The following is a 113666-nucleotide window of genomic DNA, read 5'->3' on the forward strand; positions in this document are numbered from 1 at the left end:
GGAATACTACCTTGAAACTAACTTTGATAGCCTTCAGGGGAGGTTGAATAATACAACAGAAATAAAGTTTGCATTGGCTATTTCTCATTCTGGAAGCTATGATTATCTTCATTGCTGAATAGAAACCAAAGACTTAATAATGAGGCATAAATACTTCTCTATAGGACTCAATTGCAAGGGCACAAATTTAAGGCAGGACTGACACATAGTTTCCTACAATGATTTCTGCAAGTGATTTGGTAAAGCCTCACTTCTTAAATCAGGAGTGCTCCCAGCATGATGGCAAATGAGAAGTATCCCCAAGGTGTGCTAATACCCACATCTAGCTCAAGAGAAAGGAGTGGAAATTAAGACATATTTCCTCCAGATTCAATGATGTAAAAAAGTTTACTGAGAGTATCCCATAGTACAGAGCACAGTTTGGGGCACTTCTGAGCACAGTAATGAGCTAAGTCCTCAACTAATTCAGCCACCGTCACTTAAGTAACTGCATGAGAAAATCCACTCAGCAGCTAAGCCCCAAACATATGGAGAATGTGCTTCTCTCAGCTCAAATAGGCAGTGGTCCTTGGGGAACTGAGAAGAAAGAGTGTAATGAGGAGGTGGTGACTGTACTGGATCTTGAAGATTGGCACTTGGGAGAAAAGGGTGAGAGATGCTACCAGAGGGAGAGGGGGCATTTTGGACCACAGAAGGAACTCTACTATTTGAGCCAAATTTAATGCCAAACCTCTCTTTCTAGTCTCCAAATAACCCTTTATGCTTATATAGGTGTGGAAAAAAAGTTAGATATTACATTTGAACTCAATTGAACATGGACACAAACAACGGTCACCAAGTCCCAGAACAGGTTGTGTGAGCCCCTTGAGGAATTCATCCAGCACTGTTTCGAAGAAATCTCTATTTCAATCTATACCTATACGTTAGTTATTGAAAAACAACAGACAATCGCAAAAACAAGTTGACCTTTTGTGTTATCTGAGCCCAGTCTCGAAGGGCCCTTGTGACTGGGCCTCATGCCGAACAACTGGTTACAAAAAGAGCTAGGGTCCCAGACTGCAACGAAGCTTCAAGAGACATCTTCTTGTCTGTGTACAGATGAGTGGCTGACTCTGGAGCCCAGGCTGTTGCTTCTCAGTCTGGTGATGAATCCTCCATAGTCTGAGGAGTGTGTATATGTGTGTGTGTGTGTGTGTGTGTGTGTGTGTGTGTGTGTGTATATATATACACATACATATACACACATATACATATATATTTATCTTTTCCCTTCTCCCCTTCCCATTGCAATTTGCTTATTATATCAATTTTCTTATTCTATCATTGACTTATTGTATCATTTGTTTATTATATCTGCATTGCCATTTACGTGGGATAAAGGTTGTTTACTCCTAAAAGTACTGTGCGTGGCTTCTCCCCTCACAGGTCTCCCACACAGAACATTTTTGGCATCACGAACAGGATCTGAAAGCGAAAGCATGCCATTTTCCACCACAAGGACCGGGCTGGGAGGTCCCCATATTCCGGGATGGGAACTCCCCAACTTCTCCTCCTTGGCCATTGAGTGGTCCAATGGAACTGGCCTTTGTGAAAATTGGGAATCTAAATTAGTGCATTTTGAACCATTGGCTGTGCATGAGGTGCTGCAGGGAATCCCAGTTGGTAAAGTGGAAACTGAGGGAATTTACTGGCATGGATGGTGCTTGCTTACTGCTTATAAGTTAATGTGTCAAGATAGGAACAATAAAAATGTAAGCTGGAAAAGGAAAATGCTAATTTGATTTCCAAACTGGCCCTGACCCAATGCCAGGCCTATGTCTTGATGGATCAGGCTCAAATCTATCAGCCTATTGCTGAAAAGGCAGCTATTCAAGTGGCCCAGTCAGGGTAAAACTGAAGAACTAGTCAGCCAGGGATCAGAACAGGTAAAAACTCAGCTCCTGTCTCAAGAATGGGAAATTAACCCCAGTAAAATTCAAGGACCTACACAAATTGTAAAATTTCTTGGCATCCTATGGAATGCAGGGAAATAGTCCATTTTACCAAAGGCTAAGCTAAAATACTAAAATGTGCAATCCCTACCACTAAAAAGGAGGCTCAGAAATTTATTGCCTTGTTTGGATTCTGGAGACATCATATTCCCCACTTGGGTGACATTTTACAACCTCTTCAGGCAGTCACTAGAAAAGGCTATGACTTTCACTGGGGAGAGGAAGAGAGCATGGCTTCTGAACAAGTTAAACAAGTGGTGCAACTGGTCCTGGATTTATGGCCCATACAAGATGGACCAGTAGAACTGCAAGTAACTGTCCTAGATCAACATGCTAATTGGAGCCTCAGCCAGGAACAAGATAGGAAGAGGGTACCTTTGGGGTTTTGGACCTGGAAACTGCCAGAGGATGGCAAAGTTTATACACCTTTCTAGAAGCAATTGTTAGCTTGCTATTGGGCTTTGCTGGAAATGGAGCACCTCTGCTTCAACCATGATATCTTTATGAGGCTTGAAATTCCTATTATGACTTGGGTCATGAGTTCCCCCAAAGCTCACCGGATAGGGCACACCCAAGAAAGTAGCATCATCAAATGGAAATGGTACATATAAGACCAGGCTAAGCCAAAACCAAAGGGGGTATCACTTTTACATGAGGATATACAAAACTTGCCAGCTCAGGAAACCACAAAGCAAGTCCTACAGATAGGGAAGGAAACCTCCCCCGCCCAATGGGGCAAATCCTTTAAAGAACTAAGCCCAGAGGATCAGAAACATGCTTGGTTTACTGATGGATCTACCAAATACATTGATGGGACCCGATGCTAGAAGGCCATGGCTCATAACCCTGTTAAAAAGCATAAGCATTTCTGATGAAGGAAGGGGTGGGAGCAGCCAGCTGGCTGAACTAGTAGTGGTCCTCTGAGCTATTCAGGAGGAGGCCAGAGGGATTTGCCACTTGAATACCAACTCTTGGTCAGTAGCAAATGTTCTTACCACCTGGATGCCCCAATGGCAACAAAACAAATGGTTAATTGGGAATAAAGAGGTTTGGGGTAAACAATACTGGGAAGATATCTGAATCCTGGCACACACTACCATTATCACTGTTTTCCATGTTGATGCTCATGCGTCTGTTTGCTCTTGACAGACTATTTCATCAGCAGGCAGATCAACAGGCCAAAATTTCCACCATAACTGCAAACTTGAATGTGGATGAATGGATTACAACATGTTCAAGACTTGCAATGAGAGGCTTTATAATGTATGGTGGTATAATTGATAGTGCTTACCGGGGAGAGTTAAAGGTCATTTTATACAATACCACTCCAGATTCTTTTGCTATAAAACCTCAGATGCAGGTTGCTCAATTGTTAGTGGAACCTTGTCAGCAATTAACCCCTGAGGAAATCTGCCCCAACAGAGGCTACATACAGAACTGGGGGATTCAGATCCTGGAGCCAAAATCCTGGAGCCAAAATATGGGTACAGCGTCCATCAGGTCCCACCCTTAAGACTGGTGACCTTGTAGCTATAGGAGCAGAAAATGAAGCACACTACAATTTCCTAAAGATGAAAAACAATATCATGTTCCCCTCTGTTTTTGTTATCACATGGAATAACCTATCTACTAATGGTCAGCACCTGTGTCTTTGTGTCTGACGCCAAGATTAAATTCATCAACTGGGTAGCCACCGCTGCAGAGGAAGCCAACCGCAGTCAATGTTGGCTATGTGGGAATGAGCTACCTTGGAGAATCCTCCCTGCTAACATTTCTGAATGACTATGTCGCTACCAATGGGACCACAACAACAACACTTGCAATCCAACCTGGACTTTCTTTGACCAAACCAAGCCTTGGTACTCTGGGGTTTCTCCTGCCAGACAATTGTCAACACATGCTCCAAATCAACAACATTACCCCCAATGAAACACAATCTCTTTCCTACTTTTATAACACATTAGTACACTATGATTACAGTAACTCCATTGCTGTCCCCTGCAGGGCCCTCTGGGTATGCGGATCCTATGGGTGGCGATACCTGCCCCCATATTGGATGGGGAGATGCACTTGGGGGTGGCCATTAATTCCATTCACCATCCGGGATAATATTCCCCTCCCCAGTAATCTAGATGCTTACAAACATCCCTGGTTAGAATGCACCCGACTCCGTAGGGGTGGTATCCTATCACAGCATTCTCCCCTGCGGCCGATACAATCCTGCTTCAGCAACAAATTAAAATATTAAGCTCACTTCTAAGAAAAGCTCTTAATGATAGTAGCACTGGATGTATGTTGTTATCAGATGAATTTGCTCAGCTACGTACTGTTGTGTTGCAAATGGAAAGGCATTAAATATGCTTACTGCAGCCCAAGGAGGGGTTCGCACCTTACTGCATACTGGATGTTATGTGTATATCCCTGACAATTCTCACAATATTACTTTCCTTGCAAAGCCATGATGGGTGTGTTATTAATTTTGCTTTTAATTCTCCTGTGCTTACCCTGTATCTGTAATCTCTATCAACTATGCCTTCCCCATGTATCTGTAGGGGTATTTTCCTGCGATTGAGTATCAGATTGAAGCCGAATGTGGAGGAAAACTTAAATATTAAATTTGAACTCAATTGAACATGGACACAAACAATGGTCACCAAGTCCCGGAACAGGTGGTGTGAGCCCCTTGAGGAATTCATCGAGCGCTGTTTCAAATAAATCCCTATTTAAATTCCTATTTGTTAGTTATTGAAACACAACAGACAATCGCAAACACAAGTTGACCTTTTTGTGTTCCTTGAGTCCAGTCGGGAAGGGCCCTTGTGACTGGGTCTCATGTCAAACAACTTGTTACAGTAAGAGCTAGGGTCCCAGACCATGCGGAAACTTATGAGAATCCTCCGTAGTCTGGTGAGTGTAGTGTCCGACTCTGGAGCCCAGGCTGTTGCTTCCCGGTCTGGTGGTGAATCCTCCACAGTCTGGTGAGTGTACATATAAATATATCTTTTCCTTCTCCCCTTCCCATTGCAATTTGCTTATTATATCATTTGCTTATTATATCCGCGTTGCCATTTAATTGGGATAAAGGTTGTTTACCCTTAAAAGTATGGTGTGTGTGTCTTTTCTTCTTCCCTTGCGCCTTTCTCGCACAGAACAATAGGCTCGTCCATTACTTCCAGTCGTTACATTTCTTGGAAGTTTCGTAATCCGGTGCTGATTCTAGTGTTTGGATGCCCATACTAAGTTTCTGCTTTTCAAGATGTCAATTTAACACCTCACCTCGCAATCACGTTGTTCTAATTTTAACAATTATTTATTGAACCCTTAAGTTCTAGACACTGCAGAATGCTTTACCTAAGATTTTCCAATTTCGTTCTCAAAACTTCCCCGTGCGTTGGTCGCTATTAACTCCATTTGACAGATCTGGAAACTGGGGCCCAGAGAGGCTAGTCTAGGCCACTCAGCTAGTCACTCTTGGAGCGGGGCCTCTGATCTAGCTAGTGGTGTAATAGAAATTGTAAATCATTTCAAAGAATATATATATTTCCCGTAACACCCTAGAGTTTTCTCCTAGCCCAAGAATTGTCCTTTTTGACCTCTGGTGATTGTTTCTCCTTGAGCCAGATAAGCTGCAAACCTGTTGGAAGCAGTGAAGGGCCATAGGGAAGAGCAGCCTTTGCGGAGACAGCCACCTGAAATTCTGCTCCACAACCTCCGCTCCAGGAGAGCGGGCCGAACGCACCGCGGTCGCAGCTTTCCTGAGGACACGGGTCCCCATGTCACTAGCGACACCTGCGCTCCGGACCCAAAGCACAATCACAAAGTGCGGGACCTTTGGGCGGTGCTGGGCGGCCTGGCCCCGCAGCCACTGGGCCGGTTGGTCCCGCAGGACTCTGCTCCGTGGAGCTTTTGTCCTTGGGCCGGGGCCCTGCGACCCGCGCTACCCAGGTCGAGCCCCGCCAGGAGGCTCCCTCCTCCCGCCATTCTCCAGAGAGTAGGGGGTCGGGAAGGAGAGAACGGCGGGGCGGGGCCTGCCAACCCAAGGACGTCACGGTCCCAGGTGCGAGTGCGAGCGGGCGGGAGTCCACCCCGCGCCTCCCTCCTCTGCTGAACTCCCCACCTCTGTAAAAGCGGCCCGGGCCGGCCCCCGGCTCCATTTTCTCGCGGCGGACACACCTGGAGCCGCGCCTTTGGGTTGGGCTGGGCTGGGCCGCGCAACCGCCACGGGAAGACAGCCCTCGGGGCGGAGAGGGAGAGGGTGGCCGGGCCGGGGGGAGGCCGGGGCCAGGGAGGAGCCGAGTGCGCGCTCGGGGCAGGCGGCGGCGCGGAGCGGTGCGGCGGCGGGAGGCGGAGGCGAGGGTGCGATGGCGCGGAGCCCGGGACGCGCGTACGCCCTGCTGCTTCTCCTGGTAAGTGCCGCAAGCGGGACAGGGGAGCCACTGCCGGGGAGGGCGTCGGTAGGCGAGGTCTAGAGCTCGCGACCAGACTTGCCCGCCGCCCTTGTGCGCGTTACCTGCCCGGCGCTCCTTCCTGCTGCCCGAGGGGGGAAAAGGGCCGGGCAGGCTGCGGCGAGATCCGACCTGGGGCTTCGAAAAACCCTCTTGGCTGGAGCCAGGAGAGTAAGTTGCGACCTATCGAAGTTGTGTTTTCCTTCCCGCGTCACCCAGGCCCCAGCGCCCTTTTCTGTGGTGTGTGGGTGTAGTGAGCCCTGGGGCGGGGAACACCATTGCTGGGGGTCGGAGGCTTTGTTGAGAGTCTCTGGGACGAGAAACGTGGGGGCAATAGGGAACAACCTCGCGCTTCTTCCACGTTCCTTAAATTTCCCTAGGATTCCCCAGCTCCTCTAGCCGCCGACACAAGCCAGTGAACTGGGGAAACCAGGAACATACTTGTATTCTTAGAGTGCAAAAAGTTGGCTAAAAATTTTTTTTAAAGGTGTAATTTACAAAGCTTAATTTTAAGTGGGTCACCCACATATAGTTTTAACTTAAAGTTTATGAAGTTGGTGTTTCAAAAGTTTTCCAATATTAAAGATAATAAATATATGTAATAGTTTGAAGGCTTATTCATTTAAAAGGTTACAGAAAATGGAAGTGTAGCGCCCCCTCCCCCACGCCCCACCCCTCACTCCCCGGAAACGACGTTCAGTCCCTGGATTTAGAGTTCTTTTGCTCAAATTGGATTTTAAACTGTTGGTTTTCTGTTTGTTTAAGGGGTTGCACGTATGTATCTCGCTTATAGGGGTTTACTAAAGGGGTTTTAATAAAGTGACAGTTATGCTGCAAATATAGGTGTGAGTTCACCTTCCAGAGAGTTCACAAATATGTGTTTACAGAGATTAGATGCAAAATCATACTCAGTTTTCTTATGTAATAATTAAAAATGCAAATACATTCACTATATTCAAAGTTCTAACTTCCAAAACATGAGAGCCCTTATATCCTCGAGTTTTGGTGGGATGTGGAAGAAAATCGTGTGTGTGTGTGTGTGTCTCAAAACGGAAAAAGGCGTGACTGAATCCAGTCTAGAGATTTCCATGAACTCTCAGGTGGAAGAGCATGATAATTAGGGCGTCCAGGCCTAGCACACAGTTCATTTTCATGCTCTATTTATCCATTTCATTTTCCCCGTGTCCTTGAGGTAACTTTCAATGAAAGTTCATTTTGTTGACAAAACTTTTCTAAGACGTGATCTGGGACGTCGTTTTTAGCCTCTGGGATGGCAAAACAACTAATCCTGTCGCCTTGATGTTTCCTTGTTTAAGGAGAATTCCAAGCTAATGTAACACCTAGCTTACTTTGAGAGTTACATATTCTTTCCATATGTGAAAATAAATGACCTTTAATCTTCAAATAATATAGCAATCAGGCCAATTTGTACACTCACAGAGTAGCCGGTAAGCAAATTAGGCATATCTTTCATTTTAGCAATTTGATACTTTTACCTTATTGGGCAGTGATAAACATCTCCTTTAGAAAGCGACTATAGCCAATGGAACAGGAGCAAAATTCTTGGACTGTTCTATGTATTTTCTATAAAACTTTCTGCAGTATAAATTTGAATATGTTTATTTTTGTCCAGAGAGTAGTGGGCAATGCAGCATTTTACCCCCAGTGTGTTTGCAGTTGCAGTTTTTTGGTAAAAAAAAAAAATGGAAAGCAACTCATCTGACAGAAGTAGTTGCCAAGGAAACAGGTCCTTTATTGGAAGGAATATAAATTGTAGTCTGTTAGATCAGAGTTCAGTTGCAGATAACGGAATTTACTCTAGCTATTTAAAGCAAGAATAGGTTTATTTCGGGGCACTAAACTGACTACCTAAGTGTAGGAAGGATTGAGAAGACTGCCATTTGAGCTGTCAGTAATGACTTCAAAGACACACAGCAGAGCCACACCGCTTAGGGAGCTGCTGCCTCTCCTGTGACCAGGAACTGCACTGCCACTCCCACAGTCTGAAAAACTGCTGTGATCAGGGTGCTACTTTTGCTACCAGCTGCAGACCCATGCATGCCACATCTGCTAGGATGCATAACAACATGGATGCTTGTACCTTGCCTCTTGGTGTTCACGAATCTAGTAGCTGGACACTAGAGCCATAATAAGATGACTACAAAGAACCCAGCTCCATACGTCCATATCTGCTTGCCAGGAGGCACAGAGCTCTGTTTCACTTCCTTCTTTCAAATCTCATGTAAATACTGATTGAACCCAAACCCCATTCAGAACGAAGCCTGCAGTGGAGTCTGTGACACATGGTCTTTCGCTTTCCTCAGCAGTACAGGGAGACACACCAGAAGGTAGCTGTGTCACCCACATAGCTATCACACATTTAGGCCAGCTGTATCAAAATGGAAAAAAGAAATAATTTTCTGAATAAAATCAGAGAATATTTCCTCTTCAAGGGTTCTTTGCAATCCATCAACTCCCAAATGGTTCACAGATAGAATTCAAAGAGTTCCTAGAGATGGCAAGGAATTAATTACATATATATTTTAACTAACTTTGGACTGAAATTTAGTATTTCTTTAAATTATGGGTGTGGGGAAGACACTGCACAGTAGTGTGAGCAGTAGCTGTGACTATCACAATAGAATTCACAAATACCTTTACATCTTATGGTGATCGCAAAATACCATTTATTCTGAACATCACTAATAGACTTTCTACTAGATCTTTTACTTAATATGTTAATAAAATACATGATATTGCTGCATCACAAATTGGTATTTTAAAAATGCTGATAACTATTTCAATATAATTGGGTTCATTGATAATCCCCTGTATTTTATTTTATACATTTGAAATCATTAATCTGAGAAGGGGTTCATAGGCCTCGCCAGATTGCCAAGGAGGGCTCGTGGGTGAGAGATTTCCTGATGGTTGCTTCAATTTTGGGTTTGACTAATGAAGCTTGTGCTTTAAAATCAAACTACATTTTAAGGATTCAATGACAGCAGATCACACTGTGAGCAGATATATTTAGTAGGGTATTAGTTTGCTAGGACTGCTGTAACGAAGTGCTAAAAACTGAGTGGCTTAAAACAACAAAAATATATGATCTCACAGTTCCAGAGGCTAGAAATCCAAAATCAAGATATGGGCAGGGCCATGCTCCTTCTGAAACCAGTTTCCCTCCTTTCCTCTTCCAAGTGCGTACTGGTTTGTTGGCAATCTTTGTCATTCCTTCTCTTGTAGGTGCATTCATTACTCCAATCCTCCATCTGCACATGGCATTCTCTCTTTTGTCTCTTTATATCATCTTCCCTCTGTGCATGTCTGTGTCCTTGTCCAAATTTCCCCATTTTATAAGAACATCGGTTGTACTGGATTATGCCCCAAAATAATGACCTCAGCTTGGTTAAATCTGCAGAGACCCTATTTCCAAATAAGGTCACATTCTGAGGTACTGGTGGTTAGCACTTCAATATATTATCTTTTAGGGGTCATAATTTGATCCATAACAAGTGGATTCAACTATCTATAAATTATCAATAATATCAGAGTTATGCTTAGTGTTCTAATATACAACTGAATAACACATATTAAAGAATACATTAAAGTATAAATTAGATGGTGAATATTGAAGCCATAAGAATAATCAATTATCATATCCAAGGATTTTAGAAACATGGATTTCTTACTGGTTTTTGTTTCTAAAAGTTAGTAGGTAATGGGAAAATGGCAGCTCTTAACAGAAATTTTCTTTAATTATAACTTAAGGCAAGTACTTTACAAAGAGACATGAGCATTCATTGGCCTACGTACTCTCTGATTATTAGAAATCCCCGATAAGCTAAATTAAAGTTTCCAAGGCTAATATTCTGTGGTGTGTGAGTGTAGTGAGCCCTGGGGCGGGCTCACTACAATATAAATATGTATTTATAGAAACTTCCCAATTGATCTAATTGTCAGACGAGTGTAAGCGTGAGAATTACTGGTCTATATTTTGCAAAAAAATCTATATTTATGACGTAGAAAAATTTACATGGGAAAAATTACACATTGAATAGGGATAAGTGTTTTTGAAAACTGCCAAATTATATTTAAAATTAGAAACTTTAGGCTGGGCACAGTGGCTCATGCCTGTAATCCCAGCACTTTGGGAGGCCAAGGTGGGCGGATCACCTGAGGTCAGGAGTTTGAGACCAGCCTGGCCAGCATGGTGAAACCCCGTCTCGACTAAAAATACAAAAAATTAGCTGGGTGTGGTGGCACATGCCTGTAGTCCCAGCTACTCAGGAGGCTGAGGCAGGAGAATCGCTTGAACCTGGAAGGCGGAGGTTGCAGTGAGCCGAGATTGTGCCACTGCACTCCAGCCTGGGTGACAGAGGGAGACTCTGTCAAAAAAAAGAAGGAAGGAAGGAGGGAAGAAAGGAAGGGAGGGAGGGAGGAGGGAAGAAAGGAAGGAAGGAACTTTAACTGAAAGCATAAAGGACTTTTAGATCTATTTGAGCAATTTTTAATCACAGCTTTTTTCCCTTGTCTTTCACTCTGACACAGATTTCAATAGCTTTGACAACAATTTATAAACATATAGTCTACATATGATGAGAAACTATCTTCTCAGTTTTGTTTTTTATTAAGTTTTTATCATATGCAAAGCTTGGTGATTAGAGTGAAGAAGCTGGAACAACAGAATTCCTACCATGGTCTATAGTGAGATGAGAAATGTCCATAAGAAAAGAAACCAGACACATGACCCCTATTTAGTGAATCCCTGCTTGATGCTAGGCAATGTGCTAAACACTGGAGAACTATAAAAAACCCAGACATGTTCTGCCCTCATGGTGCTTACAGTCTAATGAATGGTGTAAAAAGTAAATGGCTAACTTCCAAATGGGTAACGATAAGAAGAGTAATAATAGAGAAACATAGTACCATGGAGCCTATAGAAGGAGCAACTATCTCAGCACTGGGTATCCCAGCTGGTATCTGAGAATAATTATAAATTAGTGAGATGATATGAAGAGAAATAGATTCTAGGTAGAGAGAAGAGCATCTAAAAGGCCTGAAAATGACAGTTCATGGTTCTGCAGAGGAACCTAAACGTTCATTGTTGCTTGAACATAGAAAGTGAGGCAGAAGAATGTATAGGAAGATAGGCCTTCAAGCCAACAGAAGCCCAGAAAAGCTACTTGCCAAGGAAGTGTTTTCAGGGAGGTATTCACATCACTAAGTAAATGAAAAGATGGACTTTGGTTGAGATGGTCAGGAAAGAGTCAAGAAAGAAGAGATAGGATTTGAGTGATTAAGTATAATTTCGCCCAGTTAAAAAGAGAGGCAAGAGGCATTGAGGACTTGGTAAGCTGAGATCAAAGCCAGGCAGAAAAGCCCAGAGACCATGGGGTACCTCGGAGGGAGAAGCAGCCTGACTGCCACAGGGAGATTGGTTTGGGAGCCAAAGGGGTGGGAAGGCATTTTGGTTGTCACAGTGCCTGAGGATGCCCCTGGTATTTAGTTCCCAAGGTCCAGGGATGCTAAGACTCTACATTCTGCAGAACCTTCAAGAATTGGGCACATGTGAAGAATTTTTCTATCCAAAATGCTTATAGCACCCACATTGAGAAACAGTGATAGGCAAAGTAAGAGGTTCTAAGTAGGGATTTATTTTACTTGTCTGGACCCTCTTTTTGAAAGGCAAATATCTCTTGGGTTGATTACGCCTTGATACATTCATCCACTCAACAAATATTGAGCACCTACTCTGTGCCAAGCACTGTTCCAGGTCTCACCTCGAAATCACACCTGACTGTGGATTATTTTCATCAGTCAAGGAGTTTCCATCTGGCTGACTGGGGAATGTTTTGGATGGAGATGAGAGGAGATGAGACCGTTCAGATTTCCCTTGGTCTAAAACACCTCCATCCCACCACTCTTTCAAGCCCCCTACAATGCAAACAAAAACATTAAACAATGTTTGATACCCACTGCCTCAATTTAATGATCCAGCCTCCTTAGACCCCAAAAGTGCTAATTGAGAAACTGGGCAAGGGTCCTAGCTCAGTCATCATCTTCTTTTAACACCATTAATCATATCATTTCTTGTTTCAGATATCACCTTCCTTTGCTTTCTCAGTATTCTGGGGTTCCTTTCACTTACAGGAACCTGCAGTGCTTCTCACCCCTTTTTATCTGGCCTAGCACGATGGGGCGGACGGCGGAGTGGGGGACACAGTACATATATTACTAGGAGACATCAAGTAGGGGTGGGAGACAATGGCAGTGGCCAAGAGGGTGCTGCCCTTAGGACAGTGTGCTTGTGGATGTTGAGAATGTCCCTAGTGGCCAGGCAATCCATGCTCGTCATTGAGCCGCACTGCCCTGCTCTCTGTTATGTAGCATCTCTCTGCCCTACTGAGATACTTTCCCCAGGACCTAAGCTTAACATGTCTACAGTCTGTCCTCTGGAAATTGCATCTTTCTAGCCACTCAGACTGAAAACGTTGGCACCCTCTGACTCCTTCCCTATTATCCCCACACAGGGCATTGCCAAGGATTTTTGTCCCCATAAAGACTCCTACTTCTACCTGTCTATCTCATTGCCATTCCCCTGATACTGTTCCTCATTCCATCTCCCTGACTTAGTACTTGAATCTCTGAACTGTCTCCTGCCTTTTATCTTGCACAGTACTGCCAAAAAATCTTCAGAATCACTAGCGACATAGTCTCCCTAATCAGAAGCTGGCAACGACTCTCCACTCCTTATAAGATCAGTGAAGAGCCTCAGCTCAATGCTTTGTCCTTATTTTCTACTTGCCACCATTGTATAGTTCTAGGTGCCAAACTGCACTACTTCTTATTTTTTGTCCAAATATCTCCATGTTCTGGCACATGCAGTCCCTCATCCGTGTGTTTTCCTTCCTCCTGTATGCACAGAAACAGATTATCTTCCATTTCCAAGGCCAAGCCCATTGCTATCTCCTTGCTAAACCTCTCCTGATTTCCCCACAAGGAAGTAATCTTGCCTTTTCTGAGTTCCCCAGAACTATTTTTATAGCCATCAGTTATACAATTAAGGTTTCCTACCTCATAGTAGTTTGATCCTCCTATTAAACTGTAAGCTTCTTCAGAGCAAGATCTTTGTATCTTTTATCTATAAACTAGCTAAATGCCTTGGGCACGGACGTATTCTTTAAAAATGTGAGTTAAAGTATCTTTCTATGTTTAGAAAAGCTGGAATAATCATATGGATTTCATGTGTTTAAGAGAATTATTTAATGCCCAGGTAGGTTAAGTAGTAATTTTTTTTTCTTTTTTTTTCTTTTTTTCTTTGAGATGGAGCCTCTCTCTTTCACCAGGCTGGAGTGCAGTGGTGCAGTCTCGGCTCACTGCAGCTTCCACCTCCCAGGTTCAAGCGATTCTCCTGCCTCAGCCTCCCGAGTAGCTGGGACTACAGGTGCACACCACCACGCCCATCTAATTTTTGTATTTTTAGTAGAGACAGTTTCACCATGTTGGCCAGAATGGTCTTGGTCTCTTGACCTGGCCCGCCTCAGCCTCCCAAAGTGCTGGGATTACAGGCGTGAGCCACCGCACCTGGCCGAGTAGTAAATTTTTGTTTAAATTTTATGCATTTAGCAGTCACAAATTGGGCATCTACTATATGACCAACAGTCTTCTAAGGACATGTGAACTGCCCCCTGCAATCCTGGAGCTTACAGTGGAGAAAGGAGTGTAAGGACAAGAACTTGACATTTTTTGAATATCCGCTGTGTGCCAGTCACTGGATTTAATGAAAGTTAATAATGGGTGAAACTGAATCAAACCCAGGTTCACCTGGCACCAAATGCCTGTCTGTCAACCCAGAGGCATCATCGTGAATTCCCCTTACAGCAGTTTGCTACAGTGAGTCATCAATAAGGTCCGAACTTCTGGAACTAGATAATTAATTTCACTGCAAATTAGAATCATTCTAGAAAGGAAAAAAACAAGAAATGTAAATTAAGATTTACCTCATTTCAGAGATATAATCCTGAAAAACTGTACATATAACTTTCTAAAGCCCTTGATTTTCACTCTTTTCAATTTTGCTGATCCACTTATTTGAGACCAATGAAATGCCTGCTTCCCACTTTGGACCTTGGAGTTGCCTGTCGGTTAATTTCTGGTAGTTCCTGCAGTTTGCCTTACTGACAGGCCAGTGCCATCTAATGGTAAAAAAGGACAGTCTGAAGCTCTTGGTTTTCTTAAACTGCCCAGTGAAAAGAAATCATTTTCTTCATTTTACTTTTCAGTGTAGTGTTCAGGAATATATTGCAGCAAAAGAGTGGAGACAACCTATAATTTTTGTTTATCATATTTTGTGAAGTCTGTTATACAGCTTTATTTATATTTTGCCTAATTCCAAAAGCATTTGTGGCCATTACAGAAAACACCTACCAATAAAACAGTAAAATATTTTTTTACATGTCTAGTCATTTGATAAATGCTATTTTGAATTGAAATTGTATTTTAGTTAGTTTGCTTGTTTGAGCAACCCAACAACGACTTCAATGAAAAGAAAAAGTATTGTTTTGCTTTTTTGTTTTTTCTTTTTTTTTTTAATTATACTTTAAGTTCTGGGGTACATGTGCAGAACGTGCAGGTTTGTTACATAGGTTTACACATGGCCATGGTGGTTTGCTGCACCCATCAACTCGTCATCTACATTAGGTATTTCTCCTAGTACTATCCCTCCCCTACCCCCACAGCCTCAACAGGCCCCATTGTGTGACGTTCCCCTCCCTGTGTCCATGTGTTCTCGTTGTTCAACTCCCACTTATAAGTGAGAACATGCGGTGTTTGGTTTTCTGTTCTTGTGTTAGTTTGCTGAGAATGATGGTTTCCAGCTTCATCCACATCCCTGCAAAGGACATGAGCTCATCCTTTTTTATGACTGCATAGTATTCCATGGTGTATTTGTGCCACATTTTCTTTATCCAGTCTATCATTGATGGGCATATGGGTTGGTTCCAAGTTTTTGCTATTGTGAATAGTGCCTCAATAAACATATGTGTGCATGTGTCTTTATAGTAGAATGATTTATAATCTTATGGGTATATACCCAGTAATGGGATTGCTGAGTCAAATGGTATTTCTGGTTCTAGATCCCTGATGAATCGCCACACTGTCTTCCACAATGGTTGAACTAATTTACAGTCCCACCAACAGTGTAAAAGCATTCCTATTTCTCCACATCCTCTCCAGCATCTGTTGTTTCCTGGCTTTTTAATGATCGCCATTCTAACTGGTGTGAGATGGTATCTCATTGTGGTTTTGATTTGCATTCCCCTAATGACCAGCGATGATGAGCTTTTTTTCATGTTTGTTGGCTGCATAAATGTCTTCTTTTGAGAAGTGTCTGTTCATATCCTTCACCCACTTTTTGATAGGGCTGAGTGTTTTTTTCTTGTAAATTTGTTTAAGTTCCTTGTAGATTCTGGATATTAGCCCTTTGTCAGATGGATAGATTGCAAAAATTTTCTCCCATTCTGTAGGTTGCCTGTTCACTCTGATGATGGTTTCTTTTGCTGTGCAGAAGCTCTTTAGTTTAATTAGATCCCATTTGTCAATTTTGGCTTTTGTTGCCATTCCTTTAGGTGTTTTAGTCATGAAGTCTTTGCCAATGCCTATGTCCTGAATGGTATTGCCTAGGTTTTCTTCTAGGGTTTTTATGGTTTTAGGTCTTACATTTAAGTCTTTAATCCATCATGAGTTAATTTTTGTATAAAGTGTAAGGAAGGGGTCCAGTTTCAGTTTTCTGCATGTGGCTAGCCAGTTTTCCCAACACTATAAAATGGTATTTTTTAAGTGACAAATGCTTAGGACCAGTAAAAGTTAAACTAGAAGAAGAGGTATAAACCAGGGGAAAACACTACCTAAAGTAATTCAGTTGTAGTTGATGAATACTTGTAAAATGAAAAATCTTTTTGTAATGGGGAGAATTCACAGTTACTGAACTGCCTGATTTATTTTATTTTATTTTATTTTATTTATTCTTGAGATAGAGTCTCATTCCGTCACCCAGGCTGGAGTGCAGTGGCGCCATCTCGGCTCACTGCAACCTCCACCTCCTGGGTTCAAGTGATTCTTGTGCCTCAGCCTCCCTAGTAGCTGGGATTACAGGCATGCACCACCACACCTGGCTAATTTTTGTATTTTTAGTACAGATGGAGTTGCACCATGTTGGCCAGGTTAGTCTTGAACTCCTGACCACAGGTGATCCGCCCACCTCTGCCCCCCAAAGTGCTGGGATTACAGGTGTGAGCTTACAGGCATGAGCCACTGAGCCCGGCCTGAACTGCCTGATTTAGAACACATCTTTTCACACATCTCTCTGTAACTAGGGGCTCATTATCCAGTTTATGAATTATCCAGGCTCTCCTCTTCTTCCCTTTCCTATGCTACCATGTGATTTTACACAGTGGTTTCCAAAAGTGTGGTCCCACTTTTGGGGCCAAGCAGCATCAGCATCCCCAGGAAACTTGTTAGATACAAATTCTTGGACCCCATCCAGACCTACTGAGTCAGACACTCTAAGGCGGGACTCAGTAATCTGTGTTTTATCAAGGTGATTCTAATGCTACTCAAGCTTGAAAACCACTGTTAACATCCCATAGAAAATAAAAATAACTGGAGTAGAAAAGAAGATTAAATATTAAAAAGCCCTATGTCAAGGGAAAAAATAGGAACTGTCCATGAATATACAAAACTTTACTTGAAATAAGAATTCACAGCATGAGTGAACAAGTCAAGTGTAGCAAAGCATTGCTAAATGCATATTTTAAAATTCTATGAGTTAATAAAAAGCTTTCAAAGAAACTGTCTTCCTCTTTGTAACTAACTTCGATATGACTCACCTAAAATCATATTTGTTACATTCAGATTAGCCCAAACATCCAAAGAACAGGTGAAAGATTTTGGTAAGTCATGTACTTTATTACTGTCAGACTTAAAATATTTATTATTATCTAAAGTTCAAATTCAGAGTTCAAAAATTAAAAGTTCAAAATATTGCTCTTGTTTTTTTTAAATTAGCAACTGTGAAAAATATAATTACGTATTTAAATCAGCTGTTGAGTGAGACTGCTATAGGAGTATATAAATGTCTAGATCATCTGTAAGTTGGACTTTTAAGTTGGAATTTTCTAAATAAGTTGTGCTGGTTAGCCTTAAAATAAATGTTATAAAAACTGCCTTTTCTTCCTCCTGTCCCCAAAATAAGATTAAGAAGAAAAAAGTGCAGTAGGTGAATTCTAACATAAATCTGACCCACGTCAGATTTATCAGAGCAGATCACCAAACTCACTGGTCCACCCTGACTGCACTGGGTCGCTTGAACTCTTCTGAACGTGTACATTTCTATGACTGTAGACTGCAGAGCCTTCTTTGTGTCTACGGACGCTACTACAGACCAGACCACCAGCTCTGCCAATACAAATAGAAAAATCAGGATGTGTGACTAGAGGAAATAAACAAGTGGCATCCACTCCCTTTATTTTATCTCATTTTATTTCTTTTAGATTATTTCAGCCAAAGTTGAAAGCTCTTTAAGAATGGATTGGGGATAAACCAGGGATCCTCTGGGCAGTTTTTGATTTGACCTCCTATACAATAAAAGGGAGAAACAAAAGAATTATAAAACATTCTGCTGGTTGGAAGGTTGAGTAACACAAGGAAAGAAAATAACACAGATGTTAGATGATGGGCCTGAGGTGGGCATGAATTTAAAGAACCACTGGCAAGTGCCACGTCCTCTGTGTTTGAGTTCTAAAGATAGTCCGTTGAGCACACTGCTTACCTTCTAGTAATTTCTCACTGAATGGACATTAGAAGCCATTATAGTGACTGAAAGTTGAAATAATGTTTTAAACTAATTTGTATTTCTCTACATCCATTTTTAATAAGGTATCTCTTAGTCTGATGTATTAAAGTTTAAGGGATCACCTCACCATAAAACCACTGAACACTTCAAGATTCTCTACTTTAAAGGAAAGACTTCTGACAGAGAACCTGTCAGCCAGGAGGAGCTGTCATCCAGTGACTCATGAGTCCTCCTGGATTCTTGTTTAAACTCATCAAGGTGACTTCAGAACAGAAAGTCTTTTCTAAAAGTGCTGACCTTGAAAACAAAGAGTACATTGATTGATGGTGTTTGGTATTCCCTCATGCCTCTGCAGGAAAAAAAAAAAAAAGAAATCTTTTGCCAGATACCAGGAAGTCCAGTTTTTATAAGATGTGCAGGATCCAATGGTAGAAAATTTTTTACATGTTTTTCAAAGCAGCAAAACTAGTTAATAAAATAATTTTTTTAGAGTTTAGCAAATTAGAAAAGCTTTTGCAGAATTTTTTGGTTCATCTGAAAACACTGCTTTGGATACAGGAACTAGCAGCTTACTTTTCCTCGTCAGTCTTAAAGGCATGTTGCAGGTGACATTTTTCTGTCACCAAGTTCCTGGTGAGAAAAAAAGTCACAGATTTAGTGTTTGGAGGAAACCTTATTGGCCATTTTGTCCAGCCACCCTTCCCATGCTTGAAACCTCTTCACAGCATCCCCACAGGAGGTGACTCAAACTTACAGAGTGGACAGGTTTTTAAAAAAGTGCCAGGGAGTGGGAATGGAGGACTAAGGCAGAGAGTTTCTGCTTGTTCCATTCATGTTACTTGCAGTATACTACCCACTAGAGATATACAGAATCTCCACAGTCCTCTGCAGCTTGTATTACTGTCCTGACCCTAGTTATTACAGTAGCTTCCAATCAGAGAAACGCAGCCATGGTTTCTTAACCTCGGCACTTGGCCAGTTGCAGCCAGATAACACTTAGTTGTAAGGGCTATCATGTGCATTGTAGGATGTTTGACAGCATCTCTGGTTTCTACCCACTAGATGCCACTGGCATTTATCTCCCCTACCTCGAGCCCTACCCTGGTTTGACAACCAGAAATGTCTCCAGACATTACCAAATATCCCCAGTGGCAGGAGGAGCGGGGCAGGGCAAAACTGCCCCTAGTGGAGAACGACTGGTCTAAATTAAGAATGTGTTCTGTGAGATACAGGATCTTAAGGAACCAGATCCAAATTATTTAGAAAGCAGTGGCTGAGATCTTAACTGCTCAGTCAAATAAACAAACAGTTCCACAATTGACAAAATGTTAGTGCAGTTCTTTTTTCTTTTTTTGTACAATGAATGAAGCAAATATTTCAGTCCATCACACCTTACTAAAAGCATGCTACTGCAATACGTGCTATAAAAATGCAGATAGCAGAACCCTCTTACCTAGATTCCAAGACAACCTTGACTTTAAGATGCACATCAATTCTTCTAATGTTTTAGTGTAACATACATCCAGAAAAGTGCACATATCACGAGTGCACTGCATCTTCACAAACTGAAAACACCATGTCACCAGTAACCAGGTGAAGAAACAGATTGCCAGCATCCCAGAAGGCCCCTTGTGCTCCCTTCAGTCCCTACGATCCCCCTGATAGCCGCTGTCCCAATTCACAGCAGATTAGCCTTGCCTGTGTTACACTGGCTCCCTAGATGCTCAGCAATTTAATACCAGCCTTTTGAGAGAAGAAAAGAAACATTACATTAAAGATGTACAAAACCTCTAATATGCATCCCAGTTCCTTAACTAAAACCGACTGATGACTCCCAAATTTTTATCTCCGGGCATAACTTCTTTTCTGAGCTACCAACTCCTATATCCAAAAGGCCATTCAAACAGAACACATAAAAACGGCTCTTACCTCCCATTTCACCTCTCCCTCAACACCACCCCTGTCTCCTGCCCCACCTTCAGCTTACCCCATCCCTCTCCCCATTCTGTCTCATCTCTGGAAATGGTGCCTTCACTCACCCAGGTGTTCTGGGTCAAAATTCTAAGGGTCATCTATATTTGCCCTCATTCATTCCATTCACAGGTCTCTGTTGCCTCTGCCTTCAAAATAAACACTGGAGATATCTACTTTCTTTCATCTTTACTGCAACTCCCAGGGTTTAAGCTAGTGTTATGTATTGCACGTGCTTCTGCAATGATGCAATGACTACAGTCTGGTCTCTATACATTTTTTCTTGCCACTTTATGGCCTGTTCTCCATACAGTAGCACCAGCGAGCTTTTTCAAACATAAACTGGTTGTATCATTTCCAAACATAAAAGCTTCCAGTGGCTTCCTCTCACACTCAGGATAAAACCCAAAGTCCTCTCCCTGACTGGGTACTGGCCTATCCCTGTGACATCATCGTCACTGATTCACCACCGCATGGCCTGGGCGTTCCTTTTGCAGGGCTCTGCCTGACTGGCTTCCTCATACCATTCACGTCTCTGTGCAGATGCAGCCCCTTCTGAGAGTTTTCCCACACTTCCAAATCACTCTCTACTATCCTGACCCTGCTTTAATTTTTTTTATTGCTCTTATCAAAACCTGGTCTGTCTTTGTCTGTCTCCCCAGGATGTAAGCATCCAACAGGGTAAGAATATTGTGTTATTTAACATATCCTACAAGCTCAGGAAATTGAGGTATGAATTAATTCAAACTTGCAGAAATTTTAAGATAAGGACCATGCAAAACTTAGAATTGAGGAAATGTCTCATAAATTCTATTTATTGAATGCCAGTCACTGCAATAGTTACATTTCATATATTTCTTTAATTTGCACATCAGCCCTGCAAAATGGATGTATCCTAGTTAGGTGGCTTTCAGATGCAAGTAACAAAACCCAACTAAAACTAGGTTAAAGAAAAGAATGTTGAATATCAATCATAAGAAAAGGTTTAGAGAGAGAGTTGGTCCAGATTTGAATGATTCTGTAACTTAAAGCCTTTATGGTTTCAATTTGGCTTCTCTAGCATTTCATTAGCTTTCCCCTCATGGTCACAGCATGGCTGTAGCTATTCCAAATGTCACCTCCTCACTCAACAGTCTCCAGAGGCACTTAAATAGGGAGGTTATGCATGCGCTTCTCTTCTAATCAGTGAGGAGAATCTTTTGTAGGGTCTCCTGATACCTCATTGACCAAAATTCTCTTACACATTTATGCCTAAACCAGCCAATATCAAAGTAAATGGGCATACATACCATGCTTTGTCATGCCAGTCAATCAGCTCCATGAGCTAGGCAGGGTCTACCTGAGAGTACAAAGTAGAGTCTTATGAACACTGAAGATGAGAGAAAATGCCAATAAGCTAGACAATTGAAAATGTCTGCCACAGTATGTATTACTCTCCTGTTACAGATAAGGAAATTCAGACTAAAGCATCTTGTCTGGCAGGATCTCCTCCCTGCTTCCCTCTGCCCTGAGGATGGGTTAGACTTAATGACTCACTCTCAAAGAATGGAATAGGGACTGGGAAAAATAGTAACTTTACAACGGAGAAACTGCAATCAGTACCTTAGCCGGTTGTGTCATGTGGCTATTGCACACCAGCTAGTATGGTGTGACAAAAAGGGCACTTCAGCTCTGTGATGTTCTTTCCAAAAATGCATAATACTGATCTAATCGTGAGAAAAACAACAGATAAACCCAAATTGGAGGACACTGTGCAGGATACTCAGCCAGTATTCCTCAAAACCGTCAAGGTCATGAGAAACAAAGACTGGGAAAGTGTCAAAGACCAGAGGATATAAAGGAGAAGTGATCACCAAATGCAATGTGGAATCGTAGATTGGATCCTGGAACAGCAAAAGAACATTAGTGGGGGAAATGGTAAAATCAGAATAAAGTATGGAATTTAGTTAACAGTGCATTAACTAAATGCACCAATGTTAATCTCTTAATTTTGACAAATGTACAGCAGCTATTTAAGATGTTAACATATGAGGAAATTGGAGAAAGGAACTGCTGGTACTATCTTTGCAACATTTCTGTAAATCTAAAACTATTCCTAAGTAAAAACATATTTTAAAAGAAATGTGTGCTAGGTAATTGTTGAAACTGGATGTTAGCTATATGGGTGTGCATGTTACTATTCACTCTGCTTTTATACATGTTTGCAATTTAAAGTGATTTTAATGTTAAAAATACATACATTAATGAAATATATTTTATGAGTTTCTGCCTTCGAGATACTAGCAGTCAAGAGTAACAAAAATTCTTGTGCTGACTACTGAAACAATAATGGATAAGGCAGACTTCATTGACTGTTGTTTGTACCTAAACAAACAAATGATATTTCATGTCACATTCTACACTCTTGCTCCTCAAAATTTGGTCTGAGAACCCACAACATTGCTATCATCTGAAACCTTGTTAGAAATGCAAAGTGTAAGGCTGACCTCTAGACCTACTGAATTGGAATCTTCCTTTTAACAAGGTCCCCAGTGAACAAAATACACATTAAAATTTAAGAAGCACTGTTGGTAACCATGTGATTTTCTGCATTTCTGAGCAAATCACATCTAGAAAGTAAATTCCAATAAAAATCAGTGAAGATGCTCATATGATGAATTTACCTTTGACTAGAGGACTGTAAATTACTTCCGTTTTCTTATATCCTAGTAAAACACATGACACTTGGTCAGAATAATAATATTTACTTAAAATAACATGTAAATTATACCCTCTTGCTAGGGCCGGTAAGATTGTAGGGAAGAATAAAAGTAGCAAATATTCAGTGCAGCCAACTACTTAATATGGCCTGTACCAAAGAGAAGAGTCTGATGGTTAGAAGGATGGGCAAGAAATATATTAAATTTGTTTGTTTGTTTGTTTGTTTGTTTGTTTGAGACGGAGTCTCACTCTGTTGCCCAGACTAGAGTGCAGTGGCGCGATCTCGGCCGACTGCAAACTCTGCCTCCCGGGTTCACGCCATTCTCCTGCCTCAGCCTCTCGAGTAGCTGGGACTACAGGCACCCACCACCACGGCCAGCTAATATTTTTTTGTATTTTTAGTAGAGACAGGGTTTTACCGTCTTAGCCAGGATGGTCTCGATCATCAGACCTCATGATCCGCCTGCCTCGGCCTCCCTAAGTGCTGGGATTACAGGTGTGAGCCACTGTACCCGGCCTAAATATACTAAATTTTAAGGCTGTTCCCTGATGATGTGGACACTGGGACCTCTCTGATCCAGGCACTGATCTTTCTCTTCAAAAATTCCCACCCAAGGAACATGCAGAGAGAAGTGATCTATCTCAGCATTGCTTTCCCTTGCTTTTCATACCATGCCACCTTTGAAAATACGTAAATTTGGGGAGCACCACTTTGGTTAGAGACATCTCTGGCCATTGCTAGCTGGGCAAGTTAATAGTAGACAGAATGAAGAAGAGATCATAGATCTGATCATAAAATAGAGAATTAGCCATGATTGTTCATCTGCCCCAGAGAAGCCCACACTAGAAGCTGAACATCTGCTCTCCTTGAGTTTCTCTTTGGAATGGAGAGCCAAGAACATGAACTGACAATGGAAAGGAAAGAAAGAGGCTGAAAGATTCACTTGTGGAATGGACCCTACAGGAAGCTTTCAAATGAATGCAAAGGATGTGAAAGAGACTTTGAAATTTTAGGGAATGCCTTGTTTCCCATGATGTACCAACTAGGGCTTCGTGGATCCATGTGACCATGCAGATGGGAAAAGGCAAACAACTGAGACAAGCTACACCAAAGACAGTCCAGTGAATTAATGCATAAATGGAAGGTGGAGTAGTGGGAGCAATACATATAGACAATAATTTCAATTTGGAATTATAAGTAAGAGAGGGATATAGAGCAATAGATTGTTAACAGAAACAAGAGAGGGATCTGGTTTTTTTTTTTTTAAGATAAGGAAAACCTAAATATATTTGGTTTGCCAATCAGAAGGAAATAAATGTGTTGATTAGCCAATGGAGAAGGAAGATAAAAGGTTAGTGGAAGGATTAAAGTTCTTGAAGATAAATGTGGGAGAACAAATAGAGTTGCAAATAAAGCACACAAACGATGGTTTGCCTTGGAAAGGAGTCAGGACACCTCTTCCCTGGGGAAAGAAGGGAAGGAGAGGATGACTGAAGATAGTCTCAGTCAAATAATACATGGGGTCATCTCATAAGAGTGATAGGTACAGAGGTGTGACTAGAGTCATCTCCTAAAGTTTGGAATGCCTATTTTAGAAATGCAGTAAGGGTAAGGCAATGACAAGGTGACGATATAATTTATAGTGTGAGCACACTTTTGAGGATGAAAGGGTTGCTAACAGATGGAATGCCTCACAGCAGGTGTCAACCTAGACTCTTCTGAGCAAATGCAGACATATGGTCACACTAGAAAGGAACCGCCACCCCATGGAAAGAGCAGCTATTTGAGAGCATTAATGTGTAAGGGATCTATTCAGCCACTGTGGCCTCCTCTAGCAATATTGCCAGTACATGGTCAGAACTAAAGAGAATAATAGGTTTCTAGAGTTGAGAGGAAAAGTGAGGCAGGAATAGCAGTCATGAAAATGAAGCCTCCCTGGTGGTCACTGACAACATCTTCAGAGTGGCAGGCAGCAGTCTGCTAGCTGCTCCGGTAGAACTGTGTGCAGTGGTGGAAATGTTTTCTGTCTGCCCTGTCCAAATGGGTAGCCCTTAGCACATGTGGCTGTTGAGCAACTGGATTATTCATTTCAAATAATTGCGGTTAAAATCCAAATAGCCACAAGTACCTACCATATTAGAAAGTGCTGGTTCAGATTGAGCCAAGAGAAGAAGGAAGCCAGCAGGGAGATTAATGAACTATAAGGAAATCCTGCCATTTGCAGCAAAACAACATGGCTGGAAGTGGAGGTCATTATGTTAACTGAATAAGCCAGGCACAGAAATACAAATATAACATCTTCTCACTCATATGTGGGAGCTAAAAGTTTTGATCTCATGGGCATCGAGAATAGAATGATAGAATCCAGAAACTGGGAAAGGTAGTGGGGAGGTGGGGGAAGAAAAGAATTGATTAATGGGTACAAATATATGGTTTGTTAGAAGAAATAAGACCACTAGTTAGAAATAAGAACACTAGTTCGATAGATCAGCAGGGTGACTATAGTTTACAATAACCTATTATACATGTCAAAGCAGCTAGAAGAGAATTATTTGAATGTTTCTAGCATAATGAAAAGACAAGTATTTAAGGTAATTGACATCCCAAGTACACTAATTATCTTTACAAATTATATGAATGTATTAAATTATCACATGTATTCCAAAACTATGCACATCTTTAATGCATCAATTTTTAAAATTATTATTTTACAGTGCAAAATATTCAGAAAGCAAGATGGGAGTTTTTTGGGCAAATTTAAGAGTAAGCATAACTGTATTTAGAACAGTACTAGGTCATGATGAAGTCCCAAGTGTGACAGTGCCTATGAAGAACCAAAGAAAAGAGTTGGTGGGACTGAGGATACTGAGGAACTGAGAAGTCAGAACATGGGCTGTCCGTGTGTGTGGTGTGTGTTTTTTTGTGTGTGTATAATGCACACACATCCATAGGGATGGTGGGAGTTAGCTGGGTGTGGGGTGCATTACATGCTGGTGGCCTCGAGGAAAAGTAAGCAGGTCCTGGAGAACACAAGATAAAAACCATAGGATGCGGAGTAAAGGATGAGAGAATGTCTAAGATTTCACAAGGCAGATTATTTTGTTTGTTTTTTAAGATACTGTTTTCTGGAGGAGTCAGTATGGATCCAGGAGAATATAGATTTCTCCTCTGGCACTTCCTATTAGGGAAGGCAATGGGAAAAATTAGTTTCCTCTTGACAAAGGATAGTAGTAGTGGTTAAACTTTTTTTATGTCTATAATATTCAATGTGGTAGGTTATTCATGAACAATGTTTTCACACTGAATTGAGCAGTAAATTGGCTAAATATCAAATAATTTTATTTTACAGATCTGCTTTAACATTGGAAGTGGACTTCACTTACAGGTGAGGAAACAAACGGATTATTTCTGCCTTCTGACTCAGGAGGGTTAATTCCATGGCAAACAGGTTGACTGGGCTTTACTAGATTAAAGACACATGTTGTATTAGACCCAGCCATTCCCATTCAAACAAGTGCAGAGGAGCTTATCCAGGGGTATTCAGTGCAGCAGTTTTTGACAATGTAAATATCCACCAATAGGTGAATGTTAAAACCATTTATGGTACATGAAAGAATGTCCATGACGAGGTGCTGAATGAAAATCAGGGGGCAAAATAAGATATATAGTGTAAGTCCATTTTTATAGCAAAAAGACCTTTATGCATCTGTGTATATATGTGCAACTGTATAGTTATGAAAAATCATAAAAGATATTAATCAAGCTGTTAATGAATACTTTGTAAAGTATAAATGAAAAAGTAATTTCAATTTTTTGTCATAGAAAATTTTGTTCAAGTAAAAAAAAAAAAATCAATGACCTAGTGATAACCAGTGTAAATATTTTGAAGTAAAATACCTATTACATAGAGCAACAAAATGAGTAAAATGATAAACCAAACCTAGTATAAGGATTATTTCTGATCTTAAGATCCCAGGTCAGCTGTATTGAAATTTCCCTTGGATAAAATATATATTCACCTGTAAAACCCAACTGGAAATTTATAGAATGATTTTCTGCCTAAGGTTCTGAAAATGAAATGGGAAATTTAATTCTTTACCCAATCCTGAAAACAATAAATTCATTAACTGGCAGTTTCCCTGGTTTTAGTCAAATTTATATCAATAGATTACTAAGATTTAGCCTTAAAAAACATTTAGTAATTTATTTTTAAACCACAAACCACCACAGAAAAATGAAACTTCATTTTCAGTTAATAAGAAAAAATGTTTTTGACATGATCTGTTATTTTTTACTTTGCCAATTTGTAAGGCTACTAAATGATTCTTTAAACTTTTCAAACTCTCACTCTGGGAAATCATTTCTTATGGTTAAAAACAAAATGCTACTGGCTGGGCACAGTGGCTCACACTTGTAATCCCAGCACTTTGGGAGACTGAGGCGGGCGGATCGCTTGAGGCTTGAGTCTAGGAGTTCAAGGCCCCCTTAGGCAACATGGTGAAACCCCATAGCTACTAAAAATACAAAAATTAGCCAGATGTGGTGGTGCATGCCTGTAATCCCAGCTTCTTAGGAGGCTGAGGCAGGAAGATGGCTTGATCCGGGGAAGTCAAGGCTACAGTGAGCCAAGATCATGCCACTGCACTCCAGCCTGGGTGACAAAGCAAGACCCTGTCTCAAAAGAAAAAATAAACCAGAAAAAACCCTACACTTTACTAGCTTGGAGACAATCTCTTGAGGCCCTATGCAGTTTGCTGGAATATATATATTCCCTTTTAGACAATGAAGCCTCATAGGAAATACAAAGCATACCTTAAAATTTGCACTATTTAAAAGTTTATTATGTTATAGGACAGCATACTAATGTTCTATATTTATGACACATAATAAATTTTGGCAATATTCTATTGTTATAGGTCTTAAGCACAAGAAATGAAAATAAGCTGCTTCCTAAACATCCTCATTTGGTGCGGCAAAAGCGTGCCTGGATCACCGCCCCTGTGGCTCTTCGGGAGGGAGAGGATCTGTCCAAAAAGAATCCAATTGCCAAGGTACCTCCTAAAGAGGAACATGAAATATACGCATATGACTAAAATGTGGTGTGAGAGGACTTTTATGTCTACTTTAAGATTTAAGGAAAATGTATGATGTGCTTACAGAATTTTTAAATATTCAAGATATATCTGAAAATTAGCAGAGCTTACTTTTTAGCATAAAGTATCAACTTTAAGATTCTCTTTCCCATTCCGGAAGATGCAGCATCATTGGCAAAAATATAGATAACTTTGAGTTTTGATTTAACTAAGAGTAAAGGGATTTGGCACTGGTAACACAAAATGTTCAGTGCTCAAAAGAGGATGTCATAAAATGTCATTTTCAAGATGAACTGGTGTCTATTACTAGGTAGGGGGACCATCTTCATCTGCCTGAGACAGTCGTGGTTTATGCCTGCTGTCCTGGCTTAATAATTAATATCTGTGTTTTCACTCTCAAGGGGTCCAATTTTTTTGATAAATTATGTGATAGTGTTGCTACTCTATATTTCAAAGTTGGCATGCACAAACATAAACCCTTCATTTTTTCCCCCCAAAGCTTTTCTTCATAAGTTCTACCCATTTTGGTAATTGATGCTATAATTCTCTCCAGTTTTTCAAGCCAAAAATGTACCACACACTATCAGTTCTATTCCAAAAATATATTCCAAATCTGCTGCTTCTCTTCAACTCCACTGCCATTCCCCTAGTCCAAGTCATGTCATCTCTGGCATGTATTACCAAAGAACTTCAGAAGGAAATTGTCCATAAAAATATTTACCTGTAAATTATAGAGAATCACTTCTTAGGCTTTTGGCTAAGATCAAATCTAGTAAATTACAGAGAGTTCAACCTGAAACATTCCTGTTATTTTTATGTTAGATACATTCTGATCTTGCAGAAGAAAGAGGACTCAAAATTACTTACAAATACACTGGAAAAGGGATTACAGAGCCACCTTTTGGTATATTTGTCTTTAATAAAGACACTGGAGAACTGAATGTTACCAGCATTCTTGATCGAGAAGAAACACCATTTTTTCTGGTAAGAAGAATAATTTTAGATTCATTAGTTTGTAGTTTTTCTGTCATAATAAGTGTCATTTGTTTTATTTTTTCATAGTATGGTAATTTAGTTTTCTTAGCTTAAATCTAATCTTATTTATGTCATAATTTCAGCTAACAGGTTACGCTTTGGATGCAAGAGGAAACAATGTAGAGAAACCCTTAGAGCTACGCATTAAGGTTCTTGATATCAATGACAACGAACCAGTGTTCACACAGGATGTCTTTGTTGGGTCTGTTGAAGAGTTGAGTGCAGCACGTAAGAGTCTTTTTTTTTTTTTTAATAAATAAATACCTAAGATTACTTTATCCCCACTGTAAATAAACACTAAATTTCATATCTTAATGAAAGTTGAGTATTACCTACAGAACAAATGATAAGAAAGCAGTTCATAACTGCTTTCCTTATAGGTTTAAAGGACTTTACATGCCATTGCTTTTACCCTCAGAACAGATAGGGTAGATTAATGTGATGGATAAGGTCTCTGTAGCAACTACTCAACTCTGCTATCTGCAGGAAAGCACCATAGACAATATGTAAACAAATGAGCCTAGCTGTGGTCCAATAAAACTTTATTTACAAAAACAGGTGGCTGGTTAGCTTTGGCCCTACAGCTTTGGCTATAGTTTGCTGACCTGTAAGTTGTATTATTTTTACTGTAAGGTTTATTCACAACATTGTTCAACACAGTGCTCTTCATGAGGACCCGAAGGAGAGATTTCTTTTTGACCATGATATAAGGAATAGTTACGCTTCTCCTGATTTGTTTGTATCTTAATAGATATCAGGATCATGTACCTGCTCATGTTACTTTCTTTGTATTGGCTACTAATACTATTATAAACAAATCTGTCCCCTTATACAGCAATTTTTCAGGACTCTACCCTCAGCCTTGCCTTCATCTTGTTTTTACTATTGTTATATCCCATTCACGCTTATGTCCTCATCCAGTTAAATGTTATATTGTGGTCAACTGTATGTGATTTTGATAAGCACCTGAAATCTTTTTTGGAACAAGCTAAAATTATAAATAAAATAACAGGTAAATATGCTTAAAGTTAAATTTCATCTTAGACATCTTTATTTCTAATGCCAGATACTCTTGTGATGAAAATCAATGCAACAGATGCAGATGAGCCCAATACCCTGAATTCGAAAATTTCCTATAGAATCGTATCTCTGGAGCCTGCTTATCCTCCAGTGTTCTACCTAAATAAAGATACAGGAGAGATTTATACAACCAGTGTTACCTTGGACAGAGAGGTAAGTTAATATGTTATGTTGCTCATCTTTAAACTCTCTATCCTTTCCAGTTTCTCCTCTCTTTTTCTTTTCTAATTTTCTTATTTTGTTCTCTATTCCTTATCATAGGATAACTCTTGGAATTACTCTCTTTTAGGGCTGTGCTGTCCAATATGGGCCATGTGACTATTGAGCACTTAAAATGTGACTGGCCCAAATTGTAATGTGCTGTATGCACGTTGAATGTGTAATATATGCACGAGATTTGAAAAACTTAATATGAAAAATGCAAAATATGACCTTAATGTTTTTTGTGATCATTGCATGTTAAAATAATATTTTAGATATCATAGATTAAATAAAATATACTTGTTTAAAATTGTTATCATGTGTTTCTTTTTAAAATGTGGCTACTAGAAGATTTAAAATTACATAAAAACAGCACCATTCTAGGGCCTCTCCTATCAGGGTTCTGTTTACTAGAGGTTCCTAAAACATTTCTCAGTTTGCAGTTCTCTAATGAAACATTAGGAGGCTCCTCCACGGCTAGTACGTAGGAGGCAGTGAGGAAAGGGATGAAAATAGGAATCCTAGTTAGAGAATAAAAGTATCTGTAAAGGAGAGAATTACTCTAAATCCCAAATTGAAGGAAAATTTGAGTAGGTTTACTAGGAAGGCATTTCTCTCGAACATTTCACTTTATTATTTCTAACTGAAAGGGAAATTTTTAAATAAAAAGGGGAGATAGAAGATTTTTTAAATGCTGTATACATAAAAGGTTTTAACAGCGTACAAGAGTAAAATGTGGTTGATCATAAAGTACACTCTTTGTCATCAGATATAAATCATCATCCAAGTGCACTACGTTCAGTATTTCTTAGAGAAATGATTGGCCGGGCGTGGTGGCTCATGCCTGTAATGCCAGCACTTTGGGAGGCTGAGGTGGGCAGATCACAAGGTCAGGAGATCGAGACCATCCTGGCTAACACAGTGAAACCCCATCTCTACTAAATATACAAAAAATTAGCTGGGCTTGGTGGCGGGCACCTGTAGTCCCAGCTACTCGGGAGGCTGAGGCAGGAGAATGGTGTGAACCCAAGGGGCAGAGCTTGCAGTGAGCTGAGATCGCGCCACTGCACTCCAGCCTGGGCAACAGAGCAAGACTCCATATCCAAAAAAAAGAAAAGAAAAATGATTTAATTCTGCCCAAATTGGAAGGATTGTGCCTAACAGGCTTAAGGGAATGTTTATAAAATTAAAGAATATGATTACACCTAAAATTCTACTCTATACCTTTTCACATAAAACTAGAATGGAAAAGTGTTACTTTGCATTAGTAGTGTGATTTTAAACAAGCTGCTATTTCTAAAGGACGGAAAGTTTAGCCAATAATAATGGCTGTTAACTTACTGGGCATTTACCTTCTGCCAGGTACTGTTCTAAGCCTTTTTATGGATTAACCTATTTAATCCACATGGAAACCCTGTGAGGCAGATTCACTTATTATCCTCATCTTACACATAAAGAACCCGAAGGTCAAAGCGAATAAGTGCATGTCCAACACAGTCAGTAAGTGACGATGCCAGAATTGGAACCCAGGCAGATGGCTCCAGGGTCCTGGTGTCCTGCTGTGCACTGAGTGGTTCTGCCCTATGCAGGACCCCAAGCACTGGCACTACCTGCCCTCCTAAATTCCAGCCACGCTGAACAGAACCATAGTAAGGGGACCTCATGGAAGAGAAGAAGTGACATCTGAGAAGCCGTTCTCTAGGACACATACTGTAAGAATCAAATCTCTGGGGAATTCTGGACAAAGTTCACCCAGTTTTGCCTTCACTAACCAAGTTTATTTAGTACCAGCTTTTCCTCACTGAGAATGAAGTGCAGGACAGAAAGAACCAATTCCTACAGTTCCACCTCACTTTCAGTAGAGAATAAGCTACATTTTCAGTAGTGGCTCCTTTGTGCAGACTATCTCCTGATAATATCACCAATGACTTATTGAAGAATTTGACTATCTACAACTCCCGAGGCTTTTCTGTTCTTCTGCAAAAGCTCTGACTGCAAGTAAATAGTATCTTCACACAAATAATAGCAGATCATAAAACAGATTTGTAAATAAAATATACTGTGGTACGTGATAAACTGGACTAAAACCAGAAAGCCAGATGTAAGAGTGACTCTTTTCACCCAGCTGGACATTTTTCATTGCTCTGCAGGAACACAGCAGCTACACTTTGACAGTAGAAGCAAGAGATGGCAATGGAGAAGTTACAGACAAACCTGTAAAACAAGCTCAAGTTCAGATCCGTATTTTGGATGTCAATGACAATATACCTGTAGTAGAAAATAAAGTGGTAACTATTATTCTTCTAATAACTGTACCTATTTATTTATATTTTAGTCCTAATTAAAAATATATCACTTATATTTGTATTTCATTGAAATAAAAATCATGTGTTCATGTTTTGCAGCTTGAAGGGATGGTTGAAGAAAATCAAGTCAATGTAGAAGTTACGCGCATAAAAGTGTTCGATGCAGATGAAATAGGTTCTGATAATTGGCTGGCAAATTTTACATTTGCATCAGGAAATGAAGGAGGTTATTTCCACATAGAAACAGATGCTCAAACTAATGAAGGAATTGTGACCCTTGTTAAGGTAAGTACTAAGTATTCAAAACTGGCATGGGCCAAGTTGGTGCTGGAAAGGAATCTAATATATTTTGAGCCCTGAACACTTAAAAGTGCTTTACATATTCAATTAACTAGCACTACAGTTGTTTGAGAAAGGAGCCATCCCTATTTGCCCAAGTTCTGTGGTTAGGAAGTGGTCACACTATGGTTCAAATTCATATCAGGGGACTCTAATCCTAGCCAGACAGCATGGTACCACCATCATTACTGCTTAGCTCATTTCCAGGCTTTCTTGCAGCTCATACCTGGCGATCACATTCTCACATCACAATCTCTTGCCTCTACTGAGTATCCCCTCAATTACTACCTCTGATTTTATCTACTTAAGAGTAAAGCCAGCCCCACACTTTGAGAAGCCAAGGCAGGCAGATAGCTTGAGCTCAGGAGTTCGAGACCAGCCTGGACAACCTGGCAAATCCCCGCTTCTACGAAAAAAAATACAAAAATTAGCTGGGCATGGCAGCACATGCCTGTAGTCCCAGCTACTAAAGAGGCTTAGGTGAGAGGATAGCTTGAACCCAAGAGGCGGAGGCTGCAATGAGCCGTGGTCACACTGCTGCACTCCAGCCTGGGCAACAGAGTGAGACCCTGACTCAAAAAAAAAAAAAACCCGAAACAAAACCACTAAACCCAGGCCTCACTAATAACATCTAAAAATAAAAGCTGTGATAACTTGATAGTTAAGTGTGCCTAAGAATCACCTCATAAAAAACTGCATGCCAAAAATGTAGGTTCCTGGTCTCATCAACAAAAAGTTTCATTGGGAAGGTTTCAGGAACTTGTCTTTTTAGCAAAAATCCACTTGTGATTCTAATATTAGTATGAGGCTCACATTTGGAAATACAGTATACTAAGTTCTTGTGCTTAATTGAGTCAATGAAGGGAAAATTGAACTAAATAGGGATATTAAGCATTTATGTCGAATTACAGGATGGGCCGGGTGTGGTGGCTCAGGCCTGTAATCCCATCCCAGCACTTTGGGAGGCCGAGGAGGGCGGATCACGAGGTCAGGAGTTCGAGACCAGCCTGGCCAACATGGTGAAACCCCATCTCTACTACTAAAAATACAAAAATTAGCCGAGCGTGGTGGTGCATGCCTGTAATTCCAGCTTCTCAGGAGGCTGAGGCAGGAGAATCACTTGAACCTGGGAGGCGGAGGTTGCAGTGAGCCAAGATCGCGCCATTGCCCTCAAGCCTGGGCAATAGAGTGAGATTCCGTCTCAAGAAATATAGGTAAGGAATAATATCAGTGTATTTTAAGTAGCTTATATTAGAATTGCCTTACCAGATTTTAAAATAAAATGCAAAGCTACAGTTCCAAAATACTATTTCATTAAATTACACATAGGCAAAAATTGATTCCAGAAGTTTCGAAATTCTTATGAAAACTTAATATATAACAGGCTGGGTAAAACTCTGACAGTGGAAAGAGGAATAATGGTGATATAAATGTATAACAGAATAGGGAAGAATTAACTTGAGGTTTCATGATAATTGAGCACCACTTATTGACAGCTACTATATGCATTTAAGCTACCTTTTTAAAAGCAGAGTAAAATTGAGTAGCATTACCTCATGTTTAAAGAGAAGAACTCATGATTATTGAAGAAATGGATCATGTCATTCGAGACAAAATCAGTTTATCTGCTTGTGTAGAAATATAATTTTTAAGCCATCAATTTATAGGTATGACCATGCCAGATACCTGAGATAGAAAAGCCAATTATACACGCAAGGAGAAACAGTCAGATATTGATGAATGACAGAGGTGCTAGCATAGAATTGTCATGTGCCACATACGAACGTTTCAGTCAGTGACAGACTACATATATGACGATGGCCCCGTTAAATTATCACGGAGCTGAGAAATACAGAGTAAGGATGTAAAGAAAAAAAAATATTTTTGTGTAGCTGCACAGTGTGTTTGTGTCTTAAGCTAAGGCTCATTACAAAAGAGTCAAAAAGTTAAGAAAATTTTTAAAAGTTTACAGAGAAGTTATGGTAAGCTAAGCCTAATTTATTATTGGAGAAAGAAAGTTTCATTTTTTTTTTAATTTAGTGTCGCCTAGGTACAGTATTTACAAAGTCTGCAGTAGTGTATGGTAATGTCTTAGGCCTTCATATCCATTCACTCACTCACTCAGAGTAACTTTCAGTCTTGCAAGCACCACTTATGGTGAGTGCTCTCTATACAGCTGTACCATTTTTCAAATCTTTACTATCATATTTTTACTATACCTTTTCTATGTTTAAGCATGTTTAAGTACACAAATACTTACTATTATATTATAATTGCCTACAATATTCAGTACAGTAACATGCTTTACAGGTTTGTAGCATAGAAGCAATAGGCTATACCATATAGTGTAGGTGTATAGTAGGCTTTACCATCTAGGTATGTGTGAGTTCACTCTGTGATGTTTGCACCTCAACAAAATTGCCTAAACTGCATTTCTCATTTCTCAAATCATTAAGCAATGCATGACTGTATTTTTAGTGTACTATGATAGCACAAAAAAGGGATATAGTTATTTCTATCAAGAGGGATGTGGATAAAAAAACAATAAAATGAGTATTACAATGAAAGCAACGGAGTGAGATAATTACAAAGTCATTGTCTCAATTATGTAATGAATTGCTTCCAAATTAAAAGGGCAGCAATCAGATTCCATCGAAAGGAATTTAGACAAAAAAGATATACAAGTAGCAAATACCCACATGAAAAGGTGCCAACATCATTAGTCATTAGGGAAAATCAAATTAAAACTATAAGAGATACCACTTTACCTTCTAGAATGGCAGAAATGAATATCTTAGTCCGTTTGGGCTGCTACAACAAAATGCCATCATCTGGGTAGCTTATTAACAACAGAAATTTATTTCTCACAGTTCTGGAGGCTGGAAAGCCCAAGATCAAAGCAGATGCAGTATCTGGGCAGGTCCCGCTTTCTGGCTTATACACAGTGCCTTCTTGTTGTATCATCACACAGTGGAACATCCAACAAGCTCCACTAGGCGTCTTTTAAAAGAGCATTGATCCCGGGATCTCCTAAAAGCCCCACTCTTAATATCATCACTTTGAGAGTCAGGATTTCAGCACATGAGTTTTAAGGCAACACAAACATTCAGACAATAGCAATCAAAAAGATTGACAGCACCAATTATTGGCAAAAATATAGAGAAACTGGATTGCTGGTGGAATTGTAACATGATACAGGCAGTTTGACAGTTTCTTTTAAAAGTTACACAAGAGTAGTTATATGACCCAATGATTTGATTCTTAGGTTTCCACCCAAGAAAAATAAAAACAGGTCTATACAAAGACATGTATGCAAATGTTCATAGCAGCATTATTCATAATAATAAAAAAAATTAATAGCAGTCCAAATGTCCATCAGCTGGTGAGTAGATAAACAGAATGTGGTGTATTCATATAATGGAATACTAATGAGCAATAAAAAGGAATGAAGTACTGATACAAGCTACAACACGGATGAACCTCAAAAACATTATGCTATGGGCTGGGTGCGGTGGCTCCCGCCTGTAATCCCAGCACTTTGGGAGGCCAAGGTTGGGGGATCACCTGAGCTCAGGAGTTTGAGACCAGCCTGGGCAACATGGTGAAACCCTGTCTCTACTAAAACAAAAAATTAGCCAGGTTTGGTAGTGCATGCCTATAATTCCAGCTGCTTGGGAGGCTGAAGCAGGAGAACTGCCTGAACCCAGGAGGCAGAGGTTGCTGTGAGCCAGCATCACGTCACTTCATCCCAGCCTAAGAGACAGAGCAAGACTCCATCTCAAAAAAAAAAAAAAAAATTTGCTGATTATGCTATGTATAAGGAGCCAGACACAAAATACTACATATTACATGATTCCATTTACTTGAAATTTCTAGAAAAGGTGAAACGATGGGGATAGAAAGCAGACCGGGATTGCTTGGAGTGGGGAGTCCGAGTGGGGACTGACTACAAACACATGTAAAGAAACTTTTGGGGGTGATGGAGTGTTCTAAAACTGGACCATAGTGATGATTGCAAATCCAGAACTCATCATGCTGTACACTTAAAATGGGCAAATTTTATTGTTATAAGTTATACCTGAATGAAGCTGTCCAAAAAGGATAAAGGAGATGAACAAATATTTTTAAATATGGAAATAGAGATAGTAAATAGTCACATGAGAAAAATTCACAGCTTTGTTAACAAATTTACAAATAAACTTACAATCTTTAATGTTATTTAAAAAATAGCAAAAATGGAAATGATAAAATAAGTTTACAGAGTTGTAAAAAATAGAGGTCTATTCCCTCACACAGTGCTCTTGATACTGAAAATTTTCCATTTGCTTTGGAGCATTATGGCTATTTATGACTAACACTGTGAAACACTTATGGCCCCAATACCTAGCTTTTATTTATTTATTTATTTTTTCATGGTCTTGGCCTTTGGATACTAATGACATCTGGTTGGAAGATTTTATTTCTCATCCGGCATATATCATGCCATCAAACAAGCATGTCAAGTGCAAGAGTGACTTAAATAAACTAACAAGCTTTCACAAAGATATTACAATCACAAAGGATGTATTTTCTCTAGTCTTTTTCTCCTGTGTCCTTGTCTCAACATCATAGTGATCCATATTTTTAAAGGGTGCAGAAGTTGTGATCCATCCAGAGCCCAATAGAGAGGAAAACTGACTGACTTATTTTGGTGAAAATAAGTAGTGGTAGCTCCAAAGGAAGGAAATTCACAATGAATTCTCCAAAAAACAAGTGAAAAGCTTTGCTGTAATTCATGTAAACATGCCTAATATATTTAATTTTATACTGAAGAAACAAGCAAAAATGTTTAGTGCATGTAAATGGTCAGAGATACTGGAAATAAAAAGCAACAGGACCTAAGTAAACTTTAGGTAGTTCTTTTAGTAATAGGATATAGGTCAACAGAGGAAAAATAATGTGTATAAAAATGCTGAGAGCAGTATTAATTATATTTAGAAATTGTGATAGCCCAAATGCCTAATTATAGAATGACTGTCTATATCTAAGTAGTGGAATACTATGGAAATGTTTATAAAAAGAAACATTGAAAAGTTGGAACATAAAATATGTATACAGTAATGAACTGATTATTTCAAATGGAAATTGTGCTATTACAAAGAACTATTTGAAGAAAGCTTAATCTTTTATGGAATTAACAGCAAACCAGATATTAATAGGTATTATGCTAAAAAAGAGGAGAGTGGGGTTCTTTGTTTAAACAGATTTGAAAATCTCTAGGTTTCTTCTTTACTCCAGGAATTCAAGTATTTTAATATGCTAATGTGTAACATATAGCTATATTAGAGGGACAGAGCTCACAGAGCTACCACTACTTATTTTCACTAAAATAAACCCATAGAACACATTTTAAGGAATACTGATTTATACTGAATGCCCACTAATTTTTTACATTAGAAAAAAAATCACTTCAGATTGTTAAATATATATACACATATCTATAGATATGTGTGTGTGTATGTTTTGAGACAGGGTCTCACTTTATTGCCCAGGCTGAAGTGCAGTGGCATGATCATGGCTCACTGCAGCCTCAACCCTCTGGGCTCAAGCAATCCTCCCACCTCAGCCTCCTGAGTAGCTAGGACCACAAGCACGAGCTATCATGCCCAGCTAATTTTTGTATTTTTTTGTACAGATGGGAACTCCCTATGTTGCCCAGGCTGGTCTCAAACTTCTGGGCTCAAGTGATCTACCTGCCTTGGCTTCCCAAAGTGCTGGGATTACAGGCATGAGCCACCATGCCTGAACAAAATATGTATATATATATATTTACAGTAATTTCAACATTTAGGAAAATAAATTGGTAATACTTCCTAAACATCCTTAACATTTATGACTATCCAGATTGACGGAATTTTTATTTGCTTGGTGTCAGTATAAGAGTTGGACTATTCAGTGCTGCTATATTTCCTGTGCATTAAATTATTGTATCTAACATTAAAACCACACGTGTATATGTATATGTATGTATGTCTTCTGTTTTCTCTTTGAAAAGAATTCCCTTTGGTTTTCCCTTTCAGGAAGTAGATTATGAAGAAATGAAGAATCTTGACTTCAGTGTTATTGTCGCTAATAAAGCAGCTTTTCACAAGTCAATTAGGAGTAAATACAAGCCTACACCCATTCCCATCAAGGTCAAAGTGAAAAATGTGAAAGAAGGCATTCATTTTAAAAGCAGCGTCATCTCAATTTATGTTAGCGAGAGCATGGATAGATCAAGCAAAGGCCAAATAATTGGAAATTTTCAAGCTTTTGATGAGGACACTGGACTACCAGCCCATGCAAGGTAAGAGAGAGTGACACGTGTATTTCTTTATTTTAAATTATTTTCAGTGCCTATTTTCAAAAATCATAATCAAATCTGAACACTTCATTCCTTCAAATCCAGCATTATAGTTCCCCAAAGGTCTACAAGTTAAATTTTCCAAAGATGTGTCTATAACTGAGAGATGAGGGGGAATTTTCACCAGAATCCACCTTCTTCAACCACCTGTGTGTGAGGAGGAAGCTGGTTTACTCACCACTGAAACAGTTCTGGCTAGAGATGGCTAAAAAGCAACAAAGGAAAAGTTCAGGAAAAAACTTTTTAAAACCTGTCTTATTTCCTGAAAGATTATTACTGGAGGGTGAGAACATAGCAGATAACATCCACAAGATTTACTTTATACAAGTTACATAATGTATTTTAATATGGGGAAACCAGCTTTACTTAACGCATAAATCTTGGGAATGAATCTTCATTTAAACCTATTTGTTTCAGAGATTAATGAGCCTTCTACACTGTTTATGTTTGTCTTGATCATGGTGACCTTTACTCAGAGTACATTTATTGAGAACCTACAAGATGCTCACTGTGTTGGAAGAGACTAGTTTGTGTCCACTCTGTAGTGGCACCTTATTGTGTGATGCTTTCAAATTTTCAAAGTAAATTTACATCTTAGATCTCCGTGCCATGCCACGGAAAGACCATTCTCTACAGAGCTGTTATTTATGGAGCTCTAGTTACTGTTACTGCAGTTGAATTTAAAGAATCCCCACCTGCTGTCCCAGACACAACTTTAGTGACTTCCTGCTCAGTGCCAGAGCTGCCTGGTTGCTTGAGTGTCCTTATACACCTGTGTCCCTGTCTTAGTCCATTTGAGCTGCTGTAACAAAAATACATTAGACCAAGTAATTTATAAACAGCAGATTTGTTACTCACAGTTCTGAAGGCTGGGAAGTCCATCAAGGCACCAGCCAACAGATTTGGTATCTGGTGAGTCTCGCTGTCTGCTTCCAAAATGGCACCATCTTGCTGCATCCTCACGTGGCCAAAGGAGCAAGGGAACTCACTGGAGTCTCTTTTTTAAGAGCACTAATTCCATTCATGAGGGTGGTGCCCTCATGACTTAATCACTTACCAAAGGCCCCACCTCTTAATATGATCATACTGCATATTAGACTCCAACATAAGAATTTACGAGGGTTACAAACATTAAAATCATAGCAGTCCCTGTGTACCAGTGCTTCCTAAAACATTGTATTTAAGTGCATCGCCAAGTGTAGCAAGAATGAAAATGTGGAAGAAGCTCCTCAACAACCTTTTTCCTTTTAGTGAATCGCCTTTTCATGGAATTCCTTAAATAACGTTTTTTCCAAAGTAATGTTAACAAACAGCTTCCACATATTTTCTGTAGTGCCTTGGTGACATTCTTTGGCCCGCTGTGCTCCTCTTGAGTTATGTGGTCTAGTTGGTCTAGTTTTAATTTTCTCAGCTCTATACCTCACAAGACAGTATACCCAACTGAATTTACAAAATTGAGGATGAATTTTCTATGTGATCATTTTTCACTGCTGTCTATGGAGAAACTTATATGTTCAAACTAGTTATATACCAATAATATGTGGCCACTTATTGAAGCTTCTGTTTCCCACCAAAGTATTGACTTTTGGCTGCTGTTTTTTTTGTTTGTTTGTTTGTTTGTTTGTTTAGGGCCATGAATACATCAAAAGATTGTGTGTTCTGCCTGGAAGAATAATGAACCCTGCCTTTTTTATTTCTTAGTGTTTTATTGTATTCTTTAGAATGCAGTTACAGAATTTTAGAAAGAAAAGGTCTTAAAGACCAGCTCAAACCTATTATTTTACAGATAAGGAATGGAGACACAGCCAAGTTAAATTATTTTCCAAATGTTTACCTAACTAATTAGTGGTTGTTATTTTGAAACACTGATAAGGGGCTGGGTGTGGTGGGTTCATGCCTGGCATCTCAGCACTCAAGAATCCGAGGCAGGAGGATCACTTGAGGCCAGGAGTTCAAGACCAACCTGGGCAACACAGCAAGACCTTGTCTCTACAAAAAAAAAATTTTTTTTCAATTAGCCAGGCATGGTGGCACATGTTTGTAGTCCCCACTACTGGGGAGGCTTAGACAGGGGGATTGCTTAAGCCTAGGAGTTCAAGGTTCCAGCGAGTCACCATCACACCACTGCATTCCAGACTGTTTGTCATAATTTACTGTTTTATTGATTATTCATGTGTATCAGCTGTTTACAGATATTTGATATAACATGTAAGCAGCTATGCTACTTGAATGATGTCTAGCTTTTACAACAGAGAACAGAAGATTTCTTAAATGAGATTAAACAAGCACATTGTGAAATGTAATCCCTATTTCTAAGACTCTGCCTTTATTATCAGTATGAATGTTGGTAAACCATACACAGCAACTTATGTCTAAGCTTTAAAATTTCAGACATGAAATTCAAAACTAATTGTGAAAATCAAAATGTATTATTATTTACTGGTAGCAATATTAAGAGGCAGAAAAATTTAGTTCAAGTGTATAATTGGAAATAGCACTATAAATAAATATTGCTATAAATTAGCCTCTCATTCCTGTGTGCTCAAAGCCACTTAATAGAAAATAAATTAACAATTTGATTGAGCAAACCAAGATACTCATATGTTTGGTTGGTACTGGTATTTTTATGTTAAACTCATTGGTATTCATTAACTAATTACATACATTTCTTTTTTTTTTTTTTTTTGAGACTAAGTCTTGCTCTGTCACTCAGGCTGGAGTGCAGTGGCACGATCTCGGCTTACTGCAACCTCTGCCTCCCGGGTTCAAGCAGTTCTGCTTCAGCCTCCCAAATAGCTGGAATTACAGGTGCCCACCACCACACCCAGATAATTTTTGTATTTTTAGTAGAGATGGGGTTTTACCCTGTTGGTCAGGCTGGTCTTGAACTCCTGACCTCAGGTGATCCATCCGACTTGGCTTCCCAAAGTGCTAGGATGATAGGTGTGAGCCACCACGCTCAGCCAGTTACATACGTTTCTGAAAACATAATATGGACATTTGCCTTGCTCTCCCAGCATTGGCTCCTTCCACACTAATTCTCCTTGCTTTGAGGGAAGAAACCCAGAAACGATTTTATCGGCATTGTTTCCACTTTTAACCAGTTCTACCTGAAAGAAAATTATTACCCCAATAATCAACAGTATCAGAAAATTTGTAGATGCTTCCGTTTAAAATGATCATTGATTTTTTTTTTGAGACAGAGTTTTGCTCTGTCACTCAGGCTAGAGTGCAGTGGTGCGATCTCGGCTCACTGCAACCTTCACCTCCTGGGTTCAAGCAGTTCTCCTGCCACAGCCTCCTGAGGAGCTGGGATTACAGGCACGTGCCACCATGCCCGGCATTTTTTGTGTTTTTAGTAGAGACGGGGTTTCACCATGTTGACCAGGCTGGTCTCAAACTCCTGACCTTAAGTGATCCACCCGCCTCAGCCTCCCAATGTGCTGGGATTACAGGCATGAGCCACCGCACCTGGCCCCTGTGATCATTGATTTTTAAAGTTGATGTTTGTAAATGTTGCTAACGCCCCCAATAAACAACAGAACATAAGACTGCTCTTCTCCACCAGTGCTTATTGTATAACTAAGTTATTCCCCAAAAGTTTAACCCAACTTTAAGGGACACTAAATCAAATGCCATAGGACAGACTGCAGAGCAACTTAAAAACTTGAGTTAGTGGTTAGTGGGCTCAAGAGAATCACCCTTAATTTTATGTCTTGGGTATGTTGCGGGAATAAGGAAGGTCCAATTTAAGTGTGACATGCAGTAAAGAGAGGGGCTTTTAGGATGGTTTTACAAAATTAAAAACATTCAAAACAAATGCCTGTAATAAGAACATATTTAAAGAGAAGAAAAGTAAGCTTGAAAGAGCTGTAGATGTTAGAGATTTCCAATTCATGCAGAATTCAAAATTAATTTTATGTTTGTTTTATGACAGATATGTAAAATTAGAAGATAGAGATAATTGGATCTCTGTGGATTCTGTCACATCTGAAATTAAACTTGCAGAACTTCCTGATTTTGAATCTAGATATGTTCAAAATGGCACATACACTGTAAAGATTGTGGCCATATCAGAAGGTAAGTTATTAAATAGATCTTTTTCTTGATTATATGTATTTAGATTTTTATTTTCCAACATCAGAAACCATTGATTTGATTGTGTATAAAAACCTAATCTCGGCCGGGAGCAGTGGCTCACGCCTGTAATCCCAGCACTTTGGGAGGCCAAGGCAGGTGGATCACAAGGTCAAGAGATCGAGACCATTCTGGCCAACATGGTGAAACCCCGTCTCTACTAAAAATACAAAAATTAGCTGGGCATGGTGGCATGCATCTGTAGTCCCAGCTACTCAAGAGGCTGAGGCAGGAGAATTGCTTGAACCCAGGAGGTAGAGGAGCGGAGATCGCGCCAGACAAAGGGAGACTCCAACTCAAAAAAAAAAACAAAAACAAAAACCTAATCTCACCCCAGCACAGTTGCTTGTGTCTGTAATCCCAGCTACTCAGGCAACTGAGATGGTTGGAACACTTGAGCCCAGGAGTTTGAGACCAGCCTGGACAAAAAAGCAAGACACCATCTTCAAAAAAAATTTGAGGGGTAGATAAAATTAAAAAATAGATGTCTAAAAAAATTTTTTAGTAAGATGAAATAAGCACCTAATTTCTCCAGTAGATAAATCTCACATTTCTACTCAGTAAGTGGATTAAAAGATATTACTTGGTCCAAATTTGAAACATATCTAGGATAGAAAATGTCCTAAGTGGTTAGTACCTTCTCCACTCCAGATTGGCAAGGGAATTCAAACTATGTCTGTTGTCAGCAATAGGAACAGAATGTACATACTTTTTCTCTCTTATTTTTAAGATTATCCTAGAAAAACCATCACTGGCACAGTCCTTATCAATGTTGAAGACATCAATGACAACTGTCCCACACTGATAGAGCCTGTGCAGACAATCTGTCACGATGCACAGTATGTGAATGTTACTGCAGAGGACCTGGATGGACACCCAAACAGTGGCCCTTTCAGTTTCTCCGTCATTGACAAACCACCTGGCATGGCAGAAAAATGGAAAATAGCACGCCAAGAAAGTAAGCAAAATCACTGGACTACATAGAAATCTAAATATTAAGCATGATATCTAAAATATTTGTAAGTTGTATTTCTTCTCATAAATTATATTTCCAATATAGTTTTTTAAAGGAGTTTATGAAATGAGGTCCTGAACCTACTGACATATAGTATCTTTTATATGCTTATGGAGAGAAGAAAAATAATCTAAAACGTCTTGAAGGTAGCTGGGTATTCCCTAAATAGCCCTTGAAGTAGTTTTGTCTGGTAAGGTGAGGAGTACCAAGCCTTTGTCAGCACCACAATCGTAGTAGTTTGCCTTCTAAAAATCTTGTAATAACAGTAATTCCATTTAAAACAACATTTATTGAGCACTTGCTATGTGCTAGGCATTCTGCTAGCCCATCCTATGTATTACCATATTTAATCCTTCCTTCAACATTATTCCCTGATTAAAGCTGAGGATACCTTGGTTTAACTGGAGGTAAGTAAAGCTCAAACCTAGAACATGATAGAAACAACATAACAGGGGAGTTATCTGATTCCCCCCTTCTCCATGTCAGTGGACATGTCCATATGTCCACATCCAGGACATCTAGACACATGGACCATATGATGTGTTGATGTGAGTTTTCAGATGTCCTTCAGGGTGGTTCTGAATGCAGAAAAGTCTATCCAGAAAACTATTTTGTTTTAAACAACTAGGTTTCATTTCAGTAAAATTTCAAAGACAATAGTCAGGTTTTTTTTTTAATTTACAGCTTTATTGTGTTAAGTCTAGCAAATGTTTGAAATCATTTTAAGAGGGTTTGAATAATGTTTAGTCCAATTAACAAATTAAACACCATCAATATTTCAAACTGTATTTACAGATTTAATATATTTAGTTTCCTTATATATTTCAGTGATCTGAATTAACAAAACTTCCCAGCCAGGCGCGGTGGCTCACGCCTGTAATCCCAGCACTGTGGGAGGCCAAGGCGGGCAGATCATGAGGTCAGGAGATCGAGACCATCCTGGCTAACACGGTGAAACCCCGTCTCTACTAAAAATACAAAAAATTAGCCGGGCGTGGTGGCAGGCGCCTGTAGTCCCAGCTACTCGGGAGGCTGAGGCAGGAGAATGGCATGAACCCGGGAGGCAGAGCTTGCAGTGAGCCGAGATTGTGCCACTGCACTCCAGCCTGGGCAACAGAGCGAGACTCTGTCTCAAAAAAAAAAAACTCCCTATGATCCTTATACTCTAAAATTCTAATAAATTTAACTTACAAATACATTGAGTTGTATATTAGAGAATATTATCAATAACAAGTTGAAGCCGGGCATGGTAGCTCACGCCTTAATCCTAGCACTTTGGGAGGCTGAGGCGGGTGGATCACTTGAGGTCAGGAGTTTGAGACCAGCCTGGCCAGCATGGTGAAACTCCATCTCTACTATAAATACAAAAATTAGCTGGGCATGGTAGTGGGCACCTGTAATCCCAGCTACTCAGAAGGCTGAGGCAGGTGAACCTGGGAGGCAGAGGTTGCAGTGAGCCAAGATGGCAGCACAGCACTCCAGCCTGGGCAACAGAATGAGACTCCATTTCAAAAAATAAGAAGAAGAAGAAGAAGTGTAAGAATGCTAATGTTCCTTGATCTTAGAAGGTGCATGCTGAAGAATGTCGTGCTATCTGTAACTTACCTTGAAATAGTTAAGAAACTTTAAAAAAAAGAAAAAGTGGGTATATAGAGGGCAAGAAAGCATTGTTGCAAAAGGTAAACAGTTAGTGAAGGGTTTGTTAATATTCACTAAAATATTCTTTCAACTTTTCTGTAGGTTTGAATTTTTTTTTCCATTTTGAATGTATATACTGTTGAGAACAAAAAAAGAAGGGACTAGAGAAAACAAGATCAGCCCATTGTTGAAAATGATTAACACTGAGGATGGGTACCATGGGGGTTATGCTCTTCTCTCTATTACTATGTTTGAAAAATTGCCTTAGTGAAGTTTTTTTTAAAGAAATGGTAAAATAAAGGTCATTCAGTAGAAATGTTAACTCACCACTTGTTTGTCACTGTATTCCCAGCGTATAGAACAGTTCCTAGCTTTCCTAGACCCACACACATTGGTTACAGCTAATCATCATGAAAGTAAGGTGTCCAGGTCTGAACCTTTGCTATTTAAACTGCATATTCAGGGCCTATAGACAAATTTTAGTGAGCACACTTCAATAAGTGAAGGAAGAACAAAGTACCTAATTGGAGTTAAATACAATCAGCAATGAAAGAACATTTGTGGAATTTAATGTTGCCTCATCCTTGGTAATCATTTGTTTTTATTTCCTTCTGCCTCCCAACCTTGTAGGTACCAGTGTGCTGCTGCAACAAAGTGAGAAAAAGCTTGGGAGAAGTGAAATTCAGTTCCTGATTTCAGACAATCAGGGTTTTAGTTGTCCTGAAAAGCAGATCCTTACACTCACAGTTTGTGAGTGTCTGCATGGCAGCGGCTGCAGGGAAGCACAGCACGACTCCTATGTGGGCCTGGGACCCGCAGCAATTGCGCTCATGATTTTGGCCTTTCTGCTCCTGCTATGTAAGTCTTTAAAAGCCACTCTGTTGTGCTTTTGGGAATCTGAGTGTACTCCTGGAGATGTGTTACTATGGTAGCCATTGATTTCTTCACAGTCATTCTTTAACCGCACTAGAGCACTTTGAGGGTGAATAGGGAAACAACTGATGATTGGCAAATCACCAAAGCATAATATAAGACTCTTCAGAATTTTGTTTTATAAATGTATATCCTTTTCTGATTTCAGTAACTTAGGAACTACTGGCATAAACTTCGCTGGTATTCCCATTTCGATGAGCTCTGTGAGGGCAGCATGCTGTCTGTTCTCTTCACTGCTGTATTCCCAGTGTGTGGAACAGAGCCTTGCATGTAGTAAGTGCTCAAAAAAGATGTGTTGCATGACTTTGGGTTATGGGCACAAGGTTTTTTACAAACCCAGCTTATTCCAATCAATCCTGCTTTGTACATTCAACTTATCAGAGCTCCGCCTCCCTGATATTCCCCGCTTGGCTTGTTTCTTCATCAGCACCAAAAGTAGGCAGACCCTCTGAGCACTTCCTGTCCTTCCTGACCGTAAGATGTTCTCAACCAGTCCTGCCTGCCCTACCCACACTCCAAAGACCTCGGGTTTCCTTTTATAAAAGAACAAGGGACTGCATCCTGAGGTCACATGAAATATCACTCTACTTGACCACTGAATATGGACAGAGGGCTGCCTCCAAGGCAGCCTAGGCTAGTGCAGTGACAGAGGAGAGGTCTGTTAGACAAGGGGTCCCCAACCCCCAGGCTACAGACCAGCACCTGTCCGTGGCCTGTTAGGAACCAGGCCGCACAGCAGGAGGTGAGTGGTGGAAGAGTGAGTGAAGCTTCATCTGTATTTACAGCCACTCCCCATCGCTCGTGTTACCACCTGAGCTCTACCTCCTGTTAGATAAGTGCTGGCATTCGATTCTTATAGGAGCTCAAACTCTATCGTGAACTACTCATGCCAAGAGATCCAGGTTGCGTGCTCCTTATGAGAATCTAATGCCTGATGACCTGTCACTGTCTCCCATCACCCCCAGATGGGACCATCTAGTTGCAGAAAAATAAGCTCAGGGCTCCCACTGATTCTACATTATGGTGAGTTGTATAATTATTTCATTATATATTACAATGTAATAATAATAGAAATAAAGTACACAATAAATGTAATGCACTTGAGTTATCCCAAAACCAACCCCCCTACCCCTAACTTCCCTGTGGAAAAACTGTCTTCCATGAAACCAGTCCCTGGTGTCAAAAAGGTTGGGGACTGCTGTATTAGAGCCATTGATAGATGTGCAATTGAATGCACAGCACTCAACAGTCTGCAGTGTACTTTTATACCATCATCTCCATGCTGTGGCTACATATACAGATACATAACGGTAAATGACTTGTCTCAGCTTACCAAGTTTGTAGGTAGGTACTGGAGCTGGGACTGTATCTTTTGCTCAGGGATTCCTTGCACTGCTTTCTCATCTCAGATTCCCTGGAGCCTAATGTGGTACTTGGCACATAATAGACACTTGATGAATGTTTGTTAAAATTGTTGAATTGCCACTGGCTGATTTCAGTCTTATTAATCATAGTAGCTGTAGTTAATGTGCTGTTGACTGTTTGTTTGACATAAAAACGAATCTAGGCAGTAGCCAGTTCATCATTGGAAGCTGCCAAATGGGAGTGGCAGATGGGCATGCAGGTGTGTTTAATTCTTTACTGCATTGATCAAGGGGTCAGCCTTGGTCTTTGCTTCCTCCTAGGGGTAAAATAAAATCTAAGAAGAGGGCTCTGAAATTGTTATATGTTTCACTTTATTATTTCTAATTACTGTTTTCAATAATACATATATTTTTGCAACAGTGATTTTTTTTTAATTGGACCATAGTTTTAAAAAAATTAATCTTTAAGCTGGTTTTGATGATTTGGATACTATCTGAACCTAGTCTTGGTATTCCACTCAGCATCCACAGACAGCCTCTTTTTGATGAACAAGGCCTTGAATCTGTAAGACTCCCTCATCCTGCCTTCGGGTTTTGGAGTAATTCACCCAAAACAAGCTTGGTAAGGTTGGATCAGGGTGAAGAAAAGAAAAATAGAGCTGTAAATAAGTGAAGACAAGTCCAGGAAGGGACATGCAAATTCCAAAATTGTGTAATATAAATTTAGAAATATATCAAGGTTAACCTTATCTGTGTTCAATTTTGTGTCTGTACAGTGGTACCACTTTTACTGCTGATGTGCCATTGCGGAAAGGGCGCCAAAGGCTTTACCCCCATACCTGGCACCATAGAGATGCTGCATCCTTGGAATAATGAAGGAGCACCACCTGAAGACAAGGTCAGTGGATCAGATGTCAATATGACTTGTCTTCTTCTTGGGTTTTAAAGGGGCCTAGGGAAGTGTTTCTTACATGTTTGGTTGAGTGAGTAAAGTGATCACTATGGATTTCACTCATGTGCCTTTGTTAAGCAAAGAGTTCAAATGACAGCATATTTTGTGTTTGTTGCCGGGGCAGAATTGAGATAGTTTTACTCTGTTTTGACACTTCCCATGTTGTAGAGAATGTAGAGCAAGGTTCAGGAAGAGCAAGAGTGTGTAGGAATCTTAGTCTTTTGTCCCAACATTAAATGGGCAGTTTTCATAACCAGGAACTGCTTCATTTCCATTTCCCTCAATACATAGGGTTTGCAGAGGTAAGCCCACAACCCCCATGACACTTGTAAAATGTTGCAAAACCCCATTTCCCAACTACATCATAGCCATATCCCTTTGTCTCTCTGTTGCATCTTCACCCTGGACCTCTCACCACCATGTTATGAGCACCATTTCTAATAGGATAGGATTTAGCATCAGGTGGCAGAGAACTCAGAATAACAGTGGCTTAATCCTAAAATGGTCATTCCAAGATCAACATGATGATTCATCCGCAGCATGGTCCCCAGTTCCCTCTTCCTTGTTTTTCTTCCATGGTTGAGTTCCATTCCCACACTGTCCTCATGTCCTAGTTCTAGCTACCTAGCTGCCGTCCCCACATTCTAACCAGCAGATGGGAGAAAAGTGAAGAACCCTCTTTAAGCACACTTCCCGGAACTTGTGTACACCATTTCTGCTTCATTCACATTGACCACAGTTTAGTCAGGTGGCTATACCTAGCGGCATCAGAGGCTTAGAAATATAGTCTTTATTTTGGGTGGCCATGGATCCAGGTCAAAACAAAGTTAAGAATTCTGTAGCTATAGAAGAAGGTATCAAACTGTAGAGGGAGGTTGAAATGCCATTGGTCGCATAGAATAAAGGAGCTGTGACTGTTTGGGCTTTGTTTTCTCTTTGGGTTCTATCCACCTATAAAACAAGAAGAGAGAAGAAAGAAGATCTTCATAAGACTTACATAAGTTATTCAACTCAAAATACTTTTTCTAACTGGCCTCAGTGGAAATAGCTTATACCTTCCTATGCCCACTTGACTCAGATCCTTCTACCAAGGATGAAGGATTCCCTCCATCCTCCTGACTCAGTTCTCAGCTGTGTTTGCTCTCACAGGTGGTGCCATCATTTCTGCCAGTGGATCAAGGGGACAGTCTAGTAGGAAGAAATGGAGTAGGAGGTATGGCCAAGGAAGCCACGATGAAAGGAAGTAGCTCTGCTTCCATTGTCAAAGGGCAACATGAGATGTCTGAGATGGATGGAAGGTGGGAAGAACACAGAAGCCTGCTTTCTGGTAGAGCTACCCAGTTTACAGGGGCCACAGGCGCTATCATGACCACTGAAACCACGAAGACCGCAAGGGCCACAGGAGCTTCCAGAGACATGGCCGGAGCTCAGGCAGCTGCTGTTGCACTGAACGAAGAATTCTTAAGAAATTATTTCACTGATGTAAGGATGAGTGAGTTTTATGTATTGGTGGTGGGGGGTGGGGGGAACATTTGTATGTGAATGTGATATTATTAGGGTAATCATTGCCTTGGATCCAAATGAGACTTTGGGTTTTTTTTTTTTTCTTTTTTCAGGGAATACTTATAGGCAATAAGGAAAGAGAAATGGGACCCACAGAATCAGTCGGTGTTAGCTAAATTATGCTATAGTAGCAAGTCACCCCATGATCTTAGTTCTCACACAGGCATATTTCTCACTTACAGTTATGTTTTTGCCAGTCAGCTCAGCTCTGCTTTCCTTCATGATGTCTTCATATCAAGATGCACACTGAGAGAGCAGATTGTACCTGGGAAGCTGCCGTCCTTGTGACCCAAAGAAAAGAACAAGGCAGAACCAGGCAATGGCTCTCAAAGCCTCCACCTTTTTACACCACATTTCATTGACCAAAGCAAGTCATATGACCAAGACAGATGTCAGTGGGTCGGAAAGTTGCATCCCTCTGCAGGAGCAGGCTTGGTAGGGATGAGCTCCGTAGGAGAGGCAGAGGATATATAACCTAAAAAACACAATCTATTAAGTCCATTTAAATTTTACCTTCTGTATGAGAGTACTTGGCTTTGCTATTATGAGGGTCCACCAAAAAATGATGAGAAAAGTTCCAGGAAGATGATCAGATGCAATAAGGAAGCTCATGCTAGAATTGAGGAATTAGAAGCAGAACTGAAAATAAAAGTATAATGTAGAGGTCAGGCACAATGGCTCATGCCTGTGATCCCAGCACTCTGGGAGATCAAGGCAGGCAGATCGCTTGAGCCCAGAAGTTCAAGACCAGCTTGGGCAATATGTTAAAACCCTATCTCTCCAAAAATACAAAAAATTAGCCGGGCATGCTGGCACACACCTGTAGTCCCAGCTACTCAGAAGGCTGAGGTAGGGGGATCACTTGAGCCTGGAAAGCCAAGGATGCAGTGAGCTGTGATCATACCACTGCACTCCAGCCTGGGCAACAGAGTGAAACTCTGTCTAAAAAAAAAAAAAAAAAAAAGTATAACATAGAGATAAAGTATACTTCAGAACAAGAAATATTACCAGGAATAATGAGGGATAGTTCATAATGAAAAATGAGTCAGTTCATCAGGAGGCCTGAAACTCCTGAATATGTCAGAACCTAATAACAGAAATTTTTAAAACTTAAAGCAAAAACAACTGAAAGAGAAACAGACAAATTCATAATGATAGTTGGAGAGTTCAACCTGATCTATCAGTAAATGAAAGAACAAGTGACAGAATCAGTAAGCATATAGAAAACTTAGTACTGTGAACCAAATGGATCTAGTTGATACTGACAGAACACTCTATGCAACAGAAGCAGAATACACATGCTTTTTCATATACTGTATTCTAGAACATTAAATAAATGTAAATAACTTTTAAAGAACTGCAGTCATACAATGTACTTTGACGAAAAAAAAATTAAAACCAGAGATCAGTAACAAAGAGATATATAAAATATACTCAAATATTTATAAATACACATGACTGCAAATTAAATTATACTTCATGAAAATTTGTGGGGTACTACTAAAGTGATGCTTGAAGGGAAATTGTAGCAAAAATGGTTATATTAGAAGATGGTTCTCAAATCAGTGACCTAAGCTTCCACCCTCAGAAGTTAGAAGAGCAAATTAAACCCAAAACAAGCAGAAATAAGATAATGATGAATTTTAGAGCAGAAATCAATGAAATATTTAGCAAAAAGTAATAAGAAAAAAAATTGAAGCCACAAGCTTATTATTTAAAGAGGTCAATAAAATTGATAAACATTTTACCAGACTAATTAGGATATTAAGAGATTAAGCACAAACTATGGATGTTAGAAATAAAATAAAGAACTTTACTACAGATCTTACAGACATAGTAAGAATAATTTTTTAAAAGGTAGGACTGGGTGGTTTTCTGGAGAACAAGGCCCTGTGCTCCCATGAGAATGGACAGAGTTGGAATATAAGGCATCTGAAGGGCCCTAGAGAGGAGTAAGGGGAGGGGCTTCCATTGAGGAAAGCAAGTTACTTCTGTCCCCCTCTTCTAAATTTGCAAATTATTAGCGTGCTTTCCCACTTTCTGCTCCTTTTTAACCTCCCATCTTTCATACCATCCTTCACCCACCTTCAAGTATTAGCTTAACAGGGATGTGGGTGGTGTCAAGCAAAACCATTTCTTGGCCTTTCCTGTCTCACTGCTAAGCTCAATTCTAGCGTCCTGTTTGTTTTCTTTTGGTAAGTTTTCCCTCTCTCCACTCTAATCCTGCTCCAGTCATTCTTGGTTATGTATGTATGTACTAACTTTTGATTTGGAAGTAATTTCAAAGTTATCAGAAAATTTGCAAGAATAATAGAAATTTTGAACCCAATAAACATTTTGCCACATTTGCTATTTGCTTTTCCATTTTCTCTGTCTCTCTCTCACTGACACACATTCACACACATTCTCTTACATTACTATAGTACAGTTAACAAATGTAGAACTTTAATATTGACACAGTCCATATTTCAGTTTAGCCAACTATCACACTATCTTTTACAGCAATTTTGTTTTTCTCAGGACCCTGCATTCCATTTAGTTGTCCTGACACTTTAGTCTCCTTTAATCTGAAACAGTCCCCTCTGCCTTTCTATTTTTTCCCTGATATTAATTTTTTTTAAGAATACAGTCCAGTTGTGTCGTAGGATCTCTCTCAATTTGTGTTTCCCTGATGGTTGCTTGTAATTAAATTCACATTACTGCATTTTGAACAGGAATATAGAGTCTTGTTTTAAAATGAATTTATATTGCTAATTATTTGTCTGTTTTGTGTTTGTTTTGCTTTGTTTTCATTTTAGAAAGCGGCCTCTTACACTGAGGAAGATGAAAATCACACAGCCAAAGATTGCCTTCTGGTTTATTCTCAGGAAGAAACTGAATCGCTGAATGCTTCTATTGGTTGTTGCAGTTTTATTGAAGGAGAGCTAGATGACCGCTTCTTAGATGATTTGGGACTTAAATTCAAGACACTAGCTGAAGTTTGCCTGGGTCAAAAAATAGATATAAATATGGAAATTGAGCAGAGACAAAAACCTGCCACAGAAACAAGTATGAACACAGCTTCACATTCACTCTATGAGCAAACTATGGTTAATTCAGAGAATACCTACTCCTCTGGCAGTAGCTTCCCAGTTCCAAAATCTTTGCAAGAAGCCAATGCAGAGAAAGTAACTCAGGAAATAGTCACTGAAAGATCTGTGTCTTCTAGGCAGGCGCAAAAGGTAGCTACACCTCTTCCTGACCCAATGGCTTCTAGAAATGTGATAGCAACAGAAACTTCCTATGTCACAGGGTCCACTATGCCACCAACCACTGTGATCCTGGGTCCTAGCCAGCCACAGAGCCTTATTGTGACAGAGAGGGTGTATGCTCCAGCTTCTACCTTGGTAGATCAGCCTTATGCTAATGAAGGTACAGTTGTGGTCACTGAAAGAGTAATACAGCCTCATGGGGGTGGATCGAATCCTCTGGAAGGCACTCAGCATCTTCAAGATGCACCTTACGTCATGGTGAGGGAAAGAGAGAGCTTCCTTGCCCCCAGCTCAGGTGTGCAGCCTACTCTGGCCATGCCTAATATAGCAGTAGGACAGAATGTGACAGTGACAGAAAGAGTTCTAGCACCTGCTTCCACTCTGCAATCCAGTTACCAGATTCCCACTGAAAATTCTATGAAGGCTAGGAACACCACGGTGTCTGGAGCTGGAGTCCCTGGCCCTCTGCCAGATTTTGGTTTAGAGGAATCTGGTCATTCTAATTCTACCATAACCACATCTTCCACCAGAGTCACCAAGCATAGCACTGTACAGCATTCTTACTCCTAAACAGCAGTCAGCCACAAACTGACCCAGAGTTTAATTAGCAGTGACTAATTTCATGTTTCCAATGTACCTGATTTTTCATGAGCCTTACAGACACACAGAGACACATACACATTGATCTTAAAATTTTTCTCAGTCACTGATATGCAAAGGACCACACTGTCTCTCCTTCCAGGAGTGTATTTTAGAAATGTTCCACAATTTACTGAGGACATAGAGATGATGATGCTGCTTAGGTGCCTTTTAGCAAGCTATGCAAACAATCCTGATAAAACAAGATACATACAGAGTCAATCTGGCTTCTGAGAATTTACCAAGTGAACAGAGTATCTAGTTCATCAGCCGTCCAGTAAAGCAACCCAGGAAACTGATTGGGTCTCTTTGCCTACCATATTAACATTAAACATTGATGTTCTGTATTCTGTACTTTACTGCATCTAGCATATTTTCAACAACTCATTGATCCAAAGATGATACATGCACAGTCTGAGCACCAGTTATGGTGCTCATAACTTCTTTAAGACTTGAACCCTTTTAATCTGTGTGTGATTCATTAAATTGGACCATTGATGATAAGAATACACATTGTATGTTTCTGTGCACATGACTTGTGTGTGTGTGTGCACATACATACTGTATAGTCTTAAAAATAGCATTATACTGGCCAAGGGTGGTGGCTAACGCCTGTAATCCCAGCACTTTGGGAGGCCGAGGCGGGTGGATCAACTGAGGTCAGGAGTTTGAGATCAGCCAGGCCAACCTGGTGAAACCCCGTCTCTACTAAAAATACAAAAATTAGCTGGGCGTGATGGTGGGTGCCTGTAATCCCAGCTACTTGGGAGGCTGAGGCAGGAGAATCACTTGAACCCGGGAGGCAGAGATTGCAGTGAGCCGAGATCGCACCATTGCACTCCAGTCTGGGCAACAGAGTGAGATTCCGTCTAAAAAAAAAAAAGAAAAGAAAAAAAAAAATAGCATTATACCTCTTCCTCGTCTCAACCGCCATGAAAATTCTGAACACTCCAAATTCAGTTGAATAATCCAAAACAAAATTTATAAGTATAAAATAATTTTACTTCTTATAGTAATAGTATACTTAAAAAAGCCTCAGGGTATATTATCTTCTAAACAGCTACAATTCAGTGCAGCTACATTAACCAACTATGTTCTCTAGTTGTGAGAACAACTAGGCCTATTTCACTGCTGTGTAGCCTCAGTGCCTAACAAGGGTGCCAAATAAATATTCGTAGAATTACACTGAATTGTAAAAACCATTCGTTTTTGTTTACGATTGCCAAAAATCTCAAAAGGCCCTGTATTTCTGTAATTCTTTGAAATTATTATTTTATTTTGATTTCTCAGTTATTGACTGGCTGGGTGTGACTTAGTACATAAGTACTCAATATTATAAAAACCTCAAATAATTGACTTGATTTTACACAACATCCTTCCCTTTTCTACAAGTTAATTTTTTTACAAATCATTTGGGTTATCTCCTAAATAGGTTATATTTTATTGCTTCTAGAAACAATGTTTCAAAATATATGTGCATTATCAGTAATAATTTGTATAAATATTTCCCACAACAATTTTCATAATTTTCAAAGACTAATTTCTTGACTGAAGATATTTTGCTAGGGAAGTGAAACTTTAAAATTTTGTAGACTTTAAAAAATATTGTTGAATGGTGTCATGCAAAGGATTTATATAGTGTGCTCCCACTAACTGTGTACAGATCAGGACACATATTTTTAGACATCTAAGTCTGTAGCTTAAATGGAGGTTACTCTTCCATCATCTAGAATTGTTTACTTAGTAATTGTTGTTTCTTTTATTATTATAGACTTACTATCAGTTTTATTTTGCCAAGTATGCAACAGGAATATCACTAGTATATGAAAATGTAAATATCACCTATGTACTCAAACAAAAGTTGGTCTTAAGCTTCCACCTTGAGCAGCCTTGGAAACCTAACCTGCCTCTTATAGCATAATCACATTTTCTAAATGATTTTCTTTGTTCCTGAAAAAGTGATTTGTATTAGTTTTACATTTGTTTTTTGGAAGATTATATTTGTATATGTATCATCATAAAATATTTAAATAAAAAGTATCTTTAGAGTGACCCTTTCCCCATAGATTTTTATTTCTCTATATATTTTACAAGGAATATAACTCAGTTTGTTAGGGAGAGTGCCTTAAAGGCAGGTGTTTCTTGGACTTTGTTATTTAATTAGATCTGCTTGCAATAAAAAAAGTTATCGGTTATCTAAAATTCAAATTTATCTGGGTACTTGGCATTTTCATTGTCCAACTCTGGCAACCTTGTTCCTAAGGAAGTGAAGGTTGCTCTCTGCCCAGAGTAACGCTGGAGAAATCTGTTGGGTTTGGCAGAAGAAGGCTAGTATATCTAACCCAAAGAGATGAAATCATTCTACCAATGTTTGAGAGGCTGTTTTAATTGCTTGTTATAGTTTAGAAGGGAAAAGATCAGAGTTGCTGCTATAAGAGAAGAAAAACAAATTTTCTTCTAGGCCCCCAGCTGGGGCTCTGTAACAAAACACAGATTAACAAGAGAAAAACAAACATTAGTCTGTTAACATGTGTATCTCATGCATGCTTTGGAGTAACTGGAATGAGCAGCTCAAAGGGGTGGTTAGAACTTGGGTGTAAAATGTTAAGAGCTTTAAACAAATTAAGTCTAACAGTTTACTTAAGCAAAGAAAGGTTCACAAAATTGGGCTGCCCTGGAACTAGAAAAGGTTCAGAGAACTCTATTCTACAATAATGAGCAGGCCGTATTCATAGACAGAAAATGGAAGTGAGGTAGGGAAGCTGCTTGATTGGTTACAGCTGAGCCTTTGCCTTATTTGGAGGTGGGCTGATCAGTTGGCAGCCAGTGACTGGCTGAAACTCAGCTGCTGTGATTGATTGACGCTCAGCTATGTATTACAAAAATATACTCCTAAATTAGGCTTTCAGTTCATTTATGTACCAAGCTAGGCTGCAGTTCGTCATGTGGGGACTTAAGGTATGGAGGCAGCCTCAGGCCCAATTTAATTTAATAATATACCAACTTGGGCTAAAACATAGGAAAGGGGATTAGGGGCTTCTGGGCAGGGGAAACAAGTTATGGGAAGGTGACCAGGAAAAGTCTGGTAAGCTTGAGTAAGATTTGTCATGCAGATTTAAATTAATCTCTTTGTCACTTATAGTCATCCTGTGTTTCCGGTACAGAGGGAGACAGCCTTACAAATGGACATTTCCCTTATAAATGTAAATCCCTTTACAAAAGGTAAACTTACGTTCTGTCTTCAGAGTTTCTCCTGCGTCTGCTATTTCTCAAAATAATCAGCTCAAAATAATCCTTATACTAAAAACATATTTTGGGGGCTGTAGCATATTCTAGTCGACACTGCCGGTAAACTGGAATGTCTCATGAATGAAGATTTCACGACAATGGCACATCAGAACATCCTAAAGCATGAAGACTGGTTTATTCCTGCGTGACTTCAGTTCCCACTCCCAGTGGCACATGGAGCTAATTCTGGTTGATCTCTGCAGACCATATTCCAATCACCACCACATCAAAATGTCTGCAGTAGGACGTTGCTAACCAAACATCACCTAAAAATGAGACATTTCAGATCATTAAATCTGACTTTCTTAATGGACTAAAATTTATTAGTTTCATTATGTTTTATTTTAATCCTCTATATCATTCCCAATTACTTTGTCTACTGTTTCCATTAATTACTAAGAGGTTGAAGTCTCCCAAGTGTGGCTTTGCTTATTTCCCCCTTTAATTCTTTCTATTTTTGTTTCCTGTGTTTTGAAACTTTTTGCCTGTGTTATTGGGTACAAGTACATTTAGGATTACTGTGTTGCTGAAGAACTGATCTTTTTATCATAATGAAATGCCTCTCTTCATCTCTATTTATAACTGCTAATTACCTTTAGCCTAAAGCTGCCTCCTTACTTTCTTTTCCTTTTTTTTTTGAGACGGAGTTTCAAGTGAATGAAATGGCGCAAACTCGGCTCACCACAACCTCCGCCTCCCAGGTTCAAATGATTCTCCTGCCTCACCCTCCCAAGTAGCTGGGGTTACAGGCATGCGCCACCACGCCCAGCTAATTTTGAATTTTTAATAGAGACGAGGTTTCTCCATATTGGTCAGGCTGGTCTCAAACTCCCGACCTCGGGTGATCCGCCTGCCTCGGCCTCCCAAAGTGCTGGGATTACAGGCGTGAATTACCACACCTGGCCCTTGTTACATATTTTAAGTTTGGCCTGAAGGTTTCTCCATACTTAGTGAACTATAACCTAACTGGATGTGTAAACAGACTGTAACCTACTCTTGTCTGAGGCAATCACGGCCGCAATACTTCAACCACTCACAGGCAGCCAACTGTTCAAACTGCATTCAAATAAGGCAAACCCTGAGCTGTAACCAGTCCTGCTATTCTGTACCTCACTTCCTTTTTCTATCCATAAATCCTCTCTGACCACGTGGCAGCGCCAGCGTGGCTCTGAATCTACTCTGGTTTAGGTGCTGCCCAATTTGCAAATTATTCTTTGCTCAATTAACGTTTGTAAAATTTGTTTATATATTTATTTTATTATTTTGGAGATGGAGTCTCACTCTGTCACCCAGGCTGGAGCGCAGTGGCAGAATCTCCGCTCACTGCAACCTCCGCCTCCCAGGGTCAAGTGATTCTCCTCTCAGCCTCCTGAGTAGCTGGGCTGGGATTACAGGTGTACGCCACCACACCAGGCTAATTTTTGCTTTTTTTTTTTTTTTTTTTTTTTTTTTTTAGTAGAGATGGGGTTTCCCCATGTTGCCCAGGCTGGTCTCGAACTCCTGGCCTCAAGTGATCCACCAGCCTCAGCCTCCCAAACTGCTGGGATTACAGGCATGAGCCACCACACCCAGCCAACTTTGTAAAATTTAATTTGCCTGAAGTTTTTCTTCTAACACATTCTTTGTCTTGAGATCTACTTTGCCTAACATTAATACAGCCATACCAGCCTTCTTATGGTTAGTGCTTCCGTGGTATATCTTTTTGATCCTTTTGCTTGACACCTGTCTGTGCCTTTATAGTACATTTATTGTAAACAATATACAGGTAGGTCTTGGCTTTTCCCATTTTGACAATTTCTGACTTTTATCAGAAGGTTTTACAACAATTATTTATATGGATAAGTTTAAGCTTCCATCTTTGTATTTTTTATCTTTGTCCACCTGGGTTTTCTGTTGGTTTTTTGGTTTTCTCCACTCTTGTTTCCTGACTTCTTTTGTGTACTGCATGCTTTAGGATTCCACTGTAGCACCTCTATTGACCTTTCACCTACACCCGCTTGTGTTTACTTTTTAATTGGTTGCTCTTACTGAGGAAATATAACTAACAACAAAATTTCCTCTCAACCTAAAAAACCTTTCCACAAAGTAAAGGAGAAAGAAAACAGTGTTATCATTGAATAAGCATTAAACCCTGAAGGTGAGGCACATCACAGGTAGCTCCTAAAGAAACTGCGGGCCGGGCACACGGGCTCACGCCTGTAATCCCAGCACTTTGGGAAGCCGAGGCGGGCAGATCACAAGGTCAGGAGATCAAGACCATCCTGGCTAACATGGTGAAACCCCGTCTCTACTAAAAATACAAAAAATTAGCCAGGCATGGTGGCGGGCACCTGTAGTCCCAGCTACTCGGGAGAATTGCTTGAACCTGGGAGGCAGAGCTTGCAGTGAGCCGAGAGCACACCACTGCACTCCAGCCTGGGCAACAGTGCGAGACTCTGTCTAAAAAAAAAGAGAGAGAGAGAAAAGAAACCACAGGTTGGGCACAGTGGCTCATGCTTTTAATCCCAACAGTTTGGGAGGCCAAGGCGGGCGGATCACCTGAAGTCAGGAGTTCGAGACCAGTCTGACCAGAGAAACCCCATCTCTACTAAAAATAAAAAACTTAGCTGGGCAGATGGCAGGTGCCTGTAATCCCAACTACTCAGGAGGCCGAGGCAGGAGAATCGCTTGAACCGGGAGGTGGAGTTTGCGGTGAACTGAGATCGCGCCATTGCACTCCAGCCTGGAAATAAGAGTGAAACTCCATCTCACAAAAGAAAAAAAAAAAAGAAATTGCAAAGACAAAAAGTTCTTGCTTTTTGTGCAGCCATTTAGAACATACCTGTTCACAAGATAAACTATAGCTTGTCCTCAAGTCAGAGGATTTGACAGCACCGTTTGTCGTACAAAGCTTATCTTAAACTCACCTAGTAATTGAGGTGGCTATTGTGTTTGCTAATTGCCTTTATTCAAAGAAATAATAAAACTTCTTAGATCTCTCTGATAGGTAGCTAGTTATAATTTGGAGCGAGCACCCATGGAGATGGGAAGATAGGAGGCTAGCTTCCTTGATGTTAACATTTCAAAGAGATAGCCCCAGGTCCTTCAGAAGGACATCCCTGGTTATAAAGTTGGCAAAGGAGATAGAGAAAGAATTAACAACTGCAAGTTTTTTAAACTAAATACTCTAAGAAAAGAGAGATGAGAGATGGCAAGGGAAAGTTTTCCTTGTTTGCACTAGGGAAAATTCAGTTTTTTCCCATTTAGATTTGTACTTATATTCTAGGGCTATGCTCTACGTGGCAAGCGGCTACCAGTTGGACAGCACAAATCTAGAACATTTCTATCATTGTGTAAAGATTTGGGGGGAACTTCAGAGTGAAACCACCTTTGCAAAAATTATAACAATGAGAAAATTACAACATGAAAGAGATCTGATCTAACCAACCCCTATCTTGCCTTTAACCTCCAAACTGCCTTTGGTCTTTCCTGGGCTTAGGCTAAGCTAACTTTGGGAGAAATTTAGGTTATAGTTTAAATGAGAAGAACCTTTCCCTAAAACTAAACCACCTTTATAAAACTAATGAAAGCCCACCAGGTTAGGAGGATGAAAGGGGCTTCTAGTCTGCTAAGGTGTAGGAGTAAACAATTACCATCCATTATTCGGGAAGTGACAAAATTTGCAACTTCCCCAATTACTCTGGCAGATAACATTATTATAATAGAAAATAAGACTGGCCTTTTGGGACGTCGTTTGCTACTTTTGCATTTTTGACGACTGGATACCCACGACTCTTGGCTCAACTGCTCCTGTGGCCCCCATCCTGTAGCAGACTTGGTGCACTAGGACCGTTTTCCACACCCCTATGATTGCATCCCCAACCAATCAGCAGCATCCATTCCCCTATCCCCCTGCTGGCCAAACTATCCTTGAAAAACCCTCACCTCCGAATTTTCAGGGAGATTGATTTGATAACAATCTCCCATGTGGTATGGCCAGCCCATTTCAATTAAACTCTTTCTTTATTGTAATGTCATGGTCTCAGTGAATTGGTTTTGTCTGTGCAGTGGCAGGAAGAACCCATTGGGTGATTACAATGGTTCTGGAAATTACAGTATGCATCTTTAATTTATCACAGTCAACCTTCAAATATTCTACTGTTTCACAAATGATATATGTGAACCTTGAGCTTGCACTTTGTGGATCTTGCTATGCCATTCAATCTCTGACTTTCTTTCTACCCTCATGCTAATCAAGAAGCTTTCAGCATTGTCTCTGTCCCTCACACCTTCCATCATACCCCTGCCCCACTTGCTATAATGCGTTATTGGCATGATATGAAACATACAGTATCAAGTCCATCAGTGGATGGGAATGGACTCACATTGCTCCACAGATTACAAAAACCCACCTATCCAGATTGAAAAACCATGTGATGAGGAATGTGTGTCTCTGTTAAAAATCCAGATACGCCCTGGGCCAGGTATTTTCCATTTGCCTCTTCATACTCACTCTCTGCTCTTCTTCACCCTGCTCTGAGACCCAGGAGCTTACCTTTTATGGATGTTTCAACGGGCACTGCTTGCTGCCTCTGGCTTTTAGATGGGCTTGGCCAGTGATGGCCTTGGCTAGAGATTGGTGAGAAAGAGAAAAATGAGATCAGGGCATCTCTCCCTCTACCTCCCTCTGTCACACATCTCTCTATAAAGCAACTCCCTCTCTGAGTTCCTGGACCCACGCTCTCTCTTTGTTCCTTTAGGCCTATTAGTAGTGGTTGCTTCCTTCTCAATTATTACCAGACTTGAAACGGTCCCCCAGTGTTGACGAGGATTGCATGCTGAGTTCTGAACAGAAATATATTTGTAATTAAACATTAATCAGGCTGCACTTTGGCCCACTTCGTTGTTGCTAAAAGTCAGGTAGCACCAGGTACTGACCATTTGCATTTCCATTGTTACTATAGATAGGATCTCTGAAGTTAGGGTCATAAAGCTGTTGAAGAATTGATTTGCATCCCGCATTGTTCCCCTGCGTACTGTCAGTGGGTATTGAGATAAATGAAGGCAGGAATGGGCCTTTTTGATGTTTGTCACCTCATACTTACTCCAGTATCAACCAACAAAAGAAATAGTTGGTCACTGAATGAACAGAGGGCCAGTCATAGGAAGAATGGTGAACTGTGGTGGGAGGAATTTACCTGTCTCAGAGGGTAAGCGTTTTTGGTACATTTAAGCAGGACAATTGCAAAAATCCAAACAAAATTTTCAGACTGGTTTTCTAAACCTGCACATGATTCATTTAACTGACAACATTTAATCTGCTGCATCCCAAGCCCAAGTTAGCTCTCATTGTTAAGTCTGAATTGATGGATTCTCAATGGGTTTGAGGGATTCTGAGGAAAACTGCAGAGGTTTCAGTGCAGGACACGATCTATTTGCAATGGTTCAAAATCTCTTTCAGTTCCTATATTCTGGTTACTTGGATTGTTGGAGATTTTACTCACTGTATTAAAGATCTGTTTTATTCTTCTTTCTTTTTACCCGAGGCTATACATTAAGACGTACCCTATATGTTCCTCTGCCCCTCGTCTACTGCTTTCAGCTTCTTCTAGCAGGAAGTTTGGTTTTGCAACCCCTCTTGAGTTGGACCCTTCTAAAGTAATCTTGAGTTTCTCATTCCAGCCTCTGCAAGGACCACATCTATTGTTTCCCTAGTTTACATGGGTGCTTTTTCAAAGAAAAACACTGGATTGGGATACTTCAATGAAAGAAGTTGGAAAACGCACAAAATACAAGCATCTTAAATGCTTCTAGATATACCCCAACTAGATGTACCAGGTTGAATTGGCTTAGCAGTAAACTATATGTATGCTCACCTAGTAATAATCCATGTGTTTCTACACTTAGAGATCCTCTGGACTACAGAAATAAGGTGGAACAGAAGCACTGTGGCATAACTATGAGTGTTATATGCTTTATGGCCACAAGATGGCACTATGCACGCAGTAAAAGAGGCAAAGTCAATCTATCAAAGCTAGGAAGAAAAAAAAAATCAAGCAATTTAATAAGTTCGTGAGCAACACAAACTTGCAAAGGCCAATCCCTTCCTTCACTAATTGTGACCCTCTCAGATAAAGTGTGATACGCTTCAGAGTTGCCTGAGAAACGAGACCTGGATTATGGAAGTCTAATAAAACCTGTACCACTCTTTGATGGTGAAATACAAAATGTCTTTCTGAAGGTCAGTCATGAGCCTTTGGTTCTATCAAAAATGCTGCACTTTGGAGGAAATGACGCTGGCCAATGGATTTACGAATAACACACTCAGCCTGCTGTGGGCTATCTTAAAGAATAGATGTTGACTTTTTCTGAAATATTAGATTCAACTAAGCATATGTTGAATTCTCACTATGTGCAGAGCCCTATTTAGTGGCTTTAAAATTACTCAAAGATGAGTAAGACCCAGCCCTTGCCCTCCAGAGGCTCACAATATAGTGGAGGAAGTAGTTACAAACAGCTTATTCTGAAAACCAATGTAAAAAACAACATATCAAAGATAGAAAGAAAATGCCAAGGCTGATTGGAGAGATTAATTCTTCTTTTGATTAATTTCTCTTTGTCATTCCCAATTCCTCCAAGTTGAAGGGGAAAGGGAATGTCTAGGAGCTCTTCTTAGACAGGTGGGCTTTCGATGAAAATTGGAAGTTAATATAGTTAGGATACGGTCCCCTCCAAATCTTAGTTGAAATGTGACCTCCAATGATGGAAGTGGAGTCTGGTGGGAGGTATTGGATGATGGAACCGATCCCGCAGGAACGGATTCGTGCCATCCCCTTGGTGATGAGCCAGTTCTCGCTCAGGTCGTTCACGCGAGATCTGGTTGTTTTTTAAAAGTGTAGCCCCTCTCTCCCCTCTCTCTTGATCCTGGTCTCACCATGTGATACACCCACTTCGCCTTCCGCCAATAATTGGAAGCTTCCTGAGGCCCTCACCAGAAGCAGATGCCAGCACCACACCTCTGGTTCACCTGCAGAACCGTGAGCCAATTAAACCTCTTTTCTTTATAAACTACCAGCCTCAGGCCAGGTGTAGTGGCTCACACCTGCAATGCCAGCACTTTGGGAGGCTGAGGCAGTCAGATCACCTGAGGTCAGGAGTTCAAGACCAGCCTGACCAACATGGCGAAACCCGTCTCTACTAAAAATACAAAAATTAGCCGGGCGTGGTGGCGGGCGTCTGTAATCCCAGCTACTCTGGAGGCTGAGGCAGGAGAATCGCTTGAACCTGGGAGGCAGCGGTTGCAGTGAGCCAACCGCGCCACTGCACTCCAGCCTGGGCGACAGAGTGAGACTCCGTCTCAATAAATAAATAAATAAATAAATAACCAGCCTCCGGTATTTCTTTATAGTAATGCAAAAATGAACTAATCCAGAGAGTAAGTAAACAGGAGGAAGGACCACCTAGATCAGAAGCTTACCTCACACAGGTGAGGGTGGCTAGCGGGTAAGGGATTAGAGGCGGTCAGCACAGCAGAAGGTGTGGGTGAAGAGGCAGGTACAGGCCACCCTGTGGAGGACTTGGAACAGCAGCTAAGGCTGTGGGACCAGACTCTATGCAGTAAAGAGCCACAGACAATTGTGAGCAAGACACCTTATAACCAGGTTTTAGAATGAATCCTCAGCTGGAAGGAGGAGATTCTGCAGGAAGAGGGTGGGGGAAAGTTGAAGTTAACTCCAACCAAAGTCAACCTTAAATATTAACCTTTTTTTCTTCTGACTTTCATTGACTTTTCCGTGCATTTTCAGTGCCCTTTTCCTTGCTGTAAAGTAAATTTTAAATATTATGTCAATAGGTCACAGAGGCAACAGACAGGCAAGGTATGGTTATGAGAAAAACATTTCCCTAAACAAAATTAGAAGACAGCATTTGATGAAAGATTTTTTTCGTAACTTGTGAGTTTGTTTACATAAAAACACTTACAAAATTAGTCAATCAAAATAACACGGAGTCATTTACTTAAAGAATTCCTTACGTTTAAAAATAAAGTACTTGAATATGGAATCAACCTAAGTGTCCATCAACTTAAGTGTCCAATTTAATCCATCAACTGGATTAAAAAACTGTGGTACATATATACCACGGGATAATACTCAGCCATAAAAAAGAATGAAATCATGTCTTCTGCAGCAACATGGATGGAATTGGAGGCCATTAACCTAAGTGAAATAACTCAAAAACAGAAAGTCATTCGAGACCAGCCTTACCAACATGGAGAAGCCCCATCTCTACTAAAAACATAAAATTAGCCGGTGCATGCCTGTAATCCCAGCTACTCGGGAGGCTGAGGCAGGAGAATCGCTTGAACCTGGGAGGCGGAGGTTGCGGTGAGCCGAGATCTCACCATTGCACTCCAGCCTGGGCAACAAGAGTGAAACTCTGTCTCAAAAAAAAAAAAAAAAACCGTATGTTCTCACATATAAGTGGAAGCTAAACAGTGGGTACACGTGGGCATACAGAGTGGAATAATAGACACTGGGGACTCCAAAAGGTGAGAAGGGAGGAGAAAGTAAGGATTGAAAAATTACCTCTTGGGTACAATGTTCACTATTCCGGTGATGGGTACACTAAAAAGCCTAGATGTAACTGTTATGCAATCCGAGCATGTAAAAAATCTGCAGCCAGGCTCGGTGGTTCATGCCTGTAATCCCATCACTTTGGGAGGCCAAGGCAGCAGGATTGCTTGAGCCCAGGAGTTCTAGACCAGCCTGGGCAACATAGTGAGACCTCGTCTTTACAAAAATTTTAAGAAATTAGGTGGCCATGGTGGTGTACACCTGCGGTCTCAGCTGCTTGGGCGGCTGACATGGGAAGATCACTATTGCCCCGGAATTCAAGGCTGCAGTGTGCCATGACTGTGCCACTGTACTCCAGCCTAGATGACAAAGACTATGCTTTAAAAAAATGAAAATTTAAAAATCCTGCACTTGTACACCTGAAATATATAAAAATAGAAACAGAAACTTAAATAATAATAAAATGCATTTCTTTTACACATAAAACAAATAAAAGTAAAGTACTTGAAGTTAGACGATTCCAGAAAATTGTTGACTTGTTTGTTCCCCTAACAATTTGGTACTTTGGTCTCCTTTATGAAACTGTGAAAGCTCCGAGCCAAAAGCTTTGTCTTTCTTCATTCTTGCATCTTTAGTACATATCATAATGCTTTATATATGACACGTGCATGACTATTTGTTGTTAATTGAATGGTATATCATATTTCAATAGACATTTTCCCCAACATTCTATTGGAAAACTTTTCACACACATAGCAAACTGAAAGAATTTTCAGTGAACACTTGAATTTCTACCACCAAGATTTCACTATTAATATTTTACTGTTCTTAGTTTATTACATATCTATCCATGTCTGTATCCATTGATCAATCCATCTTATTTCTCTTGGTGAATTTCAAATTAAATTATAGCCATAAGTATACTTAAATACATCCATACGCTGAACACATCAGAGTTGAATTACAGTTCAAGATTTATTTACATTTTTTTTCTTCTGAGGCAAAATCACATAGCATGAAATGCACCAATTTTAAGTGTACATTTGCTAAGTTTTGAAGAATGCATACACCCGTGTAACCAAACCCCTTTCAAGATGTGAAAATGACCATGACCCCAGAAAATACCAATACCTCTTCCTGCTCAGGCCTCATCTCTATCTTTGAGAGGAATGACTTTTTTATTTAAATTTTTTTTAGTTTTGCCTCTCCTAGAACTTTATATAAATGGAGTCATATAGTGTGGACTCTGGAATAGACTTCTATCACTCAGCATAATTTTTTGAGATTCATCTAGGTTGTGTGTACCAGTAACACATTTCTTTTTGTAGAAAAGAAACTATTTTGCAATGGAATGCAGTAGCGTTCTATTGTATAATTATGTCAAAATTGCTTTTCCATTCTCATATTGATGGACACCCAGACTGTCTCCAGTTTTGTGTTATCAAAAATGAAGCTACTATAAACATTCATGTTCAAGCCTTGGTGGCCATATGTTTTCATTTCTCTGGGGCAAATACCTAAATTGCTGGGTCATGGGCTAAATGTATGTGTAGACATTTTTTAGAAGCTTTTTTTTTTTTTTTTACTTTACAAAAATGCCAGGCTATACTTACGATGCTTTTTCTCTCCTAGTTTGCCAATTTATTATTTATTTATTTATTTATTTTCTTGAGACAAGGTCTCACTCTGTTGCCCAGGCTGGAGTGCAGTGGCACAATCATAGCTCACTGCAGCCTCTATCTCCCAGACTCAAGTGATCCTTCTGCCTCTGCCTCCAGAGTAGATGGGACCACAGGCACGCACCACATCAAGCTATTTTTTTATATATTTTTTGTAGAGATGGGGATTTGCTATGTGGCCAAGGCTGGTTTTGAACTCCTGGGCTCAAGTGATCCTCCCACCTCGGCCTCCCAAAGTGCTGGCACTGCCCCTGGACTAGCTTGCCAATTTAAAAGAAATCCCTGAGTAAGAGCACCCAAGGTCCGCTGAATGCCCTTCACCTCACTCGGAATTCTAGAGCATCCGAGGATCTTTCCATTCCATATGATACACACCCTACCACACACTCAACCAACAGCTGACTGGATGAGAGAGGTACTGAACCTAAAAGTGGCCATCTGCAGGTTGTCTAGAAGCCCAAGAGATAGACTGTTCAAAGATCTGGCCACAATGGGATGACAAAGAATAATCAGTCCAGTTAACTCCCTTCTTATTAATTAGAAATGGAGACACTGGAAAGAGACATTTAGTTAAAAGTGGACACAGAAGGAAAAAGACACACAAGCAAAGCATTCTTCAGATTTCTTTGAGAGCAGCTAAATTGATGGTTAAAGAGACATGCGGAAATTCATGCTTTTCTAAGGAATGAGCTCTTTAGGAGTTTCTCTTGCAAACAAAGAGAAATAAAATTCCCACATAATCTGGAGCACTCTAAGGAAGGGTAGAAAAATCCATGTTCTTGCTAGTACAGGACTTAGAGTCTTAAAAATTAGAGAAATTCGTTTAAGATTTATAGTCTTAAAAATTAGAAAAATCCACCCACCTGATCCACATTGAGAAGCTGGAATGAAATAAAACTAAAGATAATGATTAAAAGGAATATTCCCTCAATATTTCCACTCCCTGCATCCCCGACCCGTCTGCGTCTCCCTCTACTCTCATACATACTCCAGTAATATTTGGCCAAAAGTAGAAGCCAGGGGGTTAGAAAAAGAAATAGGATAAACCAAGACAAACTATCAAGGAAGTAAAAGGAACATAGAGGCAAGCAAAATCCTCATGTCTCTTTCCCCCTCCTCCTGACATAGCCCTGATAACTAGGGATGAAGAGCATCTGCTACCGGGTGCATCCTCTGAACATTCCAATGACCCGACCCATGGAAAGAGAACCAAATTCTTCAGCCCAGCTTCTAGGATCTTACCTCAAGAGAGTCTTAAAATTATGAAAAGATATGTATATAAGGATGTTTGTTACTATGTTGTTTATCATGTTAAAAATTGTAAACAGTAGGTTATTGGTAGATTTCCTTCAAAATGAGCTGTGGGCCGGGTGTGGTGGCTCACCCCTGTAATCCCAGCACTTTGGGAGGCCAAGATGGGAGGATCACCTGAGGTCAGGAGTTCGAGATTAGCCTAGCCAACACGGTGAAACCCCATCTCTACTAAAAATACAAAAAGTTAGCCATGTGTGGTGGCGGATGCCTGTAATCCCAGCTACTGAGGTGGCTGAGGCAGAAGAATTGCTTGAACTCGGGAGGCGGAGCTTGCAGTGAGCCGAGATCATGCCACTCCTCTCCAGCCTAGGTAACAGAGTGAGACTCCATCTCAAAAAAAAAAAAAAAAAAGAGAAAAAAATCAGCTCTGTGCAGTGCTACATGTGGATTAATGAAGCATTGAAAGTTACAATCCTTTTGGTAATTGCAAGGGAACCTGGAATAGATCTACCCACCATGCTATCTGACCTTTCTAAACTTGTGTGTCAGTTGCAAGGTTTATTGGTCCACTTTTTAGATGAGCAAGCCAAGGTGAGGTTCATGCAACTGTGGCACACCTATACACAGGTAAAGCTTTCGGACACAGTGGCCTCTGTTACTCAAGGGTTCTTACCCCAGTCAAAGGGTGTTCTACTGCAAGTAGTTCTTAAGAGAGAAAATTCAATGTGCATTTCCCTTTGGAATAATAATACTCTGAATCACAGAGAGAACCTGGCACACGACAAGGGTGATGGTGATCACACCACTAGTAAAGAATCCAGTATGCACTGGGTACCTTCTCTGGACAGGCCCTATGCTGAGCATTTCTCATACTATTGTTTGATTTGATCCTCACAACAGTCCTAGTGATCAGTACTATCTATTATTTTTCCCCCATTTGATGGGTGAGTTGGAGAAGCTATACAATATATAAAGCTGGTGGTTTGTCTCTTGGCTTTTGCATCATCAGACAGTTCACCCCAGCTAAAGAAATGATGACGGGAACAAGAAAAAAGCCAAGGTTAAGGGCACTTCAGAACTTCAGAAAAACATTTGTTGCCTCTTCCAATTTTTGGATTTGTTGGGACAGAGAAAGGCTGTTTAAAAACAATTCAAGAGCCAAAGACATACGAGTGTTTGTTTGTTTGTTTGTTTTTCTTTAAATGCCCTAAGCTATTTTTCATCTCTAAAAAAAAGCACAGGGTAGAAATTTCCATTCACCTGTGGCTGGCTAATCTTTAGCGATCACTTAGCAACTGGGTAACAAATGGAGGTTGGCAAAGCCCAGCTGATTAGCATTCTTTTTTAGTCAAAAGATCAGAGTTATCACAAGGCACAGCCAACAGCTCTGAGGCTTACAGGCGATGGAAAGTTCAGACAAAGTCGCTGTTCGTTTTGTGTCTTTTTTTTTTTTCCTTCAGAGCAAAACAAGTTTTCTTTGTTTATTTGGTTTAAAAAACTCATAAGATCTTTGCAAGAGAACAGATCCTGGACTGTGGGAAGGGTCCCCAGCTTGCTCAGTAGAGCTTCTCAGTTTTTCTATCTCTACAGAAATCTACATCAGCCCATGATAATGAAGATCGGCTATGAAATGCTTTGAAGTCTCTACAAAAAAATTAATTGTACAATAGATTTTCACCAGTGGAGCAAATAACAGCAATAATTTGCAATAAGTGAGGAAAACACATTTACAATCACAAAGAGAATTAAAAGAAGCTTGAGAGACCAACTAGTCCAATCCTCCCATTAGGACATACCTCCCGACCAGTGAAAGGAGGAAGGGGGCCACTATGTATCATTCTTGGTTATCCACTCCCAGGGTTCACAGCATCTGTATCAGGAAGTTCTTTCTTAAGTTTCACTGGAGTCCCTCTTGCTACTATTTCCAGCTAATCTCTTCTTGTAACTCTTCATAAAAGAGGCATCAATCTTTCTTAAGAGCTATCTTAGTCTTGCTTGATGTGCGTAATGAATTCATGAAGACCTTTCTCTTCTCCAGGTTCAATTTTTAAATCCACTGGGGCTGGCAGCAGGACTGGACTTTCTAAGTCCTGAACATAGAAAGATTTATAACACAGCCCTTTGCTGCAAGGAGCTTAGGTTTTCATGGGGTAAAGTAGATGTTTAAAGAAATGATGGCAGCAGAGTGTTATTGTGTAAAGTTCTGACATTCTTTGTTTTTGAAACTTTGCATTTTGATATCTGTCCGTTCAAGATTACCCTATTTTTCCATTTCAAAATTTTAGCTATATTTTTGTTACAAAATTTAATTCTTCATTCCACTGATGGGGTTGGGGTGAGGGGTGGGGTGCAGGAATAATAGAATGGGCCTGCCATCTAGTGGCAAAATGAGACAAAAAGAACACCAAACTGTACCAGCATCCTTGTATCTATAAGGAGGAGAACAAGGAATATATTTCCTGGATTCAAGGTATCAAAAATTGTAAGATGCACCATTGGTTTAGTAAGGGAACAAAAAGACCAAAAATGGAAACAAATACAACAAATATATACATCATCTGGATTTTAGAAATGCTAGGAGAAGTGAGGGGCATCTTAAGGAAATATGCTCATTTTTCACTACTTTCTCTCTAACAGTTGGCAGCTGATGATGAGTAGTGAGTGCAGCCAACGATGGGGATTACCATGCACCCAGTCCCTGCTATATGCTGAATATTTCACAATTGTCCACAAAAGGGATATCATTTCAGCCATTTAACACCTGGAGAATGGGAGGCTCAAGAAAGGATCCACTCTTGACCTTAGAGCCAGCATTTAAACTCAGGAGGCTGGCTTACAGAGTTCACAATTGTTCTACTCCCCTAAGCTCCCTTCTGCTTTCTCTGCAAACCCTAGTGCTTCCCCGCTGCTTTCCTTGAACTCTCTCCTAGACACACAGACAAGGTCTGATGACTCCAATTATTGGACTTCCCCGCATACTCCAGTTCACTCCCCTCTCCTGGATCAGATCCATGAGGCTGTTAGCTCCTGAAACTGTTCCACCTCAGAAACCTCTATCTCAAGCCCCAGGGTATGGCTCTATTCCCATCACCTCTTCTCTTCCACTTTCTAGTGATTTCTAGAAAACCTTTCCTCCCTGCTTACAGATGCCCCCTAACTTGCAGACACCCTCTAAGTGGTCCTGAGATAGCAACCTGATTCCTTCACAGCCTTGGCATGAAATTTAGGAAGGCAGGAGTGTCCCAGAGGGCAACATGGAGATGCAGAGAGAACAGGTGGCTCAGGGGAGGCCTAGGGTCAGGAATTGAGTCCAGAGAGGGTGGCCCCCTCATCAATAGAGGCAAAACATCAGGGGCCTTGAAATTCAGCAGCAAGTCTCAGCATATTGGTCCAAAGGACAAGTGCAATTAGACACATCTCAAGAAAGAATGGTGCGGAACATTCGGGGACAGCCTCTCTATTCCACGGCAGAGACCAGCATGCTGGGAGAGGCCCGTCCCACCAGGAGTATGGGTAGGTCTCTCCCTGCACCCAGAGGCATTTTAGGAAAACAGGAGGGAGATGCAAGACAGCTTAAGTTAACCCAGAAATGACTACTTTAAACCATAAGAAACAGAATATTCTTGCTTTGGCAAGTTTAAATAGTATCCCACCCCAGCCTCCAGCATTGGTAGAAATGGGGCTCTAAACAGCAGTTACAGAAGACAAATGAAGGCCAAATCTATGCAGATTTGAATAACAGCATGTATCTATCAGCATGTATTCAAGAAAGTAGAGTCACTGTGGATATCACGGAAGAAGAAACAGGATAGGGATTAGACCTGACACAATTGTGGGAGAAGCTGGGAAGGCAGAGATCTGGAAGGGGAAGTGAGAGTATCAGAGAAAACTCACTGTCCAGTCCTCCTGAAGCCCTGGCCAAGTGTATTGATCAGAGCTTGCTAGAGATCAGGGAAGGAAGGCCAAGTGCTGTTGGGCTGCTGAAACAGGATGACAGTAGGGGAGCTGGGATGTGTGGGTAGGGAGTGTTGGCCACTGCAGGTCTACGGCCAAGTGGCTGGTGGTGGGCCAACAATCAGAAAGAAGACCTGGACATGGAGAGGAACAGAGCAAAGACGGGCTGGGACCCACAGGGCATTGCCCATCTGATAGTCACGATATCAGCCTGCAAAGGGATCCAGAGAAAAACGACCACTATTTCTCTTCTGCCTCTCAAACCTCATGCAAGTGTCTCTTTTGGCTAACTCTATTTAGGATCCATAGAGGGAAGGGATTCTGAAAAACACAGTTCCTAACATAGCCAGAGGTGACTGTGGAACAATTCAGCACACTGAGTACATTTCAATCCTGCTCCAGGATTTATAGCTTTAAAGTTATTACACATATGAACACGTGGCAGCGCCAAATAGCACTGGTTGAATTCAGAGAAAGCCATGGAAAAGGTGACTCTGGAAGTGGACCCGATATATTTTCTGTCTAAAATTTTTTTCATGCACTGAACATTCATCACATAGTAGCTGACATGTAACAGATTCTCCAATGAGCAATATAATTCATTACCTACACATGCTGTGCTGATACCAACATTTTCCCCAAACCTTCCTTCTTCCTTAGTAGAGAGTTCTCAACCAGGATCTGCCACCTCCAGTTATTCACAAACAGTGGTGGAAGAGAAAATTCCAAGCTTCCTGTGTGCCTCGCATTCAGGGTTTCAAGAATAGTTCTGGTGAATCAATAACTGTTCTTTCAACAAGGATGGAGAGCAATTGAAAAGGTTGGCTGTGACATGAAATTGCAGTGTGGCTGTAATTTCCTTGTATTTTCTAAACAAGACCTTAAAGGCTCCAGAACATTGAAATGCTGTGGCTGTCATTCACTCTTACAATAGCCATTTCCTTGGACCGTCTTCCTTTCTGGATGATAAAAGCCCAAAATGCCAGGCACTGGCTGTCCTACCATCACACATAGCCAGGACCTGCCTTGTGTCCCAATCCTGGCTCCCAGCATCAGAGGGAAAGTTGTGAAAACGTGCTGCTTTCTCCCAGATAAAAAGAAACATCCTTTTCCCTCCTCAGGCTTCTGCAGAAGACAGCTCTGGTGGCCGTGTTGAGAGCTGTGAGAGAAGTCAGGAGAATCACAGAGAAGCAAAACCCAGACCTGTGACACTGCTGACATTGTGAGACAACCTGCAACCACCCACTGCTTGATTCCTCTCATGCCAGATGATCAAGCCACTCTTGGGCCTGATACATTTTTAACATTTCCAGTTTTGCAAGGGATTCACTGCTTTTTCGCAGCCCACTGGACTTAACTAGAGTGCCCAAGCAAGCCCACTTAGGGCCACAGAAAAACCCACGTGCTCTGTATGCAATCTCCACGCTTTCCTCAGGCTGCCTCTCATGTTTCCTGCCAGACTCTGCCATCTCCTGGCTTTGCTACTTTCTGTTGCCAGAGATTTGCTCTGAACCTTGGCTTCTGCTGACTCAATCATCAGGCTTTGGATGTATTAACACAACTTTGCCCTTTGTTCTCCTTCAGAATAAGAAGTCCATTTCCTGCCCCATGCATCCTTTCACCCCAGGTAACCTCATGCCCCAGCCTTGACACTGCCAAGCTGGGTCTACCACATGCCCACCAAACCTGTCCCAACCCACTCCTCCTATGGGCATAAAATAGATGAATGGAGACCACGTGGAACTAGTCCATAGGACTGTGTATAACAAAGCTTCATGGGAATTTTTCTAGGGTCACAATATATTTTCAGTTGAACGCACGGTGATTCACGCCTGCAATCTCAGCACTTTGGGAGGCCAAGGCAGAAGGACCACTTGAGGCCAGGAGTTCGAGACCAGCCAGGGCAATATAGTGAGACCCTGTCTCAAAAATTAATAAAATCAAATTAAAAATAATATTTTCTCCTATGTAATTCCTTAGAGTTGAATGCATAGACACCAAAAAGGGGAAAGTTTGAAAAATCAGCTATAGTACCAAGAAGAAATCAATGCCCAGAGAAGGAATAATACCAAATTCATTAGAGTCCCAGACTCTTCCTCTGTGTTAACTCTAGTCATGTATTTGTTTATGTGGAGGTCTTCTACAGTAAGTATTGGGGCAATACTGATACCTGTTAAAGGATATTATGCCTTTGATAAACGATTTTTTTTCTTCCACTACATGCTAAATGCTGTCATTATCAATATAGAGAATGTAGTTAAACTTCCACAGTGGGCACAGGTGAAAATTTCACTGCCATCAATTTCAAACCTAAACCCTGATCTCAGTCAGTATTTATAATTTTATGAGTTATAATTAGGACATCCAATTTGTCTTGAGTTTGCACATCATTATGCTTCACAATGAAAAGTAAGCAGGTTCTTGGTGCCTGAATTTTGTTAATCATTCTTCCTGGTTGGGGACCTTAATCTTGGCTTCAACTCTGACATTAAATTAAATACACTTGCACACAAATTATTCTAACTGCCTTATTTAGCCAGAGAAGAACAGGGCCTGGCCGTGAAGCATTTCCCCATTACCTGCACCTGAGCTAGTCCCTGATCTAGCACTGTCAGCTCCGCAGGCAGGCCTGGCAAGGTTTACCGTTCTGACCCCTGCCCTGGGAATCCAGGTCTCTGAGTGCTGCTTCTTCTGGCCTACCCTATGCCCCCACAACCTTCACACCCACCCGCTACTCCAAATCTGATTGGGTCCCTCTACGTAGGTGTTTCCAAGTGGTAAACTGCACCTAGTGCTATCGTTTGGATATCTGTCCCCTCCAAACTTCATGTGGGAATTTGATCCTCAGTGTTGCAGGTGGGGCCTAGTGGGAGGTGTTCGGGTGATGGGGGCAGATCCCTCATGAATTGATGAATGCCCTCCTTTGAGGATGAGTGAATTCTCACCCTTAGTTCCCACGAGAACTGGTTGTTAAAAAGAGCCTGGCACCAGCCCTTTCTCTCCTGCTTCCTCTCTGGCCATGGGATCTCTGCACACACCAGCTCCCCTTCACCTTCTGCCATAAGTGGAAGCAGCCTGAGGCCCTCACCAGAACCAGATGCTGGCACCGTGCTTCTTATGCAGCCTACAGAACTATGAGCCAAATAAACCTCTTTTCTATATAAATTACCCGGTTTCAGGTAATCCTTTATGGCAACACAAAATGGAGTAGGACACCTAGACAGACATCCAGGTTTATAAATGTAGACACATATATACGTGCATTTTCACACATAGCTTGTTAGAATGTGTGTGTCACTGGGGCTCTTTTATCTATACACTTGGAAAAAGGCGTCTGCTTCATTTTATTTTTGCCTTTGCTCACCTCGGCTCCTTTATTTCTGATACTAGCAACTCAAGAAAGGGGCATTTTAATTCAATCAACCAAGAAAATCAATCCCAATTGACCTCGGGACCATATTTTTATTTTCATTTAAAGTTAACTAAAATTATTGAAAAGAAAAGAATGAAAAATAATAAGAAACGAAAAACCTAATAGCTTGGAACAACATGTATTTGCTAATTTTGTTTACTAATACCTCCATCCAGGGGAGTTATTTCTAGCAAGATTCTTTTTTATTTTTATTTTTATTTTTATTTTTTTGAGCGGAATCTCACTCAGTCATCCAAGCTAGAGTGCAGTGGTGCCATCTCAGCTCACTGCAACCTCTGCCTCCCAGGTTCCAGTGATTCTCCTGCCTCAGCCTCCTGGGTAGCTGGGATTACAGGCACATACCACCATGCCCGGTTAATTTTTTGTATTTTTAGTAGAAACGGGGTTTCACCACGTTGGCCAGGCTGGTCTCGAACTCCTGACCTCAAACAATCTGCCCACCTCTGTCTCCCAAAGTATTGGGATTACAGGCGTGAGCCACCATGCCTGGCCTGCAAGATCCTTTTTTATTGAGGCAATTAAAAGTTAGAAGAGAAGAAATGGCTGTGTAAAAATAGGAGCAGATAGAAAATGAGAATGGCCGGGTGCAGTGGTTCATGCCCACAATCCCAACACTTTGGGAAGCCAAGGCGGGTGGATCACCTGAGGTCAGGAGTTCAAGACCAGCCTGCCCAACATGGCAAAACCCTGACTCTACTAAAAATACAAAAAATTAGCTGGGTGTGGTGGTGGGCACCTGTAATCTCAGCTACTCAGGAGGCTGAGGCAGGAGAATCGCTTGAACCCGGGAGGCAGAGGTTGCAGTGAGCCAAGATCACGCCTAGGAGTGCAAAAAAAAAAGAAGAAAAGAAAAGAAAATGATAATCTTACCATCTCAGCCCTCAAGTAAAAGAAAAGGGCAGGGCTAAGTCGGCAGAATGATCAGGAAACTGATTCCACAGCCCTATTGCCTAAATAGGGAGGGACAAACAAGATTCAGGCATTTCCCTCTTGGTCTACATGTGGATTAGGTCCCCCACCAGTAAAAACTCCTCCCTAATAGTTCTCACAGTTGTTCACCTAAACCTGAGCAGTGCTCTGGGGTGCATTAGCTGGTGAGAAGCTCTCCTTGCTTGAGCCAGTTTTAGGAGAAGGAACAGTGGGATTGAAAGTCACTAGGGAGCTAGCCTATGGCCAAGTGCTATGAATGGCCTGCCATGTTCCAGAAACCCCCATGTGAGATCTTTCTCTGGGTTAAAGCTCCATGGTTGCTAATTGCTGTGAGAGTGATAGAGTCCCCTAAGTCTAATCAAGCCTGGAAGCTGAAGGACATTGTGTGGACTTGGGCCCTGAGAGGTTCCCGAACTCCAGAATTCTGCAAGTTATATGACTTTCATTTAAATTTTCTTTTTAATTGAGAAGGAGTCTCGCTCAGCCACCCAGGGTGGGGTGCAGTGGCTTGATCACAGCTCACTGCAGACTCACACTCCTGAGCTCAAGCAATCCTCCTGCCTCAGCCTCCTAAGTAGCTGGGACTATGGGATATGCCACTATGCCCAGCTAATTATTTTTTGGTAGAGATGAGGTCTCACTACACTGCCCAGGCTGGTCTTGAACTCCTAGCCTTAAGCGATCCTCCTGCCTTGGCCTCCCAAAGTGCTGGGATTACAAGCATAAGCCACCATGCCTGCAGTTATATGACAATGATTGTTTCTCTTTAAACGAGGAAGCATTAGCTCAGAGAAATGAGAAATCTCTGTATGTAGTAGATGATGCAAACCATGCTAAAATAAACACATATAATTGGAGAAGCTAAGATCATTCTTAAAGCTAGGTCAGTCATTCTAGCTGCCAATCAAAACCTGCACACAAAAACCTGGACATAAGTATTTATAGTAGCTTTATTTATTTATAATTTGGCATAGTTGATGCCAAAACTTGGAAGCAATCAAGTTGCCCTTCAATAGGTGAGTGGATAAACAAATTGTAGTGCATCCACACAACAAAATACGATTCAACGATAAAAAGAAATGAGGTATCAGGCCATGAAAAGACATGAAGAAATTTTAAATGCGTATTACTAAGTGAAAGAAGCCAATCTGAAAAGGCTACATACTATATGATTCCAACTATCTGACATTCTGGAAAATGCAAAACCATGGAGACAGTCAAAAGACCAGTGGTTGCCAGGGGTTGCAGGGGAGGTAGGGAAAGAGAGGGGGATAAATAGGTGGAATACAAGGGGATTTTAGGGCAGTGAAACTATTCCATATGATACGGTGATGGCGGATATGTGTTATCATACAATTGTCAAAACCTCATTCAACACAAAGTGGATCCTAATGTAAACTATGGACTTCAGTTGAGAATAATGCATCAATATTGGCTATCAATTACAACAAATGCACCGCACTGATGCAAGATGTTTATCATTGGGGAAGCTGTCAGGTGGAAGATTTGAGGAGATACAAGGATAAAGGGGGTAAATAGTATATAGGAGACAAAGAACAAGAATTGGCTGAAAGAAGGCAACATATTAGAAAGAGGTTTTATAAGAAGCCATTCAAGTGAAGAAATATAAGGATAGACTGAGAGCCGATTCTTTGTTAAACCCGTGCTTTCCAGGCCTTGTTCTTCCCAATCTTTACCAATCTTCAGCAATGCAGAGGAGGAACCAGAAACTCTGGGAGACCTGAGATTCATCTACACACCCAGAAGGTGGTAAAAGCAGGGTTTGGACAGGTCTGTCTGCCTCACAGCTCCTGATCCTTCCTCCACCCCACCCTCCCTTTGTCTACTTAGAGGAGACCCCAGCTTGTCTTCTACTTGGGACAGGGGTAGCCATGGAAATACTAGGAACAACTTAACAGTTATTCCCAGCAGCTGCCTAAGGAGATTTTCTCTGCAAGAACAGAGGATAATGAATTCTCCTAAAGAATGAGAGAAATCCCAGAGGTAAACAGAGATGCAAACACCCAAAAAGGTCACAGTCACAGCGATAGCCCAGCAAGACAGCATCGAACGACGAGTCTGCTCTGTCTTTAGAGAAGAGGGGTGTTTTCTGAGAGCCTCTCACTGCAGATTCCCTGCTGATCTGGCAGCTCCAGCCTAGCGCTCAGAGGAAACCACAATGAGACCAATTTTCCACGGTCCTAAGAAGAGACACATCCCCTTCTGTGTATACATTTCTCTTGTATTCACTGTTTTCACTCAGCCCCCTGCAGCCTGCATGAGATTTGAAATTGCAACCCTTATACCTTCAAGTCCAGATTATCCTTCTTAAAGGGAATCAACCATTGTTGAAATCCCCAGATAATCCCCCAACCTCATTTGTACCATTTTTTGCACTGCTTTCCCAGAAAGTTCAAGCCCTAGACTGAAGGAACACATGAAGTAAAATTGATGGCTTTGAATGGCAAATCCCAGCCAAGAATCCAACCGAACATGGTGTACCAGGGCCCCATGCATGCTTCCTGTTCCCCACTAGCTACCGGCTCCCAGGCCCATTCCTGCTCAGACTGCCGTGGGCCTGTGCAGACAGCCCTAGAGGAGGCGAGGAGGTTCCTTCCAGACTGGACGAGGTCTGGGTAAGGGCAGCAGGCACAGTGCAGACTCCCCCCGCGAGCTCAGGTCAGGGCACAGTCTGGCTGCCGTCGAGGTTTGGATCTTAATCTCCGATTTGGCTCTAAAAGCTGCTCAGGCGGCACCCAGTGCAATAACTGAGGGGCAAAATCAAGAAGTATCTAGCAGGAGAGGGTTTCCAGAACAACTGTGCCAGGGGTCCTAAAAACTGAGCATTGAGCCTATGGACACTAGCCCCTGGATGGTCTAGAAGGCCCAGGATCCTACTTTAACCTGTTCTCCCAGCCAAGCAGGAGCAAACCACATCTGACTTAATATACTCTTGTGGAAGATCTACCTGCTCTATGCCTCCTCACAGTCTCTGCTAGAGCCACTAGCATGGTACAAGTGAAAACAAGCTTGCAGGATGGACACGTGGGAGATAAAGGGGAAAGGGAGGAAAGAGAGGGAAGGAGGGAAAGTGGGGGAGTGAAAACAGTCTCTAGGTGGGCAAAGGGTAATGAAAATTTCAGTGTCAGAACTCCCTTCTCCTCCCTGCTTCATTTCTGTATCTTTGAATCTTATCATTTGCTCTAGACCCCAGTGAAATCTCCTCCACAAAGTCTTCTTTAATGCCACAACTGAATACTGAGAGCTCCCCATTTCCCAAGTGTGTTGGGCAATTTCAGTCGGAACCACCAACACAGCCCTTTATGACATGCCTCTGGTTTCGAGTATATAACCTTTGTTCCTGACACACTCTCCAAACAGGAGGCTTCACTTGCTCAAGGACAGTTATGCTAGACACTTTCCTTGTAGCCAAGGTCTAGGACTGCACATCACCCTTCAAGATGGGCATTCGCTCACTGATTGAACTCCCTCCCCAAGTCCCAGCATGCTCTCATCTATGTAGGCACTGGCAGGAGAACCCTCGAGAGCTTTTCTTCAGGACCAAGGGAAGGTAGTGCTCTTGTTCCCTATCTCTGGGCCTCCAGAGTATGAGGGCACAAAGGTACAGCAGAGGGCCTGCCAATCCTTGGCCTAGGCATTTCAGGTGGTCTGGAGCTGATATTCATCCAGAAATGGGTTACTATTTTTCAAACATACATACACACATTTGATTTATAAAATACAAGCCAGGCATGAGGACTTATGCCTGTAATCCCAGCACTGGTCGGCAGGAGGATTGCTTGTGTTCAGGGGATTGAGACCAGCCTGGGCAACATGAAGAGGCATTGTCTTTTCTTTGCTTTTTTTTTTTTTTTTTTTTTTTGAGACGGGGTCTCACTCTGTCACCCAGGCTGGGGTGCAGTGGCGCGATCTCGGCTCACTACAGCCTTCACCTCCTGGGTTCAAGTGATTCTCCTGCCTCTGACTCCTGAGTAGCTGGGATTACAGGCACCCATCATCATGCCTGGCTAATTTTTGTATTTTTGTAGATACAGGGTTTCACCACGTTGGCTAAGCTGGTCTTGAACTCCTGACCACAGGTGTTCCACCCACCTCAGCCTCCCAAAGTGCTGGGATTACAGGCGTGAACCACCATGCCTGGCCAAGAGGCATTGTCTTTACAAAAAAAAATTGTTTAAAAATTAGCCAGGTGTGGCAGTGCATGCTTGTGGTACCAGCTAATTGGGAGGCTGAGGTGGGAAGTTTGCTTGAGCCCAGGAGGTCGAGGCTGCAGTGAGCTGTGTTCACATGACACCACTCCAGCCTAGGTGACGAAGTGAGACCCTGTCTCAAATAATAATTTAAAAGAATAAAATACAAAGTCATTTCAAGCCATTACTGACTTTTTATTAACATTTTGTTATAAATTTATTTTTAAATAGGTAGATATTAGAAGTTCAGGTCCCAGGATTTTTTGACATTTGAAAGAACTTCAATGTCATATTAGAACATTTTGGAACTACTGATCCATACATGAATGCTGTTCCTCTCCTCATTCACAGTCAGGTGGCATGCTGCTAGCTGCAGTCCAGAATCCAGGTTCCCCATTTATGAACACACAGTCATTGAGTCTGCCAAAAATCAGCTTCTGAATTTGCAGAAGTTCAAGGCTTAGGGAAAAGTTTAAAGGCAACTGATGCAACAGTCACGCTTGACCAATTTGCTGGGAGCTGAAATCATACACAATCTATAAATATGACTTAAACAGTTCTATTTCAGTTTATAATAAACAATAAGGCTCAGCTCCAATCCTTCCCTCTCCCCAGTGAGGACTTTTTTTTTTTTTTTTTTTTTTTTTTTTTTGAGACGGAGTCTCGCTGTCTCCCAGGCTGGAGTGCAGTGGCGCGATCTCGGCTCACTGCAAGCTCCGCCTCCCGGGTTCACGCCATTCTCCTGCCTCAGCCTCGCCAGTAGCTAATTTTTTGTATTACGCCCGGCTAATTTTTTGTATTTTTAGTGGAGACGGGGTTCCACCATGTTAGCCGGGATGGACTCGATCTCCTGATCTCGTGATCTGCCCGCCCGCCTCAGCCTCCCAAAGTACTGGGATTACAGGCGTGAGCCACCGCGCCCAGCCCCCAGTGAGGATTATTCAGAGCCCTACCCTTGCATAGTTAGGAAAGGTGGGGACCAAGTTTCATATTTCATGGTATTAACAGACACAACAAAACTCTCTTTCCTTGACCCAATTCACTGCCTTTATTTTCACAAACTACTTGGTGCAATAGCCATTTAGCATAGCGTGTCCCACTAAAACAAATGGCGGCATCATTTAAATGCCGTACTAACTTGTTATATTTCTACATGCTTATAAACCATGAGGCAACTATCAAGTTAATAAATATCCAAATTCTGATGGATTTACATATTATATTGTTGACACTGTATTTGCATTCAGAGCAAAAATGAAATGGGTCTTAAAATGAGTCGTGATAAAGTGATTGCTATCAAAAGGCTGGAAGATGGATCCAGACAGCCGTGGGCTTGCAACTTTCTCTGTTGAACAACAAACATAGCCAAAGATTAAAGTGCTCAAATAAAAATTAGGGCAGGTCTGCCAACCCCATTTCCACCTCTACCTGATGAGACCAGTATTCATGAATTACTATGGCCCATAAACTGTGTTGTGCTTCTTATCCACTATTGAATTCAATCCTCCCTAACAGGCAGATGCTATTCTTGTCACTATTTAACAGATAAGGACACTAAGCCTCGGTTGTGTAAGAAAACACAAGTAAACAATCTAGTACAAAGCAAACTCACGCAAAGTCAGACTCAGACCAAGATTTTCTGAAAATCCAAAGCCCATACTATTCCTCTTACATTACTTTGCCTCTCAAGTGAAATATTATTTCTTTGCCTAGCAGCCTTCACTTACAGCCAGGGTGGGTGTGGACAGATCTGTATATGGCTCTAGTATAAGAAAGTGGGGAGATGTTTAGAAGGCTCAAAAAATTGTTGACACCAAAAATTCAAACTATCCCCTGTCCACAGAAGTCCCAGCTGAGTTTTTAAATCAATATTCCCTCAGCTGACCATGATAAGACAGAGATTTCAAAAATCAAATATGCACAGACATGTTCCACTTACTCACTCATGTAAACTTCTTAAAAACTCGGCAATGAATTACCATATGGAGCTCCAAGTACAAATGATGTGTCTATCGCCTTTGAGGTCTCCAGGCAGAGGTGAGCAGTGAAGGAAGGACTCTAGGGGATGGGCATAATACATGGTGGGCAGCTTACCCATCTCAGGAACTGGCTTCAGCCCCATGGCACCACAGGGATGGAGGTAAGAGATTGCAAATGCAGTGGGCTGACTGCAACTGTGCTATTAGGAAAACTGCTAACCCCAATCAGCAGCAATCACACTTGATCTTCAGGATGACTTTGGAGCAGTTCTCAGAACTAAGCAGTGGAGAGAAGGCCAAATGAGGTTATACATGACTCAGATAAAGCTATGGATAAATTAATTTTGTTTTCTTGTGCAAACATTTATCCCAACTGAAGAATTATAGTGTTGGCATGAATATACATTAAAAGAACAGAAGCTGAATTGTGTTCCAAAGGAATTGTATTGACTACACAAGCAGCTAATGACATGGTTTACTTCTCTGGAAGAATCAGCACTCATTTTCAGAGTGACCTTATAGTTTAAATTCTTTGAATTGAGAGCACAATGAACAAGCTCCTCTACTGAATTTATAAGTGACTATGACACGGCAACACCAAGTCACTATCTGGGTAACTCATCTGCCTGTGGAAACCTGTGTTGATCATTGCTTTTGCACCAGCCTTCCTAAGCTAGTGCTGTCTGCAAACAGATCTTTCTGTGCAGATTAAAGAGAGCCTGGTTCAGTAGAACCCACATGTCACAGATCATTTGCTTTGCCTCTCTCGACACAGAACTTTAGCATCTGATTAACGGAGGCCAGGTGTCCAACATCTGGCCAGATGGATTTGTTTCTGAGCAAAGTCAGAGGAAACCAGAGGTAGACATGCACCTGGTCCCCAGTCAGCTTAGCCCTTTTAATGTGCCTAGCCATCCCTGAAGTTTTGCCCTGTTAACGAAATAGGAATTTGCCATTGCTATCTTTACAGGTGTTCACAAAGCCATAGAATAAAATGACTATAATTTGAGATCAACTGACTCAAAAACTTTATCTCCTAGAGGAAAGGAAACTAAAGTCCACAGAAGTTAAGTGACTAGGCCAAAGTTACCCAGCTAGGAGATGGCAAAGCTTTTAAAGACACCAGACTCTAGATTCCATGGCCCAACCTCACTCCTGGTTATTAGTTGCATCTAAGACAATGGCTTTCAAACTTTAGCATCAGAATCATCTGGAGGGCTTGTTAAAACACAGATTGCCAGGTCCCACCCCCAGAGTTTCAAATTCAGTGTTTCTGGACTGGGGCCCTAGAATTTACATTTCTAACAAGTTCCCTGGGGAATGGTGATACTCTCGGTGTAGGGCCCATATGTGGAGATCCACTGACGTAGCATGTGTGATTAGATAGGAGGAAAAGTTGCTCATCTGACCCCAGGGACACAAAAGATTTATCTAAAAACTCAGAATAAAGAAGTTTGTTCCAGTTTCCAAATCTGTTCTAGGCTATGTAAGTTAAAGGGAATTTGCCTTCTAGAATGCACATTTTAGAGGCTTTTAAATGTCTGGGGGAAAGGCTTCTGTTCATCCTGATAAACCATCCTAAGGAAGCTTTACATTTGAGTCTGAAATTAAAGATGAAGAAATAATCCTCAGACAAATATAGAAGCCCAGGGAAAAGGATGGGTGGCAATGGAAGGTGGGCACAGGCATGTGGGCGGTGATGTGGCTTGGCTGTGTCCCCACCCAAATCTCATCTTGAAATTTAGCTCCCCTAATTCCCACATGTTGTAGGAGGGACCCAGTAGGAAATAAGTAAATCATGAGGTTGGTTTCCCCCATACTGTTCTCGCGGTAGTGAATAAGTCTCATGAGATCTGGTTTTATAAGAGGTTTCCCCTTTCCCTTGGCTCTCATTCTCTCTTGCCTGCTGCCATGTTAGATGTGCCTTTTGCCTTCTGCTGTGATTGTGAGGCCTCCCCAGCCATATGGAACTGGGAGTCCATTAAACCTCTTTTACTTTACAAATTACCCAGTCTCAGGTATGTCTTTATCAGCCCGGTGAAAATGAACAAATGCAGGTGGGAAAAGAAGGACACGATCAGTGGATGGAACAAGGAGCACTGGGGCTCAGAAGCAGTCTGGCTCAGTTGGGCACACGCAATCAAGAACATGGGAAAATGGCAGCTGGATTGTTGAGCTGGAATCAGGAATGCCAGAAATAGGATAGAGGGCAATGCAAGTGTTGGTTCACTAAGAGAGAAAGCAAGACCCAGCTGCGACTGCAGCTGACTCCATTCATTTATTGAATCATTCAGCAAGCATTTACTGGGCATCTCCTGCATGCTAGGCCCTGCACTAGGACTGGGGATGCAAAAAGTAAGAAGGCATTGCCCAAGAAAGAGAAATTGTGAACACAAACAACTCTGATGGAATGGCTAAATGTTCAACAGAGGTACAAAGCACTGCATAGCAGAGTTAACTTCTGCCTGGAGAAACCTCTACTTGAAGTTTCTCTTGCTTTTATCACTGGCCACAGGTTGGTTTACCCCAGCGCTCTATCCTTGGACTTCTTGTTGTTAAAGGCTTTTGGGTCCAGTGCTGGTATTTATGCCTGTAATCCCAGTGCTTTGGGAGGCCAAGGCGGGAGGATCACTTGAGGCCAGGAGTTCAAGACCAATCTGGGGAACATAGTGAGACCCTTATCTCTACAAAAGTGAGTAAATAAATTAGCTGGGTGTTGTGGCACGAGCCTCACTTGAGCTCAGGAGTTTGAGTGCAGTGAGCTATAGTCATGCCACCACACTCCATCCTCGGCAACAGAGCAAGACCCTGTCCCTAAAATAAAATAAAATAATATAAAATAAAAATTTAGTCCAGTGGTGAACTCCAAATGCTATACTTGAACTCACATGCTGAATCTCCATCTCCAACCTGATTTCCTCCAGGCTCCATCTCCTAGGCTGTCACTTCCAGCTGTCCTCTAGGCATGGATGCCTACATGTCAACCTTTTTATCTCAACATGTCCAAAAGCAGATTCATTTTCTTTCATATTTTTAATCATATAAGCTAATGGCTTTACTATCTAAACATCCTTCCAGACATTTTTGGCTCTTCTCACTCACTTTCCATTTCTGATGTCACCAGAATCTCTTATTCCTACTCCCATAACTATCTCTCATCTGGCCTTTTCTCTCTGTAACCACTGCCTTCAGCAACACTCCACTATGCTGGCTCCTTCAGACAATCAGAAGTGTGAGGGAGAATGGATGAGAAAGGGGTAAAGGCCCTGGGCTGGCCTGTCACAGGCTCTGCCCAGAATTCAACTGGTTTTTGAATGGTCAAAGCAAAAAACCAACTCATGACCATCTCTGAATGTCAGACTAAGGACATTTGACTTTATTTGGCTGGCCATGAGGAGCGTGGAAAAGCTTTTGTAGAGAGATGTGATGTAATCAGAGGTATGCATTAAGAAGATTAATTTGGCAGTAGCTTATAGAAAAGATTATATGGAAAATAGATTAGCAGTAAGGAGATCAGCTAGGACATAATTGCAAAAGACCATATGATTAACAGGGAAGGTTTGAATTCAGTTGGCAGTTGTGGAAACAGAAAGTAAGAGATGAGGGAAATATTTTGGAAATAGAGTTGGTATTACTTTTTGAAGTCTGCTGTTAAGGGAGGCAGAATTCAAGCATTAACTCTTGAGCTTCTATCCTTGACTAGCCAGGATAATAGGGATTTCACTTAGGGAAAGAATTATGGGGCAAGGGGAGAAGGGAATGAAGAAATGCAGTGTTCAGATTTAGGCATGTTGAGCTTGAGGCACTATTGCGATGCTAAGAGAGTTGAGGGATTCTGATTGTGAGGCTGGGACAGAAAGACCAGAGCCTCATGGCCCTACTTAGAGGTGAAGAGCAGCTCTGCATGAAACTGATCAAGGTATAAGCCTGACCAAAATGCTTTTGTAATTGGTGATGATAAGAATACCAACACCCTTGAAGTAGAAAAAAGCCCTGTAAGAAGAAGGAGTGGGGAAACTAGACTGCCATCACTGCTGTTCATGATGAGAAAGCAGAAGTGGCACAGTAGATTAATCATTAGCAGTGATAGAAGTAAGAGAGGCAGAATCCTAGTCAAAGGCTGTAGAAAGATTGGGAAGGATGTGTTGCCTTGTGGTGACGTGAATTAGTTTTCAGGCACAGGGACCCAGAAAAGATAGGGAGAAAGAAGGAGAAAGAACAATAGAGAGTAGATAATAGATAATCTTAGAAAAAGACAAATAAATTAAGATCAATGTCAAAATAGGAACAATAGTCTGGAAGAATGAAAGATGGGGGTAACCCAGAAGAAACAATGAACTTTCTTCTGAATGGGAGACGAAAGCAAAAGAAGGGTCAAGGAATGGTTCACAAAATAAATGAAGGATGAATGTTTAACGCAAGTCTTTAAAAATATGTAGAAAATGCAAAAAGGAGTAAATACAGTATGCACACGAACGTAAGAATTACCAAGCTATAATAAGGGTTATACATGAATTAAACGAATGTTTTGAGGGCATGATCAAGACCACGTTGTTGTTCTTCCCTTAAGCAAACTTAGCACATTTCCTCCTCCCGTGGATGTTCTTCAGTCAGAGGGTGGGGAAGATTAAGGACAGAAGGCATCTAGGGCACCAGGTGAGAGAAACGACTGAGCACGGGACACAGGCTGGTAGGGAAGATAAGTGAATCCCAAATAGGAGTGCTGAGGGCTCCAGGATCTCTTGATCAGATGAGGGAACTGGTACCACTGAAGAAAGCTCAAGAGAAGTACACTTGCTAGGAGAACCCAGATCCCAACTAAGACGAAGTACAGAGAGCACTTAGGGCACTGATTGAGGGTACTGGCGAATTTAGCCACGGTGGGATTGAAGTTGTCTGGTACTCAGTGGAAGGATTGGGCGGAGGAGTCTAAGTGAGCACAAGAGAGCAGAAAGCCTGAGAAGTCAGGGAAGAGGGAGGAGTTTGCACCTGTGAGGATAAAGGCGATGGAGCCTGAGTTGTAGGTCAACCCCTTTTGTTCACTCAGGTCTCAGGATCCAGCCAACTGGAAAAATCAGTCATACTTCTCCATCTCAGAGGGATGAAGCAGATCAACCTAAACATTCCTCTATTGTTCCATTCTCGTGGTCCATTTGTCTAAGACTGTCTCTTCCAGGACACCAAAGGCCTTGTTTGAGGAAAGCATGTGTTTGTTGCAAGGACATCGAATTAAAGTTAAACTTGCTTGTCTCCTAAGCCTCTGCCTTTAAATTGTGAATGACTTCCTTTGTCATAAATGAAATCTTCAGTTTACTTGGATGTTACTTTGATTCACTATCTTAGGTCTCTGTCAGGGACCTAAGATAGTGTCCTCTCTAATCCTCTTGGGTCCTAAACTAGAGAATCATTCTGACTTTCACCTTCCTCAACACCCTGTCCCTCTGCTATTAGTCCTTGCTCAACACTGTCTGTTGCATCCAACCCTTCCTTCTATAACCAGTGGTACTACCCCCACCCAGATTACTATTGTTGACATTACAGAAGAGGTGCTTGCTGAGGTCAGTGTCTCCAGGTGGAGGCCAGCTAACTCTCTCTCCAGGGCTACCTGGATGAATTTACCAATTCATTCAGGCTGGCCAATGCCCAAAGTCCACTGGGGAGGCTCAGAATCACAGTTTCATTAGAAATCTCAGAAACGGACTCACTAACCAAGGTCACAAATGCTAAAGCATAAGTAAGAATCTCAATGTAGTAATATTCCATAACAAAACCTGCAGCCACACAGGCCAGAATGACTAATATATTCTCTCTCTGGCATAACTGTGTAGGAAGTCTTTGCAGCTGTGTTTCCTGCTCCAGCAAAAGTCCTGCCCATAAGACTATAAATCTTCAGTCCAAAAAGCCAACACACTACAACTTCCTTTTTTATTTCCTTCCACTGCTAACAAATTCCAGGGATGACTGCCATTTTCTTTACATGTGCTCGTAGATTCCATTCGATTACAGCCAAGCCTTGATGGCCTGGGGGAGGTTATTCTGTCTCTGTGTCCAGGTTCTTCACCTTATTGTGCATAAAATTAAATATAGAGATGACAAAGGAAACCAAATATGTTGAAACGCCATTATTAAAATATTTTTTAAATTGTCATATAGTAATATATGTGCATCTTTATTAGTTACAAAATCTAGCCCTAGGTGTCATAATTTTAAAGTAGTGATGAGCATAAAGAATATTTCAAAATGTATCCACCAACTATATGTGATAGGAGTATGTCTGTGATTTCTATTGGTGACAAAATCACAGTTACTGCTCATAACTACTCTGGCTTATTATCTACATTCATAATTTAAGAAAATGCTAAATTGCAATCAGAGGTTTGTATAAAGATGTAATTTTTTTCTCATCCAGTAATCACAGGTTTCCTGAATTCTGCTCACAGACATCAAGGATCTGTGGATCCCGGGTTAAGAGCCCCAGCTGAGTTGATGTGGCATGGCTCTGCTTTCCTCGCGACATGCTGATTTCTTAGTGTATCTCTCACATCACAGTTTCTAAGTTCTTGGGCAAGTCATTCCATTTCATAAATACTACCTATCATTATTAGGTATATTCTCCATCTTTGCAAGAACATTGTTTTTTACATTTGAAAATGTATGAGACAATCACCAAAAACTGGAAACTGAAATGTTTGCTAAGTGGTGAACTGATAAATTGTAGTATATCTACTCCATTGAATACTACTAGTAAATTAAAGAAAAAATTAATAAAAACATGCAACAACATAGAGGAATGTTAAAAGGAATTATGCCAACTTCAAGAAGCCACACTGACAATGCTATTTACTGCAGGACTCAATGGGTATGACATTGTGGAACAGGCAAAACTATAGCCACAGAAAACAAATCAGTGGTTGCCAGGGGCTGGGAGGAAGGAGGAAATTCACTACAAAATGGTGTGAGAAAACTTTTTGGATGGAAATATTACAACTCTTGATTCTGTTGTTAATTACATGACTTACATACATTTGTCAAAATTCATATAACTGTACACCTAAAAAAGAATTTTACCATATGTAAATTATAGTGCAATATATCTTTTAAAAGTATGATAAAATATATTCAGACCTTCACATAATAGAGGTCTTTTTAATAACATTTCACTGAGAAAATACAAGTGTGCATGTAGACTCAAGAATCTGCAATAACTCCAGAAGGGCAGGGGTGCAGATAACCTTGACCCACAGGCTGGACCCTACTGATTACACAACTATATTAGTGTCCTAAATGGCCACTTAGCCTGTATATTTTTCTCCTCCAGGCTCTTCCAGGCTCAGTCTCTCCAGTTTCCATCCTGTTGTTCTGTCAGTAACCCAGAACTCTCAATAACCTCTTTTAATTTTTGTTCTGTCAATAACCCAGAACTCTCAATAACCCCTTTATATAGACTTGTTAGTGGAAAGGACTTTGAAGGTCATGAATTTCCAACTCTGACTCACTGCCGAGCCCCATCCCCAGTACTCCTGCCTGAGGTCAGCGAGCTTCTACCTGGGTACCCTAGTGGCAATGGGGTTCCCCACCTCATGAGGTAGAGTGCTCTACGGGTAATAGCCCTGAATTACTAGATAGGTTTATGTTCTTACTTACAGAGAAAACTCAAACTTCTCGGGAGAGCACTAAAGATCTTCCACAGTCTGACTCCAAATGGCGTCTCTGGCTCATCTCATTAGGTTCATCTAATCCACATGGTAGGCCCTGCTCTACTCCTTGTTCTCAGGCCATGCCTAGTGTTCTTCCACTTTTGCACCTGCACTCATTCTGGTTTCTATGTCTTGTAAAACAGATTGTCTTGTCCTGTAAACTCAGTGCTCAGAGACACTCCCTCATCCTTCCTTCTCTAAAGAGGCTCCAAGAGTCCGATAACATCTATGATAGCAATTACAAATATCATAGCCAAACACTCTTAACTAGGCCTCAGTGTGTTATGCTGAAATTCCCAAACCAGGTGTAATAAATGGTTTACAGGAATGGTCCCTTCTGCCCTTGGAGTTGCCAAATGAGGCCTGGGGAAGCTGGATTCCCTGGGCTCATTATCTCCAAATGGAGCAATCTCTTCCATTTATCCCAAAATGCTAATACACACACACACACACACACACACACACACACACACAAAATAAATATGTGTGTATATATAATATATATAATTTTATCTATATAAAAATTATTTTTATGCATGTGGAAAACTGAAGAAGCACAGCATTCAGATGTCTCTAGGGCCCAGACTCCATCAGATCCCAGGCTCTAGAACTGCTCCTACCCCTCCTGACCTGCTTGTTCCATTGTCTACATGACTATCCCACTGCCTCACTCCTGGTCTGACCCTCTCACCCTAGCCCATTAACATTGATGCTTCGTCAGATTCTACGCTTGGTTACTACTCCTAGGTTCTGGATTTTCCGCCATTCCTAGTTCCACAGCACTCATGCCATTAATTTCTTCTTCCATCCCCATCAACTTGAAGCTCTCAAATGCTTTCCGACTTGTATGGGAGAGGCATTCCACACACTGCTCCTTTTTCCTCTGTAGATTGTATTTCTCCTTGATGATCAAGCTTCAATCTCACCTCTTCACAGACAGCTTCCAAGATCCCAAAGTCACTTCCTCCCTCTGTGAATTACCATCCACCTCATCAACTGTTTCCTGTTGACTGGGCATATTTTTTCCTACTTCTTCAACTTTTATTTTAAGTTCAGGGGTACATGTGCAGGATGTGCAGGTTTGTTACATAGGTAAAAGTGTGCCATGGTGGTTTGCTACACAGATCATCCCATCACCTAAGTATTAAGCCCAGCGTCCATTAGCTATTCTTCCTGATGCTCTCCCTCCGCCACTTGCCCCTCCTCCAACAGGCCCCAGTGTGTGTTGTTCCCCCCATGTGTCCATGTGTTTTCATCATTCAGCTCCCACTTATAAGTGACAACATGTAGTAGTTGGTCTTCTGTTTCTGCGTTCATTTGCTGAGGATAACGTCTTCCAACTCCATCCATGTCCCCGCAAAGAGCATGATCTCATTCCTTTTTATTTCTGCATAGCATTCCATGGTGTGTGTATGCCACATTTTCTTTATTCAATTTATCATTGATGGGCGTTTGGGTTGATTCCATGTCTCTGCTATTGTGAATAGTGCTGCAATGAATATACGCATGCATGTGTCTTTATAATAGAATGATTTATATTCCTTTGAGTATATACCCAGTCATGGGATTGCTGGGTCAAATGGTATTTCTGCCTCTAGATCTTTGAGGAGTTGCCACACTGTCTTCCACAATTGTTGAACTAATTTACACTCACACCAACAGTGTAAAAGTGTTCCTTTTTCTCTGCAACCTCATCAGCATCTGTTGTTTTTTGACTTTTTAATAGTAGCCATTCTGACAGGTGTGAGATGATATCTCAGTGTAGTTTTGATTTGTATTTCTCTAAGGACCAGTGATGTTGAGCATTTTTTCATATGTATATATTCTTAATAATTAAATTATAAGCAATTTGAAGGCACATGCCTCTCTTGATAGCTCCCATAGTGATGGCTAGCTAGCACATTGGCTCACATTAGGAAGATGCTTAATAGTTGCTTCTTTTAAATTAGTTGCTGAATTTAAAATATCTCTCTCAGTTCCAAGGTTGAAAGAAAATAGAAGTAGCCAAAATCTATATCCTGAACCATGCACAATGGATTATGGCCACAGAATCAGTACAGCTGATCTAAGGGATATGTAAGTACAGACACAGAGTCAACCAAATAAATCCTCTTTAATTCTGGCTGGCGCGATTGACACATACCCCAATGCAGTCTCTTGGTAAATGGGGTAAGTTATTAAATATCGCAAGGATGTGTTTGGAGAGGAAATGGTATATATCATATCAGGTATCCAGAAGGCCACACCCCACTTCCTCCTTCCTTCGCAGATCATGGCCAGAGAGGCCACCTAAGTGGCCTCCAACTTTGAGATTGTTTTGCTACACTAGCTGCATGAGAGCTCCGGTGGGGGCGGGGGGTGGATAAAAGAAGCCCAAAGGAAACCTGCCAAATAGATTCTTTTAAAAAATACCTTAAAAATTTAAACTTCCTCTTTTGTCTGCATATCCACCCCATAGGTAGGGGTGGATGAGCTTTGAGTAATTCTGGAAGCCAAAACTCTTAACTGTGTCTAATAACTGTTTATGGATAAAATCTTCTAACACGTGTGTGATCACTAGGACAGATACGAACCTGGACCAAGAAATGGGTGTCTTGCCTGAATCATCAGAGCTACTGATATAGAGCAAAATCCCCCAGATAGTGACAGGTGTGTTCTCAAGCCATAGGTGAGACTGAAGTTGCCACTCTTGGTTATACAGTCCGCAAACATGGGGCATGGCAGCACACAGGCTAAGAGTTGTGGAAGATTCTTATACAAGGGAGTTCTCAATGGTTGTTCCCAACCAGGTTGGCCCCCAAAGTTCAACCAAGAAACTCAAACTACAATTAACAAAAATAAAATATGGTCTAATTAACATATCCTAGATAATGTTTGTCTTTACTTGGATGGTTATTTACATGGACAAGGGAAGAAGGGAAGATAAGGGAAAAGGCTTTTTATGTGTTTATTCAACACTGGCGGAGGAGAGGCATGCCAGATAAGGCAGACACGGGCATTCCAAACACAAGAAAGGTATGTGCTGCAGAGAAGTCAGATAACTTTCCTAGGCTCTCCTGCAGTCCGGATGAAATACTCTCAAAAAATTAGCCTGGGCCCTTTGCTCCAATTTTTCACTTACCTAGCAACCATCTAACTATTAATTAAATTGGTATTACGGTTTTAACATGAATCTTTTATGATTTGCTTACCATTAATCAAACCCCCGAGGCTTATTCACCTCAAGGGGAGCTGACAAAGTTGAATTATTCAACCTGCAAAGATTCAGGGCCCCCAAATAGCATCATTTCCACTCTCCCCTAACCCCCACCATGAGGCCCAGTCTCAGCACTCGGCCAGCCTATGCCCAACTCAGGGTAATCAGCTTAGACATATTAATATTAGTGGGCATTTCAGTATCAGCAGATCACTGTCTAGCAGTTGACAGGAACCCTCAGAAAATAAACCAAGAAGAAAGGGTTTATCTATAATATCAAAATTTTTCATAGATAAACCTGCCCATTATAAGGAAGAGGGCAGAAGAACCCTAAACTAAGAGCTAGGCAACTTGTTCATTAATCACAGCATATTCCATAGGAGGAGGAGAAATGTTGTCATCAAATTCATCTTTTTCACCTCAATTAAACATCTATGCTACAGCCCCACAGTCAGATTGAGAGGAAAAACAGTACGTAGCTAAGAAAAGACATAAACTTGTAACTGAAATGCTTCACTGGTGCTCCTTTTGTTTTAAGGCATTGGATCTTCATAGCTACTGATCATGCCCAAGCACACAGTATCTGCAGCAACCACTTAGGCCTCCAGGAATGTGGTGACCATTGACCCTAATTCATTCCCCTTCATGGATCCTATGTAACCATCCTCCAAAAAGAGCTTTCGCAAACTCAAATAAACACAGGAAAGGAAGACCTTCTTATCTTTGAGAGTATATGTTTAGCCCTATAACCCTCTCTTATCATAAATTGCTTCTTAGACAAGAAACACTGGATTTTTCTTGTATTTGTCATTGCCATTGGTTCCATACAAGCATTCATTTAACAAATAATACATTCCATCTCCGTTTTTTGCTTTTTCCTTCATGCTTCAGCCTTGGTTTTCTCTCACCTAAAACACTGCAAGCTTCTTCTCCCAGAGCTCTCATGTTGACTCCAGACTACCTACATTTAATCTTTAATTCTCTACCAAAATTTTCTCTTATTTTTATATCTTTTTAATTTTAATTTTAATTTTTGTGGATACATAGTAGGTGTATATATTTATGGGGTACATGCAATGTTTTAATACAGGCATGCAATGTGAAATAAGGACATCATGGAGAATGGGGTATCCATCTCCTCAAGCATTTATCTTTTCAGTTGCAAACAATCCAATTACACTCTTTATTTTAAAATATACAATTATTAATTATAGTCACTCTGTTGTGCTATCAAATAGTAGATCTTATTCTTTCTATTTTTTGTACCCTCTCGTCTTTTTATATTAAAAAATAATCTTTATCTCTGTAAGCTTTATCAGTGATTTTCCAATGAAATTTAGGATCTTCTCTGTACCCTGAATTGCCTTACTTTCTCCCCACTTCCTTGTCTTATTCAAATGCAGATTTCATTAATGATTTCCAGATCAATGATAGTTCAGAAAGCAAGCAAGTCAAAGTGACCAAGGGCATGGCCTGAAAACTGTTCTAAGAGAGGAATTTACAGAACAACTATTAAATGATGTCAATAGGATTGTATTAGTCCGTTTTCATACGGCTATAAAGAACTGCCTGAGACTGGGTAATTTATAAAAGAAAGAGGTTTAATTGACTCACAGTTCAGTACAACTGGGGAGGCCTCAGGAAACTTACAATCGTGGTAGAAGGTGAAGGGGAAGCAAAGCACCTTCCTCACAAGGCGTCAGGAAGAAGTGCCAAGCAAAGGGGGAAAAGCCCCTTGTAAAACTACCAGAACCTGTGAGAACTCAATCACTATCACAAGAACAGCATGAGGGAACTGCCCCTCATGATTCAATTACCTCCACCTGGTCTCTCCCTTGACACATGGGGATTATGGGTGTTACAATTCAAGATGAGATTTGGGTGGGGACACAAAGCCTAACCATATCAAGGATCAAGTGGTGGGTTGAAACTAACAGGATGAGATATATCAGATACAAACACAGGGTCCCATATTTGGGTTAAAATTCATAAATGATCAAAGCACAGGATGACAGATAATATAGGTCACTTTAGATTATTGTGGCCAACAGATCACAGTGGGTAGTGTTATGACGAAGGAAGGGTCACAGTTACTACAGTTACAGATGGATTCTGGGTACAACATTTGCACTAAAGTGCCTTTGCCAAGGGAGGCAACAGTCTCGACATCCTGTGGCCTGATCTACTTCAGGGACTGTGTCTTGTTCAGAGCATCACATTTGAAGAGAAACTTTGACCAAGGGGGTATGCCAGAAAAGGAAGTTCAGGATGCTGAGGATCTTAGGAACTATGTCTAAACAAGATTCATTCACAGAAGTGGGAATGTCTATTTGGCAAAAAGAAAATACTACTTACATGGCTGTTGGAAGACCAGCAATCACAAACTCAGTTTTTCAAAAGGCTGGGCAGAAACACAGATGAAAGAAACAGGCCATGTGTAAGAAAAGATAAAAGCTCAAGCATGATATGCCACTAGAGAATCACCTAGCCTCAGCGTTGGCAGGGAGGCCTGGGGAGTCGTGATGTCTGAGAGTGACGTTCTGATGATCACTGTCATGTGTAAATGTTGGCCTAAAGCTGCCAATATTTTTTATTTAAGAGAAGCAAGAAATGCAAATTTTTATGCAGCATGTCTCAATTTTTAATTTTGGCAACTATTACAAAATGTTTAAAGAGACTCTGTGCAGCCCAAATATAACATATCTATGGGCTGATGGCAGCCCAGGGTTGCCAGTTCACAGGGTCTACAAGAGATGATTCTTAGTTTCAACAGGGTACAGTGCTGAAACGCGTGCACAGTAGATTTTGCTTGGGTTATGAAAGAACTTCCAAATACTTATGATTCATAGCCAGAGAAAAGGCTCTCTATCCAGGTTCTGAGCAATAGGAAATCATCAAGAGGATATTGGATGACAATATATGAAAGATGTTATTTGAGAAAGGATTTTCTCCTGAGGCATAGATGTTGAACCAAATTCTATTATTTATGCTTTTACAGCAAGATAGTGGTTTACAGCTTACAAAAGGCTTGTACATCCTCTCATATTAAAAGTTATTAGAACAGTCCTTTGAAGTAGAAAAGTAGGCATTTCTATTTTACAAACGAGTTGGCCGAGTATCTGAGATAGTAAATAACTCATAGAAGGTCATCCGGGAAACAGGGCAGCAGAACTGGGATCAAATGACTCTGGTCATCCAACTCCAAATGCAAAAGTCTTTCTGCTGCTGCTTCCTAGTTAAACTCTAAGGGTCTAAGACTCCATTCCTAGTTATGGTCTCAACTACATTTGCTCATTGCTGTGAGGGGTCAACCCACCTCCCGGAGTCCTCTCCTGCACATTCTCATGTTCCTGAAAGTCTTTTCTGTCCCTTCCACTACTCCCTGTAAGCTCCTGTGCTTCACAATTTCTTGTTGAATTTTTTCTAATCTGACTCTATCAGTTATGGGAATGTTCCCTCAATTCTTAGTGCTCCAAACCGGACTTGCTCTTGGCTTGTATTTGTCCAAAATATTTGTCTTCTCTATGTTTTCTACATGTTTGTCTTATAAGGACAAAAACCTGCCTTAGTTTATCCATGAACAAAGCCATGCATGCTAGTGCACACACACACACACACACAAACACACAGAGATTTTGTATGTGAGTAATGAATCATCAAATCCTCATAATTTCTGGACTTGTATTAATAAGTCAGCCAGGAGGAAAAGAATCTGTTGTCAATCATGGCTTCTGGTTCTCACAGTCATCTCTACTTTCTTCCAGCAAGTTTGGTTCCCTCAAAAACCAGCTGTCAGCCTTGTTCCTGCATGCCCAATGCAGGAGAGTCAGTAAAGAAGATTTGGTTCTCTGTATTTCAGGGGCATCAATGCCAGGTTGAAATATGCCATTCCAGCCCAGCTCAGTGGCTCACACGTGTAATCCCAGCACTTTGGAAGGCCAAAGCGGGTGGATCGCTTGAGCTCAGGAGTTCGAGACCAGCCTGGGCAAGAGGCTGAGGTGGGAGGATGACCTGAGCCCGGGAGGTCAAGGCTGCAGTGAGCTGTGATCGTGCCACTGCACTCGAGCCAGGGCGTTGGAGTGAGACCCTGTCAAAAAAAAAAAAAGGAAGGAAAAAAGGAAGGAAGGAAGGGAGGGAGGGAAGATGCCATTCTTAGATTGAAGTGGACTTTATCTGGGCAGAACACCCACACACATAGACACATGCACACACACATTGTGGAGAAATTGCTGACTAAGCAAAGCTTCCAAATGACTTAGTTTGGCTAAAATGTAGGCTTTTAAAAATGTGAGCACTGCCAAGGGTTTTTCCTTGTTGACCCATGGATCCATCAAGTGCAAACATTTTCTAATGCACTATATTTAAGCCTGTGCAGCTAAATGTCATTCAACATGAAATACATAATTACAACTTGCATCTGTCTAAAATCTTGCATCTAAAATGAAAGACAAAAAATGTATAAAAATGGAAAACATGCATAGAAATATGTGAGGGAGGAAAAAATTACCCCCAAGAATGTTAGTGCACGCAGTCACACAGGGAGAAGACTATTTTTGTTTTGTTTTGATTGTTTTCTTTTGTTTTGGTTGTTTTGTTTTGGTGACCTAACTGGTCAAATGACCTATTAAGAATATTTCATAGAACGAATGTTCCGATGCTCTAATCTCTCTAGACAAGGTTCATATTTGTATGGGTTACTTATTCTCTCTTTGTTGACTAAGTCAATAATCAGAATCAGCAGGTTTGCCGTCAGATTGGCAGGGATAAGCAGCCTAGCTCAGGAGAAGTGAGTATAAAAGCCCCAGGCTGGGAGCAGCCATCACAGAAGTCCACTCATTCTTGGCAGGATGGCTTCTCATCATCTGCTTCTCCTCTGCCTTGCTGGACTGGTATTTGTGTCTGAGGCTGGCCCTACGGTGAGTGTTTCTGTGACATCCCATTCCTACATTTAAGATTCACGCTAAATGAAGTAGAAGTGACTCCTTCCAGCTTTGCCAACCAGCTTTTGTTACTAGGGCAAGGGTACCCAGCATCTATTTTTAATATAATTAATTCAAACTTCAAAAAGAATGAAGTTCCACTGAGCTTACTGAGCTGGGACTTGAACTCTGAGCATTCTACCTCATTGCTTTGGTGCATTAGGTTTGTAATATCTGGTACCTCTGTTTCCTCAGATAGATGATAGAAATAAAGATATGATATTAAGGAAGCTGTTAATACTGAATTTTCAGAAAAGTATCCCTCCATAAAATGTATTTGGGGGGCAAACTGCAGGAGATTATATTCTGGCCCTATGGTTATTCAAAACGTATTTATTGATTAATCTTTAAAAGGCTTAGTGAACAATATTCTAGTCAGATATCTAATTCTTAAATCCTCTAGAAGAATTAACTAATACTATAAAATGGGTCTGGATGCAGTTCTGACATTATTTTATAACAACTGGTAAGAGGGAGTGACTATAGCAACAACTAAAATGATCTCAGGAAAACCTGTTTGGCCCTATGTATGGTACATTACATCTTTTCAGTAATTCCACTCAAATGGAGACTTTTAACAAAGCAACTGTTCTCAGGGGTCTATTTTCTCCCTTAAAATTCATTATACACATCCCTGGTTGATAGCAGTGTGTCTGGAGGCAGAAACCATTCTTGCTTTGGAAACAATTATGTCTGTGTTATACTGAGTAGGGAAGCTCATTAATTGCCGACACTTACGTTCCTGATAATGGGATCAGTGTGTAATTCTTGTTTCGCTCCAGATTTCTAATACCATAAAGAATAAATCCTTTCACTCTGATCAATTTTGTTAACTTCTCACGTGTCTTCTCTACACCCAGGGCACCGGTGAATCCAAGTGTCCTCTGATGGTCAAAGTTCTAGATGCTGTCCGAGGCAGTCCTGCCATCAATGTGGCTGTGCATGTGTTCAAAAAGGCTGCTGATGAGACCTGGGAGCCATTTGCCTCTGGGTAAGTTGCCAAAGAACCCTCCCACAGGACTTGGTTTTATCTTCCCGTTTGCCCCTCACTTGGTAGAGAGAGGCTCACGTCATCTGCTAAAGAATTTACAAGTAGATTGAAAAACGTGGGCAGAGGTCAAGTATGCCCTCTGAAGGATGCCCTCTTTTTGTTTTGCTTAGCTAGGAAGTGACCAGGAACCTGAGCATCATTTAGGGGCAGACAGTAGAGAAAAGAAGGAATCAGACCTCCTCTCCTCTAGCTGTGGTTTGCAACCCTTTTGGGTCACAGACCACTTTATGTAGGTGATGAAAAGTAAACATTCTATGCCCAGAAAAAATGCACAGATACACACACATACAAAATCATATATGTGATTTTAGGAGTTTCACAGATTCCCTGGTGTCCCTGGGTAACACCAAAGCTAAATGTCCTTGTCTTAGAATTTTAGGAAAAGGTATAATGTGTATTAACCCATTAACAAAAGGAAAGGAATTCAGAAATATTATTAACCAGGCATCTGTCTGTAGTTAATATGGATCACCCAAAACCCAAGGCTTTTGCCTAATGAACACTTTGGGGCACCTACTGTGTGCAAGGCTGGGGGCTGTCAAGCTCAGTTAAAAAAAAAAAAAGATAGAAGAGATGGATCCATGAGGCAAAGTACAGCCCCAGACTAATCCCACGATCACCCAACTTCATGTGCAAGAGTGGCTTCTCACCTTCATTAGCCAGTTCACAATTTTCATGGAGTTTTTCTACCTGCACTAGCAAAAACTTCAAGGAAAATACATATTAATAAACCTAAGCAAAGTGACCGGAAGACAGAGCAATCAGAAGACCCTTTGCATCCAGCAGAAGAGGAACTGCTAAGTATTTACGTCTCCTCAGAGAAGAATTTCTGTTGGGTTTTAATTGAACCCCAAGAACCATATGATTCTTCAACCATTATTGGGAAGATCATTTTCTTAGGTCTGGTTTTAACTGGCTTTTTATTTGGTAATTCATTTATGTTTATATAAAATGCCAAGCATAACATGAAAAGTGGTTACGGGACTATTCTAAGGGAGAGACAGAATGGACACCAAAAATATTCCGATGTTCTTGTGAATCTTTTTCCTTGCACCAGGGCAAAAAAAAAAAGAAGTGAAAAGAAGAAAGGAGGAGGGGCATAATCAGAGTCAGTAAAGACAACTGCCATTTTTATCTATCGTAGCTGTTGCAGTCTTATGGGAAGCAATTTCCAACATTCAACTATGGAGCTGGTACTTACATGGAAATAGAAGTTGCCTAGTGTTTGTTGCTGGCAAAGATTTATCAGAGAGGTTAAATACGTAAAAGGGAAAAGAGTCAGATACAGGTTCTTCTTCCTACTTCAGGTTTTCCACTGTGTGTGCAAATGATACTCCCTGGTGGTGTGCAGATGCCTCAAAGGTATCCTCACACCACAAGGGACAGGAGCGAGATCCTGCTGTCCTGGAGAAGTGCAGAGTTAGAACAGCTGTGGCCACTTCCATCCAATCATCAATCTTGAATCACAAGGACTCTTTCTTAAGTAAATATTATACCCGGCCGGGCACAGTGGCTCACGCCTGTAATCCCAGCACTTTGGGATGCCAAAGTGGGCATATCATCTGAGGTCAGAAGTTCAAGACCAGCCTGGCCAACATGGCAAAACTCTGTCTTTATGAAAAATACAAAAATTAGCCAGGCATGGTGGCAGGCGCCTCTAATCCCAGCTAATTGGGAGGCTGAGGCTGGAGAATCCCTTGAATCTAGGAGGCAGAGGTTGCAGTGAGCTGAGATCGTGCCATTGCACTCCAGCCTGGGTGACAAGAGTAAAACTCTGTCTCAAAACAAAAAAAATTATACCTACATTCTCTTCTTATCAGAGAAAAAAATCTACAGTGAGCTTTTCAAAAAGTTTTTACAAACTTTTTGCCATTTAATTTCAGTTAGGAGTTTTCCCTACTTCTGACTTAGTTGAGGGGAAATGTTTATAACATGTTTATAACATGTTTATGTGTGTTAGTTGGTGGGGGGGGGTATTACTTTGGCATGCCATTTGTTTCCTCCATGCGTAACTTAACCCAGACTTTCACACCTTATAGGAAAACCAGTGAGTCTGGAGAGCTTCACGGGCTCACAACTGAGGAGGAATTTGTAGAAGGGATATACAAAGTGGAAATAGACACCAAATCTTACTGGAAGGCACTTGGCATCTCCCCATTCCATGAGCATGCAGAGGTGAGTATACAGACCTTTGAGGGTTGTTTTGGTTTTGATTTTTGCTTTTGGCATTCCAGGAAATGCACAGTTTTACTCAGTGTACCACAGAAATGTCCTAAGGAAGGTGATGAATGACCAAAGGTTCCCTTTCCTATTATACAATAAAAAATTCACAACACTCTGAGAAGCAAATTTCTTTTTGACTTTGATGAAAATCCACTTAGTAACATGACTTGAACTTACATGAAACTATTCATAGTCTATTCATTCCACTTTATATGAATATTGATGTATTTGCTGTTGAAATAATAGTTTATGAGGCAGCGCTCCAGACCCCACGTAGAGTGTATATAACAAGAGATGCACCATTTTATTTCTCGAAAACCCGTAACATTCTTCATTCCAAAACACATCTGGCTTCTCGGAGGTTTGGACAAGTGATTCTTGGCAACACATACCTATAGAGACAATAAAATCAAAGTAATAATGGCAACACAATAGATAACATTTACCAAGCATACACCATGTGGCAGACACAATTATAAGTGTTTTCCATATTTAACCTACTTAATCCTCAGGAATAAGCCACTGAGGTCAGTCCTATTATTATCCCCATCTTATAGATGAAGAAAATGAGGCACCAGGAAGTCAAATAACTTGTCAAAGGTCACAAGGCTAGGAAATACACAAGTAGAAATGTTTACAATTAAGGCCCAGGCTGGGTTTGCCCTCAGTTCTGCTATGCCTCGCATTATGCCCCAGGAAACTTTTTCCCTTGTGAAAGCCAAGCTTAAAAAAAGAAAAGCCACATTTGTAATGTGCTCTGTTCCCCTGCCTATGGTGAGGATCTTCAAACAGTTATACATGGACCCAATCACCCTGCCTTCTCCTTAATTTCTTAAGTCATTTGAAACAGATGGCTGTCATGGAAATAGAATCCAGACATGTTGGTCAGAGTTAAAGATCAACTAATTCCATCAAAAATAGCTCGGCATAAAAGGCAACTATTCTCTGGCTTAGTCATGGATGAGACTTTCAATTGCTATAAAGTGGTTCCTTTATTAGACAATGTTACCAGGGAAACAACAGGGGTTTGTTTGATTTCTGGGGCCCACAAGTCAACAAGGGAGCCCCATCTACCAAGCAGCATGTCCCTGACTACCCCTCAGCCAGCAGCAAGACACGGACCCCAGTCAGGGCAGGAGCAGGGTTTCGGCGGCGCCCAGCACAAGACATTGCCCCTAGAGTCTCAGCCCCTACCCTCGAGTAATAGATCTGCCTACCTGAGACCGTTGTTTGCCCAAGAGCTGGGTCTCAGCCTGATGGGAACCATATAAAAAGGTTCACTGACATACTGCCCACATGTTGTTCTCTTTCATTAGATCTTAGCTTCCTTGTCTGCTCTTCATTCTTGCAGTATTCATTCATCAAACATTAAAAAAAAAAAGCATTCTATGTGTGGAACACTCTGCTAGATGCTGTGGATTTAGAAATGAAAATACATCCCGACCCTGAAAGGACTGAAGTAAGACAGATTAAGCAGGACCGTCAGCCCAGCTTGAAGCCCAGATAAATACGGAGAACAAGAGAGAGCGAGTAGTGAGAGATGAGTCCCAATGCCTCACTTTGGTGACGGGTGCGTGGTGGGCTTCATGCAGCTTCCTCTGATAAATGCCTCCTTCAGAACTGGTCAACTCTACCTTGGCCAGTGACCCAGGTGGTCATACTAGATTTACCAAGGGAAAATGGAAACTTTTATTTAGGAGCTCTTAGGCCTCTTCACTTCATGGATTTTTTTTTTCTTTTTTTTTGAGACGGAGTTTTGCTCTGTCACCCAGGCTGGAATGCAGTGGTGCAATCTCAGCTCACTGCAACCTCTGCCTCCCAGGTTCAAGCAATTCTCCTGCCTCAGCCTCCCGAGTAGCTGGGACTACAGGTGTGCGCCACCACACCAGGCTAATTTTTGTATTTTTTGTAAAGACAGGTTTTCACCACGTTGGCCAGGCTGGTCTGAACTCCAGACCTCAGGTGATTCACCTGTCTCAGCCTCCCAAAGTGCTGGGATTACAGGTGTGAGCCACCGTGCCCGGCTACTTCATGGATTTTTGATTACAGATTATGCCTCTTACAATTTTTAAGAAGAATCAAGTGGGCTGAAGGTCAATGTCACCATAAGACAAAAGACATTTTTATTAGTTGATTCTAGGGAATTGGCCTTAAGGGGACCCCTTTCTTCCTAAGGGATTCTTAGGTGATTCTCACTTCCTCTTGCCCCAGTATTATTTTTGTTTTTGGTATGGCTCACTCAGATCCTTTTTTCCTCCTATCCCTAAGTAATCTGGGTTTCTTTTTCCCATATTTGGAACAAAATGTATTTATGCAGAGTGTGTCCAAACCTCAACCCAAGGCCCGTATACAAAATAAATCAAATTAAACACATCTTTACTGTCTTCTACCTCTTTCCTGACCTCAATATATCCCAACTTGCCTCACTCTGAGAACCAAGGCTGTCCCAGCACCTGAGTCGCAGATATTCTACTGATTTGACAGAACTGTGTGACTATCTGGAACAGCATTTTGATCCACAATTTGCCCAGTTACAAAGCTTAAATGAGCTCTAGTGCATGCATATATATTTCAAAATTCCACCATGATCTTCCACACTCTGTATTGTAAATAGAGCCCTGTAATGCTTTTACTTCATATTTCATACTTGTTATACATAAAAATATACTTTTCTTCTTCATGTTAGAAAATGCAAAGAATAGTAGGGTGGGGGAATCTCTGGGCTTGGAGACAGGAGACTTGCCTTCCTACTATGGTTCCATCAGTATGTAGACTGGGACAATACAATAATTCAAGTCTGGTTTGCTCATCTGTAAATTGGGAAGAATGTTTCCAGCTCCAGAATGCTAAATCTCTAAGTCTGTGGTTGGCAGCCACTATTGCAGCAGCTCTTCAATGACTCAATGCAGTTTTGCATTCTCCCTACCTTTTTTTTCTAAAACCAATAAAATAGATACAGCCTTTAGGTTTTCTGGGATTTCCCTTAGTCAAGCTAGGGTCATCCTGACTTTCGGCGTGAATTTGCAAAACAAGACCTGACTCTGTACTCCTGCTCTAAGGACTGTGCATGGTTCCAAAGGCTTAGCTTGCCAGCATATTTGAGCTTTTTCCTTCTGTTCAAACTGTTCCAAAATATAAAAGAATAAAATTAATTAAGTTGGCACTGGACTTCCGGTGGTCAGTCGTGTGTCATCTGTCATGTTTTTCGGGCTCTGGTGGAAATGGATCTGTCTGTCTTCTCTCATAGGTGGTATTCACAGCCAACGACTCCGGCCCCCGCCGCTACACCATTGCCGCCCTGCTGAGCCCCTACTCCTATTCCACCACGGCTGTCGTCACCATTCCCAAGGAATGAGGGACTTCTCCTCCAGTAGACCTGAAGGACGAGGGGTGGGATTTCATGTAACCAAGAGTATTCCATTTTTACTAAAGCAGTGTTTTCACCTCATAAGCTATGTTAGAAGTCCAGGCAGAGACAATAAAACATTCCTGTGAAAGGCACTTTTCATTCCACTTTAACTTGATTTTTTAAATTCCCTTATTGTCCCTTCCAAAAAAAAGAGAATCAAAATTTTACAAAGAATCAAAGGAATTCTAGAAAGTATCTGGGCAGAACGCTAGGAGAGATCCAAATTTCCAATGTCTTGCAAGCAAAGCACATATTAAATATGATCTGCAGCCATTAAAAAGACACATTCTGTAAATGAGAGAGCCTTATTTTCCTGTAACCTTCAGCAAATAGCAAAAGACACATTCTAAGGGCCCACTTCTTTACTGTGGGCATTTCTTTTTTTTTCTTTTTTCCTTTTTTGAGACAAAGTCTCACTCTGTTGCCCAGGCTAGAATGCAGTGGCGTAATCTCAGCTCACTGCAACCTCTGCTTCCTGGGTTCAAGTGATTCTCCTGCCTCAGCCTCCCAAGTAACTGGGATTACAGGCACATGCCACCACGCCCAGCTCATTTTTGTATTTTTAGTAGAGATGGGATTTTGCCATGTTGGCTAGGCTGGTCTACGAACTCCTGACCTCAGGTGATCCACCTGCCTCAGCCTCCCAAAGTGCTGGGATTACAGGCATGAGCCACTATACCCAGCCCCTACTCTGGGCATTTCTTTGATTAAAGAGAAGGGGAGCTCCAACAAGATACACCTGCAGCAACTCAGGCCGTCTGATCAGTTCAGGCCAGATCCACGCTGCAACCAGCCAGGTCAGGGGAAAACCAAAGAACCCCACACACCCAATTTACTTAGGCTGATCCAAAATCCATGTATGGAGAACTCACATGCACCAGGCACTATTTTAGGTGATCTGAATATAAAGAATAGGACCCAGTACCTGCATTTATTTAAAGAACTCACAATCTTTTGAGAACATAACTGTTTCATCATGGTTTGGCAGGAGGCTATGGTACAAGGCACAGCAAGGGTAAGAAGGAGGAAGAAACCAACACCCTACAGAAATCAGGGAATGACTCTGAATAGGTGTCACTTAATCTGAGTGTTGGTAATTTGTCAGATAGACAAGGGAAAAGGTATTATAGGTAGAGAGAATACAGTTTGCAAGACCCAGCCAAGTGAAACAATTTGATAAGTTGAGAGAGCAGATGATGATTCAGAATGTTGAAGGGCAAAGGTATTGAGGCGGGATGGGTTATGCTGCTATCACAAATAACCCCAAATCTCGGGGGCTTAACAAAGTAAAAGTTTAGTCTCACTTGTGCCAGGTCCAATGCAGAACTCTTTGCTCCAGAGACTCTTTAGGGTGGCTTTCCTTCTAATGGTGACTGTTTGAGACAGTTTGATTTAGTCTTGTGGCTTCAAGGTCACACTGGTGACATTTAGCCAGCAGACTGAGGGAACATAGTATGGTATTAGACCCCTCTGTGCTGAAGTGTCACACATGAGTCCCACTGACAACTCACTGGCCAGAGCTAGTTACATGCCCCCATCTAGATGTGCTGAGAAATGTGGCCCCTGGCTGGGAGCCATTTCCCAGAACAACTAACTCGATGCTCTGGAAGAGGAGCACTAATCTGAGTTGGCCAAAAACCATCTCTACCACAGTAGGGTTGGGACTGGTGGGGCATGAGGCTGGAGTGAAGGTTGGTTTTATCTGCCACCCATTACAGCTGTGAATTTGTCTTAAAAGCAACACGGGTCCATTGAAGGGAACCTTGACATCAGTCATGTGGCTGGGACAAGAATAGTTACCACTTGCCCATCATCTCCAACCAGGATTCTCCAGGAGGACCTGAGTTAGACACATGGCTTAGGCCTAAACCTACCTGAGTGGTCTTTCTATTTTCCTCCAAATTCAAATCTCAAATCTTGCTACCCTCTAACTGGCTATGTTGAGAGAGGAAAAAACTTGAAGAGAATACAGTGTAGCTTTGAACTTTTCCACATGCACTTTTCCCAAGATACATAGCAAAATCAATGTCTCCAATTCTATTAATGTTGTTAGCAAGTCCTTGTTCCATGCATATTGGTTAATCCATAGCAAATTGCCATTTTTATAGATTAAATGGTCAAATATTGGCAATTTCATAAGGTTCAGTCTATTACCTACCATGATTGTATTGGTCACTAAGCTGCCTATTTTTAGAATGCTACATATTCATTTGGCTGTTGTTAAATAGCTATGGATTTTTATAATCAAAACAGGTTGAAAATATGAATCAGTTTAAAACCACATACATGTGGCCAAGCACGGTGGCTCATGCTTGTAATCCCAGCATTTTGGGGGGCCGAGGCAGGCAGATCACTTTAGGTCAGGAGTTCAAGACCAGCCTAGCCAACATAGTGAAACCCCATCTCTACTAAAAACACAAAAATTAGCTGGGCATGGTGGCGGGCACCTGTAGACCCAGCTACTCAGAAGCCTGAGGCAGGAGAATCGCTTGAACCCTGGGGGGTGGAGGTTGCAGTGAGCTGAGATCACGCCACTGTACTCCAGCCTGGGCGACAGAGCAAGACTCTGTCTGAAAGAAAATAAACTATATACGTATTTTTAAAGGAACTGGTTCATGCAATTATGGGAGCTGGCAGGTTTAAAATCTACAGGGCAGGCCCACAGGCAGGAAACCCAGGGAAGGGTTGATGTTGCAGTCTCATCCGGAAGCAGAATTCCTTTTTCCTCATGGGTCAGGAGGAGGAGCCTGAGTCTATTCTTTTAAGGCCGTCAAGTGATTGGAAGGGGCTCACCCACATTATAAAGGGTCATCTACTTTGCTCAAAGTCTACGGGCTTAAATGTCAATCACGTCTAAAATATACTTTCACAGCAACATCTAGGCTGGTGTTTGACCAAAAATAGGCCTAACCAAGTTGACTATAAAATTAACCATCACAGTCCCCTTCCCCAAATTTGTTCATCATAGAACGAAATCTTTGGCCACATTCCTATTCTTGAGGTCACGGGGAAAACTGATATATCATGATGAAGATCCCTCCAGCTTTAGGGAATTAAGAGATGCCTGTGTTTCTGATTAGTGGGGACGGCTGTGAATGGAATTAATTAACATACTCATTTATCTTTTGGGGTATCTTATGGGAATCAAGTGTAGGGCTGGCTGGAGCCCACCAAGGTTGATATGTTAGAAGCAGGATATTGGCAGGATTTTCTTATAAGCATTCATTGGCATTTCAAGGCTTTAGGTGAGCAGTTCCTCACCATTTAAATTAATTGAGAACTCAATAACTACTCTGGCAAAATTAAGTTTCTCTGCTTTTCAGGGCTTTCCAAAGCTCCCCAGATGGCTTTGGGCAAATTGCTTGATCTTATGTATCTATTTTCTTATCCCAAAACAAGCCTCCAAACCTAGCATTCAGTGGCTCTCTAACCTGAACCTAACCTACCCCTCCAACTTTTTCCATCGTGAGTTTCCAGCTCTCTGCTTCTGAAAATCTAGTTCCCATCTCCCTCTCTGCTATGATCACACTAACTCCCACCAAGACATTTTAGCTGATGTGGTTTTCTACAACTTAGACAACTATTCCTCCACATGTCCCATCTTTTAAATACGATTCATAATCTCTTTAGTATACACAGAGTTCTAGTGAGTTGACATTAAATAAGTGGGCCCCCTGTATAAGATGGCAGATGTGGGTGGACACGCAGTCCACATGAGAGGTTCAAATGGCGAATACCATGAGACAATATGTTCAGTATTGCAAGGCAAAAAGAGAAGTTGAGCTAAATATTAAAAGTAATTTTTGACTTTCAGAATGGCAAAGATTTCAATGAATATAAACCTAGGACAAAATTTGGAAGAACCCCGCAGGAGGTTTTATTCATTTCCTGGGGCTGTGATAATAAAGTACCAAAAACAGAGTGGCTTAAAACAACAGGAATGTATTGTCTCACAGCTCTGGAGGATAGAAGTCTGAAATTAAGGTATTTTCTGGGCCATGCTTCCTCCAAAACTCGCAGGGGAGAATCCTTCCTTGCCTCTTCCTAGCTTCTGTTGGTGGCACTTGATCTTTGGAGTTCCTTGGCTTGCAGCCACATCACTCCATGATCTGCCTCTGTCATCACATGATGCTCTCCGTGTCTTTTTCCAAATTTTCCTCTTCTAAGGACCCCAGTCATGCTGGATTAGGGTCCACCCTAATTACCTGCTCTTAACTAAATACATCTGTAAAGACTATTTCCAAATAAGGTCACATTCACAGGTCATGATTTTTGCAAAGGCACCTTTAGGTCTTTGTTGTTCTGTGTTAGTATCTTCTGCTTATGTCCTTTCGTGGCCATTGTTATGGGTGAAACTATGTCCCCTGAAAAAGACATTGAATAAAAATCTGACATAGTTGGCTCCATCTTGCTTCTAACCTTCAAGCTGTACCTTAGTCATTCCTGGGCATAGGCCAAGCTAACTTTGAGATGAATTTATTTTCTTTTTTAACCTTAAAGCAAGAATAATAATAGCTTTTCCCAAACTAAACCACCTTTGTAAAACTAATAAAAGGGCACAAGTTTAGGATTTTGAGATGTGCCTAAATTATGCTAAGATACAGGCATAATTAAACACTAACCAGCCACTCACTATTCTGGAGGTCACAAGATTTATAACTTCCCCAATTACTCCTGTAAATAACATCACCATTATAAAACCTAAGATTGGCCTTTTAAAAGGTTTTTTCAGACTTTTACACTTCTGACAATCAACTGACTTGGACTTCACCTCAACCCACAACTGTGACTCAACTGGTCCTGTGGCCCCCACCCAGAGGCTGACTCAGTGCACAAGGACTGTTTTCCACACCCCTATGATTTCATCTCCAACCAATCAACATTCCCTACTCCCTAGCCCCCTGCCCACCAAACTATGCTTTTTTTTTTTTTTTTCTGAGACAGGGTCTTGCTCTGTTGCCCAAGCTGGAGGGCAGTGGCACCATCACGGCTCACTGCAGCCTCAAACTTCTGAGATCCAACAATCCTCCTGCCTCAGTCTCCTGAGAAACTGGGACTTCAGGTGTACACCATCACACCTGGCTAATTTAAAAATGTTTTATAGAGACAGGGTCTTACTATGTTGCCTTGGCTGGTCTCCAACTCCTGGGTTCAAGCAGTCCTCTGCCTTGGCCTCCCAAAGTGCTGGGATTACAAGTGTGAGCCAGCACACCTGGCCCACACTTTCCTTTAAAAACCCCTAACCTCCAAGCCTCTGGGGAGACTGATTTGAGTAATAACTCTAGTTCTTCCACATGGCTGGCCTTGCATTAATTAAACTCTTGATTTACTGTAATACCATGGTCTCAGTGAATTGCTTTTGTATGCACAGCAGGAAAAATGCATCAGGCAATTACAGACCAAGGGAGCAAACAACCATTTCAGTCGAAGCAGCATGGGCAGAGGACAGTCAGCGACCAGACAACACATTCCCCTTTATGTCAAGATGCTCCATAGCATCCAAAAGGTGGATGGAATTCATGGAAAAACAAAGAAGGCTGAGCATTAAACTGGAAGTCAAATTGAGTTGGTTTCAACAGGTAAGATTAAGTAGGCTGATACCAAAAGGAACTATGGACAGGAAAGCTAAGTTTAATTCAGATATATGTATAGCATCGCTCTCTCTCTCTCTCTAATACACACACACACACATACTCACACACTATTTGTTCTGTTTCTCTGGAGAACCCTGACTTATACAGGTACTGTACTATCATCCACCCTTCAAAGGTCCCTTTGTATGGTAATAGGGAAGACTTGTAGGTTCTGGAGCAGGGGAACAACATGATGGAAGTTGAGTTTAAGAAAATATTTAATCACTGATCATCAGAGAAATGCAAATCAAAACTACAATAAGATATCATCTCAGTCCAGTTAACATGGTTTACATTACAAAAAAACAGGCAATAACAAATGCTGGCAAGAATGTGGAGAAAAAGAAAGGAACTACCATTTGATCCAGCAATCCCACTACTGGGTATCTATCCACACAGAGGAAAAGAAGTCATTATATGAACAAGACACTTGCACATGCATGTTTATAGCAGCACAACTCGCAATTGCAAAAATATGGAACAGCCGAAATGCCCATCAATCAATGAGTGGATATATATATATATATATATATACCACAATTTCTTTATCCACTCATTGATTAATAAAGCTACTTTTTATGGCTGTGTAGCATTCCATTATATATATGTATATATACTTTTTATGGCTGAGTAGTATGATATAAAAAGAACCAGATAATGGCATTTGCAGCAACCCGGATGGAATTGGAGACCATTATTCTCAGTGAAGTAACTCAGGAATGGAAAACCAAGCAGCGTATGTTCTCACTCATAAGTGGGAGCTAAGCAATGAGGATTCAAAGGCATAAGAATGATACAACGGACTTTGAGGACTTGGGGAGGGGGGATGGATGGGAGCGAGGTGAGAGATAAGACTACAAATTGTGTGCAGTGTATACTGCTCTTGTAATGGGTGCACTAAAATCTCAGAAATTATCCCTAAAGAACTTAATCATGTACCAAATACCACCTGTTCCCCCAAAACCTATGGAAATAAAAAATAAAAATAAATAATAAAGAATGTGGAGAAAATGGAAGCCTCGTACACTGTTAGCGGTAATGTAAATTATTACAACCACTGTAGAGGACAGTTTGGAGGTTCTTCAAAAAGCTAAAAATTCAGCTACCACATGATCCAGCAATCCCACTGTTGGGTACATCTCCAAAAGAAAGGAAATCAGTATATCAAAGAGATATCTGCACTCACTCCTATGTTTGTTGCAGCACTGTTGACAATATCTAAGATTTGGAAGCAACCTAAGTATCCATCAACAGATGAATAGATAAAGAAAATGTGGTACGTATACACAACAGATCACTATTCAGCCA

General features: G+C 41.0%; 2 protein-coding genes and 1 long non-coding RNA gene across 5 annotated transcripts; 2 read left to right on the forward strand and 1 right to left on the reverse strand.

Annotated features, from left to right (window-relative positions):
• Positions 1–3232: 3232 nt before the first annotated feature.
• Positions 3233–56942, forward strand: DSG2 (desmoglein 2). Its single transcript, XM_512079.9, has 15 exons — positions 3233–6397; positions 26312–26347; positions 27879–28013; positions 28878–29039; positions 29174–29318; positions 30157–30323; positions 32522–32659; positions 32777–32962; positions 39076–39341; positions 43336–43478; positions 44266–44493; positions 46819–47046; positions 49262–49383; positions 50587–50919; positions 53799–56942. Exons 1-15 carry the CDS (start codon positions 6353–6355, stop codon positions 54819–54821), a joined length of 3357 nt encoding a protein of 1118 aa, XP_512079.4. The 5' UTR covers positions 3233–6352; the 3' UTR covers positions 54822–56942.
• Positions 49379–64999, reverse strand: LOC104003118 (uncharacterized). 3 transcript variants are annotated; one of them, XR_010151884.1, is made up of 6 exons: positions 64912–64999; positions 64034–64191; positions 62713–62786; positions 58123–58444; positions 51181–51475; positions 49379–50388 (listed from the first exon to the last, which is right to left on the reverse strand). It is a non-coding gene; the product is annotated as an uncharacterized LOC104003118 (long non-coding RNA). The 3 variants fall into 3 exon arrangements; XR_010151883.1 differs by having other exon boundaries at positions 64646–64974; XR_010151885.1 differs by lacking the exons at positions 49379–50388; positions 51181–51475 and adding an exon at positions 53897–53984 and having other exon boundaries at positions 64646–64985.
• Positions 65000–99884: 34885 nt separating this feature from the next.
• On the forward strand, positions 99885–106814 carry TTR (transthyretin). The gene is given in 4 exon segments (NM_001009137.1): positions 99885–99979; positions 100903–101033; positions 103133–103268; positions 106564–106814. Coding segments are annotated over 4 exon segments (444 nt in total). The 5' UTR covers positions 99885–99910; the 3' UTR covers positions 106672–106814.
• The last annotated feature ends 6852 nt before the right edge of the window (positions 106815–113666 follow it).

This window comes from Pan troglodytes, chromosome 17, assembly GCF_028858775.2.
Source record: "Pan troglodytes isolate AG18354 chromosome 17, NHGRI_mPanTro3-v2.0_pri, whole genome shotgun sequence".
Taxonomy (NCBI): Eukaryota; Metazoa; Chordata; class Mammalia; order Primates; family Hominidae; genus Pan; species Pan troglodytes.

What these genes read in the sequence shown, in the direction of transcription:
- DSG2 (XM_512079.9), top strand. Translation starts at nt 6,353, where the DNA reads ATGGCGCGGAGCCCGGGACGCGCGTACGCCCTGCTGCTTCTCCTG. An exon ending in GTGTTACCTTGGACAGAGAG is followed by an intron (nt 30,324 to 32,521) that starts GTAAGTTAATAT and finishes ATTGCTCTGCAG; the next exon opens with GAACACAGCAGCTACACTTT. An exon ending in GAATTGTGACCCTTGTTAAG is followed by an intron (nt 32,963 to 39,075) that starts GTAAGTACTAAG and finishes TTTCCCTTTCAG; the next exon opens with GAAGTAGATTATGAAGAAAT.